This window comes from Dendropsophus ebraccatus, chromosome 3 (genome assembly GCF_027789765.1).
Source record: "Dendropsophus ebraccatus isolate aDenEbr1 chromosome 3, aDenEbr1.pat, whole genome shotgun sequence".
NCBI classification, from domain to species: domain Eukaryota; kingdom Metazoa; phylum Chordata; class Amphibia; order Anura; family Hylidae; genus Dendropsophus; species Dendropsophus ebraccatus.
Window position 1 is genome coordinate 183,665,400 of NC_091456.1, and position 121,896 is coordinate 183,787,295.

Consider the following 121,896-nt stretch of genomic DNA (forward strand, 5'->3'; position numbering starts at 1 on the left):
TTTTACTATGTTATTACTTAACCCTTAGAGGACCGGGCCAATTTCAATTTTTGTGTTTTCGTTTTTCCCTCCTTGCGCTTAAAAGGCCATAGCACTTGCAATTTTTTTACCTAGAAACCCACATGAGCCCTTATTTTTTGCGCCACTAATTGTACTTTGCAATGACAGGCTGAATTTTTTCATAAAGTACACTGCGAAACCAGAAAAAAATTCAATGTGTGGTGAAATTGAAAAAAAAAACGCATTTCTTTTATTTGGGGGGGTTTCGTTTTTACGCCCTAGGGTAAAACTGACTTGTTGTATATGTTCCTCAAGTTGTTACGATTCCAATGATATGTAACATGTATAGCTTTTATTGTATCTGATGGCCTGTAAAAAATTCAAACCATTGTTAACAAATATATGTTTCTTAAAATCGCTCCATTCCCATGCTTAGGCTATGTTCCCACTACGTATCTGTCCGGCCGTATTGCGCTCTGCAAATAATCGGACGTAGTTTTGCGGTTCATGCGTATGCTTGGAAGTATACGATATGCGGCTGCAAAGTACACACTACGTATGAGGCTACGGCGGATACGGCGCCGTAAAGAATGAACCAGACCATTATTTCTGGCCCGAACTGGTCCAACTTCGGCCATACGATCTCCAATCGTTCACAGACGGAACCCTGATTCCAGCCGGATCAAAGCGGATTCTGATTACAATAATTGAATGCGTAACGCCCCTTGAGTGTTAAAAGGGGCGAGTTAAAGGGCTTCAATGGCACACGTCCTTGGATATAACGATCCAGAGCTATGTCACAGCGAGGAGCGGAGCGTGGTGGTGCCCGTCGTGGCCAACGTGGGTCCTGGCAGAAGGACATTGATGTCCCAAGGCTGATAGCTGAGGTAAATTTTTTTTGTAAATGTTTTTTTTTTTATCTACCTAGATATATGTTAAAATAAAATGTTTAAAAAGAATTACAAACCTGATTTCTTACTCTTAAAACAATCATGATATTCTTGCCTTATGTTTTTCCTTATATACTATTGTATTTTATTATTGAATGTTTAGTGCTTGGGTCACAAACACTTTACTTACACCTATTATGTTTAGCTTCACACGTACCGTATCACAGCAGTAAAAACGCTGCATAAAAAATGCAGCAACTGCGCAGCCGATCTGCAGCAGATTTGATGCAGCATATTTGATGCCATTTACTTTGATGTAATCTTTTTTTTTTTGTCTGTTTAATTTTTACAGCAGCGTTTAATTTTGATATATTTTTTACTCGAGTTTATTGTGGTTGCGTATTTGTCGGGTTTTGTGTGCTGCGTATTTGTATTGTTCTATTTTGTTCGTTTTTATTTTATTTTCAATGTTATTGTGAGCATTTTTTGTTTTATTTGTGTGTAGCGTTTTAGCATTTTACAAATTACTATTTTTATTTTATTTTGTATTTTTTCTTAGTGTTTCTTTGCGTTGTGTTGTTATTGTTGCGTTGTTATTGTTGCCTTTTTATTGTTGCGTTGTTGATTAATTTCTATGTTCGAGTTTTTAATGTAGCGTTTTTGATGCATATTTCATGTTGCGTTTTTGATGCGTTTTTTTATGTTGCGCTTTTGATGCGTTTTTAATGTTGCGTTTTTGATGCATTTTTAATGTTGCGTTTTTCATGTAGCTTTAGGTTCCACGTTGTGGACTGTTAGTGTCTGTCCCTCATTAAATCTTTAGATACAATACAATACATAATACAATACATAATACAATAATACATAATAATAATAATAATAATAATACATAATAATACAATAATACATAATACAATACAATACATAATACAATACAATACATAACCTTGTCTGTCTTTCTTTTTTTGGCCAGACAGTATGTTTACTTCGGACCAAATCAAACTGTGTGTGTGAACATAGCCGTTGGGCAATGTTAGTTTTGAACACTACTGGTGTCAACACACCACACCCCCCAGAACAAAACCCGCAGTAGTGTCATTGTTAGCTTGACTGGTTTGCACATGTGTTGACGCGTGTTCCAAGAAAAGTCGAATTTCTTTGCCATTAGGTCTCAACAAAATGTAGTAATTTGGCTGGTATTGTGGACTCCAAATTAGTGCGAGTTAACACAACAATCCATTCCTAAAGGAAATTATTACTGACAAATGTTAGGATCTTTTGAAAAAGTGTGAGCCAAGAGTTCAAGCATTCCTTCGGGTTGTGCGTCTTGGCTCAGTGGTTAGGCTGTGTGCATTAGATTAAACAGGTCGTCTGTTCGAATCCCAACACCACTGTATGTTTTATCCTTATTAAACTAATGTATTTCGCCTTGTTATTCTTTAGATATAGACACATAGAGAGGTGAAGTCAGATGGAGCTGTGTATTGATGTATTTGTTTATATATTTTTATTTCAGGTGCGTTCCCGTCCCCATATGTGGGATTTATCAGTGCATGGCTACCACGACCGCACTCTGCACCGACAGACGTGGGACCAAATCGCGGCCCTGGTAGTCCCACAGTGGGGAGAGGTGACGGACGGGGAGCAGCTGAGAGAATGTCATTATTGTGACATCATGTATGAATTTAAATATTTTGAAGAATGCACTATATTCAGAATAAGCCTTACATATTTTTTTTTGTTTACTTTGTGTTTAACCTTGTCCTTTTTGTTCTCTTTTCTCAGTCCGAGCAGTGGAGACACGCTGGCAAAGCATGAGGGACTAGTACCACCGGGCGGTGCGCATGCATGAGAGGGGTGGGGAGTCTCCCTCTATGCGCTATGCGCCGCTGCTGGAGTTTCTCCCTAGCCAGAGTCAACGGGAGTAAGGATATTTGGCTTATTTGCTAATTTATATAGTATCATATAGTCTACAATATCTCATTGATGATTGAAACCCTTTGATGTCCCTATTGTCTACAAAGTATGGCTTGGGATCTTGAGCTGAGCCTGCTCCATACTCTGTGTGGCAGCTGATATCATCACATTCTGCTTTATGTTTCCATTTTCTATTTATGACAATACTCTAACATAAACGTAGTTTTTGACAATAAATACACAATATCAATTATTTCAAAGGCCCTAGTTGTGTAATGTTTTTTAGCCTTCATGATGGTGTATGTGACTGTCCTGAGAGGGTTCATCTATGCTGATCAATCCCAATTGGCCCCTTTGCTCACACAGTCAACCAAATGCTTACACACCACTCTCACTCATGCTTCAGCATCCTCTAATGAAATAACAAGACTTGCTGTCATGGAGCAACACAAAAATATCCAATTATTGTGGATTTCTCAGATCACGGTCAGTCCCTCAGTTGTTCAACGTGTGCTGTAGGTGGCAGAGCCAGTAAGCATGGTGAATGAAATGCCATTTTCCATGCAGCGGATCATGGTAAAATCTTATGTCTTCTACTGTACAAAACAGTCAGAGAGCTGTTGGTCGGCCCAGACTATTCACTTTCTGAATCCTCAATGATGGGCGGCCTCCTGCTCTGTCACTGTCAGTATGCCCTGTGGGGATCAATGACAGGTACAGAGCCCTGTTACTGGACAGTTGTGTATCTGCTGACATGACTAACTGACGCCCCTCTCCATGATGACCGACATGAGAATACACTTGTTATTGTGTGGTCACAAGAATGCTTCCATGGCCACAACATGCCATGAAGATAAGAGCATTTTTGCCACAGTGATAAAGGGACAAATATTCCCTGAAAATGTGGCTTAGTTTATATTCAAAGACTAGGAATAAACAGTTGTATGTCCTGGCCTAGGATGCTGATTGCACTACATAATAATAATAATAATAATAATAATAATAATAATAATAATAATTTTTATTTATATAGCGCCAACAGATTCCGCAGCACTTTACAATTCTGGAGGTACATACATAGACAAAAAAAAAATCGACATTACAGAGATACATATAATTATCCATACATGAGGAGTGAGGTCCCTGCTCGCATGCATGAGCTTACATACTATCAGGAGGGGGTGCGAGACAAAATGGCAGAGGGGCAAAGTGCATCGTTGTTCTTATGGTCCGGCCATCTTTTTAAGGCAGTGCGGGTAAGGGGGGGTGAACCTGTCACCAGCCAATGCCTGCATGCACAGGTCTAAGTGCTTAAATGCTTGGTGTGTGTGTGTGCATGTATGTATGTGTCTGTATGTGTGTGCGTGGTGGAGGTGTCTGTGTGTGTGTGTGTGGAGGGGGGGGTTGAGTCAAAATTAGGGAACCTGGTAAGCCTGTTTGAACAGATGTGTTTTGAGGGCACGCTTGAAGCTTTGGGTATTGGAGGTGAGTCTGACAGTCTTGGGTAGTGCATTCCAACGAACTGGTGCAGCTCGGGTGAAGTCCTGGAGACGGGAGTGAGAGGTGGATGTTAATCATAAGTCATTAGAGGAGCGTAAGGCACGGGTAGGGCGGTAGACAGAGATGAGGGAGGAGATGTATGGAGGTGCAGCACTGTGGAGAGCCTTGTGGGTGAGCAGGAGGACTTTATATTGTATCCTGTGTTTAACAGGGAGCCAGTGTAGTGACTGGCACAGGGGGGAGGCATCAGTATAACGGCTGGACATGGGGATGAGCCTGGCCGCTGTATTGAGAATGGACTGGAGAGAGGAGAGTTTAGAGGAAGGAAGGCCGATTAGTAAGGAATTGCAGTAGTCAAGACGGGAATGAATCAGAGCGACAATGAGAGTTTTAGCAGATTCGACAGGAAGGAAGGGACGGATTTTAGAGATGTTTTTTAGATGCAGATTACAGGAACGTGAAAGAGATTTAATGTGAGGAGTGAAGGAAAGATCTGAGTCAAACATAACCCCAAGGCAGCGGGCTTGTATTGTAATGTATTCATGTAAAAAATCTGAAAATTTAACCATACTGTATGTTTGAAAAGTAATGAAACACAAAAATTACTTACAAATGTGACTTAGTGAATGTGTAAAGATTCTCTAACCTTGCTGTATGTCCACAGAACCAGTGGCAATTACTCGGAGCCAGCTGGAGCAGAGGATGCTGGTGGTGCTGACGTTGAAGCACCCCAGCAGGAGGAGGAAAGATCCATGCCCCCGCCATCCCAGGAGCCAGGCAGCCCGACTCCATCCGAGGGCACCGAGCAGATGCTAGTACGCAATACATGTTTTATTATTTTTTTATGCTTAATTTTATATTTTCTTTTGCCTAAAGATTTTCGAGCCAAGTCGTTGGCTTCTTCAGGCCCAGAGAGGTCATTTTATGTTGTAAATGTTAGAGTAGGGTCCATGTCCCTGAGGACACCTTACTGTGGTGACATGGTACACTCTGTTTGATCAAACAGTTTGCTAAGATCCTCATTTTACAAAGTTAGAAAGATGTACAATACAAAATGTTTGCTTGTAATATCTCCAGGGCGGCTGTTTCTTGTGTGTAAGGGACCTTTTGCAGTGAAACATTATGTGACAAAGCTTTTACGCCAAGGCCTGGAATGGACTCTAAACAGAGATCAGGTCAGAAATGAAAGCCTGAGATGTCTCCTCTTTTCTAATTCATTCCTGGGTTTGGATTCTGATCTTTGACGGATAATCTGTCACATAATCTTTGTGTGTAAAAGGGCCATAATTTGTGTGGAGTCTCTACAGTAATCCCTTGCAGCTGTGATTTAATGGAGAACATGATATATTTATTGTAACAAATTTTCTATCTGACTTATATTTTTCAGCACATCATAACTACATTAATCCTGAAGAAACTCGCTTGTATCTTTGTTGGCTAAAAAACACAGATACATTATCTATGAGTTAGAAAACATTCACATTCTTCAACACACATCAGCGTTATTGTCTCTCAATTGGGTTGTGGAATGTAGCGCATTTGTCAAGATTGCTTGACAAGTATGAAAATGTTTAGGAATACTGTTACATGGATATTTCAACTTAAAGGGGTTCTGCCACGAAGTGATTAAAAAAAATAATGCTTGGAGTAATACATACCACAATTTTAACAGTATCCATGTAAAAACAGCTATTCCTAGATCTTATTTTAGTCCTTTTTAGCCTATTTCTTGTCTGTGCGCTGCCCTGGTATCCTGACTGTATGTGGGAGGGGCCCAGTGTGAAGCATGTGACCAGGAGGCTACTGTATTTCCCAGTAGTGCCTTGCAGTTTGGGCCTTGTTACCATAGCTACCAGATAACAGTTGTTTGGTTTCCTTCCACTTACCTAATCTGCACACAAAAAATAGTCCCTTACACACAGCTGCGGTGATCTCACTACTAGTGCAATGTTTTATAATCTCCCTTGGGTACATTTTATAGATAGATAGATAGGAGATAGATAGAGAGATAGATAGACAGGCAGACAGGAGATAGATAGGAGATAGGGCTCAAAAACGCTGCGGCTAGATGTGAATACAGACATCTATAGGGGGGGGGGGGGAATCCAGAAAACACCATGGGGGAGATTTATCAAAGGGTGTAAAATATAGACTGGTAAAGCTGAGCTGTGATTGGTTGCTGTGGGCAGTTTACACCAGTCTATATTTTACACCCTTTAATAAATCTCCCCCCATGTTTTTAAGCATGTTGCCATTATTTCTTGCTTTTTCAGTAGAAATAGTGGGAAAAAACCCTCCTAAAACATGATAATATACAAGTAAAAAACACCTGAAAAAATGCAAGAAGCTATGTTCATACACCATCACTGTATGCGGTTACTAAATAAATTACACCAAACAAAAGACCAATATTACCCTACAAACTGTTCCACATAGAAATAATAAGAGACCATATAAATATCACACAGTAAAATTGTCCACCAAAGACAGACTGGAAAATGCAAAAAGGTGTATTATAGAGGCACACACAGCAGGTGACCACTGCATGCAAGTAGTAAAAGGGGTATGGTGTTTCCCTACCTGTACTGTAATGGTACATCCCCCCCCCCTCCCACTCTGACACTGGGCATGGGGTGATGCTGTGCCTTCCCTTCTTATCTGCCCAATCTGACACTGAGCATAAAGGGACACTGCTGTACACCCGCTGGGACGATTTGGGGGCTAACCTCCTGGTGCCCTACAGGTATGGTATACATGTGCTATTTTATTTAAAGGAGCATTCTGGGTCCAAAACTGTTTAAAATGTTTCTGGGGAAGATCTGAAAATAAAAATAACATACTTATCTCGCTTCTTTGGGTCTCCCCCTGAGACGTCTTACAGTCCCTCACTGAACGCTATGGCCTCTACTTCCAAGACAGACTGGTATTAGTAGTAACAGCCTGAAAAGCCAATCACCAACTGCAGCGCTGTCCTCCTCAGTGATTGGCTGAGCAGGCTTTTACTGCTGATACCAGTCTGTCTTGGAAGAAGTCAGACCGTTCAGCTTGGGACAGTAAGACATCTCAGGGGGAGCCCCAAGGAAGTGAGTAAGGTAACTAAGTGTTATTTTTTATTTTCAGCAACATTTTAAAATTTTGTTTCCGGAATACCCCTTTAGAGTAAAATCCGCAGCGGAAGTGGCATGAGTGAACGCAGCCGTTGTGTACAGTGCCTGCTGGGTGTCACAAGTGCAGTATCTCTTTAAAATGAACTAATCAACTAGCCCCTCCAGCTATACATACAGAGGGGTTAGGGTACAAACACACACGGCTTATACGCTGCGTATTTACTTCTGCGATACGCAGCAGATACGCAGCAGATTAGATCTAAATAACTGAACACAGTATCAAATCTGCTGCGTATCTGCTGCGTATCTGCTGTGTGTATTTGTACCCTTAGGCCCCATTCAGGCCCCCTTCACATGTCCAAAAAAAACACCCGGATTTCCTATCAGGAAATCCAGATGATTTCTGGACCCATAGACTTTAATTACTCACGGACACCCTTTAATTAGTCACGGACACCCTTTAATTAGTCACGGACACCCTTAATTAGTCACAGACACCCTTCCGTGCCGGAATTCCGGACAAAAAAAAGGACAGGATCTAAAAAATCCTGACCTATTTTCCAGAACGGACACCCTTCAGGAAAAATCCTGAAGGGTGTCCGTCACTAATGTAAGCCTATGGACGTGTGAAGGGGGCCTGAGGCCTCCTGATCAGGATTTCCTGACAGTAAAAACGGACACGGACGTGTGAATGGGGCCTCACACGTCAGTGTCAGTTTTTATTGTCAGGAAATCCTGATCAGGAGACCTCAAATGGCATCAGGAAAGTATCAGGATTTCTTGACAGTAATCCATTTTTACCTTCAGGAAACCATCAGGAAATGCCTTCAGGATTTCCTGATCAGAAAAGTGTTTAAAGGAGGCCTGTCACCTCCCATGCCGGGGTGACAGGGTCCTGACCCCCAGCTAGATCCGCTTATACTGACCTCATCCCGCCGAGTCCCGCTCCCAGAGCCGGTCCCGGGACGGAGATATTCTGGTCAGAGGCCGGCGCGCGCTGTGGAGATAGGTCCGGCGTCTATAGAGAATGAATGGAGCCGGACTCATCTCTGCAGCGCGCGCACAGCTCCATTCATTCTCTATGGATGCCAGACCTATCTCCACAGCGCACGCGCACGCTTCTGACCAGGATGTGCCCGTCCTGGGACCGGCTCCGGGAGCGGGACTCATCGAGATGAGGTCAGTATAAGGGGATCTAGCTGGGGGTCGGGAGCCTGTCACCCCGGCACGGGCGGTGACAGGTCCTCTTTAATATGGTCTAGTATGCCAACATACATCACAAGTACCCACATCGCTCCTAGTGCCCCATGCCACCGTCTCCCCCCTCATGTACCATACCACCGTCCCCCGTCCCCCCCATGTACCGTGCCACCATCTCCCTCCTCATCTCCCCATCATGTACCATACCACCATACACATTATGCTGGGAGATGTAGTTGTACAGCCTACCCTATCTACCATGCTGGGGGATGTAGTCCTGTATATTACCACACACACCATGATGGGAGACGTAGTTCTACTATGCCACTGCCTCCCCCCTTCTATACCATGTCAACCTTTAATTTGTTGCAGAACTACAACTCCCATTTGAACTGCCAATAGCACATGATAGGAGTTGTAATTCTGCAACCTAGATGACCGCAGGTTGCAGAACTACAGCTCCCGTCATGCCCTGATGGCAATCTATGTTGGGAGTTGTAGTTCTGCAACCTGGATAGTTGCAGGTTGCAAAACTACAACTCCCATCATACCCTGATGGCAATCCATGATGGGATTTGTAGTTCTGCAACCTGTGGTCATCCAAGTTGCAGAGCTACAACTCCCATCATGAACTGCCATCAGGGCATGATGGATGAAAATAGGGCAGGATCTTAAAGATCCTGACCTATTTTCCAGAACGGACACCCTTCAGGAAAAATCCTGAAGGGTGTCCGTGACTAATGTGCTCCTATTGGTCCGGAAATCCAGACAGTTTTTACAAATGTGTGAAGGGGCCTAATAGGGCTGGGAGCGCTGTTTGCAAACATATAAGTACTCCCTATGACTGTTACACAAATTCCCCGAAAATGATCTCCTGATCTTTATGTAAATCATACTAAACTAGGCATGTGGGCGGTCCTCAGCGCTTGTGCAAGAAATCCTCCGTAATCCTGCCTCTCTGGGTGTGATTCTCACTTCACCACTAAGGATGGCCCACATGCCTAGCTAAGTATGATTTACATATGTTGCTGGAGATGCATAAGGTTCATTTTCGGGGGATTTGTGTAACAGTCATAGCGAGTACAATGTATGTGTAGCTGCAGGGGCTAGTTGGTGGTGATTGGTTCCCTTTAATACAAAAAATAAAAAAAACTCTCTCTCTCTAGCCACAAACACACATATATATAGACACACATCCAGTGCACATAATATACACATATACATATCATACATGCACTATGCAGTGTTTACATTACACACATATATAGCCACACATCCAGTGCACATAATATACATATATACATTGCTTACGATACACACACATATATAGCCACACATCCAGTGCACATAATATACATATACAATACAATGCTTACATTACACACACCTATATAGCCACACATCCAGTGCACATAATATACATATATACAATGCTTACATTACATACACATATATAGCCACACATCCAGTGCACATAATATACATATATACAATGCTTACATTACATACACCTATATAGCCACACATCCAGTGCACATAATATACACCTATATAGCCACACATCCAGTGCACATAATATACACCTATATAGCCACACATCCAGTGCACATAATATACACACACACATATATATATATATATATCATACATGCACAATGCAATGCTTACATTACATACACATATGCACAAGTTACACCTATCTATACTTACTCTTCCTGAAAGAGCAGGGTGCAGAGGAGGTGAAAAATCAGTCTGATATATGGAGAAGAAAAAACGTCAGGAAGCCGCACAGTGTGTGCACACATCCCTTCCCTCCCTGCCGTCCCGACCATGTGACAGCTGCTGCAGACTCAGGCTTGTCAGGTCAGAGCAGAAAGAGGGAAGGGGGGATTTCTTAACCAGGCACAGGACAGTGCAAACATCGGCCAGCAGTAACCTGTAGCAGGGTTTACAATGACAGGCTTCCCCCTGAGCTGCAGGGGTCGGGGGCCCTGGGCAATTGCCCTGCCCAGCTGAAAGAGAATCCCCAGCCACCTCACTGACCTTTTAATCGGCAACCAGCATAATAGATATTGCCCCATCTTTGCACCTCTTTTGGCAGTGTCCGTTTGCTCAGGGCCTGTTGGACGCCCTAGAACTTGAACTCAGTGATAGTGTGCCCAGGAACAGGCTAACGCACTGCGCGGTGCTGTACGACCTGTTCCCTGGGAATTTCGGCGATGAGGCAACCCGGGAGGCCTGGCGCCTTATGAACTGTTTTAAGGACGCTATATGGCTTGCCAGGAACCGCCTCATTTTGAAGAAGGAGAGGATGTCCTTTCTGGACTGCCGCAGGCTGGTCCACAGCCTGCTCAGTGACTATTCCATCATGGACAGATCGGACCAGGAAGAAGAGGATTGATACCCCTCTCCTTCCCCCTCTCCCCTTGTGTTGTGTTGTCTTTGAATAAAGCTTCGGGCCTGTGATTTCCCCTCCCTACCCCCCTCTTTCCCACCCCCCTTACCCCATCACTTGTCTGTATTGCTTTATTGTTCGTTGTTATAGGATTGTTAAGGTATGTGGGAATGTTAGTGTAGCGGGTGGTATGATGTATAGCGTAGGGAGCCTGTGCTGTATGTTGTACCACGGTGCTGAGTATGTATTGTCTTATTTATTGAGCTGTGCTGCGTCACAGTTTATGTATGCTTGACGACGACTGATTGTAATAAAGATATATTCAATCAAAAAAAAATAACAGCATGTTGTTCTGTGTTAATTTCATCCCTGCACACCGGTTTTCTCCTTCTGGAGATAACGCCTTTGTTGTATAGTAATTGACAACTGGTGAGTGGCTGGGTATGAGGTATCTTTGGTACAGGTCTGCTCTTGGGTTTGTCTAAGAGTGGACTTTGCAGGTGGCTTTTGGGCAGGAAGGGAATGGAATGGGGTGTGTTGGGGGCCCATTTCTCTTGGGAGTGGCCTTGGGATATACCGCATCCTAGTGCAGTTTGCTGTGTGGCACCCTACATTTTATTTAGTTGCACTTGTGTGATCAGAACACGTTCTGCAACTCTAATTTTTGGCTTTAAGGTGCTACATTATCACAATTAAGTTTAGGAAACATTTGTCAGGTTACGCTTATTTTTCATGGTTTGGGTTTCCTTTCAAAGATTGCTGAAAGTTCAGGGATGAATGTAAGAGGCTTCTGTGCCCAGGCTTCAGCTAGGCCGTTATGTGACTGGTTGGAGATAAAAATGTATCATTTTTGGTTCCTATGTGTATAAGCCAAGGTTAGTTCGCATTTTTCAGGATTTGCACATCTGCAGAGTGAAAAACGAGCTGACTCAATTAGCTTGGTTTAAGAGTAAAGGCAAATTGATGGACCCAGAGATGTTATCGATAGGTCACTAATCGACGTCGTCACGCTTATATTAGAAGTAAGTAGGTAATCACGTGTTGTGAGTCTGTTGTAGATATGTGTAGATCGAAGAGCTTACCTATTTATTTTCTCTTTTGGAGGATGACAAGCGATGTGTGTGACTTGATGTATTTCTTTGAGTTGGTGTCTAAATTAAATTTACATGTATGTTCTTAGAAAATGTCATATATATGTTAGCTAGAATGCTTCGATTCGCTCCCGGTTGGTTTCATGTCTAAATTTAAGATATGTGTTCTTCAAGGCTCTTTCCTTGCTAAGTTTTCAGAACAAAGTTATTACTTATCTCAATTTCTGACGACGATAAATGTGCATTTTTTTTTTGAACAACACCTATTGTCCTGTGTGACTATTTTTGGCACGAGACATCGCTCATAGTAGTTAACGTAACTACGAATGTGTGTAATTCCTATGGCTTGGCCATCAGGGGGCGCTAGAAATCGCTCAGTAAATGGATTTGTGTTTGGCTATGTGTCTGTCTTAAAAATAATGGTATGTATTTGCAATTTTTAACAATGTCACGCACATAATGTTTCCATCGCTATTTGAAAGTAATGGCTAGTCAAGGAATTGTCCTTGTAAGAGCACATGTTGATGAGAAACGAGGGTGTGACTTATGTGGTGGGTTAGCGAGCTGCCCGTGCACCTAACTCCCTCCATCATGGTTGCTGGCAGGACATAGCAGATACACAGTACAAATCCTGCCATCATGTGCTGATAGTGTCATCATAGCGAGGTCTCTTTAATACCAGGTAAATCAAGCACACCATCCGGCGCGGGGGGATGGTATAGGCTAGTGACACAGCGGGGACACGCCTCCTCTCTGTAGTACATGCAGCTCATCACTGTGCTTAGCGGGGGGGGGGGGGGGGGGGGGGGGGTTAACAATTGTGTGTTCTGTGCTCTGCTAATGGCTACTTGAGCTTTTAGCGCTGGTCTGCTTTCTACTTTTTAGCCGTTGTAACGTCGGAAGCATACACAATACAAGTAGCAGCAGCCACGTTCTAAGCGCTGTGGACGGGGATTATGGCACTTGTAGTGCAGCTGCTTCCGACGTTACAACGCCTGAAAAATGGCAAACCTGACCAGCGGAAAATCGTCTCACATAGCAATTAGCCTAGCACAGGACACACAATTGTCCCCCCCCCCCGCTGCGCCCAGTGCTGACGTGCAGATCCTACAGAGAGGAGGCGTGTCCCCGCTGTGTCGCTATCCGATACCATCCCCCCGCGCCGGATTTTGGGGTGGAATTCCCTAGTACTAAGCAGATATATTTTAGCCTTATACTATCAACACATGATGGGAGTAGTTTTGTACTGTGTACATGATATGGGCCGGCAGCAGACATCATGGAGGGAGGAGGGAGGGGGGAGTGAGTTAGCTGCACGGGAAGCTCGATAACCCACCCACATAAGTGATGTACTATTTTCTCATCAACATGGGCTGTTACAAGGAAAATTCCTCGACTAGGTATTACCTAAATCGATCATTGTTTCAAAGAGCTTACTGTTTGTGTTTTTTTAAAAGTCCATGCTCGGCCACTGCTATGGGATGGCCCTGCGCCTGGGTACACAAGCCGGCTAAGGCGGAGTGCCGCATGGAGGGAGGTTGCCCGGTTTGTGTATCCAGGTTGGGACAAGCATAGTAGATTACAGAAGTTTATCATTGGTAAGTTAGTTAACCACTATGCCAACCAACACTAAACTCTACTGTTATGGTCACAAGACGCTCATATCTTACAAATGTATTTCCCTTTTTTGCTTTCAGCCAAACATGTGGAGACCAGGTGGTCCAGTGTGAGGGACAGGTTCATCAGGGAACGACGTGAGCTGATGAGGCATGGGGCATCACAAGAAGAACTCGGCTCTTTGCGTTTTGCACGAATGCTGCGTTTCATTTTGAATGCCAGGAGACGGCGCCAGTAAGTGTGTGTCTTAATTGAATGTGTCCATACTAGGATCAGATGATGAGAGTAGTAGGTCAGTGTCTTATGTGTGCAGACATAGACATGTGTTATGTACAACTAGATTATATACATTGAGCGTCCTGCAGGGGGAGCAATATATTTATGTAACACTTTACTAATATATACTTTGCTAAGATCATGCGCCCCCTGCTGGACCATGATGTAAGACCTAACTGGAAGCAGCATTTTCTATAAAGCATGGACAGGAAAAATTCTACAAAATCAGTAAATATGACCTAACAATGTTCCACTCAGGTCGCCATTTTTCAGTAGGAATACAACGACAAATTCGCCCAAGATGTGACTATTCCAAATTTTATTTGTGAAGGCCCAATTATTTGGAAGACCAGCATTTTTGTGTAGCAGTGTGTGGATGTTGATCCAATATTGTAGCTTCAGAGCAAAGTTCAAGGCTGACACATTGGACATATTGCAGAATATATTCCTAAAACAGCCTGAGTAACCTACTGCATTGGATGCATATTGGTTATTGCAACTTACAACAATGTTGCCAACATATTTTGAATAACAGATTGTGTCCACTGTTATTTTCTCATCAGAGCAGAAGAAGTTCAACAACCAGCAGAGGCCTCATCGGATGAAGAGAATGAAGAACCTCATCTGGCAGAGGCACGCCCCTTGACTCCACCACCAAGATGCCAAGAGGGCCCTGTGGAGCCTGGCGAGGGAGACGAACATCTGGCTTGACCGTCAAACAAAATTTGTGGGCGGCCCGCACTCCCTCTCCTCACCACCACCAACACCACCCCTTGTCTGCTACACTGTAGGGCCCTGGTGCCAACGTAGGATTGCTAGGATTAATCTTTTCTGCCAAGTTCTGCGCACCCGGCCCACATCAACCCCAGACTCTTTACAATGTCTGGCATCCCATTGGCTACGGATGGCAGAAAGAGCTTGGGGGATGTGGATGTCCTTTTTATGGGTGTGTTGGCAGCCTACAGTCAGGCTGGCTGTGGGCAGCTGCTTAGACACAGATGTGGGGTTGACATAATGCGAACACTACTGCATCTGCACACTATTCCACCTCCTGTCACGCTAAAACAAGATCTTAAAAAGTAGTGGTCACACACCCTCTGCCCCATCCCCCCTGAACCACTATCCTGTGATCTTGATTTATTTGAACATGTAATAAATCTATTTGGAGATATTGTTGCCAGGCACTACATGGTTGACATACATTGAAAGCCGAGACACATTTTTTTGGACAAATTAATTTATAACAGGTTTTTCGACATTGTAAAATGAACAAATATATAGTAAAAATAAGCAATACGAAACAAAAAAGAAAATAAAAAAAAAAAAACAGACACATCCCAGAGACAGGTGACACACATGCAGAAATCCATCAGTCCTGTGGTCGTGGCTCATAACGGAGGCAGTGAAAGGGGCCTGGGCACGGCGCCTTCAGGAGTCATGAAGTAGTCAGCAAAGAGGTTCCTCACCACTATTCCGCGGTTGGGTTGTCAACCTTGGCCAAAGTTGACACGGTCACTAAAAGCTGCCAGTGTCTCCACGTCCACATCCGGGGAGGCATAGTCCCGAAGGTAGTTGTTGAGAACACAGGCAGCTTTAATGACCATGTCAACTGTGGCCATGCGCAACTGCAGGGCAGTGGTTAAAACTCTCCACTGACTACTCATGATCCCAAAGGCGCACTCCACGAAGTTACGTGCCCGGCTCAGCCTCTGGTTAAAGACTCTGCCCCGTTCATCCAGCCCTCTCCGTGGGTAGGGGCGCAGCAGGTTGGTCATTAAAGGAAAGGCTTGATCCCCTACCATGACGAATGGAGCGGGATGCGTGGTACACGGAAGAGGAGTGGGAGGAGGGAGAGTAACGCGATCTAACAGTATTCGCCTCCCAAACTCTGATCTCAGTAGCGCCCGGGAGTCCCCAGTACTGCCATAGGAGCCGACGTCGATGGCAAGGAAACGATACGTGGCATCAACAACCGCGATCAGGACCACAGAAAAGAACTTCTTATAATTGAAATACAGTGATCCTGATCGCGGTGGTTGCTACACACGTATGTGCTTACCATCAACCGCCCCTATACAGTTGGGGAAATCGGCCACAGACTGAAAGCCTGCTGCTGACTGCAACCAAATCTCCCGGGTGGAACTGGGCATCAGGATGGGCTGCAAATGCTCCCAGATCACGCCGCACGTGCACCTCACAATTCCAGAGATGGTCGACTTACCAACCCGGAATTGGAGGTGCAACGATGCATAACTCTCCCCTGTCGCCAAGAATCTGGGAAAAAAAAAGGAAAAACAATATTTTGAGAGACATTTTCTGAGGCAAAACAATAATTAAAAAAAAAAAAATTTAACAAAAACCAAGGGTCCTCACCTCAACGTTATGAGCAGACGGGCCACAGGAGGGATGGATTTCCGCAGGTGGGTGTCCTGTCTCTGGAGATGTGGGCTCAAAAGGGAAAGTAAACGATCAAATGCCTCTATAGGCAGGCGGACAAGGCCTGAAATTTCTCGGGATGACTGCAACAAATGTAGCAATATGAATTTCAGTCAAAAACACATACACACAGATCATAGGAAGGTGTGAGAGGGAAAGAAAGGCAGAAATGTAAATAAAGATTGTAAGGCAAAAAAATAACAATGCCATAATATAAATTTATCTGATTATTTTAAAGAGCAAAGTAAAAAAAAAAAAAAATATAAAAAAATAAATGATACATACCGACGCAGATCGTCGTAGAGGCAACCAATGTGGCCACGGGTCTCCCTCCTGGCGTTGATGGGGTGCACCCAATAGCGGCGCCCAACCTGACGCCGCTGCCGTTCGTTTTGTCGCCTCTGAGAACATAAAAATATATTTTACATTTTTTAACACATGTAAATTAGTCACAAAGGTATTCAACAGTTGCATTTAAGGACATTTTTTTGTAAACAGTTCTTAAGGGAGCTTGCATAAAAAATACATGAATACAATGTTCAAATATTCTACTAATAAACCTTTTAACTAGATTGAAATAACATGTGTACAAAGCTTAAATATTAAATAAATTAAAAAAAATTAAAATTGAAAATAACACTTACACACATTAGTTGGTACCGATGGCGTATGTTCCAAAGAACACCCAGGACGAGGGGCTGGTGTTTCTTGAGAAGCCGCATCCTTGGCCCATGAGGCCGGGGGTGATTATTCTCGGACATTGCTGACATACAAAAAGCACATGGGCGAACTTCGCGAGTGGGCGTACATTTTATAGGGATGTGGGTGTGGTTATTTGGGCCGGGGGCAGATTGATGAATAAATTATGTGCTTCCGGGCGGATCGAACCAAGCCAGGAATCCATATAACACTACGGCCGTGCTCTTACGATCAGACCGTAAGTGCAGTCAAACCACGGACCGAACAGCAGTCGTACAGGTACGGACAGAAAAAATATGCGGCCGGACAGATACGTAGTGTGAACATAGCCTTGATGCGGATCCGCTGCGGAAAATCAGCTGCGGATCCGGTAAGTGTGAACGTACCCTAAGGGAGCTTGCAGAAAACATACATGAATACAAGGTGAAAATATTCCAATAATAAAGCTTTTTACAAGATTTAAATAACATGTGTACAAAGCTTAACTATTAAAAAAAGATAAAGCATTTTGAAAATAACACTTACACACATGAGTTTGTAACGATGCCGTATGTTCCAAAGAACACCCAGGACAAGGGGCACATGCCTTCGCAACAGGCGCATCCTTGGGCCATGAGGCCGTGGATTAACATTTCCAACGTCCGCCATTTTTGTCAACCAAAACAAAAGCACATGGGTTAACTTTGCGTGTGGGCGTACATTTTAAAGGGATGTGGGTGTGGTTATTTGTCCCGGGGCAGATTGCTGAATAAATTACGTGCTTCACGCCGGTTTGAACCAAGCCGGAAATCCACATGACACTACGGCCGCGCTCTTACGATTAGACCGTAAGTGCAGTCAAACTACGGACTGACAAGCAGCCGTACAGGTACGGACTGAAAAAATATACAGCTGTATTTATACGCAGTGTGAACATAGCCTTGTAATGTATGTTATGTTAGTGAATGGCCCCCTTCCCCGTGTTTCCCCCCACCCACGCTACCCCCGGAAGTGTAGTGCTTTGTAATGTGTGTTATTTAGTGAATAATTGCTTACCACCGCACTACCCCTTTAATAGGAAAGTCCACTTTAGACAGATTTAACCCTGTTTAATCAACACCCATAATCTGTTTGTTTTTAATAGCTTTCTATTACAAGAATTGGGCTGTTTATCTGTAGCACATCCTGACTTACACCCTGAAGTTGCTGAAAATCCTCACTTCCTGGTCCACTCTGTCAACTCCTCCCTTCTGAGACCAAAGCCACAGGATCTCTGTCTCTTTTGTTGTCAGACAACCTGTAACACCTCATTTGTAACCCCGCCCACCACTGACATCACATCAATCAGTGAGAATCTGGCCAAACAGAAAAATGACAGCCTCCTGAGCAGCATAGGGGAAAGGAGACACAGTTGTTTCAACTCTCTTTCCAACCTATGTAGATGGATAGATACTTCAGATTCAGAGCCAGCGATGGGCAAACACTCCAACATGAGGCTGGCTCTGAGGGGCAATGCATGCTGTGCAATGCAGTTTCTCTGGCAGTGCCATCTTGGATATTGACTGTCTTTTAGAAAAAAAATTAACTCAAGAAAGGCAGCAGCTAGAAAGATGGGAGAGAGTTTAAAGGAGTACTCCGTGCAAAATTTATTTTTAATATGTAATTACAAAAGAAAAGTTATACAAATCCCTAATATACACTAATTATTGGAAATGCACATATGGTGCTTTTTTCCCTCAACTTAGTAGATAAGGCAGGCTTTACTTCCTGTAAAAGAAGGTGACATCACGTCTCAAGTGCCGGGTCCAGCAGGGGGCGCATGTATGCATCTATATAGATGTATCAGTGCCTTCTCCCTCTCTGTGCTGGCTGACACTGACCCCGCTGTGGAGGCCCCTCCCCCCAACTAGCTCACCCTGCCGCCCGGTCAGTGCTCCCCCAACTAGCTCTGAGCCCACCCGTCCTGTGCAGGAGCGCTCACCCGCCGTTCGCTCCCGGAGGGGTGAGCGCTCCTGCCCTCCCCATCTAGCCGCCCGGTCCCTTGCAGGAGCGCTCACCTGCCGCCCGGTCGCAGTGTTGTGAGCGTTCCTGCACCTCCATATGCATCAACCCGTCCCCTCTCAGATACCCACAGCGCAGGAGCGGGTGTTTGGGTGAGCGCTGAGGCACAGTGGAGCACAGAGGCTGTCCTCGCTTCGCCTCAGCGCTCACCCGGACGCCCGCTCCTGCGCTGTGGGTATCTGAGAGGGGACAGGTTGATGCATAAAAAGGTGCAGGAACGCTCACAGCACCGCGACGGGGCGGCTGGTGAGCGCTCCTGCAAGGGATCGGGCGGCTAGATGGGGAGGGCAGGAGCGCTCGACCTGCCGGAAGCGAACGGCGGGTGAGCACTCCTGCAAGGGACCCGGAGGATCAGAACACGGGCGGCTGGATGGGGAGGTACAGGAGCGCTCACCCTGCCAGGAACGAGCGGCGGGTGAGCGCTCCTGCAAGGGACCGGGCGGCTGGATGGGGAGGCACAGGAGCGCTCACCCTGCCAGAAACGAGTGGCGGGTGAGCGCTCCTGCACAGGACGGGTGGGCTCAGAGCTAGAAGGGGGAGCGCTGACCGGGCGGCAGGGTGAGCTAGTTGGGGGGAGGGGCCTCCACAGCGGGGTCAGTGTCAGCCAGCACAGAGAGGGAGAAGGCACTGATACATCTATATAGATGCATACATGCGTCCCCTGCTGGACCCGGCACTTGAGATGTGACGTCACCTTTTTTTACCAGAAGTAAAGCCTGCCTGATCTACTAAGTTGAGGGAAAATAGCACCATATGTGAATTTACCATAATTAGTGTATATTAGGGATTTGTATAACTTTTCTTTTGTAATAACATATTAAAAATAAATTTTGCACGGAGTACCCCTTTAAATTACTCAGGGGGGAATTGGTGAGTAGGGCCAGCTAGGTTTGGGAGCATTTCATTTTTTAGCTCTTGGGTGGAATACCCCTTTAAGACCCACAGTAACTCTGTATATGACGTGGTCAACGATTTGTAAAATTGCATGTAAATGGTTTCTGTGCATGAGTAACACGGCAATGTAGCCCGAGTCCTTCTAAAAACATGTATGTCTGATCACTAAACGATTACGGTTTCCGCACTCGGAGGTGGGGGAGAATATGGCGCCTACACTACGAGTTGCTAGGTTGCGCATAGCAACCAACTACAGTCCAGCTTTTACTTTCCCACAGTAATATGAGAAATGAAAGCTGAGCTGTGATTGGTTGCTATAGAAACACTTAGGGACTATACAAAGGAGGCGTCAGCCAATCACATTTCAGCTCTCAACTTTGAGAGGCAACTGGAGAATGAAAGCAATTGGTTTCTGATTGGTTCCTCGAAACAACCTACTCACTCCCGTGTTGGACTAGTTTTTATAATCCTCTACTATTATGTATTACCTCATAACCCGCCTCTGCCGTGTGTCTGACTAACTTATCTGCTGTTACTCGTTACAGGGAAGCGGTACAGAGTGTCACATGACTATCTGCGTGCCAGCGCGCTCATCACCTGTTCTGCGTGATGACGTCATACGCCACCTTTTGCAGGAAGAAGGAAGTGTCCCAAGATGGCGTCGCGCACTGAGGCCGGGGCCGAGGTGCTGGGTGTGTAGGAAAAGTAGCGGATTCATAACCGGTGGCGGCGACAGCTCAGCGGGTGAGTACGGCCTGAGACTTCCCTTCAGCCGGGTGTACCGCTCAAAATGTCGGCAGAGAGGGCAGCTGTGGGTGGTGAAAGCGAAGACTGATAATCTGCCCGCAGCACAAGACCGGCTGCCGGGGTCCTACACCCGGGTCCTGCCTGTCTGCTGTGGGTCCTCATCAACCTGTGACCGGAATCACGGCTCTGACTGACTGGGTGATAGTGAGTGGATCCTAGTGCTGACTGACATGGTGATAGTGGATCCCAGTGCTGACTGACATGGTGATAGTGGATCCCAGTGCTGACTGACATGGTGATAGTGGATCCCAGTGCTGACTGACATGGTGATAGTGGATCCCAGTGCTGACTGACATGGTGATAGTGGATCCCAGTGCTGACTGACATGGTGATAGTGGATCCCAGTGCTGACTGACATGGTGATAGTGGATCCCAGTGCTGACTGACATGGTGATAGTGGATCCCAGTGCTGACTGACATGGTGATAGTGGATCCCAGTGCTGACTGACATGGTGATAGTGGATCCCAGTGCTGACTGACATGGTGATAGTGGATCCCAGTGCTGACTGACATGGTGATAGTGGATCCCAGTGCTGACTGACATGGTGATAGTGGATCCCAGTGCTGACTGACATGGTGATAGTGGATCCCAGTGCTGACTGACATGGTGATAGTGGATCCCAGTGCTGACTGACATGGTGATAGTGGATCCCAGTGCTGACTGACATGGTGATAGTGGATCCCAGTGCTGACTGACATGGTGATAGTGGATCCCAGTGCTGACTGACATGGTGATAGTGGATCCCAGTGCTGACTGACATGGTGATAGTGGATCCCAGTGCTGACTGACATGGTGATAGTGGATCCCAGTGCTGACTGACATGGTGATAGTGGATCCCAGTGCTGACTGACATGGTGATAGTGGATCCCAGTGCTGACTGACATGGTGATAGTGGATCCCAGTGCTGACTGACATGGTGATAGTGGATCCCAGTGCTGACTGACATGGTGATAGTGGATCCCAGTGCTGACTGACATGGTGATAGTGGATCCCAGTGCTGACTGACATGGTGATAGTGGATCCCAGTGCTGACTGACATGGTGATAGTGGATCCCAGTGCTGACTGACATGGTGATAGTGGATCCCAGTGCTGACTGACATGGTGATAGTGGATCCCAGTGCTGACTGACATGGTGATAGTGGATCCCAGTGCTGACTGACATGGTGATAGTGGATCCCAGTGCTGACTGACATGGTGATAGTGGATCCCAGTGCTGACTGACATGGTGATAGTGGATCCCAGTGCTGACTGACATGGTGATAGTGGATCCCAGTGCTGACTGACATGGTGATAGTGGATCCCAGTGCTGACTGACATGGTGATAGTGGATCCCAGTGCTGACTGACATGGTGATAGTGGATCCCAGTGCTGACTGACATGGTGATAGTGGATCCCAGTGCTGACTGACATGGTGATAGTGGATCCCAGTGCTGACTGACATGGTGATAGTGGATCCCAGTGCTGACTGACATGGTGATAGTGGATCCCAGTGCTGACTGACATGGTGATAGTGGATCCCAGTGCTGACTGACATGGTGATAGTGGATCCCAGTGCTGACTGACATGGTGATAGTGGATCCCAGTGCTGACTGACATGGTGATAGTGGATCCCAGTGCTGACTGACATGGTGATAGTGGATCCCAGTGCTGACTGACATGGTGATAGTGGATCCCAGTGCTGACTGACATGGTGATAGTGGATCCCAGTGCTGACTGACATGGTGATAGTGGATCCCAGTGCTGACTGACATGGTGATAGTGGATCCCAGTGCTGACTGACATGGTGATAGTGGATCCCAGTGCTGACTGACATGGTGATAGTGGATCCCAGTGCTGACTGACACGGTGATAGTGGATCCCAGTGCTGACTGACACGGTGATAGTGAGAGAATCACAGTGCTGGCTGACATGATGATAGTGAGAGAATCACAGTGCTGGCTGACATGATGATAGTGAGAGAATCACAGTGCTGGCTGACATGATGATAGTGGATCACAGTGCTGACTGACATGATGATAGTGGATCACAGTGCTGACTGACGTAGTGATAGTGAGTAGATCACAGTGCTGACTGACGTAGTGATAGTGAGTAGATCACAGTGCTGACTGACATTATGATAGTGAGTAGATCACAGTGCTGACTGACATTATGATAGTGAGTAGATCACAGTGCTGGCTGACATAGTGATAGTAGACCACAGTCCTGGGTGAGGTGGGGATAGTAGATTTAAGCTCTGGCTGACATGGTGACAGTGAGTGGATCTCAGCCACGGCTGACATGGTGACAGTGAGTGGATCTCAGCCACGGCTGACATGGTGACAGTGAGTGGATCTCAGCCACGGCTGACATGGTGGTAGGGAGTTGATCACTGCCATGGCTGATGTGGTGATAGTAAGTAGATTACACCTCTGGCTCTGGAGGCAATGACGGGTGACTGGATCCCACCACTTGACAACATCTTGGAGATGACCGTCTTGCACCAAAAGGGGACATGTGGTCTGCTGAATCCTGATTGGCTGCTCTGGGCCGGTCCTCCAGCCTTACTTTTGGTGCGTTTACACAGACAGATTTATCTGAAAGATCTTTGAAGCCAAAACCAGGAACAGACTATAAACAGGGATCAGGTCATAAAGGAAAGACTGGAATCTATCCTCTTTTCAAATCCATTCCTGGCTATGGCTTTCAAAATCTGTCAGATAAATCTTCCTGTGGAAACGCACCCTTTCACTTTAATAAATTTCCCCTGCAACTCCACAGTACAGATACAGTCTGCAACCACCCTGCCTTGTGACTATATCCTTATAGTGCTCCTGACCACTGGGATCTGTTGCAGTGCAGTACTGTTGCCTCACCACTCCGGCTCCTACAGCCAACGTAACGTACCTGTTTGTCATAAGAAATACATTTTCAAAGTAGAAAAGGGCTGACTTGTTAAGTGTTCTCAGAGCCGTCTGGAGACTTGGCGCGGCCGCACTCACAGCTTTCATTGATTTTAAGGGGACGTGAATTTTCTCCCTGCATGTTAATTATTTTCCAAGAGATCCAAGCGACAAAGATGCCAGTATCTGGAATAGGAGACTATTTATATCGGCGTCACCGGGCTTAAAGGGAATGTGACACCTAAATTTTCTTTTACTGATTAGAGTCAAATACTAAAACTTATTCTTTTATTCTAATCCGTTTCTATTTTCTGACTTAAATTTTTATTTATTTAACTATTTGTACTTGCTTATGGGGGCTGCCATATAGCCTGGGCTGTGTCTAACAGCACTTAGTAACTTGCTTTACAGCAAGACTCATGGACATAGAAGACAAAAGACAGTCTATCCACTTAAGATGATTGTAAAACATTACTCAGCGTGCTGTGACCTTTGAAAAGGTCATTCCACAGGGAGCTGCTATTGTTTTGTATTGATGCGATCTTCCTACTGGTGCCGCTGTACAGTTCACTTTACAGCAGCCTCCTCTTATCACCACAGACAGAACAGGAAGTCTCAGCTTAGTTTAAATCCCAGTGGTGTAAAGGAAAACTGCAAGAAACACTGACCCAGCCAGCGTGAAATCCATTCAGATCAGTTTGGGCTCATGCACAGTATCGACCTGGCTTGGTTGTATCCATAGATACCCGAAGTCCGGCTACAGAGTGGATTTTACCTTGATTGGGTCAGCGTACTTCATGACAGGTACACTTTAAGGCAGGGATGGGGAACCTTCGGCCCTCCAGCTGTTTCAAAACTACAATTCCCATCATGCCTGGACAGCCGAAGCTAACGCTTCGGCTGTCCAGGCATGATGGGAATTGTAGTTTTGCAACAGCTGGAGAGCCGAAGGTTCCCCATCCCTGCTTTTAGGGGACATATCAGAAAATACTATGTGGGGGTATTCAATTTGCAGAAGAATTTAAAGTGCTTATCCAACTCTGCAAGAAAATAAAGTTAAAAATTGTGAGGTCAGGCTGGCTCAAAAAAAAAAAAAAAAAAAAAAAAAAATTTGCCATGTGGTACCTCAGAGCTGCATTCTGAGTTCTGCAATCCGCTCTTTCCCTCTTTATTCAGTGTTTGTACTGTATATCCTGTGATGTTTGAGGTGGGCATACTCTGGTTGCGGTGAAAACTATAGTGAATCATGTGTGGCTTGTTATCCTGAGTCCCGTCGGACGGTGTGGAGGGATCGCGAGAGGTTTCACGTTTGGGTTCACTGCTTCGTCAGTGTTATAATACAATTAAATATTTAAACCGGAGGAATTAATAATGAATGCGCTGCTGGGAGCAGCAGGAGTGCAGCTGATCTCTGGATTGGGTCAGCGGCTGACGTATGTCTGAAATCCTCCGGATTGTGCTTTTTCCAGTATAATGAGATCTTTATACAGATGGAAAGAGGACACATAAAGCTATAAGGAGGGTGTCCGTCCAGCATTATGTTTGGTACTATGGCCATAGGAGGGTTTAGTGCCCTGTCTTCTGGGTGAGGGTTTTGTTTTAGACCTTGTAGTGCTGAGTCAGTGATTTAAAGGGCCAGCAAATCTAATGCATCTGTCTGTTGTGCAGAGGCTTGCGTTATATCTCTCCCGGCTTTCGTCTGTTTTATATGGGGGGGGGGGGGGGGGGAGCTTTGCTGTAGTGTTACTGGCCTTCTAGAAGAATTACCATTTAGATATCGGAAACAGACTGGGAAAGGGAATCCTTCACACATAGGAAGGAGGGATTGCTGATCTGGTGTATTGTTTGTTTTGTGTTCCACATGTAAGGGTTTTCTGAGACTTTAAAGAGTCACTGTCGTTTCAAGTTTTTTTTTTTTTTTGCAGAAATCAATAGTCCAGGCGATTTTTTAATTTTTTTTTAATAGGGTTTATTAGGCAAATATGCCATTATCTGCATTCAAAAAGACTTTCCCTAGCCCCCCCCTCCCCCCTCTCTCTAATCCACTGCTCATTATCAGGAAATCTTGACTCTTTTACATCAATCGGGAGGGGGAGGAGGGAGATTAGTCAGCAGCAGAGAACAAAGGATTACACAGTGGGAGTTGTGTGAAAGCCGGAGGAGCGATGTTTTCGCAGAGGAGCGATCCCCGTGGCCATAATGGCGCTGATCCAGGCTCCAGCAGCCGAAAGCAATCGAGTGCTGATCTCATTTATCTATGCAGTATTACTATACTGCATAGATCTCAATGAGAGGTCAGTGTACTAGAAGTCCCGCAGGGGGAATAACCCTAACCCCAGGGGGGCTTCTAGTATAAGTGTAAAAAAAAAAAAAAGTCCTATTAGTAAAAAAAAATACCTCCCCTAATAAAAGTTTGAATCACCCCCCCTTTTCCAATGTAATAAATAAATGTTTGGTATCGCCACGTGCGTAATCGCCCAAAATATTAATTTATTCAATTCCTGATCTCACACGGTAAACGTCGTAAGCACAAAAAAATCCCAAAGTGCAAAATTGCACATTTTTGGTCGCATCAAATCCCAAAAAATTGTAATAAAAAGCGATCAAAAAGTCGCATATGCACAATCAAGGTACCAATAGAAAGAACACATCATGGCGCAAAAATGACACCTCACACAGCCCCATAGACCAAAGGATAAAAGCGTTATAAGCCTGGGAATGGAGCGATTTTAAAGAACATATACTCACCGGCCACTTTATTAGGTACACCATGCTAGTAACGGGTTGGACCCCCTTTTGCCTTCAGAACTGCCTCAATTCTTCGTGGCATAGATACAACAAGGTGCTGGAAGCTTCCTCAGAGATTTTGGTCCATATTGACATGATGGTATCACACAGTTGCCGCAGATTTGTCGGCTGCACATCCATGATGCGAATCTCCCGTTCCACCACATCCCAAAGATGCTCTATTGGATTGAGATCTGGTGACTGTGGAGGCCATTGGAGTACAGTGAACTCATTGTCATGTTCAAGAAACCAGTCTGAGATGATTCTAGCTCTATGACATGGCGCATTATCCTGCTGAAAGTAGCCATCAGATGTTGGGTCCATTGTGGTCATAAAGGGATGGACATGGTCAGCAACAATACTCAGGTAGGCTGTGGCGTTGCAGCGATGCTCAATTGGTACCAAGGGGCCCAAAGAGTGCCAAGAAAATATTCCCCACACCATGACACCACCACCACCAGCCTGAACCGTTGATACAAGGCAGGATGGATCCATGCTTTCATGTTGTTGACGCCAAATTCTGACCCTACTATCCGAATGTCGGAGCAGAAATCGAGACTCCTCAGACCAGGCAACGTTTTTCCAATCTTCTACTGTCCAATTTCGATGAGCTTGTGCAAATTCTAGCCTCAGTTTCCTGTTCTTAGCTGAAAGGAGTGGCACCCGGTGTGGTCTTCTGCTGCTGTAGCCCATCTGCCTCAAAGTTGGAGGTACTGTGCGTTCAGAGATGCTCTTCTGCCTACCTTGGTTGTAACGGTTGGCTATTTCAGTCACTGTTGCCTTTCTATCAGCTCGAACCAGTCTGCCCATTCTCCTCTGACCTCTGGCATCAACAAGGCATTTCCGCCCACAGAACTGCCGCTCACTGGATGTTTTTTCTTTTTCGGACCATTCTCTGTAAACCCTAGAGATGGTTGTGCGTGAAAATCCCAGTAGATTAGCAGTTTCTGAAATACTCAGACCAGCCCTTCTGGCACCAACAACCATGCCACGTTCAAAGGCACTCAAATCACCTTTCTTCCCCATACTGATGCTCGGTTTGAACTGCAGGAGATTGTCTTGACCATGTCTACATGCCTAAATGCACTGAGTTGCCGCCATGTGATTGGCTGATTAGAAATTAAGTGGTAACGTGCAGTTGGACACTTGTACCTAATAAAGTGGCCGGTGAGTGTATATTTGTTAACAATGGTTTGAATTTTTTACAGGCCATCAAATAAAATAAGTTATACATGTTACATATCGTTGTAATTGTAACAACTTGAGGAACATATATAACAAGTCAGTTTTACCCCAGGATGAACGGCCTAAAATCAGCTAGTATTACCTCATATATTTTTTGGTACTTTGTCTATATTATATGCCTAATGCTTCCAGGAGGCTGTGTAAAACTTGTACACTAGAGGATTTAATGTGTAAACAGCCTGCCCTCCTCCACCCACTTCTATTACAAGTCTATAAACCTGTAATTTCACAGCTATATATAACACTCCTCCCGACTCGCCCTCCTGGTTTGCTGGGCCTTGTATTGGACGTTGCTTACGCCTATTAACTTGTATGAGGTCATTATGTTAATCAGGTGCTGAATCCATGCCCGTATCTCCGGTGCCTCCACCTAACATCTATATACATGAAGTCAGGAATATGTAATGTAGGAAATCTGAGGCCGGGACATTCCTGTCACTTTTTGACTTCTATGATAAAGGTGACGCTGTGCTCTCTGTATAAATGGAGTCATTGATTGCGGCCAGGGCTATTTTCTAACCATTACCTGTTTACATGAGGTTACAGTCAAGAAGATAAAGGGACAGCCTGTCTATGTCGTGTAGGGAAATTTAGTTTTGGAAAACTATTCTATAATCTGCTTCTTCCGTGTGCAAATAAATAGTATAATTTTACCTTATTTCTATTTTATCTTTGTCCTTTATATAGTGATTTCTTAAAAATAAGTGAATAGTTTAACAGTGAGTAACAGTGAGTTTAACAAATACAGTGGTACATTGCCATTAGAATAACTTGGATTGAGAGCGTTTTGCAAGAAGAGCTCACAGTTTTTCAAAATTTTAACTTGGTTTAAGAGCATTGCTTTGATTTAAGAGCTCCCTGTACTGGGTGGGAGGCGGAGTGGGGAAGAGGCATGGTCTGCAGCACTGTACTCTGACCTAGGAAGTCTTCTAAATCATAGCAGATCCACTTCAGACTGGGGCTTGTTTCAGAGGACAGGACTGTGGAGGTAATCTCTTCATAACTGTAACCCCTCTCTCCCCGGACAGAGTGTGCTGCATGCATGTGCCCACATATGTCCTGCTCATTCCTTCATGCTCCCTGCAGTCTGTCAGCCCTTGTGTTTTCCATCCTCTCCGTTCCTTTTATAATGTGCCTGCACTTACACTCAGCTATACATACTGTTGCTATAATGTGCCTGCACTTACACTCAGCTATACATACTGCTGCTATGTGCCTGCACTCACACTCAGCTATACACACTGCTGCTATAATGTGCCTACACTTACACTCAGCTGTACACACTGCTGCTATAATGGGCCTGCACTTACACTCAGTTATACAGACTGCTGTAAAGAAAAGTTTTTCACTGTCCTGCACAGCTCTGTGATTCTCACTTCCTGATGTCCTCACGTCCATGCTGAACACACGCCCCTTTCCCCATTGCTGTCATGTGACCACACAGACTTCTGACAGCAGCCCTGCTTCTCTATTCAGCGTGTGTGCGGGGGTCCCGATCGCACTGTCTGACTGCCGGAGGTCTGCTGCTTACCTCCGTGCAGTCCGATCTTTTGGTAGAGTCTGCCACAGGCTACAGGCAGGCTCTATCAGAAGATCACAGATAACACTGATCCCAGCTGTGCTATGGCATAGCAGGGATCAGTGTTAGCAATCTAATGTAATAATGTAAAAGTCCCCTAAGGGGACTTAAAAAAAAAAAAAAAGATTAACATATACAGTAGTGTGCGTAATCGTCCGCTGTATTAAAATAAAACAATATTATTCCCGCACGGTGAGCAGCGTGAACAAAAAGTGGTTAAAAAAAACGCAGAGGTTGCTTTTTTTTTTAATGACATTTTATGTATAAAAAAAGTATAAAAAGCGTTCAATACGTTTGATCTAGAAAATAATGTTACTAATAAAAACTAGAGATCATGGCAAAAAAATTACACCCCATATGACCACGTAGGTGAAAAAAAAAAAAAAAGGCGCTACAAGAGTCACAATAGGATCATTTTAAAAATACCTATTTGCAAAAAAAAAAAAAAAAGTTTTACTGCTAATAAAAATAGTAAAACGTTAGAAAACCAAGTAAACCTACATATCGCTGTGTTCAGACCGACCTATAGAATAAAGAAAAAATGTCAGATTTACCGTAAAGTGCATTACGTAAACCTGGAAGCCCCCAATATTTGCGGAATTGCATTTTTTGACCCAAATTCACCCCATAAATGATATTTTGGGGCTTCCTTAATTCATTTTATGCCAAATTGAAAGATGCCATTACAAAGTACATCTGTTCCTAAAAAGAACAAGCCCTCACATGGCCCTGTAGGTGGAAAAATAAGAGTTATGGGTCTTATGGGAAAAGGCGAGGAGAAAAAAACGAAAACGCAAAAGTGACAATTGGCCCAGTCCTTAAGGGGTTAAGAGTGATTTGGATTACAAGCACGGTCCCGGAACGAACTATGCTCGTTATCCAAGGCATGATGAAGGAACAGATAGTACTGCCTTCTTTTTTCTCTCCATGTACATAATGTGATTACATATTTTATTTCCCCCCTCTCTCTTCCAACATATGATGTAGGCACAGATGGTACTATGTCTCCTTCTGTAGATAATGTACATTCAGCTAGTGCTGCCTCCCTGTCTCCCCATGTACATCGTGTAGGCACAGATTGGCACTACATTTATGTAGGATTACATGTAGGATCAGATAGTACTGCCTCCCTGTCTCCCAGTACACATAATGTAGGCACAGATTGGTACTGCATCCTTGTCTTTTTCTGTACATGACGTCACCCTCACTATTAACCATTTAGCCACATATATCAGAGTGATTCATAATCTTTAAGCTCCCTCAGCCTTTGCTTTGATCTCCCCACGGTTTGCCTTCCAGCTGACTGTAAGACATTGTATTGTCTGATGTGTTGTCTACATTATGTCATATACATGCGGTTACTGTTTAACGTTACATATTCTTTCCTATAAATGTCAGATCCAAAGTTCAGATCAGAATCCTTCACATGACTTAGTGAAAGTCTCCAAAGTGTTGACACAATGAATCATGTGAGCGGTGAAGCATCTCCTCTGGGTTTATGACTTGGCATGTTGTGGAAGAATCCTAATGATCTTCTCCTTAACTAAACAGGTCTTTCCAGATAGTCTACGAGACAACTCTTCAGTGTTCACCATGACACCCAGTTATTCGCTTTAATTTTCTTTTGCTCATTTGCAGAATTCTTTGCCTGGGTGCTATGGGAGACACCAGGGGTCAGTTTGCCGAGACCGCCTCAGTTCTTATATGTGACTTTTGGACTTCAGTACAAGACGTACTAGTTTGACCGCATTAACAAGTTACTTTGTAGTAGTTTCACCCTTGACTAACATGAGTGCCACGAGGGGGAACTACAGAAACAATAACTCTTATTAGTCATCACTCCGGATTCACCGCAGCTTCCTCTCTAGCAGACGGAGGCCGTTTTATGACTTTCTGGACGTTGTCATTTTCCACCGTGCTGGGGGCCACTGCTTACAAAGTGTAGATAATTTTAGTGTGTGTGTATTTTTTTTTCTTTCACATTACAGTGCAGTGTGCATATGTTTTTGTTTTGTTCTGTTAATACTTAAGGAAGTTCTCATTGTCGGATCAAATTGGCCACGCCTCATCTTGTAGTCTTATAGGGTGGTATTACACGGGACGAATTTTCGGCGATAAACGATCTCAAACGACCGCTATGACAAATGATCTTAAATCATTCACCCTGTTACACAGAATGATGATCGTTACTTGCGGTCGTTCTTGCGCTCGTCCTTTCCTGTCTGATAGACCAAGGAACGACCGAACGACGTGTTATTACACCAAACGATGCTTAAACAAACGAAAATAGGTCCAGGTTCTATCAAACAATCTGATTTCTCGTTGGTCGTTTAATCGTTGCCGGCTATTACACAAGTATCGTTTAAATACGAACGATCTAACAATTTTTTTGGACAATAATCGTCCAGTGTAATACGACCATTAGTCACACGTTCTGTATGCGACGGACTGAACTGTCTGAATTCCTTGCATTGTAAAATATTAAGAAATTATGTTGAAGGGAGTTGAGTCTGCTTGCGCACTGTAGATGCAGAACATGTTAATCCACCCTTAGACTATGTTTCCATGGTGTAAGAGACCGGCCGTTCTGTGACCCGGCCGGGTCACGGAGCGGCCGGTCTCTGCAAAGATCATCCCGGCTGGTACTGCAGTACGGCTGTGTGATCTTTCCTGCCGTAGAGTTCTAATGCGGGCGCATTAGAACTTGCCACTGCACACTATGAAACAAGCGGTCATGGTTTCCTACGGCCGCTATTAACTGAATAGTGGCCGCAGAAAACTGACATGTCCGTTCTTTGCGGCGCCACAAGGGATCCCAGCCGGAGCGTATAAGATCTGTATACGCTCCGGCGGGGATCCCATAGAAGGAGAAGCATTGTATATATTCGTGCAAAGTACCGCCGTTGTTGCCGATTGCAACAACGGCCGTACTTTTACGTAGTGTGAACATAGCCTTAGGCTGCATTCCCACGTCCCGTAAATTACTGCTCCCCCTACGGACGGTGAAGCTGTGGACCGGCATCGGGAACTCCTTGCTTCTATGCATCATTTGAAGTTCTGACCCTGTTGAAAACTTTCTGCTACTGACACATCCAGGCACCTGCATCAGAATTCCCCACTGCTTACTATGGAGCGTGCGGCCAGAGCCGCACGCTCCATAGTGTGCACTGACAGGGTTTTCTGTGGCCACTATTCAATGAATAGTGGCCGCAGAAAACTGACATGTCAGTTTTCTACGGCGCAGCTAGGAATTCCAGGCACAGTATATACTGTGTGTACTTATGATCGTTTTTGCGGTCGTCTTGTCGTCGCTATTACGTTCGTCACTACTGCGAACGACCGAATGACATCTTATTCAATGCGAACGATTAATTGTTAACTGGTATTCAAACGAACGATTATCGTTTAGATTCAAACGATTTAACGATAATCTGAACGATAATCGTCCCATGGAAATAGGGCCCTTAGACTTCAAGATCTGTATAAAACAGGGGTGGCTAATTTGATGCAACAATGAAAACTTTCATTTTTTGTAAAAAAAAAAAAAAAGATGCATTTGTGTGCATCCGTTTTTCCACTGACTTCCATTGTAAAAAAAAAAAACGGATCCCTTTTTTTTTTCGACTGACACAAAAACGTAGCTGACACTACTTTTGTGTCCGTTAAAAAAACCGCAGTGTGAACCTAGCCTTACCAAATGAGGGATAGTAATGATAATAATAATTTATTCAGCTGCAGTGCTTTCTAGATGTAGTTTGTCATAGATTATAAGCTCTTGTATGAATTGATAGTTTACTATGTAATGTTTTATTTTCCTCTATATTGTAATGTTCTGCAGATTCTTCTTCTCTACCCCTGTACGTTTTTGCTTGAATTAGGCAACTTGTTTTTCAGGATGGGACTGATAACATCCAAATATCCATTGATGAATATTCATAGCTTGTCATGTGGCTTTCATGTGAATCGCACAGCAGTCTTTACTCACTCCTGTCTTTCTTTTCTTACAGACTCTAAATGGCTTCTAGGAAGTCGGCATCAGATTTACACGGTAAGAATATTGGGCGATTTGTCGTCTTTTTGCTGGTTTCTCAAGCTTACCTAGAATGTTCTCCCCCAGAGGAGTAACTGGGGACAAGAGACTTTCCTTGATAACATTCATATACTGTGATGAAACACATGAACAGGAGTTGGCCTGAGAGCCGATGCCCATCCTGTAATTATATAATTTTTAGGGGATTGATCAAAGAAATACATTGTGCACCCACAATCTTGAGAATTAAAGTGTCAGGCCGTTCCATACAATGTTTATGTGATTGGAAGAAATAGTAAGGCGTACTATTGGGGATAAGTTTTAATACCCCTTTTAGCTGTATTTACGTAAAACTAGACAGCCCCTTTAAGACTAATTGTACTCTATGTGTCATTTGTCTTTTCTCTAGGGCCTTTCAGTTACCTAGAGGACGTCCCGTTTAAGATTGGTGACAAGTTCAGAGTGCCGGATAAAGTTGGCTTGCCTGTTGGTTTCTGTGTGCCGGACATCAGCCAGCTCATCGGTCAAATCCAGGTAGGAGTCTCTGATTCTCTTAAAGGGGTTTTCCAACATAAACTAACTTGTCCCCTATCAACAGGATAGGGGACAAGCGGTTGGACCCCTCGCTATCTCCTTCTTGTCCTGTGGATAGGGGACAAGTTAGTTTTATGTTGGAAAACCTCTTTAGCTGTGTAAAATCATCTGAAAGATAACAATTGTATAAAATTGAACTCTTTATTTTCTAGGTATATGTGATATTTAACTACAGTATATACTTGGATATAACATGTATAAAGACAGTAAATTGTGGGCATTGTATTGAGCCCAGATTACAGCCTATATTTCCAAGAGCTGCATTCACAGTGCTGTCCCTGATACAGACAGCAATCTTCCTGTCACAGTGTATGTATAATGCAGGAAGCTGTCACTTCTCATAGTGTAAGTAATCATTTTAGGCCTGTGCAGGCACTGAACAAGCAGGGAACGCAGGGAGATTTTAGCTTCAAAGCAAGCAGAATTGTGAATGCAGCTCTGGAGTGTATTGCGTATGTTTTTTTTTTTTTCCAAATATTTAACGGTTGAGAAATTAAAAAAATTTCTATGTTGGAGGGAAACTAAGGACTTGTTGAGACTTGATTTGTTTGTCTTAATTGTGCTGTATGCTTGATGTACACAACCTGTCAAAATGGCATGCTGACATATGTGTATGTGCACTAGTCAAGTAGCGACTCCCACACCTAGCCACATTATAAACGTATAGGTGCGGGAAAGGACTTGAACGTAGTCGGTAATTGACTATGTTGAAGACAATATAGGTAGTGGGGTCCATACCAGTATGTGCACATTTGTCAGCACCCTATTTTACAGGTTGTATATATGTATTGTAGAGCATGATATACCATATGAACAAGCCCTATGTATTACATACTGCCAAATAAACAGTCACCCAAACACACACAAGGTCCCCAATAATTTTGTTGCCCCCTGTAACCTATACATTCCCTAATAGCAGTTTCCTTCTTGGCAATGTAGTTCTTGATCATATTCTAAGCTTTTTTCCCTATCTTTTTTTTTTCATTGACAGTATGACTTTTCCCTGGAGAAGAAAACAGTCCAGTGGGCGGAAGAAGTAAAACAGATCAAAGCTGCGCAGAGGGAAGCCGAGAGGAAAGCAGAGGAGGCCCGATCCCAAGCGATTTCCGATACTCAGGCAGAGAGTGAGGGTGATGAAGGTATCGGCTGCCCTCCACCTATCAACCCTATCCTCGCAAGCCTCCAGCACAACAACATCCTGACCCCGACCCCCGCCAACAGCAGTGCCATACCGCAAAAAGTGCTGAGTCCCCCTCACAGCAAGGCAGACTTTAACCCTGCTGACTTTGAGTGCGAGGAGGACCCCTTCGACAAGTTAGAATTAAAAACAATTGATGATAAAGAAGAGTTAAAGAACATTCTTGACATTCACGTGCGGCCTGTTGTGAGCCCAGATTCGGGAATTGCTGACACAGTCCAGAATTCGCAGTCCCAGTTAAAAGACGAGGACGCGCTCTCCACCCTGAAACAGGAAGCTTTAGACTTTAAGCATCTCCGCAAACCCAATGGTTTTATCACTTTACCACAGTTGGAAAACTGTGAACTACCCCCGTCTTCTAAAGTGTCACTTGCCCCCATGACCACGGTCAGCAATATCAAATCCCTATCCTTTCCCAAACTAGACTCAGATGAGAACAATCAGAAGATAGCACATGCAAGCACTAACTGCCTGCCCAATGGCACTTTCCTCGAATCCTTAAAATCCCGCACACCTCATAATGGTGATGAACTGAATGGACACCTCATGTGGGGTTCTTCCCTGCATTCAGAGAGTGGGATGTTGACGTGTGCATTGCCCCCTTCCACCGTGGGCCCAGTCAGCGGTACAGAAGGAATTACGAGGACCAGTCTGAGCAGTGACACGAAGGTAACATGGAGCCATTTTTTTTATATAGTTTTGGAATACCATTTATAATAGCTAGAGTTCTGTTTTATTAATGCAAAGCTCCAAATATTCTTTATACAGTCATAGTGTTAGGGCTCATTCACACGATCCCCGTGCAGCCCCCCTGCCACCCAATGGGCAGTGATGAACGGCCGGTGTCAGAGAAGACCATCCTTCGTTTCCGTTGAATTCAGATGCGGGCGCATTCGTGTGCGCCCGCATCCAAATTCCCCACTGCGCACAATGGAGGCTCCGGCCGCACGCTCCACTATGTGCACTGACAGGTTCTCTGTGACATGTCAGTTTTTTGTGGCGCCGCTAAGGATCCCGGACGGAGTGTATACGATGTGTATACATTCCGTCCGGGATTCCATAGACGGTAGCACTACATAAGTTTTGTATTAATCATGCTGTTGTTGCAAATCGGCAACAATGGCCGTGATTAATATGAAACTTACGTAGTGTGACCGTAGCCTCAGGGCGTGTTCACTCTCAGCAAATTCGGTAGAGGTGTCAATTCTTTGAGCGAAGAACAGCAGAGAGCGGTGGTGCGCGAGCCCTCCCATAGACACACTGTTTGACCCTCATACAAGCTGTACACTGACTATTTTACATGTTATCACCATGTCTTATCTTCAATGTTGTCCTATGAATACTGAAGTGTCATCATGTAACACTACGACTGCATCAAGGGACGGCAGGAGGACGCAGACTTGTGCTCACTGTTGGAGGATTTCATGGTTTTCAGTTTTTTCTCCTATAACATCTCAGCCTTTAGCTGCGTGTTCTGTAACCTATACCCACCATTCTTTGCCACGGTGACACTGACAGGCCTCTCCTCTCGGCTACACTGTCTGGCGACTTTGCTGAGTTGTGTCCAGGGGAAATGTCAGGAGAACAATACACAATTTCTCAGCACTTCCTTTGAACTGTTGATAGAAATAAGGGACATGATACAGGTATCCATTTCCATGGAAGGCTACCATTAACTATGAAGCTGCCAGAGAGAATGAAATACCACTTATAGGGGAGAACATGTACACCATGGAATATGTTCCATTACAACAGGTGACCGTCATGGGAGCCTGAGGCTGTGTGTGTAGCAGGTGAAGGTTAGCTGCTGTAGAGAAAACTGATGAGAAAAAGTTCCTAATGGCTGATAGAAAGATGTTATTGGACATGATGCTGTATAGGCACAGATTAATCGACGTGCCCATGCTGACCCCTGTTCACCAGCTATAATGGGAACAAGCCGGCAAGGGCAGTATTTTGCTTGGATATAATACAGCATGTAACTCAGGATCAGTAATGTATGTACACAGTGACCTCACCAGCAGAATGAGTGCAGCTCTGGGGTATAATACAGGATGTAACTCAGAATCAGTACAGGGTCAGTAATGTAATGTATGTACACAGTGACCCCACCAGCAGAATAGTGAGTGCAGCTCTGGAGTATAATGTAGGATATAACTCAGGATCAGTACAGGATAAGTAATGTATATACACAGTGACCCCACCAGCAGAATAGTGAGAGCGGCTCTGGAGTATAACACAGGATATAACTCAGGATCAGTACGATATTAGTCACAAATTATAAAATGTGATTCAGCTTACTTTCATGGTTTCATAATATAATGTTGGGACAGTGGTAATGAACCTTTTTATAGATAGTAGCTATATAATTTTTTTTTTTTAAAAAAAAGGTTAATACTGCCAAGTAAATAATTGTGGGGAAAGACCAACCAATTTCTTCTCCTATTCACAGATGTCAGCTCATCAGGTCGCGGTGTCCAAAGTGCCCAATAGTGTAACTAATGTAAAGCGGCTAAGTGTCCCGGGCTATGAGGAGCTTCTCCAGGCGCTGTCCACCGGTGAGCGGCAGTGTGCCGAGACCATCGTCAGTATGGGGTACTCCTATGAACACGTGATGAGAGCCATGCAAAAGCAAGGGCAGAACGTGGAGCAGGTGAGGGCACAGGCCTGACGTGAGGATGGCATCTTTGTCGTATCTAATGACATCTCTTGTAGTAATATTTCATGCTACTATTACCCCCTGAAACAACAGCTGCGCCAACCTGGCTTTGGTATAAACAGCAGGAAGGTATTGTAGACCAAATGGTTGACACAGGGAAATTACCGTGATCGACAAGTAGTATTGCAGCAAGAGTATAAGACTTTTGCAAAAAACTGATGAAAAACTGATTGAAATAAACGGATGCAAATGTGTGCATGCGATTTTCCATTGACTTTCATTATAAAAAAAAAAAACGAATCCGTGTTTTTTTTTGACAAACAAAAACTGGGTCGACCTCGTTTTTATTTCCGTCAAAAAAAATGGATCCGTTTTGATCCGTGTTTTTTTTTTTTTTTTATAATGGAAGTCAGTGGAAAAATTGGTCAAAATGGATGCACACTGTGGCATCCGTTTTTTTTCCCATCAGTTTTTAATCTTTACGTTTTTTGCAAAAAAAAAAAAAAAAGTGTGAACCCAACCTAACCCTGAGAACAGTGACTGTTGCTGCAACTCACATTTCCTCTTACAGGCACAGGCCTTTTAATAGTTTCTCTGAGGGCTTTTAGAGAAATCCAAGATAGGTGTGCTATATGAGAGGCCAGCAGTAAGCCTACCAAAAAAACCTTTAGTAAATGTACCCTTTAATTTAGTATAAGGTATGTTTTTTAGGGTACATTGTGCTTGAGGATACTGTAAGGATAAGTGCAGAGAGAGCGTCATTGAAGATGATGGGGGTTATATTGATGACAATGATTGTGAGGATGCTTTCTTTCCTGCAGGTACTGGAGTACTTATTCATCCACTCCCAGCTGTGTGAGAAGGGCTTTGATCCATTACTGGTTGATGAGGCTCTGGAGATGTATCAGTGCTCTGAGGAGAAGGTAAGTGTCCAGGGGAGGAACGTTGCCTTAAGTTGACCCGAACATCCGGGCGTCAATGACTACGGTCATGAAGGTGTTAAAGAGTCTTTTACGTGGGCCGATTACCGGGCAGGAGCATTGCTATTGCCCATGTAAAAGTCACTGCGATTGGGCATCCTCGGTTGATCATGTCTTTTCAACAAGCTTTAAAACTTGTCACAGTGGCCGCATATCATCCTGTGTAACAGGGTAATGAGCGGCCAATAATGATAAAAGGAAACTGACAGCACAGATATGTATATATTGGGGTCTGGGATATGTATATATCTGTGCTGTTGGTTTCCAGATCATAGACAACTTATACTTATCATCCACCCTTCTTGTGATCCGGCATGTCTCTCCAGTCCTCGAGCCTGTGTTTTCAGTCAGTCACCTCCTCCAGAATGATTGACAGCCGGAGGGGTGGGGCCTGGAAGAACAGCTGGAGGACTAAAGAAAGACACTGGATCAGGAGAGGAAGTTAGAGAGGAAACCAGGAATTAGATCGATGGAGGTGATAAACATTATGGGATACAAGTTACTTAATTAAACACATACACATGTATATGGTACACATCTGGTTTTACCAACTTTGCTTTATTGCACAACCCCTTTGAAGGGGTTTTCAGGGCAAAATAGACTGATGAACTATCCACAGAACAGCTAATCAGACACATCAGGAATAAGCTGTTTGGCACCCACACTGTGCAGTGAATGGAGCGAGAAGAGTTTGTCTGCATTCACCGTGTAACTGCAGCTCTCCTCCTGTTTTAACATGGCAGTCTGCTTTCCTATGGGGTTGCTAAATATTTACAAGTTTATTGCTCAGAGATGATCAGAAACCCCATAGAGACTGAATTGGAGAATATAACTACTATAAGGCTTTGTTCCCACGAAATACTGATGAGCTTAAACAATGGTTGGAATCAATGTTCATGACCATTACTTCCGGACGTAGATAAAAAAAGACGTTATTAGTACAGCGTGTGAACATTGCCTAATACTGCTCCTACATACAAGACTATAACTACTATAATACTGCTCCTATATACAAGAATATAACTACTATAATACTGCTCCTATATACAAGAATATAACTACTATAATACTGCTCCTATATACAGGAATATAACTACTATAATACTGCTCCTATATACAAAATTATAACTACTATAATACTGCTCCTATATACAGGGATACAACTACTATAATACTGCTCCTATATACAAGAATATAACTACTATAATACTGCTCCTATATACAAGAATATAACTACTATATAATACTGCTCCTATATACAAGAATATTACTGCTATAATACTGCCCCCTATTTACAAGAATATTACTGCTATATACAAGAATATAACTACTATAATACTGCTCCTATATACAAGAATATAACTGCTATAATACTCCTATATACAGGAATATAACTGCTATAATACTGACACCTATATACAAGAATATAACTACTATAATACTGCTCCTATATACAAGAATATAACTACTATAATACTGCCCCTATCTACAAGAATATAACTACTATAATACTGCTCCTATATACAAGAATATAACTACTATAATACTGCTCCCTATATACAAGAATATAACTAGTACAATACTGCCCCCTATATACAGGAATATAACTACTATAATACTGCTTCCTATATACAAGAATATAACTACTATAATACTGCTCCTATATACAAGAATATAACTAGTACAATACTGCTCCTATATACAAGAATATAACTACTATAATACTGCCTCATATATACAAGAATATAACTACTATAATACTGCTTCCTATATACAAGAATATAACTAGTACAATACTGCTCCTATATACAAGAATATAACTACTATAATACTGCCCCCTATATACAAGAATATAACTACTATAATACTGCTCCTATATACAAGAATATAACTACTATATTACTGCCCCTATATACAAGAATATAACTACTATAATACTGCTCCTATATACAAGAATATAATTACTATAATACTGCTTCCTATATACAAGAATATAACTAGTACAATACTGCTCCTATATACAAGAATATAACTACTATAATGTAAATGCAAAAGAAGAACAGAAGCAGGAACTCACCGGCCAGTTGCATCTTCAGATAAGTTTAATGGAGGTAACTTCACAGCATGCAGGAAGGGGGGTGTGGAGCAAACACATCCTACAGGTGGTAGTCTACAATTGTTTCTCGCGGTTACGCACTTCTTCCGGTCTACGGACAACGTAATGCTCTGAAGGCGGTGCCTAAATACATAGTGAGTGTATGTGATTCAAAGCAGCTAAAAACATAACAAAACATCAAATGAATGGTGCGAACTCGTTGCGCTCATTCATGCCTAGTGGACCGAGAGCGTTCAACTTAGAAATCCAGAGTCTCTTTGCGTAGAAGGGTCTTGTGGCGGTCACCGCCTCTCTCCGTCTGATTAGCCATTTCTAATCCGCAATACCTGAGACAACTAGTGTCCCCCTGGTGGGCTTGTCGTACATGATCTATCAGTCTTGGTACGCCCTTCCCAGAGCGTACAGAGTAACAGTGCTCCTTGTACCGGACTGATCGGGCTCGCTTAGTCTTGCCCACATAGAAGCGATCACAGACCACAGCGTAGATGACAAAAGTGGTTTTGCACGTGATCAGACTCCTGATACGACATTCAGTACCATTCAGGCAAATAAACTGGACTGTCAGGATTTGAGAGCAGTATGAGCAATTGCCACATTTTCTATTGCCATTTGGTATCGCCGCGGACAACCAGGACTCATTCCTGACCTTAGCAGGAACAGGGGCTATGGCGTCGGCTAGAATCTTATTCTTGTGGTTGACTATAATAGGTTTAAACATGGCTACGCTGCTTAAATCAGTGTCCTGTTCAATAATTTTCGAATGTTTATGAATAATCTGACAAATACTATTCAGGAAACCGAACTCTTGCAATTCACTGTTGCACTACTGTAGTTCCCACCCTGTACACACCAGGAACGCTATACCCTATAGTCAGATGATAAGGGTCAAGAAAATAAATAGCGATCGAATGGGTTTTGAGAAACGGGCAGAGGAACTGAAGTCCAGACTCATGGAGAGAGCCTATCCTGAGGACCTAATTGATAGAGCCCGCAATAGAGCCCGTAATCGAGACAGATTGGAGTTACTGAAAGGCAATAGTGGGAGGCGTAGGAATAAAATTGAGCGGTTCTCCTTTGTTTTTAGCAACTCCCCAATGAATAGCAGTATTTGTCAGATTATTCATAAACATTGGAGAATTATTGAACAGGACACTGATTTAAGCAGCGTAGCCATGTCTAAATCCATTATAGCCCACCGCAAGAATAAGACTCTAGCCGACGCCATAGCCCCTGTTCCTGCTAAGGTCAGGAATGAGTCCTGGTTGTCCGCAGCTCTCAAATCCTGACAGTGCAGTTTATTTGCCTGAACGGTACTGAATGTCGTATCAGGAGTCTGATCACGCGCAAAACCACTTTTGTCATCTACGCTGTGGTCTGTGACTGTGGTCGCTTCTATGTGGGCAAGACTAAGCGAGCCCTATCAGTCCGGTACAAGGAGCACTGTTACTCTGTACGCTCTGGGAAGGGCGTACCAAGACTGATAGATCATGTACAACAAGCCCACCAGGGGGACACTAGTTGTCTCAGGTATTGCGGATTAGAAAGGGTTAATCAGATGGAGAGAGGCGGTGACCGCCACAAGACCCTTCTACGCAAAGAGACTCTGTGGAATTCTAAGTTGAACGCTCTCGGTCCACTAGGCATGAATGAGCAAAACGAGTTCGCACCATTCATTTGATGTTTTATGTTTTTATCTGCTTTGTATCACATACACTCACTATGTATTTAAGCACCTCCTTCAGAGCATTACGTTGTCCGTAGACCGGAAGAAGCGCGTAACCGCGAGAAACAATTGTAGTCTACTACCTGTAGGACGTGTTTGCTCCACACCCCCCTTCCTGCATGCTGTGAAGTTACCTCCATTAAACTTATCTGAAGACGCAACTGGCCGGTAAGTGCCTGCTTCTGTTCTTCTTTTGCATTTACATTACGTTTTCTTGTCAAGCGGTGCACCACTTCTTCGGTCTCAGTGAGGTTATACAGTCCGTTGGTTTTCCCCTTGGACCCAGGTGTCAGAGATTGCATGAGTGGTGCAGTCCGCGCCCCCCAATATAGATAACTAATATAATACTGCTCTTATATACAAGAATATAACTACTAGAATATAAGTACTATAATAATGCTCCTATATACAAGAATATAACTACTATAATACTACCCCCTATATACAAAAATATAACTACTATAATACTACCCCCTATATTCAGGAATATAACTACTATAATACTGCTCCTATATACTAGAATATAACCACAATAATACTGCTCATATATACAAGAATATAACTACTATAATACTGCTCCTATATACAAGAATATAACTACTATAATGCCTCCTATATACAGGAATATAACTACTATAATACTGCTCCTATACACAAGAATATAACTACTATAATACTGCTCCAATATACAGGAATAACTACTATAATACAGCTCCTATATACAAGAATATAACTACTATAATACTTCTCCTATATACAAGAATATAACTACTATAATACTGCTCCTATATACAAGAATATAACTACTATAATACTGCTCCTATATACAAGAATATAACTACTATAATACTGCCCCCTATATACAAGAATATAACTACTATAATACTACTCCTATATACAAGAATATAACTACTATAATACTACCCCCTATATATAGGAATATAACTACAATAATACTGCTCCCTATATAAAAGAATATAACTACTATAATACTGCTCCTATATACAAGAATATAACTACTATAATACTGCTCCTATATACAAGAATATAACTACTATAATACTACCCCCTATATATAGGAATATAACTACTATAATACTGCTCCCTATATATAGGAATATAACTACTATAATACTGCTCCCTATATAAAAGAATATAACTACTATAATACTGCCCCCTATACACAAGAATATAACTGCTATAATACTGCTCCTATACACAAGAATATAACTACTATAATGTCTTACCTATCGTTTTGTATTTTGAAACATAGTTACATTCACACTGGTTTTCTTTTGTCTTCTCTCCAGACAATGGTATTTCTTCAGCTGATGAGCAAATTTAAAGAGATGGGGTTTGAACAGAAAGAGATAAAAGAAGTTTTGCTACTTCATAACAACGATCAGGACAAGGCACTGGAAGAGCTAATGGCGCGCGCCGGCCCCAGCTGAATCCCCTCCCCCACTTCCCTATCACAATAGGCTCTTAACGAATGTCCGGATAGGAGAATCCTATGACAAGCTTTCCGTTCACAGAGGAGCGCAGAGAGAAAGCGTGGCCAAACCTGCTGCGTCCTACCATGTTACGTGTGCTACTTGGTTTTTTCCCTTTTCACAAAAAAGCCAGCTAAAGATATATCGTAAAAAGTGCCCTTTTACACCCAAACCTTTACCTCCCCTTCCAAGGAATGAGGAGGTCTTACGGAACCTTTATATGCACGTCAGTGGGGGGGTCGGAGTTGAATTGTAGCGATGTTTTTTCCTTTTTGCAGTGTAAATGGGAACTGAAAAGAATTGATGTGTGAAGCTGCTGACGCTTATACTGGAATACGGACTGTTGTACCCCAATACGGCAAACTTTAGTGCAATTAATTTTTTTTTTTTTTTTTAGATAGTTAGTGCTACACTGGTTATAAAATTTTTGGCAGGAGCAGGGAGTTTAATGCAGATTAATGTGTTCACTCTGTCTTGTCCACCAGCTCTACCTGAGTTGGGGGGACTTGCTCGGTGGTGGTTACAGTTTAGCACTGGTAAAGCTGTGACCGCTTCTTGGAGTTGTTTAATTATATGCTATAAGTTATTAAGTTTTCAGAGCTTTATCTGTGCATCAAAGGACATTGTTCACACTTCCCTTTCCTTTCAAAGGACATCATTCTGTGGTTCTAGCATCTGCTGAACTGAATAAGGGAATTTGCTGTCCATCATCCCATCCCCCCCCCCCCCCCAAAAAGGAATATTTTGGTAAGGATTACAGTACGTGGTGTCTTGATGCTACTACTTCATGAGGAAACAGCAGGAAAGTGGGATGAATGTGTCGGATTGTTTGCGCTGTCCCTTGGCTGGTATGTCGGCCAGGTCATAGGACTGGAAACAAATGACTAATAGTGATAGGAAGGGATGAAAGGGTCATCAGTCTGATGGATTCTCGAAGGTTGGATTATCTGTGGCTTTTCAGCTTTTGCAAAACTACAACCCTCAGCGTGCCCTGACGGCAGTCGTAGTTTTGTTCCCGGCTGGTGACTACTTCTTGGCAGCAAGTTTTTCATGATCAGGAGGAGAACAGCTCCTTGCAGCTCAGCAGCCGCTAGACGTTGGCAAAAAGTGGTGCCATCTGTCCGTGTGATCCAACTTTCTTTAAGCACTTTGTTCTCCCCGCTTCTGTTCCTTTCCAGGATTATATCTAGTATTTCAGATCATCTTTTGATAGTACAAAGTGTATTATGTTGTACATTGTTTAAGATAAAGAACATGTAAATCTTAAGTCTTGATGAATATATAAGTAATTTGCTAAATATTTTCTTTCTCCCTACAGAGGTACTAATAAAAATCTAAAAGAACAACCACTCTCCTGTGTGCTTCCCCCCCCCCCCACTTAAAGGGTCCCTGCCATCTTAAAAAAGATTGACATATTAGATTGATACATAGGGATGTGCCAAAAGTTTTGACTGTGTCTGAGTGTTTAGACTGCGACCAATCAGATGGCTCTATAGACCTACATAATGCAGTTCTCTCAATCACAGGACATGGAGCTGGGAAAGAATGTTTTAAGAATGCCAATTCGTTCCTGGAACACTCAGTGCCCATTAGGGGTAGGTTCACACTACGGAACCCGAGCAGAGGTTTTCCAAATGATTCCGTAGCTTGTACCCGTTCGCAGCTGCGTGCCTCTCCGCCTGTGCCATAGACACTATTCGCCAGTGCATAGAATGAAGTCTATGGCACAGGCAAAAAACCGGTATGAGCTACGTAATCCGTCAGAAATTCTATGCACGGCTTCCGTAGTGTGAACCTACCCTAATGCAGACTAAACCGCTGCAGCCTCTTGCCTTACGCCCAGGCTCATTGATGGGGGTTCGGATCAGAGTGCTTAGCGTGTCTGGGCGTCCAGCACTCCATTCTCTATGGGGCTGCTAAACACTTCGGAAATGTTTGGCAGTAACAGACAATGAATGGCGCACAGGCATTCTGCATTCATTATAGGGAATTTGTCTCTCCCTTCTCAGGTTCCTAGTAGATACCCGGCAATCAGTTTGTTACAAACTGAGATAGGAATACCCAGCAGTACAAAAGGAATCTCTTTATGGTGTTCTTTGAATAGGAAATAAACGGTAAAGAAGCAGGGACTCCTGTCATTTTGATAGTAGTCCTAGCTCTCCTACAGTAAGTAGCTATTCACTATGCATCATTGCTTAATGTATGGCTTAAATGAGGTGAGCGTCGATATAATACATTTTCAATTAACTCCGTCCAGGTTGAACGCTCTGCACCTAACTAAAGGAATGTATGGTTGAATATGAATCAGCATCTGGGTCTAAACCAGGGTTAGGGAACCTTGGCTCTCCAGCTTTTTCAAAACTACAACTCCCATCATGCCTGGACAGCCAAAGCTTTAGCTGTCCAGACGTGATGGAAGTTGTAGTTTTGAAACAGCTGGAGGGCCAAGGTTGTCTAAACCTTACAATCACTCTTATCCCCCATCATAAGTTTTAAGGGGTAATAATGTTATCTCCTCCCAGAAAACCAGGGTTGATTTGTAAACAGTCACAACAGAAGACAATGTTTTTTTTATTAAAAGCTATATATTTTTTTTTTCCAATTTCATTTGTATAACAATCACCTCAAACATAAACAAAAACATAATAAATAAGTCTCGCACATCACACACAACCTGAAGTTTCCACAGCCCTGAAAGGACATATTGTAATAAATTAGAAACCGCTGTTAAGGGATCAGTCCTGGAATTATGACAGATGCTCCATTATATTTATATATAATATATATTTTTGTAAATGAAGAATAGAATTTTACTTTTCTTTTTTTTTTACTAAAAACAGATATGCAAGTGGTCGTTACTTCAGCAATAGTTGGGGCCAGGAATAAGACAAATAAGGGTCCATTTACACAGAAAGATTATCTGCCAAAGTCAGGAATGGATTTGAGAATAGGAGAAATCTCAGGCTTTCCTTTATGACCTGATCTGTTTCAAGTCTATATGTCAAAGATTTGAAACCAAAGCTGGAAACAATCTGTCAGATAATTTTTCTGTGTAAATGGACCCTAAGCTCTTACAGCTCTAATGAATCCTCCAATACTGTCCAATGGCCACTTTCCGCCATCATTCACTCACTTAACTCTCCTGCTGTTCAGCATTTGAATACTGGTGGTTGAGGATGGATGCAGCCCTAGGGAGTCATATGGCCTATTGCTATATCCATATTTTCCTGGACTCCCTAGGGCTGCATCCAACTTCTTCAACCACTGATAATTAAATGCTGAACAATTGCACTTGTGTTGCGCACATCTCCCTTCATACTGCTTCGAAATTTCTTTTGCTTTCTTTACTGAGTGACACTGGTACTAGTGCATTTAGAAGTGCTGACATTTGTATTTTGTAAATCTGCTGAACCCCCTCCTTTTCTGTAAAGCATCTTAAAAAATAAAATGCAAATAGACTTGTTTTCTGTATACGGCTCTTGTGCAGACCCTTGTCTTGTGTAGTCCGATTCTACGGATGTGTTAAGTTGGCCATACACCTACTATTGTCTCTTTCAGCCTTCCCATACGTGTCACGGCTGAAAGTTAATATGTTATCTATGGGGAAAAGTGAGGGTGGTTTCACAGTTTTCTTTTAAACCAGGGTAAGCCGGTCCTTCATTTGTTGCAAAACTACAATTCCCAGCATGCCTGGACAACTAAACTAAAAGGCATTAAGGCAAATGTAGTTTTGCAATAGCTGGAGGGCCGCAGATTCCTCAACAGCATAAAGACCCTTGTGTTGGATCCGTTTTACTGATGCACGGATTCTATTATAACACAGGTCTACAATGTATCTTTGTTTTTGGGGGAGGGGGGGGGTTGGCGCTGGATAGGAACGCTATTCATTCAGCCGAAAACTGTATATGTTGCTTTCCATCTAAATCCACAAATCCAAATTTTAGACAGCCAGATTGTGTTGGATAGCTTTTTTTTTTTTTGTAACTATACGATCATATCCACTGTATTGCCAAAAACAGTGTGAAACCAACCTTACGCAAAGCGTGCCAGCTCTGGTACCAACTTAGCCCTCCCAGGATTGGGTGATGAAAATCCAAACACATCCGACCCCTTTTCTCCACTAACAACAATGTCGCTGAAGCGTTGAGAAGCTGACTTTACTATAAGGTGTATGGCTACCTTTACTTTTTCCTCTCTCTCTCTCCTTTTCCCTGTTAGGAAACAATGTGTGGAGTAACAGGACCAGACTACACAGGACTTGTTTGTAACCGTATTAGCCATATATACAAAATGGGAGGAAATATTTGATCAGAATTGGTACAGTAATAACAAGTTGTTTGCAAACGTTTTACATGGTCTGTAATTTCCTACTAGGGTACAGCAGACTTTATACACCCAAGTCAAGGTGAATAACAAATAAGTGCTACAGATTCTGAGAATGAATAATCTCCCAGACGATTGTCAGGAGCGGATAAGAAAAGTACTAACAGTGCTCCCAAAAGACATATCTTAAAGGGGGTTATCCAGTGTTAGAAAAACATGGCCACTTTCTTCCAGAGACAGCACCACTCTTGTCTCCAGTTCAGGTGCGGTTTGCAATCAAGCTCCATTCACTGGAACAGAGTTGCAAAACTCGCACCTAAACTGGAGACAAGAGTGCTGTTGTCTCTGAGATGAAGTGGCCATGTTTTTCTAATGCTGGAGAACCCCTTTAATGGGGCAGACACTTCATATTACAGGTGGCTGAAGAAGTTGGATGCTGCCCTATTACATCAAACTATTATTGGCCAATTAACAGACAATAATCATTCGGTGTAACAGTGGCGGTTAAAAGACCACAATGTCAGCTGATCGTAGTCTTAAAAATTTTCAATCCTAATAGTCGCTCTGTGTGACAGTAGTGACAGTAGCAGGCTGCCTCTCTCTTCAATGGGCCACCCGAATGATTTAAGGATCATCTGGGCAGCCCCTTCTGCAACAAGTGGGGAACAAGGAGGAAGTGAGTGCTCACCTAATAGGTGTTCGCTTCCTCCTCTAGATCATGCAATGTAATATGACCCTAAGGCTGCCTGGAACACATGGATACAGCCATCTGCCTCCTCAGGGCGGCATCCAACTTCTTCAGCCACCAGTGTTCTAAATACCATAGACAGATTATGTCATGGCCAACAATAGGTTTACTTCTCATGTCTTCTCCTTTCATCCTATTTCAAAACTGTAAGAAATGGATAAAGAACTAGATGTGTTGTTGGAGACCAGACCTGTCTCTAGCCGTAAGACCGCCCAATATTGTCAGCAATAGACGACCAGGACTGCTCCTCTCTGCCTCCCCTCAGCATAATGGAAGGAAATAGGCACCTGAGTTTTCTGAAAAAATTCTAATGTTCTCCAAGTAGAAGATCCAAGGTAGAGCTTAACCTTAATAGAAAAATATAGAAAATCCCTGATAATCCAGACACAGAAGGACTGGGGAAAAAAAAATAGTTGGTCTCTGATCAGCATCAGAATATAGTGAAGGATTTCTATCATCTCCAGTCCATTGTCACCTATTCTCTGTATTTTAGCCACTGTGTCCTGATTCAGTTTAGGGGAAAAAAACTTCAAATTTATAAAAGTGTCGCTTTATTGTGGGATTAACCAAACTGCACCCTGACGCTGCTTAGTCTTACAATTCCTCCACTTTCACAGAATATCCTTTACTATAACCCATCTAATACATGGACTAGACCAGGCCTGGGTCTGTGACGCCGTCTCCTTTATTGCCATCCTCACGTCATCTGTTACATTCCCAGGCACGGTTGGGTTAGGAGCAGCAGAGACAGTCGTCCAGCTTTCTATCGTGGACTGGTGATTCCGCCTGGTTGTGATCCATGAATCTCTGCAGCTGAGCTCTCAGGTTCTCTATGTGTTTACACTTGAGGACTAGGATGTCATCCAGCTTCCTGACATATTCCTGAAAATCCTGCAGACGAGAGGAGGACATTTTTCTTTCCCAAGATGATACATTTACAATCAAATATCTGTAGCTGCATTCGCAACATCTCTGGGTACCTCAGTGACCGCTGCCACTTCCAAGATAAACTCATCTTGACAATGACAACCCGCTCGGTCAACCACTGACAGCAGCACTGTCCTGTCTCAGTCAGTGATTGGCTCAGCGGGCTGTCACTGCCGAGACAAGCTCATCCAGGAAGAGGGGAACACAGATAGGCCGCCCCAGGACACTGGAGGAGCAAGGAGAGGAGAGAATAGGAAGTTTATTATGTTGTATATAAAAGGCAGCATTATAGACCTAGTTTTAAAGTGTCGGAGTACCCCTTTAAGACAACAATATATGGTTATATGATTGTTAAATCATCACAAATTCTAAGACTTTTTCTTCTCAGATATTATATATGGTTGTTTTAACAAACTATGCATAAATCTACAGTACAAGTGAATATAGAAAAAAAAAAACTTGGTAGTAAAAATTCCTGTTTCTTTTATCTGCCTTCTTTCCTACCCTCCACTTTATTCATTCTGAAAAAAAATTGCTTAATTCCGTCTTGTTTTTACATTTTACTGAAAAATCACATGACATGCTGTCAATACAAGTATATGGAGAGAAGAGGGGTGAAGAGTGCCCATTTAAATATAGGGCATGAAGAGTGCACTCACCGAGTTGGACGTGTGGTTCAGCAGCATTTCCTCCTGTGAGCTTAAAACCGACATTTCATTAAACTGTTTGCAATGTGCTTGGATAACAGCATGTCTGAAAAAAACGAGATCCATGAGTACCACCTATGGAGGACATCCTGAGATCCTTTATGCAACGACCCCCCCCCCAAGCCAACAACCATCTTAACTTACCGAGCCTTTTCAAGAGCTTTCCCTTGTTGACTTGTCACATGGGATGACTGTAACGGGCTACCTGAGGTTGGCGTTGTTCTCGGACTCCTCTCATCTCTCATGTGGGTACATTTTGGTATCTCCTTGGAACCACAGTGGGTAAATATACAGTTCATAAGTTTATTCTTAAGGTGCTCCAGTTCGCCGTCTCTTAACGGCAGCTTAAAGGAGTCTTCGGAGCACTGGAGATCAGGGTCCGTCCCTCTGGACTGAAGAGGACTGGTGCTAACATTGGTTGGTGAAGAGTTTGAGACTCTCTTGCATTCACGATCTTTGGTAGCTCCAAAGTCTCCTTCCGATGACTTCCTACCAAATGCCACTGATGGACACTGGATTCCGTTCATTTTGACGTTTGTGCCACTGTCCTCCGTATCTGCATCGTAAAAGTGGCTAACCTGGTCCCTAAATCTAGGATGAGGAAAATCTAAAAAGGAATCACTGATGTTAAAGGAGTCTTTGTTCTCTGAAGGCGGTGACTGTCCTACGAAGTCGGGTCTAGGCACGCTTTTATCAGCCAAACCCGACTGTACAAAGAATTGTGGGGAGTCGGCAGAACTAGATTTATAGCTGCTGTCTGGGAACCAGTCCTTAACTTTGTGTTGGGAGTTCTCTATACGTAAGCTCTCGTTATATCGAAGCATCTTCTTGACCAGATCTGATAGGTTCTTCTCAATGGACTGATCCTCAAGGTGAGAGCCAACACCCAAGGCTTTATCAGAATTTGTGCTATCTAACTCAACGTCGATTCTGGAGAGTTCCTGAGGCTCCAGGTTACACGTTGACTCCAACGACCAGTTATCCTTTAATAATGACACGGTGAGGGGAGCCATCACCGCCGACTCACATGAGGTATTGGTACCTGGACTTCTCCCTTCGAGCAATACAGGTCCTGTTTTTGGAGAGCCAATCACAGGACCACTTCTACTACACCTTTCCTGTAAAGGACTATAGTCTCTACTTAACTTGTGAGGCACAGATGAATCTTTTACAGGTTTCATCTGGTTCTCGTGGTCTTCCTGAGAAGAATATAGCTTTTCTGGTGTACTGCTGATATTGGCAGAGTCTCGAGTACTGATGGATTCTTCTTCAGAACTCCATTTTGTACGGTCACCATTTTCCGTTCTCTTTTTGTCGCAACCGCATTTACTAATCAATGTAGCTTTATTCTCTTTCGCTTCGGACAAATGATAGTGCGGACCGTGTGGACCATGCCCCATCCCTGACACCTTCCTGATGTCTAAGCTTGGGGAACCCTGGTGTAGAAAAAAAGAGAGCCTCTCTCGGACCATCTCTTCTTTTCTCCCTTTCTTTTGGTTGGACATAAAGGAAAATGAGTCTTCGCTAAAGTCGCTGTCATCAGGGTCTTCGATGGGAGTTTCTTCGCGTTGCGATGTGCAGCTCCGGACGTGACCCACTGTGACCTCTTTGGGCTTATACTGGTCCAATATCTTTTCGAGTGGTTGATAGTGAAGCTTCTGGAGAAGGATGGGCGGGTTCTGTATCTGCTGGTGATAGTATCGCAGGTGTTGCTCTCTTTCTTTCTGCTCTGGAAGACCCCTATATTCATCACCCGACTTTCTGCCAGTTGGATCGTCATAAGCATCCCACAATTTTGTGTTCTTTTCCGTAAGCATCCCAGTCCTAGAGACTATCTGCTTTTGTACAGGCCTCACAGCTTGTACTCTCTGCAAAGGCTGACGTCCGCGATCTTCCTTAGCTTCATTGCCCGTGTCTGGCTTAAAGCTGGGAGGATTCCTGGGGGTAGGGATCTTATCCTGGCTTTCATTCTTCTTTTTGCCTGGTTTTAATGTGCCCTTCACAGGAGTAGTATGGGTCAGCCAAGCTTGGGTTGGACAGCCTCTCCCCCCTGTATTTAGCTTTGTGTAGATTTTGGGAGTGGAAGACAAAGGGACATTGGATGGGTGAAAAACCGATGGACAGGACTTGTACTTAACAATGGTAGGGGAGGTGTTTGACAGCCCAAGCTTTACTTTTTTTGGAGATATTTTTTCTCCCGAGGAAGATGGAGAATTCTGACCTCGTTTAGGAGACAGACATGGAGCGGATCTGCCCCGGCCGCTGCAGGATGTGGGGCACTTCATTCCCTTTTTCAGTTCCTTCACTCTAGAAAACAAGACACATATCATTTAGTTGGCAGTACATGTAATATATGGTTTGTATACATTGCATTCAAAGTGACATCTTCCACATCTTAGGGCCCATTTTCACGGGACAATTATTATGCAAATCATCGATTTAACGATGATCGTTTCATGTAAATGCAGGCAACGGTGAAACACCCAAACGAGAAATCTTTTAATGTTCATTTGGTGCTGACATCAAAATCATTGTTAATTGTTCGCTGTAATTTCATATTTGTTTACTAATCGTTCCTTCATTTGCTGGAATCACACGTAACGATTGTAACTAACGACGATTGTTCTGTAAAATATGGTGATTATTTCAGGTTAACAATAAACGATCTTGTTTGCGATCGTTTATCGTTAAAGGGGAAGTCCAGGCAAAATAATTTTAAGATATGTTATTGCCCAATAAAAGTTATGAAAATTACTAACAGACACTTATTTTGGGAAATGCACCTATAGTGCATTTTCCCTGCACTTACTACAGCATGGCCTGTTCAGGTCTCTGTAAAGTTGGTGACGTCACGTCACATAAACTGCCAATTACTGTTGCAGCAGTGGGACAGGCTGGAGCAGCAGGAGTTGGCAGTTTACGTGATGTGTCATCACCAACTTTACAGAGACCCGAACACGCCATGCTGTAGTAAGTGCAGGGAAAATGCATTATAGATGCCTTTCCCATAATAAGTGTCTATTAGTAATTTTCATAACTTTTGTTGGGCAATAATATATCCTGAAATTATTTTGCCTGGACTTCCCCCTTTAATTTTTAAAAATCGCTTTGTCAACTAGGACCCTTACAACAGCAAATAGTCTTGCCAGAGAAAAAGTAGCATGTTTCCAATCAATGCTTCCAGCTGCCTTTAGTAGCCGGTCATGTGCGAAGCATCACCTCTTTTGCTTCAGATACTTTGTAAAGGGCCTTTTACACTGACCGATTATCATCCAGGAACGTGGCTCGAAACGTGTAAAAGTGACAGTGATCAGCTGATGACCGGGAAAACACCTGATGCTTGACTGATCACATCTTTTGGATTGCGGTAAAATTTATCGCTATCAGGCGCACAACTTCCTGTATGGCAACATCTGCAAAGAGTTTGTATGTTCTCTCTGTGTTTGCACGGGTTTCCTCCCAAACTAAAAACATCAAGTTAGGTCAACCAAGATTGTAAGCCCTAATGGGGACAGGGACCAAAATTGACTGTGTAAAGTGCTGCGGAATCAGTTGGCGCTATACAAATAAAAGCATTATTAAAAGGGTGGCCAATAGCAAAGTGAAACTGACAGCATGTATATACATATTTTAGTGCTGTCAATTTCCAGGTCACCAGCAGAGCATACATACCTTACGTGCACCTGTGTCATCTGGCATCCCGCCCTCTGGCTCTCCTTGCGGCTTGACAGCTGGAGGAGGCAACACCAGGGAGCAGCACAGGGTAGGCGGAGAGTGGGATGCCAGATCACACAGCAGCACTAATGGTAATTATGCACTGCTTGTGTTATTTGAACGTTTCCTTGGCTGCATGAACAATATAAGGATCATTCATGCAGCCCGGCTGCTCGATTTGTTGTGCTGTATAAAGGCTCTGCAAATAAGCACCGATCAAGCCGATTTGCGTCCTTGCACAGCCCCATGTCTGGCCCTGTAAAAGGACCCTTACAAGTGCGTGAATAATGCTTTTATTTGTATATATTTATTGTATCCAAATTGACCTATCTGCATGTTTTGGGTGTGGGAGGAAACCAGATTACTCGCAAGCACAGAGAGAACATACAAACTCTTTGCAGATGTTGCCCTTGGTGGGGTGAGGCAAGAGTGTTAACCACTGAGCCACCACAGACTGGTGATATACTGCAACAGGTTACATGACATTGAGCGGCTACTAGTAGTTGATTCTGCGTCTTATGAACTTATCTTTCCCCCAGCATACAACCACTTACCTATCTGCGTAGCGTAGAGTGTTCAGTGTGTGCTCGGTAGCGATGTGACTTGGGGATACATTGGCTATCATGCAGGTCTTCGAGTTTCCAATAAAGGAATCTTTTAGCACCTGTAGACAAGACACAAGAATTCTTCACAGTTTATCATAAATGCCTCCATCGGCCCGAACTCTCAGATGTATTCTTTCCAAGGTTATACTCCTGTACAGTCATTTATCAGATCATTTATAGATCAGACGTACAAGGTCTAACATAATAAGGTTTAAAAGCAAAACTAAGTATGAATTCTGTTCCACTGTGGTGCAGCTCCCCCTTGTGCTCTCCGTCTATGGTGGCACATCACGTGACCAAGGCACCTCACAATGGTGACGACATATTCCCGGATCATGTGATGTGATATCATCTTTGTTTTAGAACTGCAACTAGTAGACCGCATCAACCACAGACATAGTAAATGGGGGGGGGACGGGGGTGGCAAAGACTGAACCCCAAAAGAAAGCTGCATTGTAACCTATCAAACCCTTCTGTATGTTCACATCTATAACTCCTACCTGGGTCAGTTTGCTCTGTCTGAAAGGTGTATGGGCCTGCTCCTGATCCAGTGCTCGTATACACTCCTTCAGCTGTGAAAGAACAGGAGAAATCAGAATATAATTTATAATATATTTTCATAATAAAATCATCAGAGATGGGCGCAAGTCGAGTATGCCATAGGCGGTATCCATGTTTTCCAGGACTCCCTAGGGCTGCATCCCACTTCTTCAGCCGCCGGTATTGAAATACTGAGTGATTGGACTTAAGCATCCTTGAGTTGTGCTCATTTCTACTAGGAATTCCTTTTATAAAAGCGAGTTCCATTAGTGTCACTGTCATATTTTATTTTTTGCAGAAATCAATAGTCCAGGTGATTTTAAGGAACTTTGTAATTGGGTTTATTAGGCAAATCTGCCATTATCTGCATTCAAAAAGACCTTTCCCCAGGTCCCCCCCCCTTCTCTCATTCACTGCTCATTATCAGGAAATCTGGACTCTTTTACATCAGACGTGCCCTGTGTAACCTATGGAGAGGGGAGGGGGGAGGAGGGAGATTAGTCGCTAGCAGAGAACAAAGAATTACACATCGGGTATTCAGAGGTCAGAGAGGTCAGTGCTGACCTCAGAGGAGATAGCCTGGTGATGTAGCTGTAAACTAACTCTTTGTTGTCCTGTTTTGGTGCCTCATCTCCCTCCACCCCTCCCCTCTCCATAGAGAATAATGAAGACAGTGCGGAGAGCTTCAAACTGCTTTTTCATGATAAAAATGCATTTTCCGGCTAATAAACCCAATTACAAAGTTTCTTAAAATCGCCTGTACTATTGATTTCTGCAAAAAAATTTAAACGACAGTGACGCTTTAAGGACTGAGACAGGACATGACAATGAGGTAGTAGAGTAACCCTGTGTGCGACTATAGCTCAGCTCTATAAAGGAGATGCATGCTTACCGCCAGGAGGCTTTGGTTTATTTCTGCTCCTTCCATTTTGGTTTGTTTATCCGATTCCCGGGCATCAGACGCTCTTTCACTTCCAGCTAAGTCAATGAAGGACATCCTGCAGAAGTAACATGGGAGTAAAATATTCCAGCATGGTTACCATTGCTATACAAGACTGGTATCTAGAAATATGTGCGGCTCCCATGATTATGCTGTCTTTTTTTTTTTCTGTTAAAGGGTTCCCAGTGTAATGAAACCCCCTCCCCTCTGTGACACAGCTCCATTAGAATCAATCAAAAAGAGAATATGGTCACACTGAGGGGAGATAGGGGCAGCGGGACTGCTCCCAGTGCTCCAAGCTGGTGGCAGTTAAAAAAAAGAAGACCAAGCCGCCGGCACCCAGCGGCTAAAGTAAGAAAAAAAAGTGATGTGCCTGATAGTACATTCACTTTAACCTCCACTCACTTCAATGGGACTGAGTTGCAAAACTCTGGAAGAAAGTGGCCACGTCTTTCTAACCTCTTTAACCCAAAAGCAGCACTACCCTTGCCCATGTGCTGAATTTGGTACTACAGCTCATCTTTATTTATATGAATGTGTGGATACCTATATGGCTATATTCAGTGTATTTTGGAGGTAATAGTAGGTAATTTAAGGGAGAGCTTTGTTTGGGACCAATTTTTTTTTTTTTTTAAATGCCTGGGGAGAGCGTGGGTGAAAAAAAATAACATCCATTTACCTCCCTATCTTCAGTGCTGCCGCCCGTCCTGGTCCCCAGCCGCTTCCTGGTCTTGAGATGGGACTTGGGATGTGGCGAGCCCGCTCAGCCATTCAGCGGGTATAGCAGTGTCCTCCTTTACCACTGAATGACTGGGCAGTCCTGTGCTGTTACGTCCCAAGACCAGGAAGCTGCCGGGGACCATAGCGGCAGAATGCGGGTGGCAGCACTGGAGATGGGGAAGTAAATTGTGAAAAAATGGGTCCCGGACAGAGTTTTCCTTTAAATTTTGTACTCAATAAAGATATATTACAATGTTAATTTTTAAATCTACAATAGGTTTAAAAAAAGAAGAAAAAAAAAAAAAAAAAAAAAAAGAAAGATGGTACAAAGTGTATGTCTCACCTGCCGAGTTTACGGTTCCCGGGATCTTTGATCTGGATCTGAATGACGGCATGTGAACGAGAGGAGTCAGAATTAACCCCTGTGGCTCCGGTGCTGCGCTCTCTGCTGCCCTTCATGATTACCTGAGAGATAAATAGATATTTTCTGTGTTACAATTATTGTTCAGGGTAAAAGACCCTATAATACACTATTAGGAAGTGTTACCTACTGGGAAGATTACAATACGGCTACTTGGCTGCCAAGTTCTCAGTCTCTCTTAGGGTGCGTTCACACTTACAGGATCCGCAGCAGATTTGATGCTGTGTTCAGTTAATTAAATGAAATCTGCTGCGGATCCGGTAAGTGTGAACGTACCCTTACGGAGCTCATATTTGCTCATTCATAGGATTTAGCGGGCAGGGTGGACATGGCACACCGCTTACCTCTAGCAGGAAATCAACCCCAATAACATGAACTTCTCGCAGTCCTACAACTTGCACGACATGCTTCCCGTCTTCTCTAGCGTAGAGTCTGGAGGAAGACAGTGTAAGATTTCATCACATGACACAGTACATTGTGTAGGGTAGAGGGGACTAAATACACTCAGATCATACACGCTCTAAGCCATGATGTGAGGCACCCTAATGAAGAATGGCTTGGATTATGGATATTCCCCATAAGACGCCAGGTTCAGCATGGCACCTATAGATTTATGACACACACTATGACATTACAGCATCGGCTCTAACCTTTTCCTTCCATTGAGCAGGTCATACAGCTGTCCACAGTAGATCTCATAGAAACTGATCCAAACAGAATGGTCTTTTTTAAGGTGATTGGTCTCCAGTTGCTGGAAGATGTCTTTGGCGGCTAAGGCGTAGAGTCCAGGGGCTTTCGGGGTGCCAATCATTGTGTAGGTTTTACCTGCTCCTGTCTGGCCATAAGCGAAACAAGTGGCGTTTCCCCTAAAGCAAAAAAAAAAAAAAAAAAAATTATTAATTTGGTGCAAAAGAGGCAACAGAGGTGACAGGGGACATATGGAAAAGTGTCTAGAGAAAGGCGAGATATATTACATGTATGTACAGGCAGAATTAAAGGGAATGTGTCGCCTGAATTTTCTTTTGCGGATTAGAATCAGATACAATTTTTTTTTTTTTTTATTCTGATCTGTTTCTATTTTCTGACTGTAATTTTTTTTATTTCACTTTTTGTATATTGTTATGGGGGCGGCCATCTTGCCAGGGCTGTTCTTAAAGGGGTAGTGCGGCGGTAAACAATTATTCACAGAATAACACACATTACAAAGTTATACAACTTTGTAATGTATGTTATGTCTGTGAATGGCCCCCTTCCCTGTGTCCCACCACCCCCGTCCATGTACCCGGAAGTGTGGTGCGCTATACATACCTGTCACGTGCAGACTCGTCTCCGATCTTCAGTCTGCGATGTCGTCTTCGGACGGCCCGGCCGAATCCCTCCGAGCGTCCTGAGTGCCGGCCGCCCTCTTCAGCGTCATCAGATGCTCAGCCGCGATTGGCTGAGCACAGTTATGCTCAGCCAATCGCGGCTGAGCAGCCGATGATGCGGCAGAGGGCGGCAGGCACTCAGGACGCTCGGAGGGATTCGGGCGAAGACGACACCGATGACTGAAGATCGGAGACGAGTCGGCACGTGACAGGTATGTATAGCGCACCACACTTCCGGGTACATGGGCGGGGGTGGTGGGACACGGGGAAGGGGGCCATTCACAGATATAACATGCATTACAAAGTTGTATAACTTTGTAATGTGTGTTATTCTGTGAATAATTGTTTACCGCCGCACTACCCCTTTAACAGCATTTAGTGACCTGCTTTACAACAAGCCTCATGGACATAGATGACAATAAACAAAGTCTCTGCGCTTGAGATGAATGTGAGACATTACTGAGTGCGCTATGTGACCTGTGAGGGAGCTGCTATTGTCTCCACTACCTACTGGTGTCACATGACCCTGTAATGATGTACAAATCACTTTACGGCAGCCTCCTCTTATCACCACAGACAATCTAGGCAAGTCTGTAATTCCATGCAGATTCATTTTATAACATATAAAACTAAATCAAGACGACCCAACCTGCAGGCATGAATGATAGTTTGTTACAGTGTGTGAGTTAGGGACAAATCTATCAGGGCAGAAGGGGAATGGGCCTGCCTAAGTAAGTGAAATATGAGAATCGGTAAATTTTAGCATTTTATTAAAAGACATAGGGGGAGATTTATCAAACATGGTGTAAAGTGAAACTGGCTCAGTTGCCCCTAGCAACCAATCAGATTCCATCTTTGATTTTCCAAAGAGTCTGTGAGGAATGAAAGGTGGAATCTGATTGGTTGCTAGGGGCAACTGAGCCAGTTTCACTTTACTCCATGTATGATAAATTTCCCCCTTAGAATTACATTGGGAAAGAGCAAAATATAGTCCAACTCACTTCAAGCATCCCTGCAGTGTCATCAGTTTCATCCTGGCTCAGCTGCATTCATACACCTTATTACTGCAGCTGGGTCATGTGATCACCGGTCTGACAAGTCACAAACCAACGTGTTCTATTGTATGACCAAGTGGTCAGCCTCTCCTGTTTTACTCACTTCCGATGAATAACAGGATTACCTCACAATCTATCAGATCCCTCCAGGTAGTATACACCCCTCCCAGCTCTATCTGTACGTCTCCCTATGCACAGACTGTCTCTCCTGTGTGTCCCATCAGACAACGCTCTCCTGTTTGTGAGGGGATTCAGCTCTTATAAAGAGACAGGAAGAAGCTGTATCACATCTGAGACTCTATACCAGGGGTGGGGAACCTTTGGCCCTCCAGCTTTAGCTTCGGCTGCCCAGGCATGATGGGAATTGTAGTTTTGCAACAGCTGGAAGGCCGAAGGTTCCCCATCCCTGGTCTATACTATGAATTAGGGGACAGATGTTCTATGTCACTGATCGATGACTGCTGCACTTACACAACGGACTCACAGCAAATGCATGTTGACATGAACTGGAAAAGGCACTCCCTGCCGGGGACAGCTCCATTGTCTTATTATAGAATCCACGTCCTGCTGCGAATGGAGGACAGAAGTGCTAAACTAAGTCTTTCTCCGGGCTTGTTCAGACCAATTGAAATTTTTAAAGGAGAAGTCCCATGAACACCAAGATGACAAGTATACTCATCCCTCCTCATGGCTTGTAGGGCTGGGTCCTGTAGCTCTGCTAACTGCAATGTCACGACCCTGGCGGAGTGACTGCCTGCTCAGCCAATTAGTGACTGGGGCGGGACACCAGAGCAGTCACTGACTGGTGGAGCGGGCAATCACTCAGCCGGGCCGTGATGTTGCTGCTGGGAGAGCCAGGTATGTGACGTACCCAAAATCCAGCTGAAGATGACAGACAGTGGTGGTGAACGGGACCCAGGAGCGGCGGTACAGATGCACAAGCGAGTCAACTTGTTATATTCTCACCGGCCTGCTGATTTAGTGTTCCTTTTTAACATTTCCCTGACATGTCCGCATTCCCTGACATTATGCAGAGATCCTAAAAATGGTGAGATACTCCATATTTAAAGTGTCACTGTCGTTTAAAAAAAAATTTTTTGCAGAAATCAGTACAGGCGATTTTAAGAAACTTTGTAACTGGGTTTATTAGCCGAAAAATGCATTTTTTTTTAAATCATGAAAAAGCATGACCTCAGCACTGACCTCTCTGACCTCTGAATACCGGCTTTCATACAGGTCTCGCTGTGTAATCCTTTGTTCTCTGCTGGTGACTAATCTCCCTCCTCCCCCCTCCCCTCTCCCCTCTCCATAGGTTAAACAGGGCACGACTGATGTAAAAGAGTCGAGATTTCCTGATAATTAGCAGTGAATGAGAGAGAGGAGGAAGGGGGGACCTGGGGAAAGTCTTTTTAAATGCAGATAATGGCAGATTTGCCTAATAAACCCAATTAAAAAGTTTCTTAAAATCGCCGTTACTATTGATTTCTGAAAAAAATAAATAAATAAAAATACGACTGTGACACTTTAAGTTACTGGACTTATTATAGATTGATGAAGCCTTCTACTTTCCCTTCTCTAACCCTCGACGACATATTCACAATCATAGATTGTCATATGGATAAAAATCATATCGCTAAAAAATACAAAAAAACACAAAGTGCACATGACCATATGAATGAAAGAACGGACGGACATGAGATGGAAGCACGTCCCCTACCCGTTGAACACATGCTGGATAAGCGGCTGGGCGGTCTTCACGTACACATCCTGATTGGTGAACGTCTCGCTAAACACTTCATCAAAATAAAATACGTGCTGGAAAAAGGAAACATGGACCCAATGGAGAGAAGATATAAAATAAGAAAAAAAAGTGATACATGGCGTTCTGCGTCACCCTGCTGTGCTCAGTATGGGGCTCATTGTAATTTTTTTCTATTTAAAAATCCCCAGTGTTAAAGTACTTATCAGCTGCTGTATGCCCTGCAGGAAGTGGTGTATTCTGTTCAGTCTGACACAGTGCTCTCTGCTGCCACCTCTGTCCATGTCAGGAACTGTCCAGAGCAGTAGCAAATCCCCTTAGAAAACTTCTCCTGCTCTGGACAGTTCCTGACATGGACCGAGGCGGCAGCAGAGAGCGCTGTGTCAGACTGGAGAGAATACACCACTTCCTGCAGGGCATACAGCGGATAAAAATGTTAGAATTACTTAATATGTAATAATCATAATGCAATCTTATTCCCAGGACCCCTCCCACTCTATATTATACGGACATGTTTAGCCATTGTCTTTTAAGCAACCAACAATTTTGCGCAGTAATTCTACAATGGAGCTCCCCCCCTCCCCCCTCCCAATTTCAGTTCTACTGGTGTCATGCCGGTCAGCAGATATATTAACCCAATGGCAGCCAGTAAATATGACCCCATATTAATACCTGCAGTATATATTCCTTTAAGTTAACAGCTTCCTTCCTCTCATATATCGCTATGGTCTCCTTGCCTTCTACGGTCACCACGCTCACTTCCCCTCGTCTTTCTTCCCTCAGACCTAGGGGTCGCTTACGGACGCACACTCGGATTTTATCGCTGTCTGTCCAGGGTCCTTCTTTGTCTGCGCAACTGGGCCTGTCCAACAGAAGATACAGGGGGGGGGGGGTGTCAGGAAGAGAATGCATTGTGCCACTATTACTCGGGGATTTCAAAATGTACATGGTATTAAAGGGGTAGTTCACTACAAAAAATAATTTCTTTCAAATCAACTGGTGCCAGAAAGTGCCACAGATTTGTAATATACTTTCATTTAAAAAAAAAATCTTAGGTCTTCCAATACTTATCAGCTACTGTATGTCCTACAGGAAGTGGTGTATTCTTTCCAGTCTGACACAGTGCTCTCTGCTGCCACCTCTGTCCATGCCAGGAACTGTCCAGAGCAGGAGCAAATCCCCATAGAAAACCTCTCCTGCTCTCCAGACTGGAAAGAATGCACCCCTTCCTGCAGGACATACAGCAGCTGATAAGTACTGGAAGACTTGTGATTTGTTTTTATTTTTTAATAGAAGTTAATTAAAAGTCTCTGGTACTTTCAGTTGATTTTTGTGAACTACCCCTTTAACATTGTGAACAGTGCCCAATGGCATATTCAGTTCTGTATGTAGAGAGTACCACGCACAATATGTAATTGTACAAAGAGCATTACCTTACGTGTGTCTGCGGCACGCCATAGTTGTACCCAGACACGTGCATCACTCTATGTACGAGGGGGCCCTCACTGTCTCTGGAGCCCCCCAGGACTTTCAGGCAGGACTCCTCAGCCGATGAGCTGGGACTCTCCTCTATCTTCTGGTCAGCAGGTGGCGCTGTGTCACACACTTCTGTAAGATGCTTCATGGGAAGAGATGGAGAGAAGGGGAGGGCGCTTCTGTCAGTGTCCAAGGAGATGTCAAATTGCAGCTGTCTGCGGGTGGCGGCTCTGTTATTGGGGGGCTGGAGGTAGACGCAGCCTGGCTGCAGGGGAGGGGTCCTGCTGTCACTGCTGTCCTCAGCTGCCACGCTCTGAATGATCTCGATCAGCTGGAAGAGGCGTTTGCGGTCCTCCATGCTATGAACGCCCAGCTTGGAGTAATCCCTCATCGTCACCTTGGCCAATTCCTCAATCTTCTGGAGCCCGAGGGCCACAAAGTGAGGATAGTACTGCTCCAGTTCAGCCTCACAGAGGCACTCAAGGAGGCAGGAGGCCATCTCCAGGAGGAAAGGGGACCCCGCTGGATGGAGGGAAAACAAACACAACTTTATTAAGAAAAAAGGACAGTCTGGGCAATGGTCAGATGGATGTCACATAAGGAGAAGCCATCACACCGGGCACAGCGCCATCCTGAGGTCACCTGATGAGAATGAAAGCAGACTGCCAGGAATTACTGATCCTGAGTTACATCCTGTATTATACTCCAGAGCTGCACTCACTATTCTGCTGGTGGGGGCCACTGTGTACATACATTACAGATCCTGTAATATACTCCAGAGCAGCACTCACTATTCTGCTGGTGGGGTCACTGTGTATATACATTAAATTACTGATCCTATAATATACTCCAGAGCTGCACTCACTATTCTGCTGGTGGGGTCACTGTGTACATACATTATATTACTGATCCTGTAATATACTCCATAGCTGCACTCACTATTCTGCTGCTGGGGTCACTGTGTACATACATTACATTACTGATCCTGTACTGATCCTGAGTTATATCCTGTATTATACCTCAGAGCTGCACTTACTATTCTGCTGGTGGGTCAGTGTGTACATACATTACTGATCCTGAGTTACATCCTGTATTATACCCCAGAGCTGCACTCACTATTCTGCTGGTGGGGTCACTGTGTACATTACATTACATTACTTATCCTGTACTTATCCTGTACTGATCCTGAGTTACATCCTGTATTATACTGCAGAGCTGCACTCACTATTCTGCTGCTGGGGTCACTGTGTACATTACATTACATTACTTATCCTGTAATATACTCCAGATCTGCACTCACTATTCTGCTGGTGGAGTCACTGTGTACATACATTACATTCACTCCACCAGCAAAACAGCATAATACTGGATGTAACTCAGGATCAGTAATGTAATGTATGTACACAGTGACCCCACCAGCAGGATAGTGAGTGCACCTCTGGAGTATAATGCAGGATGTAACTCAGGATCAGTAATTTATATACACAGTGACCCCAGCAGCAGAATAGTGAGTGCAGCTCTGGAGTATAATACAGGATGTAACTTATCATCAGTAATGTACATACACAGTGACCCCACCAGCAGAATAGTGAGTGCAGCTCTGGAGTATAATACAGGATGTAACTCAGGATCAGTAATGTAATGTATGTACACAGTGACCCCAGCAGCAGAATAGTGAGTGCAGCTCTGGAGTATATAATACAGGATGTAGCTCAGGATCAGTAATGTATGTACACAGTGACCCCAGCAGCAGAATAGTGAGTGCAGCTCTGGAGTATATAATACAGGATGTAGCTCAGGATCAGTACAGGATAATACAATGTACACCCTGTAAGTGAACTCTATAAGTGATTCTACATCTCCACAGGACAGTAGTGGATCCCTAATGTATAGCTCACACCTCAGATACAGCCGACAGCTGCTCCGACCTCTGAAGGTTAAGACCCCGATGATGGAAGGGGGAGGGGAGGGGGGTAACTGGGTGTATTTTTATACTCCAAACTACACCAGCAGATCTCCTATGTTACTGATCACCCAGCATGGCAGCTGTCACCCATCCACACCCAGGATCATCAATATTAATAGAGCCATTCATCTCCGCTGAGGACAGGAACAGAGGAAATGTTACCGCCTATACACAAAGACAGGGGGGGCCCACAGCAGTACAGAGTATTTTAGGTGAGGACTAGTAGACAGGGTGGATGGTACTATGAATGAAATCCGAGTGTCCATGACTGTGAGTATCAATCAGAAGTGTGACGGGTAATGACAGGGCACACCCGCAGGATATAGGGCAGGGAGGGACGGTCACACAAGTGTTAACAAGGAAGCAAATGAAACCAGGTTAGGAAGGTTCACGCTGGACGGCGACCGATGAGATGAAAGGGGAGACGTCCGGCCCAGTCCTATAGTCAGCCTGGAGAGTGAGAATCCGAGGCATCAGGCTGCGGGCACCCACAGTTATGTCAGCTCCTCACCAACGCACACACAGCTATCTCAATGCTCCCATAATAACCTGCTAAGCCGGGCGATCACAGCTGATAGAGAGGACAGCTGTCTCCTGGCGGCAGGTGTACGGGCCCTGCCCACATCGCCCGGGCGCATGGAGGCTTAATAGCAGAATATGAGAACCAACAAGTATTATAACCCACGGCGTGGCGTCAGGCGGCAGCCGGAGGAGCCAACTATTCAGGCTGTCATCTGGATGGGCTGAGATAGGTTCTAGATAATTGCATGAAATCAACTGGTGTTAGAAAGGTATATAGATTTGTAGAGTACTATTAAAAAATACTTATCAGCTGCTGTATGTCCTGCAGGAAGTGGTGTATTCTCTCCAGTCTGGCACAGTGCTCTCTGCTGCCACCTCTGTCCATGTCAGGAACTGTCCAGAGCCGAAGCAAATCCCTATAGAAAACCTCTCCTGCTCTGGACAGTTCCTGACATGGACAGAGGTGGCAGCAGACTGGAGAGAATACACCACTTCCTGCATGACATACAGTAGCTTATAAGTACTGGAAGACTTGAGATTTTTAAATAGAAGTAAATTACAAATCTATATAACTTTCTGACACCACTTGATTTGAAAAAAACAAAACAAAAAAAACACTGGAGTACCGCTTTAAGATACAGTCAGGCGAGAGGTGGATTCAGACAACACCAACCAGTCCCAGTCATTAAAAAAAAAAAGTCAAAAGTTTTGATTGGTCGGGGTCTGGGTGTTCAGAACCCGACTGATTGTTAGACAGAGATGGGAGAAGAGCACGGCTGAGTGATTCTCTCCCCAGACAGGAGAAAAAAAAAAAAAACAATGTTGGCAACTAGCTGACTACTATCCTGGCAATTTGATGTCTACTGCCTGTTGTTAGGGAAACTCTGTCTCTAGTAAAAGCGACAGCAAGACAGAACACAGCATGCGGGGCAAATCTTAGCTACTTCTATGTGCAGAAGACATGAAGGGAACCTGGACTGTGTGAATACAACCTGACCCTTTCTATCCCACACACGTCATCCATAGTAGTGTACTGTAAATCCCCCCGCCAGCATGGTGACACCAGTTCACTCCAGTGCACGGCATAGCAAGGAGGAGTTAGTTTGGTTCAGGGACTCTCAGGGGCTCAGTACCAGCAGGTTGATGAGAGTAGGTGATGTCTAATGCATAACGACAGGGAGGACACAGGGCTGTAAATGTGAGTAAGTACGCAGTCATTCACCTGCACAACACCTCCCAGCTATTACCACGCTGCGGACACACCGGCTTTGAAGCTAATATTTTTCTTCCATCCCTCTACGTAGGAACTTAAGATCTCGTTTCCACATTTGTGATGGAGGATTAAGTATCAGGCTATGTTCAGACCTCATAAGAGGCCGGGTCACTGAACACCGGTCTCAGAAAAGATCTTCCCGGCCGGTACTGCAGTACTGCATCCGTGTGCGCCCGCTTTAGGACTCCCCATTGCACACTATGGAGCGAGCGGCCGGAGTCAGTTATTTGCAGCACCGCTAGGGATCCCGGCTGGAGAGCATACGCTCCAGCTGGGATCCCATAGACGGCAAGTTAACGTATATTTTCGTAATAATCACAGCCGTTGTTGCAATGTGCAACAACGGCCGTGGTTTTACGAAAATATACATTGTGTGAACATAGCCTAAGGGCAAAAGGTCAGGAAATACCCATAGCCTAAAATCATCCCCTACATCCCCAACCCTTTACAGGTTCATCTAAGACAAGGATGGGGAACCTGCAACCTTCCCCAACCATGGTCTAGGGGTTGCATTTCCTACAGGACTCTCTAAGAGACTGCACATGCTACAAGGATATCTATGGGACCGAAGGTTTCCCATGACCCCCTATAGGCCTGCATGTCTTATAGGATTCTCTACAAGTCCCCCAATGGGACTAAATTCTTTCCACGACCCTCTATGGGACCACACAATCTATAGTATCTCCATGGGGGTGAATGTTTTACAGGACTCTCTATGGGACCACACAATCTACAGTACCTATATGGGACTGAATGTGTTACAGGGTCCTGTACATGGCAGCACATCTTGCTGAACGTTTAGGACCCTCTACAGGACCTATACCGAACCACAATCCTTACAGAATTCTCTATGGTTCCTATGCAGAACTCTCTACAGGACCTTCTATAGAACAACATGTGAAGCAAGTTTATGGAACCATATTTTTTATAGGAACGCACAACATACAGGACCCTCTCCAAAACAAGTTTTAGAGAACCATATACAGGACCTATACCGAACCACAAGCCTTACAGAACTCTCTAAGGACCCTATACAGAGCTCATTACAGGACCTTCTATGGTACAAAACATCAAGCAAGCCTATGGGACCATATGTGTTATGGTCCCACTCTCTATGGGACCTATACAGAACCACAAGCTATACATAACTCTCTATGGGACCTACAGTATACAGAACCATCTACAGGACCACATATCATACAGGACCTTCTACGGGACAAGACGTCAAGCAAGTTTATGGGACCAAATGTGTACGGGACTGCACCATCTAGAGTATTCCTAAACTCTCTACGGGACCATATATCTTACAGGGCCCACAAGTCTTACAGGTCAATCTATGGGACAACATGTTATGCAGGACCTTCTATAGGAGCGCACATCTCACAGGAGTCCCTATAGAACCGCATGTCTCCCAGCACCATCTATAGGATGACACAGGACTCTGTATAGTCTCCCAGCACCATCTATAGGATGACACAGGACTCTGTATAGTCTCCCAGCACCATCTATAGGATGACACAGGACTCTGTATAGTCTCCCAACACCATCTATAGGATGACATAGGACTCTGTATAGTCTCCCAGCACCATCTATAGGATCACACAGGACTCTCTATAGTCTCCCAGCACCATCTATAGGATTACACAGGACTCTCTATAGTCTCCCAGCACCATCTATAGGATGACACAGGACTCTCTATAGTCTCCCAGCACCAGCTATAGGATCACACAGGACTCTCTATAGTACCGCATGTCTCCCAGCACCATCTTTAGGATCACACAGGACTGTATATAGTACCACATGTCTTCCCACCATCTATAGGATGACACAGGACTCTGTATAGTCTCCCAGCACCATCTATAGGATGACACAGGACTCTGTATAGTCTCCCAACACCATCTATAGGATGACACAGGACTCTGTATAGTCTCCCAGCACCATCTATAGGATCACACAGGACTCTCTATAGTACCGCATGTCTCCCAACACCATCTATAGGATCACACAGGACTCTCTATAGTCTCCCAGCACCATCTATAGGATCACACAGGACTGTATATAGTAGCACATGTCTCCCAGCACCATCTATAGGATCACACAGGACTCTCTATAGTCTCCCAGCACCATCTATAGGATGACACAGGACTCTCTATAGTCTCCCAGCACCATCTATAGGATGACACAGGACTCTCTATAGTACCACATGTCTCCCAGCACCATCTATAGGATGACACAGGACTCTCTATAGTCTCCCAGCACCATCTATAGGATGACACAGGACTCTCCCAGCACCATCTATAGGATGACACAGGACTCTATATAGTCTCCCAGCACCATCTATAGGATGACACAGGACTCTCTATAGTACCACATGTCTCCCAGCACCATCTATAGGATGACACAGGACTCTCTATAGTCTCCCAGCACCATCTATAGGATCACACAGGACTGTATATAGTCTCCCAGCACCATCTATAGGATCACACAGGACTGTATATAGTCTCCCAGCACCATCTATAGGATCACACAGGACTGTATATAGTCTCCCAGCACCATCTATAGGATGACACACGACTGTATATAGTCTCCCAGCACCATCTATAGGATGACACAGGACTGTATATAGTCTCCCAGCACCATCTATAGGATGACACAGGACTCTCTATAGTCTCCCAGCACCATCTATAGGATGACACAGGACTCTCTATAGTCTCCCAGCACCATCTATAGGATGACACAGGACTCTCTATAGTACCGCATGTCTCCCAGCACCAGCTATAGGATCACACAGGACTGTATATAGTCTCCCAGCACCATCTATAGAATGACACAGGACTGTATATAGTCTCCCAGCACCATCTATAGGATGACATAGGACTCTGTATAGTCTCCCAGCACCATCTATAGGATGACACAGGACTCTCTATAGTCTCCCAGCACCAGCTATAGGATCACACAGGACTCTCTATAGTACCGCATGTCTCCCAGCACCATCTTTAGGATCACACAGGACTGTATATAGTACCACATGTCTTCCCACCATCTATAGGATGACACAGGACTCTGTATAGTCTCCCAGCACCATCTATAGGATGACACAGGACTCTGTATAGTCTCCCAACACCATCTATAGGATGACACAGGACTCTGTATAGTCTCCCAGCACCATCTATAGGATCACACAGGACTCTCTATAGTACCGCATGTCTCCCAACACCATCTATAGGATCACACAGGACTCTCTATAGTCTCCCAGCACCATCTATAGGATCACACAGGACTGTATATAGTAGCACATGTCTCCCAGCACCATCTATAGGATCACACAGGACTCTCTATAGTCTCCCAGCACCATCTATAGGATGACACAGGACTCTCTATAGTCTCCCAGCACCATCTATAGGATGACACAGGACTCTCTATAGTACCACATGTCTCCCAGCACCATCTATAGGATGACACAGGACTCTCTATAGTCTCCCAGCACCATCTATAGGATGACACAGGACTCTCCCAGCACCATCTATAGGATGACACAGGACTCTATATAGTCTCCCAGCACCATCTATAGGATGACACAGGACTCTCTATAGTACCACATGTCTCCCAGCACCATCTATAGGATGACACAGGACTCTCTATAGTCTCCCAGCACCATCTATAGGATCACACAGGACTGTATATAGTCTCCCAGCACCATCTATAGGATCACACAGGACTGTATATAGTCTCCCAGCACCATCTATAGGATCACACAGGACTGTATATAGTCTCCCAGCACCATCTATAGGATCACACAGGACTGTATATAGTCTCCCAGCACCATCTATAGGATGACACAGGACTGTATATAGTCTCCCAGCACCATCTATAGGATGACACAGGACTGTATATAGTCTCCCAGCACCATCTATAGGATGACACAGGACTCTCTATAGTCTCCCAGCACCATCTATAGGATGACACAGGACTCTCTATAGTCTCCCAGCACCATCTATAGGATGACACAGGACTCTCTATAGTACCGCATGTCTCCCAGCACCAGCTATAGGATCACACAGGACTGTATATAGTCTCCCAGCACCATCTATAGGATGACACAGGACTGTATATAGTCTCCCAGCACCATCTATAGGATGACATAGGACTCTGTATAGTCTCCCAGCACCATCTATAGAATGACACAGGACTGTATATAGTCTCCCAGCACCATCTATAGGATGACATAGGACTCTGTATAGTCTCCCAGCACCATCTATAGGATGACACAGGACTCTCTATAGTCTCCCAGCACCATCTATAGGATGACACAGGACTCTCTATAGTCTCCCAACACCATCTATAGGATCACACAGGACTCTGTATAGTCTCCCAACACCATCTATAGGATCACACAGGACTCTGTATAGTCTCCCAACACCATCTATAGGATCACACAGGACTCTCTATAGTACCGCATGTCTCCCAGCACCATCTATAGGATCACACAGGACTCTCTATAGTACCACATGTCTCCCAGCACCATCTATAGGATGACACAGGACTGTATATAGTAGCACATGTCTTCCCACCATCTATAGGATGACACAGGACTCTGTATATCTGTGCACAGTACAGCGCCATCCTCACACACAGCATACTGTGCACCCCATGTACTCACACAGCCCCCAGTCACACAGTGCGGTACCTGTCCGGCCGCTCTGCACAGGACGGAGACCGCTCGCTCTCTTTTCCCCGCTCTACCTCCAACCGTCAGTAGGCGCACAGCTGTCCCCGTCTCCATGACAACACCTCCCCCGACCGTCCAATCCCGGCGTTCTCGGGGCGGGGTTTACTAGGTGTACACACGTGACATTTGTTAAACTCTCATCTATACACCATACGGGGGAGAGCCGGACCCCGGTTATCTCATTCTCGTTCCCTCTCGTGGAGATAACGTTGCTGGGCCTCAAACCGTATCACGTGATAATATGAACCCAGGGTCCACTTGCCCACAAGCAAAATGGCCGCTGAGCCACCAAGTCACATGACTCTCGCACGTTGCTACTATGTATCCGGGTTCCGGCCGCGCATGCGCAGCTCTTCCGGTTTCTGGGTATGTATAGAAGTTGGGGCTGTATTCTCTATAGTAGTAGCTCCTTAGATTGGTATGAAACTAGTGTCCTAGACTGAGAATCGATATGTGGCCCAGGGTAAGCTTGTCTGTCACTGTCAAGGGTTAATTGATTACCTCTGTATGCCATACAATAAGGGTGGCTGTGGCTAACAGATAGATTGATAGATATTTTTTTTACAGTGTAAAACAACAGCGATGGGCAGGCACTTGCCAGTTGGCTCTGAGGTACAATGCAGCCTGGTGGTACAGTCACTTTAATCTGTAGGGATCCCAATGGTTAGACCCCCACCAATCAGCTGTTTATCCCCTATCCTATGGATAGAGGATAACTTTTAAAGGGGTAGTTCACCAAAGCAAAAACACTTTTTTTTTTAAATCAGCTGGTGCCAGAAAGGGCCAGAGATTTGTAATTTATTTCTATAAAAAAAAAAATAGCCTTCCAGTACTTATCAGTTGCTGTAGGTGCTGCAGGAAGTGATGTATTCGCTTTAGTCTAGAGAGCAGGAGAGGTTTTCTATAGGGATTTGCTACTGCTCTGGACAGTTCCTGACATGGACAGAGGTGGCAGCAGAGAGCAGTGTGCCAGACTGGAGAGAATACACCACTTTCTGCAGGACATACAGCAGCTGATAAGTACTGGAAGATTGGAGGATTTTTTAAAAATAGAAGTAAATCAAAAATCTTTTTTTTTCTGTGAACTATCCCTTTAATTATGGGGGAACCTCCTTAAAGGGGCTCCAAAATTTCAGATTCGTATAGGCTATCAATATCTGATCAGCTTCTTTGCATACATCAGGGCACTGCAGCTCACCCGAACAGCTGATCGGCAGAGGAGCAAGATGTCATCCTGAGGATAGGATATCAGTGTCTGAAATTGGAGAACCCCTTTAAATATTATTTATGTAATGCTAAACCACCCGTGTAGGCTCTGTTCACATCTGCATTGGAGGTTGCGCCAAGAACATCTGTTTCACGTTGAGTAACATAGAGGGGCATGTGCTGCTTTGACCCTTCTCCCTCCCAGTAACCTATATTATTCTGCTGTTTGCAGGGACCATGGTTCTGAGGGCCTGTGGTCTGATCATCTTCAGAAGAATCGCAGAGGTCTCTGATATAGAGTTCCTTCTCCTTCAGACGTCTTATGGAACCCATCACTGGACCCCTCCCAAAGGTAATAATATGACCAGGAATAAGTGTGTTGGTGAGATTACAAAAAGCTTTCTCTTAAAGGGAGTCTGTCGCGCTATGAGCAGCTGCTGGCAGATCAAGCTCAAACATACCCCTAAAGGGGTACTCTGGCGCTGATAAAAAAAAAAAATCAATCATAAACATAGTTTTCCCACTTACCATTCCTCCGGAGTCTGTCTCCTTTTGAATTTCCCGGTGTTTGCAGGTCCCTGAAGCTCAGTTGGTGTCTACATTTTTCTTCACTTCCTGGTTTGGGGTTTCCCATGATGCTCTTTGTCTCCTGTGATGTCTAACTGACTCTGTAAAACTGTTAGATGGCTTACATGTTGTTTAGCCAATCAGAGCTGAGCAACCTGAGTCATCTGACAAAGGTAGGTTGGCTTAACAGGGCTTAGACCTGCCTCCCTCTTGATGATGTCATTGTCACAAAATGGCTGCCACAGAACAGCCTGGGGTCAACAGTCATTAGGTAAGAAGGAGTTTACTTCACTTTTTGGTGGGGGGTTGAGGGGGGGGGAAGTTAGGGAAGGGGAGTAGAAAGGTGATTGAAGCATATTACAGAGTTATATAACTTTGTAATGTGTTTCAATTACTGAGAAAAAGCTTTTCGCTGGAGTACCCCTTCAAGCACCACATGGCTCAAAAAGCAAATATTTTTTGGACCCACAAGTGTCCTCAAGGCGTGGCCAAGCCGCTCAAGTGCCACCTATTTATCAGCTTTTCACATACCTAATCTGCTGCGTATTTTATGCTTTGGACATGCTGGTGCAGATTTCCACTATTTATATTGGGTGGTTTCGCACCATTGTAGTGCAGGAAGTTATGTACAGGTGGACGTATCCTTATACTTGTTTAGTAGTTCGCCAATTGAAAGTATAAGGGTGAGGGTGGGGGAGCGAGGAGGCTAGACTTCGAGCAATCTGATGCCTGGGAACATTAGCAAGGGGTATGTTTTAAATGGATCTGCTGCTGCTTAAATTTGGCAAAGGGAAGTCACTACCCCCTTCACCTGCATGGACTTCTTGCCTGGAGGTTGAAGAAGCGGTTGGGGTTCTTCTTTTCTGGGGAGCACCGTTATGAGCACTGCCCAGTCCTCAGAGTGCTCTGGGCAGAGGAACGACGCCGAGGAGGGAGTTAACACAATTACCTTTCTCCTTAGCGCCCCGTGCGCAACAGGGGGCGCCCCATTCATTCTCTATGGGCATCGGGCTCCAGGAGCGGGACTTCGTGCATCGGGGTAAGTATAAGGGTCTCTAGCGAAGGGGAGGGGCCAGGCTCTGCCCCATGGGGGGGGGGGGGTGACAGGTTCCCTTTAAGGTCCTATCACACAGGGAGAGATTATCTGCCTAATCTAGGAGCCAATCATTGGCTGGTCGATGGTTTTCATCAAATTTTAAAAATCAGAGCCGTGTGGTTGGCAGCTGGTGAAAGAGTAGACCAAATAATAAAGTAATTACTTACCTCTCCAGGCGGCCCAGCGTCCTCCTGCCTGTTCCCAACTCTCCGCAGCTGTGGCTGGCTCTATCCTAACCCGTCTGTCAGCCAATCACTGGCCATTGTGCTATCCTGTCTCAGCCAGTGATTGGTTAAGCGGCCTGTCACTGCAGAAACAGCTTTAGAAGTGCCAGTGGTGAGCGGAGAACAGGCAGGAGGATGCTGAGAAGCCTGGAGAGGCAAGTATAACATTATTATTTTCTATATACAGCCAGGGCTGTACAGACATTACTAGCGATCAGCACTTGCTTACGTAGAAAATCAGACAGTGTAATACAATCCTTAGTTACAATCCCACATACAGCAATCATAAAATACTTTTTTGTCCCGGAATAAGAGATGTGTGCAAGATGAGAAGTCCTCATCTCTAGGCCTGAGTGGAGATTTGTTATTAAGAGTGTCTTTTGTTTTTTTCCTTCTTGTGATTCCTAACGTGTTGATAAATCATTTACCAAAAATGACGCCTCACCCCAGAAAAACAGCTTTATCTTCCTGGCCACTAGGTGTATTTCTTCCTTTCTGTCCACTGTTTGTTGTTAGGCTAAATCTGTCTCTATCAACAGCTAGATCAGGACAGGACACAGGAAGTGGGATTAGCATATGCAGTGTGCAGGATGGAGCAAAACTCTGGATTGTGCACCTGCAAGTTGAGGTCAGTCTGCCTCCTGAAGATGATCCACACTGTTTCAGGACAGCTGTCCAATATACCTACTGCTGTATGTCCACAGCGCTGCAGTGTCATCTCCTCTCCCTATAGCATGTCAGCAGCTGTTCAGTGCTTAGTGTAACCCCTTCATGCTGTGCTGCTTTTCTTTCATTTCTACTCAAATAATACCTTGCACACCCAGTGCATCAGTAACCACTTCTCCCTCCTATAGTAGAGATAATCATGTGTCATGGCATAGCAGAAAGGAGTATGTGCTGTGCTGTAATTGGCCAGAGAAGTCCCTGTGTGTGGCTCTGGTCCTGCACCTGAAATAGGGACAATGAGAAACAGCTGTGCACCATGGAGAAGACACTCAGGGGTCAATAACAGCAATGAGAACATTGGAATCACCTTGCACCACTCTGGAATATTAAAACAAAACCATGCAGGTGTTTTAAACTTTTTGGAAATGGCTGGTACACTTTAAAGAGGTTGTTCACCAAAGTTGTTTTTTTCAACTCTGGTGCCAGAAAGTGTCAGAGTTTGTAATTTACTTTCATAAAAAAAAAAATCTCGTCTTCAGCTGCCGTATGTCCTGCAGGAAGTGATGTATTCTTTCCATTCTGACACAGTGCTCTCCGTGCCACCTCTGTCCGTGTCAGGAACTGTCCAGGGCAGCCACAAATCCCCATTAAAATCCTCTGTGGTTCGAGTCCAACTTGGAAAGCACTACCTGCTGGACATACAGCATCTGATAAGTACTGGAAGACTGGAGGTTTTTTTAATAGAAGTAAATTATAAATCTCTGGCACCAGTTGATTTGAAAGAAAAAATAATAATAGATTAATAAGCACTGTGTAATGCTTCATCTCTCCTGTGATGGCGCTGCAGGAATAATGAATACGTATTGCTATGTTTCTTTGCAGATAACAGCTGATCACTGGGGTACCATCAAGGAGACACATTGCCATCTGCTTGTTGTCATAGGATCTTCTAACATGTCCAAAACGAATGTTCATATGAACGTCCCATTCACACGCTTCCGAGGTCCTCGAAATCTGTTCACTTTGTAGCTTCTTTGTAATACTAGGAGGTTTAATCACAGGGAGTTCATCAGCAACTTGACCTCAGAATAACCCTCCCGACATTACATAGAAGCTACAAAGTTGTAGATACAGCAAGTCAGGGACTTGTTTACATCAGCCGTCTCAGAAGGGAGGGGGGGGGAGGGGGGAGACATAGAGAAAAACTCACACACAGATTTTTGTGTCTTTAGCAGAAAGCAGCAGCTCAGAACTGGGGAAAGGAAACTAAATAGATAATAACAAGTATGGAAGGAATTGTTAGTCTCACCATGGGCAGCAACATATCAAAAGTTATGCATGAGTGGAATACCCCTTTAAGTAGGGCCTGTCAGATATACGTTTTAGTATAAAGTGGACCGGGAAATAAATACAAAGGGGGAGATTTATCAAACACGGTGTAAAGTGAAACTGGCTTAGTTGCCCCTAGCAACCAATCAGATTCCACCTTTCATTTTCCAAAGAGTCTTTGAGGAATGAAAGGTGGAATCTGATTGGTTGCTAGGGGCAACTGAGCCAGTTTCACTTTACACCATGTTTGATAAATCTCCCCCAAAGTTTTTGCTCATTTTTCCCCCCAGGCCATGTTGATCCCGGAGAAGATGACATGACCACAGCGTTACGTGAGACCGAGGAAGAGGCCGGATTGCAACCCAGCCAGTTCCATATTGTGGATGGATTCCAAAAGGAATTAAATTACAAGGTGAACAACAAGCCGAAGACGGTCATCTACTGGCTGGGGGAGCTGAAAGACCGGAACGCGCAGGTGAAGCTCTCGCACGAGCACCAGGATTACCGCTGGCTGCGGCTGCAGGAGGCATGTACCTACTCCGGCTATCAGGACATGCAGGAGACACTGAAGGAAGCGTATCAGTTCCTGCAGGACCAGGCTACACCCTGACACTGTATTTATAATGTTATCATCAATTGTATGTTTTTTTTTTAACAATACAATAATAAAAAGAGGGAGAAAAAAGCGAATTAAGGAAATATATGGAAATATTGTATGTGACCACTGTACTGGTTATAGGAAAAGTTTCTTAATTTCCTTGAACGTATCAGGTTTAAAGAAATATCAAAAACATCACCTGTAATTCATGTAGTGAAGATTCCTCCTGTGAGTATGGCAGTAACATGTATAGTGAGAATATTTACTTCATGTACAGTATTTTTTATGTTATATAGACTTTAAAAAATGAATAATATTTCCGGCTGTGTAGTAAAAGAGTTTTTTTATGAGTTTGTACTGGATTATAAAACTATGGCTGCTGCCTCCAGGACCAGGACCACACCTGTCCATAAACTGTGCAGTACTGCTCAATGGTGGCGGGCTGCAGACATGGACACAAGCTGTGGACAGGCATGGTGTGCTCTCTGGATGATAGTACTCATGTTATTCTAATTCTTTGCAACTCTCCTGCACATGCTGCTCAGGGTTTTGCAGCTTAGTTCCATTGAAGTGAATAGAGCTGAATTGTAATACCCTGTTTCCCTGAAAATGCCGGCCGAACAGAACACCGTGGCATACAGCTGGGATTCTTTTTAGCCTTCCGCCGTTCCCGCTCCCCTACCTTCACCGTCCAGCTGCATACCGGACATAAAGACCGTCACCTGCCGCTAACCCCGATCTTTCCTTCCGCGACCTTCACTTGTAAATGTGGAGGCAAGACATCAAGAGGCCCATCGCCTGCCGCTATCCCTGTAGTCCCCTATTTCCAGAAAGCTACTCACAGTCTGCTGTTATCCCGTCACCTGTTGCCATGATGTGCGCTGTCCCTGCTGTGCTGTACAAGTCTGCTGTGGTGAGTGCCTCCTGGTGGCTGGAAGCTGCCATACCGAACGCAATGTTCCTGCTGTGCTGTACAAGTGTGCTGTGGTGAACTCCCCCCTGTGGCCGGAAGCTGCCATACCATGCGCTGTCCCTGCTGTGCTGTATGAGTATGCTGTGGTGAGCTCCCCCCTGTGGCTGGAAGCTGCCATACAGTGCGCTGTTCCTGCTGTGTTGTACGAGTGTGCTGTGGTGAGTTTCCCCTGTGGCTGGAAGTTGCCATACTGTACACTGTCCCTGCTGTGCTGTATGAGTGTGCTGTGGTGAGCTCCCCCTGGTGGCTGGAAGCCACAATATCGTCCCTGCTGTACAAGTGGTCTAGGAATTGTTGTGGGAGATGGTTACAGCCTACCCTGTTGATAAAAGTTGATACCCCATGTCTATTGTTGGAAGTCATGTGATTATATTGGTCTCATATGGCCACCGGCTGCCTATTGCAGACACTACTTGCAGATTTCATCAGTAAATTACATTGTATATTACTTACTATTTTATTATATACTAAGCGTCTTACGTCCTGAAAACCCCCATTATATTCTTCCAGGGAGAGGGAATGTGAGCAGGCAGCTACTTCTCTTCATGTCTCATCCTGTGGACATATTGGCCTTCACTCTTTTCAGATATCACATTAAAATGGCAGCGCTCCATCTGTTATCAGGGGAACACCTCATTCCTGTAAATTCTGGGAAAATAATCCTCAAAATTCAGATTATAATTAAGATGCCCAGGCTTATTTTTCTATTTGACATCGAGCATTATCATATAGAGATATGCTGGCAAAAACTGGTGTCTGGTACTTATCAGCTGCTGTATGTCCTGCACGAAGTGGTGTATTCTCTCCAGTCTGACACAGTGCTCTCTGTTGCCACCTCTGTCCATGTTAATGAACTGTCCAGAGCAGCAGCAAATCCCCATAGAAAACCTCTCCTGCTCTGGACAGTTCCTGAAATGGACAAAGGTGGCAGCAGAGAGCACTGTGTCAGACTAAACGCTGTTAAAATTATTATTAGATCCTGTTATCTTTAATGGTCAATTAACCTTTGGAAGGTCTACTAAAGGGATAAATTCCATCTAGCAAAGAGAATAGAAATAACAGGCAGCGAGTGTGAACTTACTGTGCTACTCAGTTGGTTTGGCTTTGGACCACACCAGGGAGCGGAGACTAAGGGTATGTTCACACAGAGCAAATACCACCAGGTGCCAAGTGCCACCAGGATGCAGATGCTGGACTCCGGCAGCTAGAGGGCACCAGGTCTCTCCACAAGTGCGGCCCCAGTGTGAGCAGCAGCTGGTCCCCAAGAACGAGACAGAGTTGGTGCCAGCCACCAGGGAACAGGCTGAGTATATGTAGTCAGCAAGCCGGACAATTAGCAGGAGAGTTAGCGGAGTACCAGGGATCGTAGTCAGATAGGCAAAGGATCAGGGAACACGGCTTCAGAGGCAGGTCAGATAATCCGACTCGATAACAGGAGAGGTACATGGTACAGATGGATCAGGCAAAAGGCGTAATCTGAAGAACAGGCACAATTCAGAATTCACAGAGAGTCGGCAGAACCAGAACACAGACACCTTTGCTTGCAATGCAAAAATCCAACAATGCTCAGGCAGAAAGGAGCAGACCGAGCTCTTTTAAATAGGTGCAGGTGGCTCTGGATTGGCAGATGGCAGTAGCAGGTGGAGACAAGCTGACTCTATAAATCCATTACAGCTGACCGCCTGTGCACCATAGTGGCCAGAAGGGTCACTGCAGCAGAAGGTGGAAGAAAACACCGGACAGAATGGTGCTGCGTTACAATAGACTGGCCACATATTGGTCGAAATGTCATAAATGTACTGGTGATGCAACCCATAGAAGAATAAAAAGAGACATACATTGTTGTTACTCCCAAAAACTGAAGACAGGTTTATTTATTACGTGGGAATACAGAAATCTAATGGTCATACGACCCTCGAAAAGTCTAATGGAAACATAGATTGTTGTTACTCCAATGACTGAAGATCTGATGATGGTCATATATTTGGAAATGACAAATCTGATGGTTGTGAAGAGATCTCGAAGAGGCCAAGATGTTCCCTCCAAGTACTACTTAGCGGTATACATCACATATTAGTCAGAAAGACAGAAATCTTAAGGCCATACAACTCATGAAGAAGAGACAGATTGTTGTTACTTCAAGTATTCGAGGTGGGTGGTCATAAAATGGTGAGAATGTTAGGGTTCTAAGGGTACTATTCCACGGGCCGATGGGGGCCCGATCAATAATGTAAACCAGCGCCGCTCTGCTAGATCAGCTCTCGTTTACTGGGCCTATTACACGGCCCGATAATCATTTAGCGAGGGCTGCAGGGACATCTTTACCGATGTCCTTGCAGCCCTTGTTTAAACACCATACATTACCTGTCCATGCTGCAGGTCTTCTCCTGCTCTCCTTCTTCCTCCCGGTCCCACGCGCAGCTGCAGCTTTGGTGCGGCCTGTCTGAGCTGACAGACCGCTCAGCCAATTACTGGCCGCAATGGTCCTGGCCAGTGATTGGCTGAGTGGTCTGTCAGCTAAGACAGGCCGCTCCGAAGCTGCTGCTGCACGCCGGACTGGGAGGAAGAAGGAGAGCTGGAGAAGACCTGCAGCATGGACAGGTGTATGGAAGTATGGTGTTTGTAAAATAGTCGGTCGCCCGCCATGCATCGCTATTCCATGCAGCGATGCGCGGTCGGTGCCTGATGATTTTAGGTTTGAACTTAAATAAACTATCAGCCGATGACACGATCATCTGCTGATCTTTGTATCTATTCCAGAGAACGATAATCGGCAGATTATCGACTCCGTGGAATAGGACCCTAATGCTCCTAGAATCATTAAAAGGACTAGGTGAGACAAGACTGTACTGTATGATAGTGGATAGGAAGAAGGGCAATGGGCACGCAGTCCTTGAAAAGTCACATAGATGGTTGCTGCTCTACAACTACAATCTGCATGGTCACGGCTGAGGAGTCGGTGATCAGTAGCGGATTATAATAGGTCTGTTTTGGGCGGTAGACCGGGGCCCTGAGCTGACTACAGTTCTGACATGATTTGCAAAAAAAAAATTGCTGCTTTTTTACCGCAATTTTGCACAAATCAGGGCATCATGACATTATCTATCCTATACTATGAACACCACGCTAGTGTTGCCATAGTTACAGTGGGATAGGAGGGGGCCAGGCCTGGTGAACAGCCCGGGGCCTATGGTAAATTTAATCCTGTCTGTGATGGTTTGGTAATGATTAGTGTTGAGCGAACTTGCCAAACTGTTCGGGTTTAGCAACATTCTCCGAACCCAAACGCTCGCCATATGCGGTGTGGAGAATTGGATGCCGCTTTAGGAAAACTTACATACAGCCTATACAACCCAGTGTTCACTCAACACAAGTAATGATACAAGATACACAATATAAAGCGAGGTTTCCCATGGATCTTTTACGGATGGTCGTACAGAGGAGTGACCGTACCATCCTTCCACTCGATCAGGATCTCTCCGTGTCTCAGGGTCGGGGTGTTGGAATCTGGACCCGGATAGTCAGACTGGTCAGCCTTGCCTGTTAAAGGGGATTGCTCATAGGAGGAACCTAACTTATGATGAGGCTTGACGTTGTTTGGCAATGCTGATAGAAGTTTCCGCTTCCTGTAAGGCAAAATAATATTAAGAGCACGGCCACGTGTAGACACAATGGGGGAGATTTATCAAACATGGTGTAAAGTTAAACTGGCTCAGTTGCCCCTAGCAACCAATCAGATTCCACCTTTCATTTTCCAAGGAGTCTGTGAGGAATGAAAGGTGGAATCTGATTGGTTGCTAGGGGCAACTGAGCCAGTTTCACTTTACACCATGTTTGATAAATCTCCCCCAATGAGGTGTTAAGTAGAGCGGGCTCCGTTGCCCCTAGCAACCAATCAGATTCCACTTTTCATTCTTCACAGATTCCTTGGAAAATAAAAGGTGGAATCTGATTGGTTGCTAGGGGCAACTGGGACAGCTCTACTCTACGCTAATTTGATAAATCCCCCCTAATACATGTATAAGACTCTTGCATCGTTTGACTTTGACTTACTTGTTGACACGAACATTCAATACTAGGATGACCACCCCCAGTATGAACGTGAAGGGGCTTAGGACCAGCATGGCCGTTCTCCATCCACTGCCTACAGGAAGAGGAGTAATATTAAATACATTTAGGTTTAATAAGGCTCCAAAATTCGGTGTGAATTTATTTAAAGGGGCAAAATTCTTTCAAATAAACTGGTGCCAGAAAGTGCAAGAGATTTGTAATTTTCTTCTATTTAAAAAAAATCTCGTCTTCCAGTACTTATCAGCTGCTGTATGTCCTGCAGAAAGAGGTGTATTTTTTCCAGTCTGCAGAGCAGGAGAGGTTTTCTATGGGGATTTTCCGCTGCTCTGGATAGTTACTGACATGGACAGAGGTGGCAGCAGAGAGCACTGTGTCACACTGGAAAGAATACAACACTTCCTGCAGGACATACAGCAGCTGATAAGTACTGGAAGACAAGATATTTTTAATAGAAGTAAATTACAAATCTCTGGCACTTTCTGGCACAAGTTGATTTGAGAAAAAAAAACTATTTTTGGGTGAATTACCCCTTTAATAATAGATCAATATTGGGATCAGAGCTCCAACCTTTCTGCTTCCCTACCCAGAACTATAGAGGTACATGAAGAAATTTTGTAGACACCTTTAGTGGACTCTAGTGATATAACTTTATTAAAGAAAACCTATACTTATTTTTTTACATGGCCCCTCTGCCGCCACTAATGGCTGTGTGGAGAACTGCAGGGCTGCTGAAGCTCTAGTCCTGGCACAGTTACATATTGCTATTGCTTCTGTTTGCAGTGTTAGCAAGATTGAGCCTCCCCCGTTGTCTATTCTAATGCAGAAGTTGTGAAAGGAGAGCTACAGCTATGGCACAATGTAGTAGAGTAATCCCTGCTCCCTCTGCTACAGGCTGCCACAACTTCAGCGCTATTGACACAGACAGCTTACCCAAGAGTAATGTCTATTCTAATGCTAACATGCATTATATAGGTTTTAGGGAGGCTCAGTATTGCCAGCGGATATGTGCTTGTGCCAGGACCAGGAGTTGAGCAGCCCTGCAGTTCCCGACACAGCCATTGTTGGCAGCAGAGGGGGCCATGTCCCCCTTTACTTCTACTCGATGTATAGAAAAAAAGTATACACTTTCTTTAATAAATTTATATGACTAAGGTATATAACTGTATTAACCGCCACCGCAGAAGAGGTTTTCTATGGGGATTTGCTACTACTCTGGACAGTTCCTGACATGGACAGAGATGGCAGCAGAGAGCCTGGAGAGAATACACCACTTCCTGCAGGGCATACAGCAGCTGATAAGTACTGGAAGACTTGAGATTTTTAAATAGAAGTAATTAATAAATCTGTATAACTTTCTGATACCATTTAAATATTTTTTTTTTGCCAGAGAACCCCTTTAATTCCTGCAGCACCCCTTTTTATAGTGAAAGGATTTGGGGGTAATGTATGACAATACTTACCATCTTCTTCCAGGACATAGATCCTTTCAGTCAGTCTGTCCCAGGAGCTCGCAAACTGCTCACCACCTATAAACGTATTAATGGAGAGAACCAAATGTGACTCCAACAGAACAATGACTAGCAGATCCAGCTCGACTTTAATGAGGCCTCTCTGGTCTCTGCCATGGTGTCATGTATTTTCTATGGCACAGCATGCTGAGCTATATAGTCTGCTATTGTTAAAGGGGTACTCCAGCAAAAAAAAAAAATCAACTGGATTCAGAACGTTATATAGATTTGTAATTTACTTCTTTTTAAAAATCTCCAGTCTTCCAGTACTTATCAGCTTCTGTATGTCCTGCAGGAAGTGGTGGATTCTCTTCAGTCTGACACAGTGCTCTCTGCTGCCACCTCTGTCCATGTCAGGAACTGTCCAGAGCAGGAGAGGTTTTCTATGGGGATTTGCTACTGCTCTGGACAGTTCCTGACATGGACAGAGGTGGCAGCAGAGAACACTGTATCAGACTGGAAATAATTTACCACTTCCTGCAGGACATACAGCAGCTGATAAGTACTGGAAGACTGGATATTTTTCCTTTTAAATAGAAGTTATTTACAAATCTATATAACTTTCTGAAACCAGTTGATTGGAAAGAAAATACATTTTGCTAGAGCACTCCTTTGAAGTAAACATGCTAGCCTATTAGACTCACCACTGTCTGTGGTATAAGTATGTCCAGGCGCTGGCGTTGCGGTGACGCTCTCACTCATGTCCAGCATATGGGGAGAGGTTTTCGTTCCATCAGCGATGTTTATGAATTTTGCTTTAAAAAAAAAAAAAAAAAAAAAAAAAGCACAAAAAGGTAACTGTACATTTCCCTACATCAGATAATGTGCAGACACTGAACAAGCGGTAAACAAATTTTAGCTCTACAACCTGCAGAATTATCAATGCAGCTGTGGAGTATACTATGGGCATGCAAAACATAACTTGGATATATTGCTGCCCATTATAAGAAAAACAATTCTTTCCATGCTTGTTATTATCTATTCAGTCTCCTTCCCCCAGTTCTCAGCTGCTTCTTTCTGCTAAAGACAAATAAATCTGTGTGAGCTTTTCTCTCCGTCTCCACCTTCTCCCTTTCTTTGCTGAGACAGCTGATGTAAACAAGTCCATGGCAGGCTGTATCTGCAACATTGTAGCTTCTTTGTAATGCCAGGAGGATTAATCACAGTGAGTTCATCACCAACTTGACCTCTGAATAATTCTTCCAGCATTACAAAGTTGGCACAAAGTTGCAGATAAAGCCTGACAGGGACTTGTTTACATCAGCCGTCTTAAAAGGGGGGGGGGGGGGGGGGGGGGGGGGGGGGGGGGGGGCAGAATGAACAGCTCAAACACAGTTGTTTGTGTCTTCAACAGAAAGTAGCAGCCCAGAACTGGGGGAAGGAATTGTAAGGCCTAATTCACACATCAGTATTTTTCATCTGTTTTCCCGGACCAGAAGAAACAGAATCCATTACAACCCATTATTTTCAATGGTGCTATTCATACATCCAGTTTTTTTTTTTGCTGATCCGCAATCCGTGACAAAAAAAAAAAAACGGACACGTAATACGGTCTGTAATTACGGAACGGACACCCCAATAGAAGTCTATGGAGAGCACAAAATTTGCGGAGAGTACATTGCAATCCGCAAAACCATCCGTATCACAGATCAGTTTTTTTGTGACATCACCAAGCTCCTTCTGCCAGAAATATTCTGCCTGATAGAAATGACTTTAGAATGACCCCCAGATGACCAGGTGACCTTTTTGGGGGGGTTGGCACAGCGTCTGACATCATTTTTGCCATCCCCTCTTTTTTCTTCACTACAACTTTTTTTGCAGATCCGCAAAAAACGGATAAAAATACGGAACACAATACGGATGCAAAACGGATGATTGCGGATGAAAAATAGAGGATCTAGATTTTTATTCAGGAAAACATACTGACGTGTGAACAAGGCCTTGGTCTCACCATGGGCAGCAACATATCAAAAGCTCAAAAGTAGGGATGGTCCGAACCTGCCGGGGTTAGGGATCGTACGAACCCGAACTCTCGGCAATGATTCCCGCTGTCTGTCCGCTCCGTGGAGAGGGTGGATACAGCGGGAGGACCGCCTGGAAAACTGGGATACAGCCATAGCCATAGGCTGTATCCCAGTTTTCCAGGCGCTCCTCCCGCTGTATCCACCCTCTCCACAGAGCGGGCAGACAGCGGGAATCTGGTGCCGAGCGTTCGGCGGGAATCTGATGCCGAAGGACAGCCCACTCAGCCAGTCAGTGACTTGGGAAGGACTCCGATGCAGTCACTGATTGGCTTAGCGGGCTGTCCATCAGCTAGTACAGGAAGTAGGAGGAGTCAAAAATGCCTTCCGGGGGGGGGGGGGTGTCTCAGGGTCGACCACGCAGGCACAGGGAGAGGTAAGCAATGATTACTTGTTATGTTGCAACAGCCGGTCTCCTCCTTTGAGTTAATGAATCTGCCATCGATTTATTTAGTCTTGTAACAGTTGTTCTCCTTACCTTAGAGCAGGGGTCCCCAAACTGTTTACACAGCGGAACAGTTCACTGTCCCTCAGAGCGGTGGAGGGCCGGACTATATGCTGCTGCTATATCTGGTCCTCGGGGAGCTGCTGCTGCTGGAGAACGACACTGTCTCTGCCCATGAGGAGGAGGTGGAGTGGAGGATCATACTGCTCATCTGTCTCTGGTCCGGGGGAGGAGCATTGGGGGGCGGCTTAGGATGACTGAGCATGCTGGGAGCTGTAGTATTACCATAGCCACACAGGATCATGCTGGGAGCTGTAGTTCTACCAAAGCCACACAGAATCATGCTAGGAGTTGTTGTATTACTATAGCCACACAGGATGATGCTGGGAGCTGTAGTATTACCATAGCCACACAGGATCATGCTGGGAGTTGTAGTTCTACCACAGCCACACAGAATCATGCTAGGAGTTGTAGTATTACCATAGCCACACAGGATGATGCTGGGAGCTGTAGTATTACCATAGCCACACAGGATCATGCTAGGAGTTGTAGTTCTACCACAGCCACACAGGATCATGCTGGGAGTTGTAGTTCTATCACAGCCATACAGAATCATGCTGGAAGTTGTAGTTCTACCTCAGCCACACATGAGCACCAACACACACACATTCCATTAACACACAAATTCCACTAACACACACACACACATCTATCCATCCATCCATACATACATACATACATACTGTATACATGCAGGCCCGCTTCTGCCATGAGGCGGAATGAGCCTTCCGCCTCAGGCGGCAGAATTTGCGGTCCGGCAGGGGGCGGCATTATGTCCCCCCTGCTGTCATTTTTGTTAAGTATCCGGGGGGGATGCCGGCTATCACTCGGGGCGGCCGCCTGAGGTTTGCCTCAGGCGGCAGAAACCCTTGAATCGGCCCTGTATACATGTACTTACCCACACAGCAGTAGCAGTGGAGGATGACACTGTCTCTGAAAGAAGGATCATTCTCCTCATCTGTCTCCATCGGGAGGGGGGCGGGGTTGGGGTATTTGTTGGCTTGGAGATGCTGTGAGGGGCGGGGGATGGTGCCAGGCTGCAGTGACATGTCCGGGGGAGAGGAGCTTTCTCCTTGCTGTCTCTTAGCAAGGCTGCTGTGCATAGGCGGGGGCGGGATGAACGGCCTCAGGGGGCCGCATGTGGCCCGCAGGCCGTAGTTTGGGGACCCCTGCCTTAGAGAGTCACCAAGGAGTCTGAGCTTGTAACAACTTTTACAAGACTGAATGAATCAAGTGCCTATTCATTAGATCCCGGTTCGGTTAATCTCACTGATTTGCACAGCCCTAAAAACACTGAGGATGTCAAATGATGAATATTATGTAATTTGCCACAACCACACAACGTCCTTTTTTGGCCGTTTGGCAGCCGTTTTTGACACCCGTTATTTCACGGCCAAATAACGTCCTTCATTTCAAAATAAAGACCAAATAACATCTATTTGGTCAAGAAATGATGGCTGCAAAAAAAAAAAAAGTCCACTAAATGGCCAGAAAAAAGCCGTTGTGTGGTCGTGGCCATTGAGTGGCCCCACAATGCATTGTTCCTCTAACCTTCATAGGAGCCAGTTGTCACTTCTTCTGGATATGGCTGGGTACTTGGCCCTGGGGGAGATGTTGGATTGAACGTCCTTGGTGAATGACTCTCTGCACAAACCGATGAATCCTGCAGCGTTTTCCATTTGCTGAATTTATCCATTCCGCTGGACATGAAGACTTTCTTGGTCCCTTGCTTGGCGGTCAGATGTAAGTCGTGGCCGTAGAGCCTGAGGTGACCTCTCTGGTCACACGTCCAGGCCTGGTTCCTGGTTCCTTCACAAGGTTCTATCTTCAGGGTGTGAAGGTTGTGAGATTTGGTCACCGTTAAGCACTTGTTACTGTGGACGTTGATGATGGAGTTGGTGCCCAGGTCCCAGGCCCAGTGCTGGTAATCCGAGGTAACCTTACACTTGGCCAGTGAGACTCTGCCGGTGTCTTCAGCAGCATGGATGCACTTATCCAGATGGAGGTTTCTGATCATGAACTTCTCACCCTGGGTGACTGTGGATGACAAAAAAATACATAACTATATATATACTGTTGTTAGACAATACCACATTTTAATGCTAGTTATCATGATCATGCTTGGACTCAAGCCATCCAGTACTTATCAGCTGCCGTATGTCTTGCAGGAAGGGGTGTATTCTCTCCAGTGTGACACACTGCTCTCTGTTGCCACCTCTGTCCATGTCAGGAACTGTCCAGAGCAGGAGAGGTTTTCTATGGGGATTTGCTACTACTGTGGACAGTTCCTGACATGGACAGAGGAGGCAGCAGAGAGCACTATGTCAGATTGGAAAGAATACACCACTTCCTGCAGGGTATACAGCAGCTGATAAGTACTGGATTTTTTTAAAAAGTAGAACTAATTTACATATCTGTATAACTTTCTGACACTTGAATTAAACATTTTTTTTTCTTTTCTGGAGTACCCCTTTAAGTAGAAATGTTCTTTAACATAATAGATATGGAATAATAAATAATAATAATGATAATAATAATGATATTAATAATATCATCATCATTATTATCTTTATCATTATCATTCATTATTACTATCATTATTATAATTTTTATTATTATTATTTATTATTTTATTATTATCATCAATAAAATAATAATAAAAATAATAAAATTAAAGGGGTAGTGGGTCGACAACGTCATCTTCGTGAGGCCGGCCGGACCACTCCAGCCGTCCCACATGTTGGCCACACTCTGCCGCGTCATCAGTGGCTCGGCCGTGATTGGCTGAGCATAACTTGAGACCCTTATACTTACCCCGTGCACAAAGTCCCGCTCCTGGACCGGCTCCCGTTGCCGAGATATCACCGTTGGAAGACCGTCGCGCCAGCATCAGAGGTTAGTCTGACGCTCATAGAGAATGACGGCTCTGATGAGCGCACGCTGGGCTTCCGACGGTGATATCTCGGCACGGGAGCGAGTCCAGGAGCGGGACTTTGTGCATGGTGTAAGTATAAGGGTCTCTAGCGGGGGGCGGCCGGGCTCTGCCCCGGCACGGGGGGTGACAGGTTCCCTTTAAATAACACACATTACAAAGTTGTATAACTTTGCAATGTGTGTTATTTAGTGAATAAATGTTAAACGCTGCACTACCCCTTTAATATTAATACTAAAAATTAATAATGATAATAATAAATAATAAGTGATGATGATGATAATGATAATAATAATAATAATAATAATAATAATAAATCCTAGCTATTAGCATGTGGTCAGTGTTTTCCCTGACTGTCTAGGAATTATTATTTTTCCGTCTTGTATTTTCAGAAATATTCACCACTGTGTAGTCACATGGTCAGCGGACATTGTGAGCTATGTATACACCGCTAAGAATTATAAACACTGGCCGCTAAAGATAAAGGTAGTTACGGGCCCAAGGGGATCGCCATTGTCTCCTACTTCATAGGATGGGAAGAAACAGTAACATTAAGAAGCCAGACAGGAAATACCTGCTCCTTCCTAGAGACTCCCATCATAATGAAGAGACATTGGCTGCGTATGCAAATCACATCATTGTATTCCAGTTCTATCTTCTGCTCTGTCGTCTGTGTAGCGTACCCCACTTATTACTACATCCCTGACTACATCATTATTATTGTGCTTTATTAGAGTACAAAGATGTTGTAGAAGGAAGGGGCCTCGATATGAAACCATGAGCAGAGAGGAGACACTATGAAGAGTGGCCTAAGCTATCCACCATTGGCTGTGTCAGGAACTGCAGGGCTGCTCAAGTCCTCCCCCCCGACACAGTTACATATTGAATACCTAATGATGTAGTCATATATTTTGTCACCACTAGGTGGCAGTAACAACTTAACACTCAGGCCGTAGGTTGTTGACACAGCCAGTTTAGCACTGGTGTATGTAAGTGATTATTAAAAGGCCTTGTAAATAGGATGTAATTACTACTCTAGGTTTGGATATTAAAGCCTTGCCAGATAATACATTTCACACAATTAATTTTGGGGTAGGTTGGAAAAGGGAAATTTTGCAGCTTCCAGACATAATCCAGACTAGCCATATGTTGTTGATACAGCCAGTTTAGCAGTTTAGTTAAGTGATTAGTAAAGTATCATGTAATTACTTCTCTACTTTTCTATGACAGTAACTAGCCAGATAATACTAGTCTAATAAATAGCAAAGAAACTCATTGTATTTTATAAATAAATGTTGAACACAAAGAAAGAGGACACAAAAAACACATTCTTAGACTCTTGGCTGAGGAGGCTGCACCCAGAGAAGCTGAAGATGAAGAGAAGTCACCTAGTGATTATTTCTGAGCCACTGAGCGCGGACAGAGAAGCTTCTCCTAGACACCGGGACACCAGCTCTACAGACATTTACATACAGATCATCTACATTATTCATCCTGTAGAATTTCTCCTACTACAGTATATATATATATATATATATATATATATATATATATATATGTACAGTGGTACAGTGGTACCTTGGTTTAAGAGTAACTTAGTTTAAGAGCGTTTTGGTTTAAGAGCGCACAGTTTTTTAAAGATGTGACTTGGTTTAAGAGCATTGCTTTGGTTTAAGAGCTCCCTGTACTGGATGAGAGAGGGAGTGGGGTCTACAGCCCTGTACTCCGACCATGGAAGTCTCCCTCACCTTCCAAATCATAGCAGATCCACTTCAGGCTGGGGCTCACATCAGGGGACAGGACTGTAGAGGTAATCTCTCTCCAGATAGAGAGCGCTGCATGTATGTGCCCACATCTGCCCTGCTCATTCCTTTATGCTCCCTGCAGTCTCTGTCCGTCCTTGTGTTTCCCATCCTCTCCATTCCTGTACAGTAACTTATAATATCACATATTCTGCTGTTTCTGAATGTTTGTTTTATTAGTTTTACATGTTATTCAGAATAATAAATCATTATTTTGGGGTGAGGAACCAATTGTCTGCATTTCTATGATTTCTTATGGGAAAATTAGCTTTGGTGTAAGAGTGGATTTGGATTTCAAGCATGGTCCCGGAACGAATTATGCTCGTAATCCAAGGCACCACTGTATATATATCATGAAGAGAGGAGGATTTGGTACAGGACTCTCTATAGGGCAGAGCTGGAGTGTAACTATGCTTCTCTATAGGGCAAACAATTATAAGAGATTTAAATGTTCTTGTATATAGGGGCAGTATTATAGTAGTTATATTCCTGTATATAGGGGGCAGTATTATAGTAGTTATATTCCTGTATATAGGGAGCAGTATTATAGTAGTTATATACCTGTATATAGGAGCAGTATTATAGTAGTTATATTCTTGTATATAGGAGCAGTATTATAGTAGTTATATTCCTGTATATAGGGGGCAGTATTATAGTAGTTATATTCTTGTATATAGAAGCAGTATTATAGTAGTTATATTCTTGTATATAGGAGCAGTATTATAGTAGTTATATTCTTGTATATAGGGGCAGTATTATAGTAGTATATTCTTGTATATAGGAGCAGTATTATAGTAGTTATATTCTTGTATACAGGAGTAGTATTATAGTAGTTATATTCTTGTATATAGGAGCAGTATTATAGTAGTTATATTCTTGTATATAGGAGCAGTATTATAGTAGTTATATTCCTGTATATAGGAGCAGTATTATAGTAGTTATATTCTTGTATATAGGAGCAGTATTATAGTAGTTATATTCCTGTATATAGGGAGCAGTATTATAGTAGTTATATTCTTGTATATAGGAGCAGTATTATAGTAGTTATATTCTTGTATATAGGAGCAGTATTATAGTAGTTATATTCTTGTATATAGGAGCAGTATTATAGTAGTTATATGTCCCCAATGTCACAGGACCAGACCCAAAAAGCCCCACCAAAACCCAGCCAGCACCACCGGCGGGGAAGGCTGCCCCCAAACGACACAAGTATGGATATGGTATTACACTTACCATTGCTGCTCTCACAGAATGGGGAAGACATAGGGTCCAGACATGTGAGCACAGGCATATCCTGCTAATTTTGGTCATGTGGGTCTTATAAAGGAGTGCGAGCTGTTCAGAGAGGGAGAACTGTAAAACACGAACTGGAGAGAATGGAACCGCTGCACATCCCATCTATGGCTGATACTAATGCCGCTAGGCCTATATTAAAAATCAACACCAGAGTGTCTGTATATGAATTGATCAAGCCATATTGCCCCGTGTACCACCGCGCAGGTCCTCTGGTCCACACGGGTCCCTACGCTAACTCCACACCGTGTCGGTCAGCGACCGCCAACCCCGCAAAGCGTGCCCCTGCAGGGAAGGGAGGCCATGGAATGGCCCCGCAACCCCAATGTCACAGGACCAGACCCAAAAAGCCCCACCAAAACCCAGCCAGCACCACCGGCGGGGAAGGCTGCCCCCAAACGACACAAGTATGGATATGGTATTACACTTACATTATAGTAGTTATATTCCTGTATATAGGGGCAGTATTATAGTATTTATATTCTTGTATATAGGAGCAGTGTTATAGTAGTTATATTCTTGTATATAGGAGCAGTATTATAGTAGTTATATTCTTCTATATATGGGCGTATTATAGTAGTTATATTCTTGTATATAGGGGCAGTATTATAGTAGTTATATTCCTGTATATAGGGAGCAGTATTATAGTAGTTATATTCTTGTATATAGGAGCAGTATTATAGTAGTTACTGCCCCTATATACAAGAATATAACTACTATAATACTGCTCCCTATATACAGGAATATAACTACTATAATACTGCCCCTATATACAAGAATATAACTACTATAATACGCCCATATATAGAAGAATATAACTACTATAATACTGCTCCTATATACAAGAATATAACTACTATAATACTGCTCCTATATACAAGAATATAACTACTATAATACTGCTCCTACATACAAGAATATAACTACTATAATACTGTCCCCTATATACAAGAATATAACTACTATAATACTGCTCCTATATACAAGAATATAACTACTATAATACTGCCCCCTATATACAGGAATATAACTACTATAATGCGGTTCAGGGAAGAAACAGAGTGCTGCACCTCACACCTATGGCTGATACTAGTGCCGCTTGGCTAAATAAAAAACACATCAGAATTTTGTGTATGAATTGATCAAGCCATACTGCCCCATGTACCTCGTGCCGGTATCTGATACACATGGGTCCCTACACTAAGTCCACACCGTGCCAGTCAGTGGCCACCAACCCCGCAGGCGTGCACAGCCAGGGAACGGGGGCCATGGGACGGCCCTGCGACCCCCATGCCACAGGACCAGACCCAAAAACACCACACCAGAACCCGGCCAGCACCGCCGGCGGAGAAGGTCGCCCCCAAGCAGCACAAGTCTGGATAAGGTATTGCGCTCACCATAGCTGCAGCAAACAGAATGGGAAAAAACAGGAGGGATTAAAACCATGTGCACTCAGGTGTCTCCTGCTAATTGCGGTCATGTGGGTCTCACCAGGAGGAGTGCAATACACGGAGAAAAGAGAGAAACAAAATGCGGTTCAGGGGAGAAACAGAGTGCTGCACCTCACACCTATGGCTGATACTAGTGCCGCTTGGCTAAATAAAAAACACATCAGAATTTTGTGTATGAATTGATCAAGCCATACTGCCCCATGTACCTCGTGCCGGTATCTGATACACATGGGTCCCTACACTAAGTCCACACCGTGCCAGTCAGTGGCCACCAACCCCGCAGGCGTGCACAGCCAGGGAACGGGGGCCATGGGACGGCCCTGCGACCCCCATGCCACAGGACCAGACCCAAAAACACCACACCAGAACCCGGCCAGCACCGCCGGCGGAGAAGGTCGCCCCCAAGCAGCACATATACAGACACTCTGGTGTTGATTTTTAATATAGGCCTGGCGGCATTAGTATCAGCCATAGATGGGATGTGCAGCCGTTCCATTCTCTCCAGTTCGTGTTTTGCAATTCTCCCTCTCTGAACAGCTAGCACTCCTTTATAAGACCCACATGACCAAAATTAGCAGGATATGTCTGTGCTCACATGTCTGGACCCTATGTCTTCCCCATTCTGTGAGAGCAGCAATGGTAAGTGTAATACCATATCCATACTTGTGTCGTTTGGGGGCAGCCTTCCCCGCCGGTGGTGCTGGCTGGGTTTTGGTGGGGCTTTTTGGGTCTGGTCCTGTGACATTGGGGTTGCAGGGCCGTTCCATGGCCTCCCTTCCCTGCACGTGCACGCTTTGCGGGGTTGGCGGTCGCTGACCGACACGGTGTGGAGTTAGCGTAGGGACCCGTGTGGACCAGAGGACCTGCGCGGTGGTACACGGGGCAATATGGTTTGATCAATTCATATACAGACACTCTGGTGTTGATTTTTAATATAGGCCTGGCGGCATTAGTATCAGCCATAGATGGGATGTGCAGCCGTTCCATTCTCTCCAGTTCGTGTATAACTACTATAATACTGCTCCTATACACAAGAATATAACTACTATAATACTGCTCCTATATACAAAAATATATTATAGTAGTTATATTCTTGTATATAGGAGCAGTATTATAGTAGTTATATTCCTGTATATAGGGGGCAGTATTATAGTAGTTATATTCTTGTATATAGGAGCAGTATTATAGTAGTTATATTCTTGTATATAGGGGCAGTATTATAGTAGTTATATTCCTGTATATAGGGAGCAGTATTATAGTAGTTATATTCTTGTATATAGGAGCAGTATTATAGTAGTTATATTCCTGTATACAGGGGGCAGTATTATAGTAGTTATATTCTTGTATATAGGAGCAGTATTATAGTAGTTATATTCTTGTATATAGGGGACAGTATTATAGTAGTTATATTCTTGTATGTAGGAGCAGTATTATAGTAGTTATATTCTTGTATATAGGAGCAGTATTATAGTAGTTATATTCTTGTATATAGGAGCAGTATTATAGTAGTTATATTCTTGTATATAGGAGCAGTATTATAGTAGTTATATTCTTGTATATAGGAGGCAGTATTATAGTAGTTATATTCTTGTATATAGGGGCAGTATTATAGTAGTTATATTCTTGTATATAGGGGCAGTAATATAGTAGTTATATTCTTGTATATAGGAGCAGTATTATAGTAGTTATATTCTTGTATATAGGAGCAGTATTATAGTAGTTATATTCTTGTACATAGGAGCAGTATTATAGTAGTTATATTCTTGTATATAGGAGCAGTATTATAGTAGTTATATTCTTGTACATAGGAGCAGTATTATAGTAGTTATATTCTTGTACATAGGAGCAGTAATATAATCTTGTGTATAGAAGGCAGGATCCTCACACTTTTTTTGCTATTTATATAAAATATTATCATTCAAGTAATATAATTATTGGATAATTATCTACATTTATCATGATAGGGTTCGGTTTCCTGACATTACTATTTCTCTCAAACTGCTGTTTATTCCCAGATTTCTTATCCTCATATGAGTAGCTCCGGTGGTTTGGTCAGCTGCCATGTTTTCTTTCTGATATCATCTCCTATAATCTCCTTTGTGAGTCACATTTCTCCAGAATGCTGATAAATTTTGTTATTGTACATACTGACAAATTCTCCCATGGTTCATTTTTCATTAAGATGCACGCTACGCTATACATTCTCCAACCTATACCTGTCACCCATACGTATAGGCTACAATAGTCTTACCATCTGTGCTTTTCCAGTGCTGCATATTACTTAGAGGCAAGTTTAATAATATCTCAACATCAACTATTTTGTGCTCATCCTGGATAATCATGTAGCCGGTAGAAAGACAGCGGCACTCACCTGTGTATATGCTGTATTACATAAAACATAGGATCAACAACAGATAGATGCCAGCCGGGTGCAAGGTACACCAAGCTGGTGTTAGTCTGTTGATGTCTGCATGTTTTATGTTATAAAGTTTTAAAAAAATAAAGAAGTCCATGAAAAGCATACACAGGTGAGTGCCGCTGTTTTTTTTACTTCCTACATAATTGACTGTTCTGTGTATTTGCGGCTTGAGCACCACTTGGCTTTTCTACTGGAATGTCCCATAGATTGCAGCCTATATACACTGGTAAAGTGCCGCCATACTACTTCTATTGCAATTATGAAAAAAAAATGTTCTCATTCACTGACAGCAAGTAGTTATCTTAAAGGGGTTATCCAGCGAAAATCTTTTTATTTCAAATCAACTGGTTTCAGAAAGGTACATAGATTTGTAATTTACTTCTGTTTAAAAATATTAAGTCTTCTCATACTTATCAGCTGCTGTATGTCCTGCAAGAAGTGGTGTATTCTTTCCAGTCTGACACAGTGCTCTCTGCTGCCACCTCTGTCCATGTCAGGAATTTCCATAGAAAACCTCTCCTGCTCTGGACAGTTCCTGACATGGACAGAGGTGGCAGCAGAGAGCACTGTGTCAGACTGTAGAGAATACACCATTTCCTGCAGGACATACAGCAGCTGATAAGTACTGGAAGACAGGAGATTTTTTAAATAGATGTAAATAACAAATCTGTATAACTTTCTGAAACCAGTTGATTTGAAAGAAAATGATTTTCACTGGAGTTCCCCTTTAATAACAGTGAAGACCCGAACTAAAATCAAAACTATATAAAAAAAAACTTGCTGTACTATTTATTATACAATGATTGAGCTTTGTGTTCTTGGAAGTTGAAATCTTATGATAACCCAGCTTTATGAGTTAAAACTTCAGTACAAAGCTTGAATTCCCCAATTCCCATCACATATATTCTTTACTGATACAAAGCTGGAAAACCCCAATAACCTTCTATTACAATAGACAATAGACTGATAAATTATTATTAGCTGCCATTTTTCTGTACTCTTTCCTGTGATGTGAATGTAATAGAATATAATGGTAAAGCAGGCTGCACTAATTTTATACAGGAATCCAAAATCTGAATAGGCTTCTTATTAGTTGGGCTACTGCCCCCCTGTTGCTTGGTAAAAGGTTTGATAAATCTCCCCTTAAAGTGGTTGTCTCACAAAGCAAAGTTAAAATCAAATGTGTATCACAAACATACAGTTAGGTTTTCTCTCTGTCTCCCCCTCATCCCCCTCCCTTCTGAGACAGCTGATGTAAACAAGTCTCTGGCAGGCTTTATCTGCAACATTGTAGCTTCTTTGTAATGCAGAGTTATTCTGAGGTCAAGTTGCTGATTGAATCACTGTGATTAACCCTCCCAGCATTACAAAGTTGCTACAAGGCCTGGCAGAGCATTAACAAGGAGGAAACACAGCATCTGGTGATGTCCATGAGTTCAAGGCCTCAGGCAGTCATTGCTAGAAAAGGGTTTTCGAGTGCAGCGTTACCTTGGTTTAAAAGTAACTTGGATTGAGAGCGTTTTGCAAGAAATTGTAACTTGGTGTAAGAGCATTGCTTTGGTTTAAGAGCTCCCTGTACTGGGTGGGAGGGGGAGTTGGGGAGGGACATTGTCTGCATAGCATGGTCTACAGCACTGTACTCTGACCCAGGAAGTCCCCCTCACCAAATCATAGCAGATCCACTTCAGGCTGAGGCTTGCATCAGGGGACAGGACTGTGGAGGTAATCTCTTTACAGCTATAATCCCTCTCTCCTTTTATGTGCCCTCATCTGTCCTTCCATTCCTTCCTGCTCCCTGTAGTCTCTGACAGCCCTTGTGTTTCCCATTCTCTCATTTCCTGCTATAATGTGCCTGCACTCATTCTCAGCTATACATACTGCTGCTTTAATGTGCCTGCACTCACACTCAGCTATACACACTGCTGCTATAATGTGCCTGCCCTTACACTCAGCTATTCACACTGCTGCTATAATGTGCCTGCACTTACACTCAGCTATATACACTGTTGCTATAATGTGCCTGCACTTACATTCAGCTATACATACTGCTGCTATAATGTGCCTGCACTCGCACTCAGCTATACTCACTGCTTCTATAATGTTCTTGCATCTATACTCAGCTGTACACACTGCTGTATAGAAAAGTTTCTGTTACTGTCCCCCTGCACAGCTCTGTAATTCTAACTTCCTGATTGGCCCATGCTGAACACACCCCTTCCCCATTGCTGTCATGTGACCACACAGACCTCTGACAGGAGCCCTGCTTCTCTATTCTAGCCTGTTGTGCTACACTACTGCATTATGAGGATCTGCAGTTCCATCCTGTATCTACAAACTGCTGCTGTGTTATCAGGGTTATACAGTTACTATACATTATACTCCACATGCTGATTGCTATTCTGTACAGTAACTTATAATATCACATTCAGCTGCTTATAAATGTTTGTTTCATTTGTGTTATGTCATGTTATTCAGAATTCAGAAATTTTCTTTGGTATACGAGTGGATTTGGATTACAAGCACGGCCCTGGAACGAACTATGCTCGTAATCCAAGACACCACCGTATAAATAAATTATATATATATATATATATATATATATATATATATATATATAAAATTAAGAAAAAAAAAAAAATATATATATATATATATATATATATATATATATATGGGTTTACAATCACAACAGTATAATATTTCAATTTTTATAACATACATATAATACTATAATTATTACTATTATTACATAGCTATAATACTTTTATACATATATATATATATATATATATATATATATATATATATATATATATAATTATCATAATAATATAATGGTTTGCAATAATAATATTTCAGTACTTTATTATATACATATAATACCATTATATTCATAATTACTATAATTATTTATATATATATATATATATATATAAAATGGTTTACAATTACAATAATATAATATTTTATATACATATAGTACCACTATGATCATTATCACTATTGCTATGATACTTTTATATTGTTGTATTGCTATTATGACCTTGTTACAATTTGTTCTCATTTTAGAATATTATTGGGACTCACCCTTGGGCAGGACACAAAGAGAAACCAGCAGCCACACACTGGGAATCCCCATCATCTCCTGGAATAAGAGTAACACTCTATCTCCGTCTTTGTGAGTTTGGCATAAAGTGATAATCCTCGGGGCTGCAGAGAGTCTGGGCTTTTTCAGCTTTGGGGTGGAGTGACCATTCCTGTAAGGGAAGGGGTCTGCACAATGACGGGAAATCAGGCCTCGCCGTATTATAAAGAAAAACTTAGAAGGAGTTTTCTTTTGTCAGGCGGCAGCAGCCGGGGCTGAGGGGAGAATGTTAATCAGGGAGACAGAATCCATGATCTCCTCCCATCCATCCCCCCCTGCTCCTGTCCCCTTCTCCCTCCATATCATCAGTCAGACCACACAGGAATCCATTAAAGCTAATAGGGATCTAACTAGAGGCGCCATGTAGTCAGTGATCTGGTGACTCTATGCCACACCTTGATGCTAAACGTGCACTGATATAAGCGGAGCTGCTGATACCAGTCACACATAGAACACTGAAACTACAACACCAAGAAGGGCAAGACATAAGGTTATGCAAATCGGGAAATGAGCAGATGTCAGCAATGATCATGTTTTAACGCTCCGAGCATCAGTCTGTGGGGTGGGGGGTGGGGTGGGTCTTCAGTGTCAGATCGAAAGCAATATTTTTTCAGCCCCATAATCGGAGTTCTTGCAGTATGACGTGTGATGCCTCCTGTTCATTGATGTGCCGGTTATCACTACTTGTCTCAAACTCCGAAAAGAATCCTTAAAGTGAATGTGCCATCAGGGCCGGGCTGAAGCACTGGAGGCGGGTGACCCACCCCCAGTGGGAGAAAGCCCTTCCCCTGTATGATACAGCTCCACTGATTCTAATGAAGCCGCGTCATAGAGGGGGCGGGGGTTTGCTTCCACTGCGTCGCCCGCCTCCAGTGCTTCAAGCGACTCTGTACCCTCAATCTGACCCCCCAAACCACTTGTACCTTCGCATAGCTGCTTTTAATCCAAGATCTGCCCTGGGGTCTGTTCGGCAGGTGATGCAGTTATTGTCCTAAAAAACTACTTTTATACTTGCAGCCCCGTGCCCAACGGGCATGGCTTAGAATATCTGTGCCCTAAAATTGCACCACCCCTCCGTCCCTCTTCCCTACCCTCTTCATCATTAGGAATGCCACTGGAACATTTTCTCCATGCTGAACATTGCACAGGTGCCTTAACGATCCAGCCCATGTGCCGTGCTGACACAGGTGGGGAATAGGAGACAATCTGCCTGGAGCATTCCTAATGATGAGGAGGGTGGGGAGGAGGGACAGAGAGGGTGTGCCAGACTAATGCATACACAATCTAGGCCACGTCCGTTGGGCACGGGGCTGCCAGATTAAAAGTAGTTTTTTAGGACAATAACTGCATCACCTGCCGAACAGATCTTGGATTAAAAGCAGCTATCCAAAGGTCCAAGTGTTTTTTTTATGTGGGGGGTCAGATTGTGGGTACAGAGTCACTTTCAGCCCGGGCCTGATGGTACATTCACTTTAAAGGGAACCTGTCACCGGGACGCAAAAGCACAAGAAAGCTAAAATTCTAATGAAGCCGGCACCAGCATCCCCGGGTTGGTGCTGGTCTATTTGTTTAAATAACTTAAAGGGAACCTGTCCCCGGGGATGCGGGCACAGAGCCCGCCTGAACCCCCTGTACAGCCCCTGGATACTTCCCCTTTCCGACAAGTCCCGTTCCTGGAGCCGGTCCCGGGACAAAGATATCAGCGCCCGAAACCTGGCGTGCGTGAAACCTGGCCATCATTCTCTATGGGCATCGGACTAATCTCAGCGGCGTTCGCGCACGGCTTTGTAAGTTTTTTTTTGGCAGTTGGGGGGGCTGCTTTTAACTATTTTCATTTTAGTGGGTCTGTATCTTGCTATTGCGGTGAGCTGTTGCATTTTTTCGTGTTTGTGTGTGTTTGCAACTTCAGCCACAGCAACGTGCTCCTGCCTAGTGTGAATGGTGTTCTATGAGAGCTGACCAAATTTGTCCTTTTTTTCTGTGTTCCAGATGGGGGGAGTGGCTGCCTCTACTTGGTCGTGCACTCCACCCGTCCCACCCAGGTGGTGTTATTACTTGTGCCGGTATAAGACAGATCTTGCATGCCCAGAGCATGGGCGTATTTCATGCCATGGAGAGGCCATAGTACAGTGTAGGGTCCGCCCCGTGTATGAGGCCACCGTAACGTGGTGGGGTAGTTTACACCATTGTTTGTGTGTTGACTACAGCAGAACAAAGTGAAGGTTCTGGAGTGGCCATCTCAGTCTCCTGACTTCAATATCATTGAGCCACTTTGGGGAGATCTCAAACACACAGTTCATGCAGGACAGCCCAGGAAGTTACAGGAACTGGAGGCTTTCTGCCAAGAAGAATGGGCAGCTTTACCATCTGAGAAAATGAAGAGCCTCATCCACAACTACCACAAGAGACTTCAAGCCGTCATTGATGTTAGAGGGGGCAATACACCGTACTAAGAATTGGAGGTATGTAAATTTGTGATCAGAGTTATTTGGATGTTTTTGGTTGTCATTATGATATAAAAAGAGAAAACACAGTAGTCTGACGATAAATGGCGTCACCCGACCACTAACCATGAGTGCAGGGCCGTTTTAATACATTGGTGGGCCCAGTGCACAGCCCTCAAGAGTGGGCCCCCCCTTACCTTTCTGCACATTGTATAATGTACTGAATTTGCCCCCACACTGTATCAAGAGCCCCAATACATACAGTAGTTACCTTATAACACTATTTCCACCATTCAGTGATTACATATTACATGAAAACTGCACTGAACAAAACAGAAAGATATCACCATTGATACCATTACATAATACCGCCATACCATGACCCCTATCAGTACAAGCCTATAACAGAGTGAAGTTACATCCAGTGACTCACCGGGGGCGTCTTCTCCGATCGGAGTCTGTCACCTTTTCTTTTTCTCTCCATCCAGCGTGGGCCACCTTGAAGTCTTCTCCTGGCTGTGAATCTTCTCTCCAGAATCTGCCAGACAAATATTTTAGGCTCCAACACATACAGTAGTTAGGTCCCTTATACCCCTATACAGTAGTTACACCCCTCTGTACCCCTACATAGTTACACCCCTCTGTGCCTCCATAGTTTTAAGGTGTCCCTGTAGTATATAGACCCTCATGTGCTCCTCCAGTTATATACAGCCCTCCTGTGCGCTCCCCCATTAGTATATAGCCCCCCTGTGCACTCTCCCCAGTAGTATATAGCCCCCTGTGCTCACCCACAATAGTATATAGCCCCCCTGTGCTCTCCCCCAATAGTATATAGCCCCCCTATGCTCTCCCACAATAGTATATAGCCCCCCTGTGCTCTCCCACAATAGTATATAGCCCCCCTGTGCTCTCCCACAATAGTATATAGCCCCCTGTGCTCTCCCCCAATAGTATATAGCCCCCCTGTGCTCTCCCACAATAGTATATAGCCCCCCTGTGCTCTCCCCCAATAGTATATAGCCCCCCTGTGCTCCCCCTCAATAGTATATAGCCCCCCTGTGCTCTCCATAATATATAGCCCCCTGTGCTCTCCCCCATAGTATATAGACCCCTGTGCTCCCCAATAGTATATAGCTCCCCTGTGCTCCCCAATAGTATATAGCCCCTGTGCTCCCCAATAGTATATAGCTAACCTGTGCTCCCCAATAGTATATAACCCCCTGTGCTCCCCCATAGTATATAGCCCCCTGTGCTCCCCCATAGTATATAGCCCCCTGTGCTCCCCAGTAGTATATAGCCCCCTGTGCTCCCCATAGTATATAGCTCCCCTGTGCTCCCCCATAGTATATAGCTCCCCTGTGCTCCCCCATAGTATATAGCCCCCTGTGCTCCCCCAAAGTATATAGCTCCCCTGTGCTCCCCCATAGTATATAGCTCCCCTGTGCTCCCCAATAGTATATAGCCCCCTGTGCTTCCCAATAGTATATAGCTCCCCTGTGCTCCCCAATAGTATATAGCTCCCCTGTGCTCCCCCATAGTGTATAGCCCCCTGTGCTCCCCCATAGTATATAGCTCCCCTGTGCTCCCCCATAGTATATAGCCCCCTGTGCTCCCCCATAGTATATAGCCCCCTGTGCTCCCCAATAGTATATAGCCCCCCGTTCTCCCCCATAGTGTATAGCCCCCTGTGCTCCCCCATAGTATATAGCTCCCCTGTGCTCCCCCATAGTATATAGCCCCCTGTGCTCCCCCATAGTATATAGCCCCCTGTGCTCCCCCATAGTATATAGCCCCCTGTGCTCCCCAAAGTATATAGCTCCCCTGTGCTCCCCCATAGTATATAGCTCCCCTGTGCTCCCCAATAGTATATAGCCCCCTGTGCTTCCCAATAGTATATAGCTCCCCTGTGCTCCCCAATAGTATATAGCTCCCCTGTGCTCCCCCATAGTGTATAGCCCCCTGTGCTCCCCCATAGTATATAGCTCCCCTGTGCTCCCCAATAGTATATAGCTCCCCTGTGCTCCCCCATAGTATATAGCCCCCTGTGCTCCCCCATAGTATATAGCCCCCTGTGCTCCCCAATAGTATATAGCCCCCGTTCTCCCCCATAGTATATAGCCCCCTGTGCTCCCCAATAGTATATAGCCCCCGTTCTCCCCCATAGTATATAGCCCCCCTGTGCTCCCCAATAGTATATAGCCCCCGTTCTCCCCCATAGTATATAGCCCCCCTGTGCTCCCCAATAGTATATAGCCCCCGTTCTCCCCCATAGTATATAGCCCCCTGTTCTCCCCCATAGTATATAGCCCCCTGTGCTCCCCAATAGTATATAGCTCCCCCTCCCATATAACATTGAAAAAAACAAACACTGTTACTCACCTGGGTCCACGCGTTCCTCTTCTCTTCCCTCCTGTGGCCGCACTTCCTGCGGTCACAAGAGGCTGCACTCCCCTTACCCTCGCGCCGACGCTCCAGTGACGTCGGGCGCTAGAGGGAGAGCGCGGCCTCTTGTGACCGCAGGAAGTGCGGCCACAAGAGTGAGTGACTGACAGGGAGGGAGCCAATGGCTCTCTCTCTGTCAGTGTCGCTGCTGCTGCAGCGCTGAAGCGCCGCAGCAGCAGCGGACGGGGGCAGCGGCGGACGGGGGGGCCCTGCAGGGGGCGCCATGGAGGGGTAAGTAGATTACCTATCCATGGCGCTCCCCCCTGACAGGCTGGTGGCCGGAGCCCTGTGCGACCGCACTGGTCGCACATAGCAACGGCCGGCCTGCTCGGGGGGGCCCCTTTAACCAGTGGGCCCGGTGCACGTGCACCATGTGCCCTCTGGTTAAAGCGGCCCTGCATGAGTGGGGAAAGAGTTTTTGTGTTATTATTCCTATTCTCTTAAAAAAAAAGGGACAAGAAAGCAAAAATTCTGCTGGGTAATTTAAACTTTTGAGCACAATTGTATGTATGGTATATGTACATTATATAACATTTACTGGCAGGAGGGCACAGGGTCAGGAACCTGACCCTACTGCCATTCTTTACAGTTTGGATCCTGAAAACAATGGCTCGTTATAATTGTCTGACAACTTGGGAAGATTCCAAACCGGAAATTTCATTTATTTAGAATAACATTGATTAAAGTGAAAAGTTCAATTTATTCTTGTGAAGTTATATTTTTACTGTTTATGAACATGAGCCAAGATTCTGCATCTGGTGCTTCAGTAGAAAACAATACGACTAAGGAAATAGCAGATATAGTTATATTCATAAGGGGCAGTGTTATAGTAGTTATATTCTTGTACAGTGGTACCTTGGTTTAAGAGTAACTTGGATTGAGAGCGATTTGCCAGAAGAGCTCACAGTTTTTCAAAATTGTAACTTGGTTTAAGAGCATTGCTTTTTTTTTTTTTTAAGAGCTCCCTGTACTGGGTGGGAGGGGGAGTGCCTCTGCAAATTTCTTCTTGCCCCCTGCAGTCTTTGTAAGCCCTTGTGTTTCCCATCCTTCCTATTCCTGCTATAATGTGTTTGCACTCACACTCAGCTATGCACACTGCTGCAATAATGTGCCTGCACTCATTCTCAGCTATACATACTGCTGCTATAATGTGCCTGCACTCACACTCATCTATACACACTGCTGCTATAATGTGCCTGCACTCATACTCAGCTATACACTGCTGCTATAATGTGCCTGTACTCATACTCAGCTATACACACTGCTGCTATAATGTGCCTGCACTCATACTCAGCTATATACACTGCTGCTATAATGTGCCTGTACTCATACTCAGCTATACACACTGCTGCTATAATGTGCCTGCACTTACACTCCGCTATACACACTGCTGCTATAATGTACCTGCACTTGCACTCAGCTATACGCACTGCTGCTATAATGTTCCTGCACTTACACTCAGCCATTCACACTGCTGTATAGAAAGGTTTCTGTCTCTGTCCTCCTGAACAGCTCTGTGATTCTCACTTCCTGATTGGTCCAAGCTGAACACACCCCTTTCCCCATTGCTGTCATGTGACCACACAGACCTCTGACAGCAGCTGTGCTTCTCTATTCTAGCCTGTTGTACTACACTACTGCATTATGGGGATCTGCAGTTCCCTCATGTATCTAGAAACTGTTTCTTTAAGGTTTATGCACTTACTATACATTATACTCCACATGCTGATTGTTATACTGTACTGTAACTTATAATATCACAGATTCAGCTGTTTCTAAATGTTTGTTTCATTTGTTTTACATGTTATTCAGAATTTAAAAAATCATTATTTTTGGGGTGTGGAACCAATTGTCTGCATTTCAATTAAATTTTCTTTGCTTTAAGGGTGCCTTCACACACACTGGATCCGCATCGGATCTGCTGCGGATCCGGTGTGTGCGAAGGCACCCTAAGAGTGCATTTGGATTACAAGCATGGTCCCAGAACGAATTATGTAATCGTAATCCGAGGCACCACTGTATATAGGAGCAGTATTATAGTAGTTATAATATCGGGTGAGAGCTGGATGGCTGGCACTACGGGAATGCACACTATATTAGCAGTCCTGTGGAAAGGCAAGCTCTCTCCTGGATGTGATTACGGCTAATGGAGGTGCACAACGCCCAAGGTAACAGTCCAACATGGAACAGGGTAGAAAAATAGAGGCGGTCACTCACCATTAGTTGCCGAAAACATTCATTTATTCATCCGGGCATGAACAAAGCAGGGAAGGGGGAAGATGGAGGAGCAGGTGCAATCAGACGAACGTTTTCACGCTATCGCGCTTCGTCAGGTCTGGCGTGTCTAACACAGGTGGGGGTGTGTTTTATAGGTCATGTGACATGTGTGAAAATAGTACAAAAAGTTATAAATTGCAAAAACACATATGCAAAACACATTAAAACCAAGCCGGAGTAACATACTAGAATAGTAGAGCATTGAGGTCATTTCTCTCATTGAGACCAGACACCCCTGTAGCATCCAATCGGATGATCCATTTCGTCTCGCATTTTAAAAGAAGTTTGAGCCAGTCACTGCCACTGCTGGGGGGGTTAACCCTTTCCAGGCCTATAATTCTTTTAGCGTCATTTGCATGATCGTTGCGTATATGATTAATAAGGCGTGGGACACCCTTACCAGATCGCAGGGAATAGAGGTGCTCTTTGAAGCGAACCCACATAGCTCTTTTAGTTTTCCCTATATAGTATCTATGGCAGGGGCAGATAACTGCATATACAACATGGGTCGTTTTACATGTTATAAATTGTTTTATGAAGCATTCAATGCCTCCGAGGACGATGTATGACTGTGCCAACACCTGTGGGCAGTATTGACACTGTCCACATCGTCTATTGCCGGATGGCAGGGACTTAGTGAGCCAGGATTTAGGGCGATTAATTTTACCGGCCGAGAATATATCACCTATGGTTTTACTTTTCTTGAAAGTGAATAGGGGTTTGTTGAAGGCGGCACTTTTTATGTCCTCGTCCTGCTCCAAAATGTACCAATGCTTCCTGATGATATTTTTCAGGGTCTCATTCATGGGAGAATTTTGGAAGGAGAACGTGAACCTTTTAAGGCTGTCATTATGGAGCTTATTATCTCTCAATTTGGGTTTACGTAAGGAGGTGGTGCTTGTATTACAGGCTTTAAGGTATGCGTCGTTGATGACGTCAGAGGGATAACCTCTGGTCAGCAAGCGGCTGCGCAACTGATTGGCCTGTACATGGAAGGACTCGTCATGGTTATTGATGCGTCTAATTCTGATCATTTGGCTGTAGGGTATAGATCTTTTCACAGATGGAGGGTGGGAACTAGAATAGTGTAACAAGGCGTTAGATGCTGTTTCCTTACGGAACACTGATGTGTGAATAGAGTTATCTATAATTTCAATTTTGACGTCTAAAAACTCCAGCTTGGTACCACCAAAATTAGATGTAAAAAACATGTTCACAAAATTATGAGTATTCAGATATGTGACGAATTCGAGAAAAGTCTCAGGTGAGGCATTCCAAACAATGAAAATGTCGTCCACATATCTGAAAAAAGAAACAATGTATTTAATGAAAGGGTTATTGACAGAAAAAATTTAATTTTGTTCTAACCAAGAGAGAAAGAGATTGGCGTACGTACAGGAGACCGGCGTGCCCATCGCAGTGCCGGTCTCCTGACGATACCAATCTCCCTCAAACATAAAATAATTATTGCCCAAAACAAACAGAAGAGCTTCACTGATAAAGGATCTAAAAGCTGGTGATTGACCCGTGCGCCCAAGGATGTGATCGACAGCCCCCACACCCGCATCATGAGGGATGCGGGTGTACAGGCTCTCGACATCGATGGACGCCATAGAATAACCGGACTGCCAAGAGATGGTGTCTAATGCGTGCAGAAAGTCATTAGTGTCTTTCAAATAAGTAGCAAAGGTGGGAAGCAAAGGACGAAGGGCCCAATCAAGATATTGTGATACTCCTTCCGTCACTGAGCCGACCGCCGAAACGATAGGACGGCCCGGCGGCCGGCTCAGTGACTTATGTATCTTTGGTAACAAATACCATTTTGGGGTGCGGGGGGAATCAGGAATGAGCTTCTCGGCTGTTTTCTGATCAAGGGCTTTATTAGCCACTGCTCTGTGCAGTAGTCCCCGCAACCGCTCTTTAATTTTAAGGGTGGGATCTTTGTCGATCTTGACATACGTGCTCGTCTCGCCTAGTTGGCGATAAGCCTCTTCTAAATAGTGTTTCTTCTGCATGATAACAGTGGAGCCGCCTTTATCTGCACGAACAATTTTCAGATCGGGTCGTTTTTTGAGCCAGTCCATCGCTCGTTTCTCACTTTGTGTCAGGTTGTTCTCAGGCTTGGGATATACTTGCGCTTTAGCATCCCGGAGTACAGATTTGTAGAAAATATCAATTGCCCCGCCTGGAGGAATCTGGGGGGAGAATGTCGAAGGCTTTCCTCCCAAAAAAGGCTCTTCTGTATGTACCACTGAACGTGATGAAGGTTGTTCACCGTCTAGGGTAGATAAGGTATGTATACTTGATAGGTCTTGGATAGTCAGTTCTTCTGGCATGAAGAAACCCAAGGGACCAATATGGTACTGGGGAGTGGAAAGCTCTGAGTTAGACGTGGATGTTTTGTGGATACTGAAAAACTTATGTAGATTAATTTTCCTGATAGCCTTAAAAAAATCAGCCTCAAAGTTTTCATAGGAAAATTCTTCATGAAGGCCAAAGTTCAACCCTTTACTTAGTAGAGAGTCGCAGCCGTCCGGTAGATCGACTCCTGAAATGTTGACTACATTAGGAGGATCAAGGGGGGTTATGTTGGTAGAGGTTACTTCCAAGATACCTGCTTCCGTTTGGGGGCTCTCTTGCGGTCTGTATCTCCGCCTCCCCGTGCGCCCTCTCGGGATCGGCCTCCTAAAGGGTTGCCCCTGGATCTGCTGGGGTCCGATCTATGTTTATTGCCATTGTCAGACTGACTAGAGTCAGAGTCCGTTGTGCCATAATCCATAGCTTTTTGGTGGAAGGCACTTTTATTTTTGTTGCTATGGCCTTTTGTTTTGTTTCTGGTATTCCAGGTAAACACCCGACCCTGGTCATAATCCAGCTTATCTCTTAGAAATTTTTCTTTTTTAATATCTTTAATCCCATCCTGAAAGGAAAGCAGATGGTTGTCCAATTTCAAGAAGAAAGCAGTGACTTTATCCTCGGTCATGCGGTTGGTATATTCAGCTTTAGCCTTGAGAAGGTCTGCATTAACCCTTTCATGTTCTAGTTGGTTCCTGTTCAACACTAGAGACATAAGGTTGACCGCGTGCACATGATGCGCTTCTTGCCAAGCTTTATTAAAAGATTCATCCTCCTGGAACTGTGAGGGGGGTTTGAAAGATCTTAGTCCTCTAGGGACACGATTGCTGGCCGAATACGATCTGAGCGAATTCACCGTCCAAAAAAGACGTATTTCTTTCTCCGCTAAGGAGGTGATACGATTCTCCAGCGTTTTGAGGTTGATGACCTCTACTTCTTCTTTAGTGTTACAAGCGGCAAAAAATGCATCTGCATCCACCCTTCCTGCATCAAGTGTTCTAATTGTGGAGCTGCCCGTAGTATCCATCTGGGTGTCGCTTTGTGTGCTCATGTGTGCTCAAGCCAGAAAAAACATGTACAAACAATATCGGGTGAGAGCTGGATGGCTGGCACTACGGGAATGCACACTATATTAGCAGTCCTGTGGAAAGGCAAGCTCTCTCCTGGATGTGATTACGGCTAATGGAGGTGCACAACGCCCAAGGTAACAGTCCAACATGGAACAGGGTAGAAAAATAGAGGCGGTCACTCACCATTAGTTGCCGAAAACATTCATTTATTCATCCGGGCATGAACAAAGCAGGGAAGGGGGTAGGATGCTACAGGGGTGTCTGGTCTCAATGAGAGAAATGACCTCAATGCTCTACTATTCTAGTATGTTACTCCGGCTTGGTTTTAATGTGTTTTGCATATGTGTTTTTGCAATTTATAACTTTTTGTACTATTTTCACACATGTCACATGACCTATAAAACACACCCCCACCTGTGTTAGACACGCCAGACCTGACGAAGCGCGATAGCGTGAAAACGTTCGTCTGATTGCACCTGCTCCTCCACCTTCCCCCTTCCCTGCTTTGTTCATGCCCGGATGAATAAATGAATGTTTTCGGCAACTAATGGTGAGTGACCGCCTCTATTTTTCTACCCTGTTCCATTATAGTAGTTATATTCTTGTATATAGGAGCAGTATTATAATAGTTATATTCTTGTATATAGGAGAAGTATTATAGTAGTTATATTCCTGTATATAGGAGCAGTATTATAGTGGTTATATTCTTGTATATAGGAGCAGTATTATAGTAGTTATATTCTTGTATATAGGAGCAGTATTATAGTAGTTATATTCTTGTATATAGGGGGCAGTATTATAGTAGTTATATTCTTGTATATAGGGGACAGTATTATAGTAGTTATATTCCTGTATATAGGAGCGGTATTATAGTAGTTATATTCCTGTATATAGGAGGAAGTATTATAGTAGTTATATTCTTGTATATAGGAGCAGTATTATAGTAGTTATACTCTTGTATATAGGAGCAGTATTATAGTAGTTATATTCTTGTATATAGGAGCAGTATTATAGTAGTTATATTCTTGTATATAGGAGCAGTATTATAGTAGTTATATTCTTGTATATAGGAGCAGTATTATAGTAGTTATATTCTTGTATATAGGAGCAGTATTATAGTAGTTATATTCTTGTATATAGGAGCAGTATTATAGTAGTTATGATGGCGTGGTGAGAGCTCCGGCCGGCACTAACTGTGAGGTACACCCAATGTAGGAAACCCGGGACTAGGATCTAGGGCAAGCAAACTGTATCCGAACCATGGAGCGGCGGTGCAGAGGCAAAATAAAGCAGGATATATGATTCAAGGTCAAGAAACAGAGTCTCGCACTCACCGGACTGAAGCTGCAAGTGGTTTATTTCCGATACATCAGAATAGGCTTGGCGGGGAGAGGGGGCTGAACACACCTGCTTTGCTATCTCCCCTCTCCCCGCCAAGCCTATTCTGATGTATCGGAAATAAACCACTTGCAGCTTCAGTCCGGTGAGTGCGAGACTCTGTTTCTTGACCTTGAATTATAGTAGTTATATTCTTGTATATAGAAGCAGTATAATAGTAGTTATATTCTTGTATATAGGAGCAGTATTATAGTAGTTATATTCCTGTATATAGGAGTAGTATTATAGTACGTAATATTCTTGTATATAGGAGCAGTATTATAGGAAGTAGTAATATGATAAGTATATTCTAGGAAAGCTGAAAGTGACTGCTCTGTATCCTAAGACCTCTCTGTGTGTGACAGTGACCGGGAGAGATGGAGTGTTGTGTCCCCTGCTCCTCCTCTCCTTGCCTGGACTCCACTCTGCTGCTCCTCCTCCTTGTTACTAGTTTCTGATCATCCCTAACAACACACAATACATAGCGACACAGACTCACTTTCAGTGACACAAACACCTGGCCACAGACACAGGGGAGCAGATCCTCGGCGAGGGCCCTGGGCATCATGGCAGCCATCTATCCCCCAAAAATCAGCCCCATGCTGATGACAAGTGATCCCCATTATATCCCAGGGTAAGTCCAGCTCCAGAGCGCACCCTCTGTACTCTGAGTGCCTAGACTGGATGCAAGTGTAACAAACTCTCAGCTGTGAGAATTGTTGGAACAACTTAAATATATTCTATAAATATAATAAATATATATTTATTTATTATTTTTTATATATATATATATATATATATATATATATATATATATATAGTGATTTTGCTTCAAGGTATCAAATAAAAGGTATCTAAGCCTACATAACACTGTAATAGTATAAAGGTTGTGTGATACCTCAGTGCATCTGTCTTATTACAATGTTCATGCATCTGATCTAATGGACTAAGCATGATGGGGGTTGTAATAGTTTGCATTAGTCAGGAGCGCTGAATTAGAGGATAGTGTATGGCAATGTGTCTGACTACTTAGAGTAGGGATACAGGACCTTGGGCCCTCCAGCTGTTGCAAAACTACAATTCCCATCATGCCTTCGCTTTGGCTGTCCAAGCATGATGGGAATTGTAGTTTTGCAACAGCTGGAGGGCCCAAGATTTCCCATCCCTGGTATAAGATAGTGTATCACCATGTATCTAAAAGACATGTATCTAGTAAGCCGTATCAGAATGTATCTAAGATTGTCTCATATTCCGGACCCATAATACCCATAGTACTTTTAGCAGTCTTGCTTATGTAAAACATAGGGAGCCTTTGTTGTAATGTATCTAAGCTAATGTATCTAAACTGTTCTGTTCACACACCCCAACCCCACCCATCCTTCAGTAAAGCGAATAGTAGTGTTTCCCATAGTAACCAGTCAGATTGAATAGGACAGACCGGATGCACTGGTGGTTGTGTTGCACCTGCCATGGAGGTGTGGTACTGCTATACAGCCATAGTGACAGGCGTTTCCCTTGATTGCTGCGATCCAAGGGATCCATGACAACACCGCCCTTGTTGTCAGGTTGGGAGTGGTATTGCAACTCAGTTCCATTAAAGTGAATGGAGCCAAGTTGCAATACTACACCCAATCTGAGGACAAGTGTGGTGCTGTTTCTAGAAGAAAACAGATGTGTTTTTTGTCCGCTGAACCAACCTAAATCTAATAGAATGTGATACTTACTGTCTGCTGTGTTATTGTATCTAAGCCTATCAAGTGTGATACTTATTGTCTGCTGTTATTGTATCTAAGCCTATTAAGTGTGATACTTACTGTCTGCTGTGTTATTGTATCTAAGTCTATCAAGTGTGATACTTACTGCCTGCTGTGTAATTGTATCTAAGTCTATCAAGTGTGATACTTACTGCGTGCTGTGTAATTGTATCTAATGGTGCGTTTACAGAGATTTATCTGACAGATTTTTGAAGCCAAAGCCAGGAACAGACTATAAACAGAGAACAGGCCATAAAGGAAAGACTGAGATTTTTCCTCTTTTCACATCCACTCCTGGCTTTGGCTTCAAAAATCTGTCAGATAAATCTGTGTAAATGCTCCATTAGCCTATGAAGTGTGATACTTCCTGCTAAGCTCTTGTAAACCTATGATATGTGATACTGTCTGAAGAGCTCACGTACCTAAGCCACTGATATGTGATACTGTCTGATGAGCTCATGTATCTAAGCCTATGATATGTAATGCTGTCTGCTCAGCTCTTGGATTTAACCCTATCAACTGTGATACTTTCTCTGTGAGTTCTTGTATCCAACCCCAAGTGTGATACCTACTGTCTGCTGTATTTCTTGAATCTTAACATATTATATCGCATTCTTACTGATGAGCCCTTGTATCTAATCCTATCATGTGTGCTCTCTGCTGCTACCTCTGTCCATGTCAGGAACTGTCCAGAGCAGGAGAGGTTTTCTATGGGGATTTGCTACTGCTCTGGACAGTTCCTGACATGGACAGAGGTGGCAGCAGAGAGCAGTGTGTCAGACTGGAGAGAATACACCACTTCCTGCAGAACATACAGCAGCTGATAAGTATGGAAAGATTGGAGATGTTTAAATAGAAGTAAATTACAGATCTATATAACTTTCTGACACCAGTTGATTTGAAAGATGAAGTTTTTCGCCCAAGAACCCCTTTAAGTAGAATACTTGCTCCCTGTTGAGTTCTTGTATCTAACCCTAAGTGTGATACTTACTGTCTGCTGTATTTCTTGAATCTAAACATATTATATCTAATTCTTACTCTCTCAAGAGCTCTGACTATCTAATCCTATGATGGGTGATACTTATTGTCTGCTGAGTATTTTTTTTTAATCTAAGCTATTTACTAAGATACTTACTTTCTGCTGTGTTCTTGTATCTAAGCCAGTCATATATAATACATATGGTACTGCATGCTGTGTTCTTGTATCTTAGCCTATGATGTATAATACATACGGTGCTGCATGCTGTGTTCTTGTATCTAAGCCTGTGATGTATAATACATACGGCACTGCATGCTGTGTTCTTGTATCTAAGCCTGTAATGTATAATACATACGGTACTGCATGCTGTGTTCTTGTATCTTAGCCTATGATGTATAATACATATGGTGCTGCATGCTGTGTTCTTGTATCTAAGCCTATAATGTATAATACATACGGTGCTGCATGCTGTGTTCTTGTATCTAAGCCTATAATGTATAATACATACGGCACTGCATGCTGTGTTCTTGTATCTAAGCCTATGATGTATAATACATACGGCACTGCATGCTGTGTTCTTGTATCTAAGCCTATGATGTATAATACATACGGTGCTGCATGCTGTGTTCTTGTATCTAAGCCTATGATATATAATACATACAGCAATGCATGCTGTGTTCTTGTATCTAAGCCTGTAATGTATAATACATATGGTACTGCATGCTGTGTTCTTGTATCTGAGCCTATCATGTATAATACATACGGTACTGCATGCTGTGTTCTTGTATCTAAGCCTGTAATGTATAATACATACGGTACTGCATGCTGTGTTCTTGTATCTAAGCCTATCAGGTGTGATACACTCCCAGATGATAGCACCCAGCTCTGCTACTATACAGTGACTGGTCTTTCCCAGCCCTGATGATAGACTATAGGGCGGTACAGTAACCGATCCCTGTGTTACGGTATTATCACTGGATACACTGACGGCTGCACAATGCTTTCCTGTCACCATTGTGTGTTGTTACTTCTCACTGCTTCAGGCCTTGTGTGTACACATCTCCATGGCGGCCGATGGGCTTGGATACCGCACGGCCTGGGACACTAGAGACCTGCCATAATACGGCGGCACTATTAACCCCTTAGAGTCCATGCTTTCACTGCATGCAAATCATCTTGTTCTGACCAGGATCCCAGTCCATGTCCCACAGTCACATTATTCTGCTTACTAGCCAATGTGCAGCAGGGACAGCCACTAGATGGGCTGGGAATGACTCTATAAGGTCCTACAGGTGTCACAGGTATCTGGAGCCCATCCTATAGCGGCTGGAGGGTGTATGGGGGGGGGGGGGGGGAACCATAGAGCAAAGACGAGGTGATCCCACTGATACCCAAAAGGCGTAGTAGCGCCAGAGATTTGTAATTTACTTCTATAAAAAAAAAAAATCTCAACACTTCCAATACTTATCAGCTGCTGTATGCCCTGCAGGAAGTGTTTTCTATTCTTTCCAGTCTGGAGAGCAGGAGAGATTATTTTCTATGGGGATTTGCTACTGCTCTGGCCAGTTCCTGACATGGACAGAGGTGGCAGCAGAGAGCACTGTGTCAGACTGGAAAAAACACACCACTTCCTGCAGGACATACAGCAGCTGATAAGTACTGGAAGAATTGATATATATATATATTTTTTTCAAATAGAAGTAAATTACAAATCTCCGGCACTTTCTAGCATCAGTTGATTTGAAAGATTTTTTTTTTTTTTTTTTGCTGAACTACCCCTTTAATTCTGGGCAGTACAGGATGTCCTGGTTATGCTCTTCCCACCAGCTTTGGACATCTTAAGCCGTGTCGTGTTGTCTTGCTGGAAGATTCCATCCACCAATTAGCGTGTATGTGATCTGTAAGGATGGACTCGGGTGATGGTGCCTCCTACATAGATGATTGGCCGGAGAACGTTCCCCAGACCATAGTGCTGCCACCACCAATAGCTGAAGGATGCCTATTCTCTAGTGTTTCTGACACGCCAACATTCATCTGTTCCATAAAGCTGAAAACGTGATTCGTGATGAGCGAATCTCAAGCGTGCTCGGCTTCGTCCGAAACCAAATGCTCTGGCTGAAGAAGTTGGGTGCCGCCCTCCGTAGTCCAGGAAAACATGGAGACAGCCTATGGCCTATGGTTGTATCCATGTTTCCCGGCACTCCGTATTTTCCATGTTGCCTATTCACAATGGCACCATTCGTCCGCCCATAATACACCGTTACAACAGGAGCGCGAGAACAGCTCACAAACCGTGCTGATATCGGCCACCATTGGTCCGTGAGCTCCTATAGTGGAAAGTAGGAGGTGGTCCTAATACTCTGGTACATGTCTATTGCAGGTATGGCGGCTACTGTCCCCAGTACAAGTATAATCTGGGTAAGACCTACGGGAAGCTGACCGGCCAACTATTGACCAGTCCAGATGTCCGGCACTCGGGCCAGCTGGTCCTCCAGTCCTCCCCGTACCCTCCTCCTCGTCACGAGATCAACCTGGACACGACAAACAGGAGGAAACCACGTCTGGGAGACAAGAAGCTGTCGTGGAGTATGATTCCAGGATATACCGGTAATGGGATGCCAATTTATATCTCCGCCCATGATTTCCTATTACCCCCATTTTGCCCATTTTCTTCTCCATAGTAGATAACTGTATATAGTGGGATATAGTCTAATCCCCTTCCTTGTCTTCTCAGGCTTCATCCCTAGATCTCAGAAATTCTTTGCTAAGACGTACGCTGAGACCACTCGGGACGCCCTGACCGACTTTAAAACTGATCAAGACCACCAACAGGGTCACCTGAAGGAGCAGATCCTGGTCAGTAAGCTGCAGAGTGGTCAGCAGGCGCCCCGGACCGAGCATGAGAAGCAGGTGAGCCCAGATACCAGCGCAGGCCATGGAAGATACACGTGTGTGTGACCTCTAGTGGCCGCTCACATGTATCTTCCATGTCCGAGATACAAGCTGAATTCTGCAGCTGGTAGTGTTTTTGACTATGTGGAGGGCACTGTTTGGATGGCACTGTTCTGGAAGACATTGTGTGGAGGGTACTGTGTGAGTGGCACTGTTTTGAAGGGCACTGTTCTGGAGGGCACTGTGTGGATGGCACTGTTCTGGAGGACATTGTGTGGAGGGCACTGTGTGAGTGGCACTGTTCTGGAGGACATTGTGTGGATGGCACTGTTCTGGAGGACATTGTGTGGAGGGCACTGTTCTGGAGGATGCTGTGTGGAGGGCATTGTTCTGGAGGACACTGTGTGGATGGCACTGTTCTGGAGGGCACTGTGTGGATGGCACTGTTCTGGAGGACATTGTGTGGATGGCACTGTTCTGGAGGACATTGTGTGGAGGGCACTGTTCTGGAGGACATTGTGTGGAGGGCACTGTTCTGGAGGACATTGTGTGGAGGGCACTGTTCTGGAGGATGCTGTGTGGAGGGCATTGTTCTGGAGGATATTGTGTGGAGGGCATTGTTCTGGAGGGCACTGTGTGGATGGCACTGTTCTGGAGGGCACTGTGTGAGTGGCACTGTTCTGGAGGACATTGTGTGGATGGCACTGTTCTGGAGGACATTGTGTGGAGGGCACTGTTCTGGAGGACATTGTGTGGAGGGCACTGTTCTGGAGGACATTGTGTGGAGGGCACTGTTCTGGAGGATGCTGTGTGGAGGGCATTGTTCTGGAGGATATTGTGTGGAGGGCATTGTTCTGGAGGGCACTGTGTGGATGGCACTGTTCTGGAGGGCACTGTGTGAGTGGCACTGTTCTGGAGGACATTGTGTGGATGGCACTGTTCTGGAGGACATTGTGTGGAGGGCACTGTTCTGGAGGACATTGTGTGGAGGGCACTGTTCTGGAGGACATTGTGTGGAGGGCATTGTTCTGGAGGATATTGTGTGGAGGGCATTGTTCTGGAGGGCACTGTGTGGATGGCACTGTTCTGGAGGACATTGTGTGGAGGGCACTGTTCTGGAGGACATTGTGTGGAGGGCACTGTTCTGGAGGATGCTGTGTGGAGGGCACTGTTCTGGAGGACATTGTGTAGAGGGCACTGTTCTGGTTAGCACTGTGTGGATGGTAGTGTTCTAGGGGGCACTGTGAATATCAATGTTCTGGAGGGCACGGTGTGGATGGCACTGTTTTGGAGAACTTGGTATTGGTGGCACTGTTCTGGAGGGCACTGTTCTGGAGAGCAATGTGTGGGTGGCACTTTTCTGGAGGACGCTGTGTGGATGGAACGGTTCTGGAGGGCACTGTGTGGATGGCACTGTTTTGGAGGGCACTGTTCTGAAGGACACTGTGTAGATGGAACTGTTCTGGAGGGCACTGTGTGGATGACACTGTTCTGGAGGGCACTGTGTGCAGGGGCGTAACTACCACTATAGCAGCCATAGCGGCTGCTATGGGGCCCGCCGCATCAGGGGGCCCCATGGCCTGTTCCTGCAATACACTGGGCCCCCTGAGCCGTCATCATTTGCAGCACCGGGTGGCCCTGCTGGTCTCCTGGGTTTTGCAAATGTCCCTTTAACTGCAAGCACTCCTGACCAGAGCTAGCAGTTATGTAGTTATGACTTCACTTGACCGTTTAGTGGTCAGTCGGGGGGGGGGGGGCCCAATCAAAAGTTTGCTATGGGGCCCAGCCATTTCTAGTTACGCCCCTGACTGTGTGGATGGCACTGTTTTGGAGGGCACGGTTTTGGAGGGCACTGTTCTGGAGGACACTGTGTGGATGGCACTGTTCTGGAGGGCACTAGTGTGGAGGGCACTGTTTTGGAGGGCATGGTGTGGGTGGCACTGTTTTGGAGGGCATGGTGTGGGTGGCACTGTTTTCGAGGGCACTGTGTGGATGGCACAGTTCTGGGGAATACTGTGTGGATGTAACTGTTCTGAAGGACACTGTGTGGATGGCACTGTTCTGAAGGACACTGTGTGGATGGCATTGTTCTGGAGGACACTGTGTGGATGGCACTGTTCTGAAGGACACTGTGTGGATGGCATTGTTCTGGAGGACACTGTGTGGATGGCACTGTTCTGGAGGGCACTGTGTGGGTGGCACTCCACATGCCATCTGCAGTACATGCCACATGCCGTCTGCCATCTGCAGTAATGGATGCTTCTCTCTGCCCCTATTTCCAGCTCATCACGGCCAGGTATCGGACTCCCCTCCCAGCGCTGTCTAAGGACCCGGCCCCCTATGTCTCTCCCAATGCCTTCCAGATACAGGTCTCCCCCTACTACATGGAGGAAGAGGACCCCAACAAATACTTCATCTCAGGTGACGTTTCTTTTTTATTTATAAAAGACAGTTGCCAACTATTTCCTGAATACGGCTGTGTTCCCACTCTGGGAATATATCGGGTAAGGCGGCCGTCTCTTTATATAGACGGCCAGGGTCACGAAACGGCTGGTCTCTTATGACGTGTGCACATAGCCTAAAACTGAAGAACAAATGAAATGCTGAAAATTAAAAAGATGGATATTCACTTAAATATTTGAAATATTTGTAGATTTTTTTTGGCCAAGGTCATTGGGTTTCATTGGGTTTTGCATTTTAAGTGTTACTGTCACTTTAAATAAAATTAAAATTGTGAAAAGTTTTGATGGGGCAGAGCCTGCAGGAGACGGGGTCCATAGACACACTATAGAAACTGTCTCCGACAATAGTGAGCTGGGGAGTATAGAGCACAGCCGATCGGTGGGGTCTGACACCCTGATTGAAACTTTTGAAATTTCTGTGACCATGACATAGATCATTGTTAAAGGGGTATTCAGCTTAGAATTAACTTTTCATATGTTGCTGCCCCAGCGCAGAACATAATAATAAGCCTATTCTTACTTATTCTTCCCCGGTGTCCTCCTACATCAGCTTCAGTCTCTGGCTGAGTGATCCTGCCTCCACTTCCGAGACGGACTCATCTGGCACTGACAGCCTGCTCAGCCAACCACTGACTGAGATGGGATAGCACCGTGGCCAGTGATTGGCTGTCACTGCCAGACGAGTCCATCTCGTTCAGTCACGGGTCGAGGATGATGTAGTAAGATACCAAGGGAGCTTGGAAAAGTATGAATAATCTGTGCAAGGGCAACAACATATTAAAAGTTACTTTTGAGTGGAATGCCCCTTTAAATTTCCTTAATTTCCACAGGTTACACTGGCTATGTTCCCCGCTCCCGTTTTCTCATCGGCACCGGCTATCCCATCACCACCAACAGAGCGATAACAGAGTTTGATCAAATGACTCTAAAAAAAGGAGCCAAAATTGGAGACCACCATGGACCACGAGAAGGGAATAGAGCCCTGTCTGACCAGAGTCACATCTACCTGGAGCAGCTGGGCTTACTTCCCCGCTATACAGGATACGTGCCAGGTTAGAAAATCCCAGATATGGCCTATGTGCTGCTATAGGGTATGAGATAGTCAAGCAAGTCTGCAGTAAAAATTAACCCTCTCATCTCACTATTCCAACAGGTTACAAGTTCCAGTACGGACACACCTACGGATATCTTACCCAAAATGCTCTTGGCCAATCCACACTGGAAAAGCAGATAGTGAATTAGGAAGCCACAGGAAAAGCCAGCGCCAACCGGATGATTGATCCCCTGATGTGTGAGACAATGACGGGTCACATACTTACCCACATGGCTGGCCGCCCTGGCCTTCCATCATTCAGCCGGGGCGGACTCTGCGAGATTGATAAGGACCAACGAAAAAATCACCGCGTGCCAAAGCCATAGGATGCAACGGAGACAATTGTTATCCGAAAGCACAAAGCATCGAGACAATCAATAAGTTTACAAGTAATAAATGTGTGAGAGTGCGAGAACTAGTCTGCTGTCCTTCTATGTATCCCTCGTCACCCACTACCCATATATATTCTCACATTGGTCTGGACTAGGACTAATGTCAGTACCAGGCACACATGGGTATAGGCCAGTGCGTAGGGGAGCCAGAATGTAATGATGATCTATGTGTGATGTAATGGTAATCTATGTGTGATGTAATGGTGATCTATGTGTGAGGTAATAATGATGATCTGTGTGTGATGTAGTGATGAATTATGTGTGATGTAATGGTTATCTATGTGTGATGTAATGGTGATCTGTGTGTGATTTAATGGTAATCTATGTGTGATGTAATGGTGATCTATGTGTGAGGTAATAATGATGATCTGTGTGTGATGTAGTGATGAATTATGTGTGATGTAATGGTTATCTATGTGTGATGTAATGGTGATCTATGTGTGAGGTAATAATAATGATCTGTGTGTGATGTAGTGATAAATTATGTGTGATGTGATGTAATGGGGATCTGTGTGTGATGTAATGAGGATCTATGTAAGTGATTACAATATTAGAGCATAAGGATACGTTAAAACTAGAGATGAGCGAACCTGGAGCATGCTCGAGT

The 121,896-nt window shown here is 44.3% G+C and overlaps 5 protein-coding genes across 8 annotated transcripts; 3 read left to right on the forward strand and 2 right to left on the reverse strand.

Annotated features, from left to right (window-relative positions):
- The first annotated feature begins 20,659 nt into the window (after positions 1 to 20,659).
- Positions 20,660 to 44,880, forward strand: UBAP1 (ubiquitin associated protein 1). Its single transcript, XM_069964851.1, has 7 exons — positions 20,660 to 20,806; positions 33,369 to 33,409; positions 33,801 to 33,925; positions 34,977 to 35,852; positions 37,636 to 37,836; positions 38,664 to 38,765; positions 43,972 to 44,880. The coding sequence occupies exons 2-7, from the start codon at positions 33,376 to 33,378 to the stop codon at positions 44,110 to 44,112; spliced, it is 1,479 nt and encodes a 492-aa protein (XP_069820952.1). The 5' UTR covers positions 20,660 to 20,806; positions 33,369 to 33,375; the 3' UTR covers positions 44,113 to 44,880.
- A 4,879-nt stretch (positions 44,881 to 49,759) lies between these two features.
- Positions 49,760 to 73,790, reverse strand: KIF24 (kinesin family member 24). 3 transcript variants are annotated; one of them, XM_069963295.1, is made up of 13 exons: positions 73,681 to 73,790; positions 63,414 to 63,978; positions 62,653 to 62,842; positions 61,939 to 62,036; positions 58,450 to 58,665; positions 58,144 to 58,231; positions 57,722 to 57,843; positions 56,611 to 56,716; positions 55,679 to 55,750; positions 55,128 to 55,237; positions 51,004 to 53,166; positions 50,812 to 50,905; positions 49,760 to 50,116 (listed from the first exon to the last, which is right to left on the reverse strand). In XM_069963295.1, exons 1-13 carry the CDS (start codon positions 73,784 to 73,786, stop codon positions 49,958 to 49,960), a joined length of 4,089 nt encoding a protein of 1,362 aa, XP_069819396.1. In that variant the 5' UTR covers positions 73,787 to 73,790; the 3' UTR covers positions 49,760 to 49,957. The 3 variants fall into 3 exon arrangements, with proteins under 3 accessions (XP_069819396.1, XP_069819397.1, XP_069819398.1); XM_069963296.1 differs by lacking the exon at positions 73,681 to 73,790 and adding an exon at positions 71,905 to 72,184; XM_069963297.1 differs by lacking the exon at positions 73,681 to 73,790 and adding an exon at positions 71,878 to 72,184.
- Positions 72,215 to 77,724, forward strand: NUDT2 (nudix hydrolase 2). 2 transcript variants are annotated; one of them, XM_069963298.1, is made up of 3 exons: positions 72,215 to 72,312; positions 73,385 to 73,504; positions 77,325 to 77,724. In XM_069963298.1, exons 2-3 carry the CDS (start codon positions 73,390 to 73,392, stop codon positions 77,642 to 77,644), a joined length of 435 nt encoding a protein of 144 aa, XP_069819399.1. In that variant the 5' UTR covers positions 72,215 to 72,312; positions 73,385 to 73,389; the 3' UTR covers positions 77,645 to 77,724. The 2 variants fall into 2 exon arrangements, with proteins under 2 accessions (XP_069819399.1, XP_069819400.1); XM_069963299.1 differs by lacking the exon at positions 72,215 to 72,312 and adding an exon at positions 72,333 to 72,409.
- Positions 77,725 to 81,626: 3,902 nt separating this feature from the next.
- LOC138787517 (uncharacterized) lies at positions 81,627 to 99,968 on the reverse strand. Its single transcript, XM_069964852.1, has 6 exons — positions 99,695 to 99,968; positions 88,262 to 88,747; positions 84,829 to 84,939; positions 84,137 to 84,202; positions 82,659 to 82,749; positions 81,627 to 82,231 (listed from the first exon to the last, which is right to left on the reverse strand). The coding sequence occupies exons 1-6, from the start codon at positions 99,747 to 99,749 to the stop codon at positions 82,027 to 82,029; spliced, it is 1,014 nt and encodes a 337-aa protein (XP_069820953.1). The 5' UTR covers positions 99,750 to 99,968; the 3' UTR covers positions 81,627 to 82,026.
- Positions 99,969 to 112,208: 12,240 nt separating this feature from the next.
- Positions 112,209 to 121,312, forward strand: CIMIP2B (ciliary microtubule inner protein 2B). The gene is made up of 6 exons (XM_069964853.1): positions 112,209 to 112,351; positions 116,831 to 117,057; positions 117,185 to 117,360; positions 119,625 to 119,763; positions 120,635 to 120,856; positions 120,958 to 121,312. Exons 1-6 carry the CDS (start codon positions 112,284 to 112,286, stop codon positions 121,044 to 121,046), a joined length of 921 nt encoding a protein of 306 aa, XP_069820954.1. The 5' UTR covers positions 112,209 to 112,283; the 3' UTR covers positions 121,047 to 121,312.
- The last annotated feature ends 584 nt before the right edge of the window (positions 121,313 to 121,896 follow it).

Excerpts from the sequence above, each read along its gene's own strand:
- CIMIP2B (XM_069964853.1), top strand. The coding sequence starts at position 112,284 with ATGGCAGCCATCTATCCCCCAAAAATCAGCCCCATGCTGATGACAAGT. Across the intron at positions 117,058-117,184 it reads TATGATTCCAGGATATACCG|GCTTCATCCCTAGATCTCAG; the intron begins GTAATGGGATGC and ends TTGTCTTCTCAG. Across the intron at positions 120,857-120,957 it reads CTATACAGGATACGTGCCAG|GTTACAAGTTCCAGTACGGA; the intron begins GTTAGAAAATCC and ends CTATTCCAACAG.
- KIF24 (XM_069963295.1), bottom strand. The coding sequence starts at position 73,786 with ATGGGAAACCCCAAACCAGGAAGTGAAGAAAAATGTAGACACCAACTG. Across the intron at positions 62,843-63,413 it reads GTGCCGCAGACACACGTAAG|GCCCAGTTGCGCAGACAAAG; the intron begins GTAATGCTCTTT and ends TCTGTTGGACAG. Across the intron at positions 50,906-51,003 it reads AAAGCTCTTGAAAAGGCTCG|ACATGCTGTTATCCAAGCAC; the intron begins GTAAGTTAAGAT and ends CGTTTTTTTCAG.
- NUDT2 (XM_069963298.1), top strand. The coding sequence starts at position 73,390 with ATGGTTCTGAGGGCCTGTGGTCTGATCATCTTCAGAAGAATCGCAGAG. Across the intron at positions 73,505-77,324 it reads TCACTGGACCCCTCCCAAAG|GCCATGTTGATCCCGGAGAA; the intron begins GTAATAATATGA and ends TTTTCCCCCCAG.
- UBAP1 (XM_069964851.1), top strand. The coding sequence starts at position 33,376 with ATGGCTTCTAGGAAGTCGGCATCAGATTTACACG. Across the intron at positions 33,410-33,800 it reads GTCGGCATCAGATTTACACG|GGCCTTTCAGTTACCTAGAG; the intron begins GTAAGAATATTG and ends TCTTTTCTCTAG. Across the intron at positions 38,766-43,971 it reads ATCAGTGCTCTGAGGAGAAG|ACAATGGTATTTCTTCAGCT; the intron begins GTAAGTGTCCAG and ends TCTTCTCTCCAG.
- LOC138787517 (XM_069964852.1), bottom strand. The coding sequence starts at position 99,749 with ATGATGGGGATTCCCAGTGTGTGGCTGCTGGTTTCTCTTTGTGTCCTG. Across the intron at positions 88,748-99,694 it reads TCTTTGTGTCCTGCCCAAGG|TCACCCAGGGTGAGAAGTTC; the intron begins GTGAGTCCCAAT and ends TGTCATCCACAG. Across the intron at positions 84,203-84,828 it reads TACTTATACCACAGACAGTG|GTGGTGAGCAGTTTGCGAGC; the intron begins GTGAGTCTAATA and ends ATACGTTTATAG.